This window comes from Mesoplodon densirostris, chromosome 7 (assembly GCF_025265405.1).
Source record: "Mesoplodon densirostris isolate mMesDen1 chromosome 7, mMesDen1 primary haplotype, whole genome shotgun sequence".
In the NCBI taxonomy this organism is placed as follows: Eukaryota; Metazoa; Chordata; class Mammalia; order Artiodactyla; family Ziphiidae; genus Mesoplodon; species Mesoplodon densirostris.
In genome coordinates, this window is record NC_082667.1 from 17,747,744 (window position 1) to 17,891,922 (window position 144,179).

At 40.2% G+C, this 144,179-nt stretch overlaps 1 protein-coding gene and 1 pseudogene across 1 annotated transcript; one reads left to right on the forward strand and one right to left on the reverse strand.

Moving 5' to 3' along the window:
* Nucleotides 1–47,104: 47,104 nt before the first annotated feature.
* LOC132494132 (E3 ubiquitin-protein ligase RNF113A-like) lies at nt 47,105–48,124 on the reverse strand. Its single transcript, XM_060105167.1, has one exon. It carries the CDS (start codon nt 48,107–48,109, stop codon nt 47,105–47,107), a length of 1,005 nt encoding a protein of 334 aa, XP_059961150.1. The 5' UTR covers nt 48,110–48,124.
* Nucleotides 48,125–49,121: 997 nt separating this feature from the next.
* LOC132494133 (endoplasmic reticulum mannosyl-oligosaccharide 1,2-alpha-mannosidase-like) lies at nt 49,122–110,720 on the forward strand (annotated as a pseudogene).
* Nucleotides 110,721–144,179: the final 33,459 nt, after the last annotated feature.

Genomic DNA, 144,179 nt, shown 5'->3' on the forward strand with positions numbered 1-144,179 from the left:
CTGATTCTAACAGTCATGATATTTCCATTGTACCAGAGCATATAGCTTTCAGGTCTGGCTCTAACTAATAAGTACAAATTATGAGCAAAAGAGAAAAAAGGCCATTTAAATTTAACGCTGAGACTCGCTCGATACAGACATGGAGTGTGCTGTGCAGGAAGAAATAAATCTGAAGGCCCTCTTTGGTCCTTACTGATGCCCCCTCCTCCCACATGAATGCTCACCCAGAGGTCAGGCTGTGGTTGGATTTGGGGGGGTTAAGGGGTGTTAACAAAAATGCTCAAGAAAAGATGGATTCCAATTTCATTAGCACTCAGCCTGAAAACACTTTCCTTCCTTTGAGGGAAGCAAAGATCAAGTGAAAGACAGTTGCGGGACACTTCACTTGTTTCCTGGAAGCTAATGGACCACGAGAGGAAGGATGTTCACACAACTCTAGACGCAGCCAAAGAAGGTGCTCTTATCTGCTGCTTGATGATTACAAATGTCTTTTATTTTATTTTATTTTAGGCTATGCCACACGGCATGTGGGATCTTAGTTCCCTGAACAGGGATCGAACCCGTGCCCTCTGAAGTGGAAGCAGGGAATCCTAACCACTGGATCACCAGGGAAGTCCTGAAATGTCTTTCTTTTAAAACACACTTTGTCTGTGTGACCAAGTCAGGAATTTCAGAAGCCGGTTCCCTCCTTTTCTTCCAGCCTCCAGCTTTAGGCATGGGATTGATTGATTAATGGATTCATTTAATGGACAATAACTTATTAGCTCAGGAAGGCATTTCAGAAGTCAGTATGAGACCCTCCATCTCCCAGCTTGGTTCTTATTAGAGTCAGACTCAGGGCTGATTGACTGATATACTCATACATTTATTCACTTGTTTTACAAATTGGCAAGGTTGTGTCCTTGGCATTGTACTAGGTTAATGCTTCCAAATATGTGGTTTGTATAACTCTTTTTTAACATAGCACTAAGATGAACATTATTTATTAACAAGGTATTAACTGTGTTAGAAAATTGTAGAACTATCACATCAAATTTAGAATTTCACGATTATCATTTCTTAGAAGGTAGCAAAAATAGATAACTAAAAGAGGGTAAATTTAAAGAAAAAATTGAACAGTAATAGAGATGAGAGTACATGTCTGATCATCAAATTGTGAGCCTTCACCATGTCTGTATTCTCCACGGTACCTAGTGCAGTGCCTGGCATACAATAGGTGCTCAATAAATGTTTCTTGAATAGACTGAGTTCCTATGCCTGGCAAACATACCACTGAGCTGGAGGGTCTCTTTGTTTAGTAGATCTGACTTTCCTCTCTGGCTTGTCACTGATCTCAAATTTCGAGCTGGGAACATTAGCTTACATTTTCTGTAAGAAGCATCAGAAGTTTAAAAGCTAACAAAAATAATAGTGGTGGTGATGATGAGAATGAGATTTATTGAATGCTTCCTATTTTCTAGGCATCATTTTAGGTGAGAACACATATCTCTTAGTTTCTCATCTTCACTATGACTCTGGGATATGGGTTTCTGTTTACAGATAGGAAAATAGAGACTTGTTGGGGGGAGGTGTTAATATCACTCAGCTGCGTGTGCCAGAGCAAGAAAAGGAATCCTTGTGTGTCTGACACCAAAGGTATTTCATTCTTCTGTGCAACACTGTCCATTAAGACTTTTTTCTCAAATGTGGCTAACAAAGCCATCCAAATGCTAATTTGTGCATCACTTATCTGATTACAGATCAGGACAGACTGCATCAGAATGGCAGTTCAAAATGGCTGAATTACCTCCCTGCTATAGTTGGGAAGACAGGAAATTGTGCTCATGCAGCCATCAAGCCTTCCAATTATATTTTTTCACTTCATTCCACAAAAAAAAAAAAAAAAGAAAAAAAATCCAGTCAGCCTTGAGTTCTCTTGAAAAATCTTTGAACTGTGGATTTTACATTAAAGCTACATCTTGTAACTGAAGGGTGGGGCAATGGGAGAGGAAGGAGTGAGGGAAGATGCAGAGGTTTGTTCAAATGGGATCATGTGACCATCTGTTTGCCTGCAAGATAAGAAAAAAGGTAATTTAGAACTCTGTCCTTCTCCAAATTGTAATGACTTTGTGCTTGCATTTCTTTGTTATCCCAAGAGAGGGATAGTAAAGGTTGTGATCTTTCAGTAGGGCTCTGCAGGACATCCCTTGTCTACTAACCACTTCAAATCATCTCAAGCCTTTTATTCCAGCCATTGTGTGACAACCTGCTCTGCAGGCTGAGACCTGCTTCATGTAAGGGCAACGCAAGTGCTCCCCTCTTGTACTTCTTGCCATGGACCCCTCTGACTTAATGATGTCAGCCTCCTATGGGAGGATACAACCCTCAAATGCAAAGGAGCCAATGCTCCGATGGTGCCCCTCATGATGAATTCGAGACAGAAACTGATAAATAAAATACTCCTCTTTTACTTCCCCGGAGGATGGTTCTGATAGGCACTTTGGTATGTGTCCAGGAAAGTTCTGGGGAAGCTAGAAACCAGTAGCCTGTTGTGGTGGCCAACTCAAAACACATCTTTGTGTTGGTCTTCCCTTTTTTCCTATTTCACTTCCCCTGTCCCTTACTTCTTCCTGCTCTTAGGGATAATGTTTCCAAATAAACTATACACAGGTAATAAAACTTTGCTTTAGGCTCTTTCATGGAGCAACTCACACAAAGAAAGATTCTAAGAGTAATAATAATGAATAACTCAAATTTGCATAGCATTTTATAATCCACTAGGCTTTTCCACACAATACCCCTTGTAGCTGCACAGCAACGAATTATACATACATATGCATACATGTGTGGTATGTAGGACATGGATTATTATGGTTCTCATGCCCTAGGTGAGACAACTGAGATTACAAGAGGTGAAGCACTTTACTCAAGGGCATCCCAAAGGCAACGGTAGAGCTAGAACCAGAATATTGTCTCTGGAGCTCTTAGTCCAGTGTTCTTTCTAATCTGACCTCATTCAGAGTCCTGGAACCATGTGTTTAGGATTTTGCAAACTGGAGCAGTATTCCAGAATTTTACTTTACTAGATTTCAATTGCCAGTATATTAAAGTTCACAGTATGTATCAATGAAATTAATCACCCAAATGATTAAACATGCCCACTTAAATGCAGTGATATATTTCCTGAAAGTTTTCTTGAGCAAGTGCTCAGTTCTTTCCCTTCTGTAGGCTCTGGTTTGAGGCCAGCCTGCTGCATAAGCAGCCTCCCTCCTCAGAAAAACAGTAGGAGGAAGGTATGATTCTAAATATAGCTACCATTTATTGAGAGCCAGCCAGGCTCTGAATGCTTTCTGTGGTTATCCTAATTAATTCTTATAGATCCTGTGAGGCAGGTACCATTAATATCTCCATTTTGAGATATGTGTACAGGGAAGTTAACTAATTTACAGGGTCACACAGCTAGTAAGTGGTGTAAGTCAGCGTTTAAACGCAGGCTGTCAGACTCCAGAGCCCACTCTCTTAAATATTATACTGCCTGGGTGAAAAAGTGTGTTTAGTATTACTCACTTTGTCATTTTGTGTTAAATGATAACCCTACTGGACAGTTCTCCTGAGTCTGGGAGAGGGTCGTGAGAGAATATGTCTTTTGCTAGAATCCACTTCATCGACTCTGTTCTATAAAATATAGAATGTCTTAACTAAATTGAAGTTATTCTGTCAAAAAACACTAACATTTAACAAAGAACCAAAGAGGAGGGTTAGTTGAGAAATGCTCAAATGTATTGAGTTTCTTATAGGTGATAGTATCTGATTTTATGAGAAAATATAGACATTGTGTTAAGAAATTAGTTCATCTCCTTTGAATCCTCATTAATGTGTATTAGAAGTTATTTCTAAAAAAGCTAATCATTTTTGGCTTTAAAAATTAAGTGTCAAACTTCTTACGAACTAAAGTTTAAAAATTAAATGTAATTTTAGATTACACTTGTAATCCAATTTTGGATTAAATTTGTATTTTTCCATTGCATTACATTGGATACTCCACTGGATTACAATAGATAAGGATTGTAGGATAGAGAAAATAGTAGAAAGTATATATGTGTATATATATATATATATAGGCATACCTTGGAGACATTGTGGGTTCAGTTCCAGACCACTGCAATAAAGTGAATATCACAATAAAGTGAGAATTTTTTGGTTTTCCCGTGCATGTAAAAGTTATGTTTACACTAGACCATAGTATATTAAGTGTGCAATAGCATTATGTCTATAAAAATTATACATCCCTTAATTAAAAGTAATGCTGTTGGAATACTGGTGCCATAGACTTGCTCAGTGCAGGGTTGCCACAGACTTTTAATTTGTATGAAACACAGTATCTGTGAAGTGCAATAAAGCAATATATATGTATATATATATATGTATATATATGTATGTATATATATATATGTATATTCTCTATATATATCAGTGATTCTTGAACAGAGTTGGGAAAGAGGTAGATCAGAATCTCATGGTGGATGGTGGCTCTTCAAGGTGATTATACTAATTTGTAATTTTTTTCAGTCACGTGAGAGAGTTTCTACAGCTTCTGTAATGCTGGTGTTACCCAGACTATATAATTTTTCAAATCTGATAAATATGAAATGGTTCTCATCTCCAGTCTAATATGGAATGTCTTAAATTAAGGAGTTTGTTTATAAAGTACCCTTTAATCTTGATAGCTTTATTGGTACTCCCACTTCTTTCCTTACATCCTGTCTGCCATTTAGGCTAAGCTGTGAGAGTTGGTGTCACATGAGAGAAGAGAGGAAGGGCTGCCTGGGTAGCGATGTCCACAAAGTGAGAATGAAGGAAGGTTTGATGTACAAGTAATTTCTACCCAGTAAGAAGGGGAGGTAGAAGCCTTTCTTGTAGACATTAGAGGGGACAGAGCAGAGAGGACAGGAACTCCTCTACTCCACCACTTCCTCAATCATTAACGGCATGGGGTCACCTAATATGAGGCTACTTAATGTCCAATAAAGGAAAGCAGACTAATTTCTTTTTCTGTACATCTGATTTTCACTGTGTGAAAATGTTGACCCATATCTCCAGTATCAACATACCTGATTTCCATCTACGAAACCTCAGTGTCAGGTGCTATGCCAACAAAGCACGTCATCTCTATTATTTCCTTTAATCATCCAAACCTATCCTATGGGAGGTGGGGCAATGTGATTTTTCCTCTTTTACATGTGAGCAAACTGAGGTTAGTGAGATAAAGGAGCCTGCCCAAAGGTGGAATTGCTATTTTAATCCAGGGGTAACTGATTCCAGACAGGCACACTTGACCACTGAATGATCGAGACTCCATTTAGGGCACCTGTTGGTAATGACCTCACAGGAGACTGGTGGGCATTAGGAAGATAGGATACATGTGAATTCCGGCCCTGGACTTTGTGGTCAGAAGAGCTAATGGGACCTTGAGCAAGATGTACTACCTTTTAGCAAGTGCTCCTATCATGATCTCCTGGATGGCAATAGCTGTTCTTGGCAGAGGCAGGCAGTGGACTCAGGAAGCCATTATCCTTGGTGCATATTGAAGCTTGTTTTTCAAACATCTCTTCCTGAGATGGTGTGTCAGTTAGCTTCTGCTATGTAACAAATTACCCCCAAAACACAGTGGCTTAAAACAACAACCATTTATTTACCTTATAATTCTATTGGTTGGAAATTTGGGCTGGGCTCATCTAGGTGGCTTTTCTATTCCCTGCTGGTCTCACTTATTTATCTAAACTGCTAGAATGTCCTGTGGCTGCTTAATTAGGATGACCTCAGTGGGGATAGCTTATCTCTGCTCCCTGTGGACTGTCATCCTACAGCAGACTAGCCCAGGCTAGTTCACCAGGCCTCTGGGCAAGATTCTGAGAGTTTGGCAGCTGCAAGGATTCTTAAGGTTTAGGCTCTAGAACTTACACAGTCTGTTCTGTGGCATTCTATTGAACAAAGCAAGTTTCAAGGCCAGCCCTGACTGGAGAGGTGGGGAAATAGAGTCTACCTTTTGACAGAAGAATCTACAAAGTCACAATGCAAGGAGTGTGGATACAGAGAAGGGAGTAGTTGAGACCATGTTTTTCAAGCAATATTCCACAGACTGGAGAAGTCTTGGGACAGTTTCTCAAGCCAGTGGAGGCTGGGTCTCTGTGAGCCTGGGAAAAACACTAGACTTCATTTTTTAGAATTTCAAAATATAGCTTTAGAGTTTACCAGTCTCCATGGTACTGAGGGAAGTGCCCTTTTTGTCACCAATTACCAATGCAATGCCCGATGCAAGTGCTTTACGGAGCTGTGTTCCCATGGATGTTCTCTTTAGTTCTAACATCATTTCTGTTGCTTCTCTCAACCCACAGCTAATACTGTGAAATATTGCCAAAGGACAACACACCCAAATTTTCATTACCTGTGTTTTGATTACATGTTTTGATTTATCTGTGGTTACTCAAGTGCTTGCTCTGTTGGTATTTCCATATTCGCTCTGTTAAAAAACAAAATCCAACCGAAGATCTAATTGGCTTTATGAATGATTCATGAATCAGGCAGCATCCATATAGCAATTAGTAGGGTACTTGAGGGGTTGTACAAAAATGGAAAGGTTTATAGGAAGAAGGGGAGGGCAAGGGAGCTGTTAGCAAAAGGAAAGAAAGGGCTCTTTTAAGGCCAGGACATCTTTTTTGGGAAAGGGAATGCAAGGGTTTTATCATGCAGATTACCTCTTCTTCCTCTGGGGGATGGAGAAGGCTCAATTGATGTTACCTCATTGGTGCTGGCCAGAAAATTCCAAACTGGTTGATTAAGATTACGTTTCTGGGGAAGTTTGAAACTGCAGTTAGGTTAGGTGTTTGTAACTGTAGATTTGTTATCCTGGTATTTAGCACAAGTGATCCCATTTTGGGCCTTTTCTCTTTAACAGTTCCATTTGCCCTTATCATACATACAGATTTTATGCAGGGAATGAAGCTATCTTTATTGTTGGGGAAGTCTGAGTCAGTGAAGCCTGGTTTACACTGCTCTTTTTGAATCAGCCTCATTGAGTATCTGTTTAGTCCTTAGTGTGGGAAGAGATGTAGGAAAATGCCATGGTCAGGCTGATTGTCCTGAGTCAGGATTTTGTATGGAAGATATATTAAAAATCCCTTTCCCCAAAGACCACATACATCTGAATTTACTACAAATGTCAACACAAATCTAAATGATTTTTCTAGATTACTCACTCTTTTGGAATGTCCCCATCTACTTTCTTTCCTTACATGAATTTTGAGATTTGACTGCATAATTCATACATGTTGGCATATTTATGTTTTTTGATAGAGCCCCTTGAATTCTTCATTGTGCTTTATGAAACTCTAATCTACTCAGATCATAAATCTTCTCTTCTCATTTTTGGAGGCAGCTTCCTGTAAGACTCAAAATGTAGCCAGTATTAAAATGGTAATTCCCTAAAAATATACTGTGGGGCTTAAGGGTTAATCTTCTAATAATAAGAGCCTACTATGAGACAGGCACTTCCTCGGCACTTTAAATACATGAATACATAAAAAAAATCTTCTCACTGTAACCCTTCCATGTAGTTTGATCATTCCTATTTCATATATGAGGAAACCAAGACTAATAGCAGTTAAGTAACTTACTTAGAAGAGCATGGAATCATTATGCCACTAAACCAGACTGGGGACCAAGGTCAGCCTGACTACAGAGCTAGTTCTTCGCATAATACAATGGGATTCTTAATGTGATAATGGTCTTTGACTGCTGAGTCACTGCTACTATCATATGGAAGGAACATACTAGTTTTTCCTGGAAGCAGTAGGGATATTGATGCCCTCACTTCCCCATCATTATGATTTCATGGCATGGCTACAAGATAGAAGTCATCTTCTAAAAACTCACATGAGATTGGCATGATAGACATTGCATACACTTGGGGGAAAGGCACTGACCAAGTGAGAGATATGAAGTGGGTAGGAAGAATCAGAAAGGTGCTTCTCTGTTAATCTTGGAAGGGTGCAATTTCCCTAGAGGAGGAGGGATTTTGGTCCTCGTTTAGCCTTGATTGGAAACGTCATGGCGTCGACACCTGATAGTTAGTTCTTATTTGCAAGGCTAAGTTTATTGTAATGAGAGCACAATGAGCAAAAGGTTACATTAAGATAATGGAGATTCCCCCGTTTTCCCACATTTCTTTGCCTCCAGGACACTTGTCACCCCAAAATATGTGGTTCCCTGTCAGTCCGGAGGCTCCTGCTTTTGTCTGCCCAAGGACGCTCGTTGTTTACAAGACATATGGTTTCCTGCCATTTGGCCCATGCCCTCCGCTCTCTGCTCATATCTAGCTACCTGCCTGCTCTAACAAAATTAACTACTTGATGATTATGCGCACGTAGTAGCCCCCGGACCTTCTGGCGCCTAAGGATTGACAATGTTAATTGCCTTGTTACCTCAACATCAATCAATGAGAGAATCGTGCATGAGTTGATCACATACCCTGGGACATCCCTCTTCACCTTCCCTTTAAAAATGAATTGCTGAAACCCTTCTGGGAGTTCAGAGTTTTTTGGGACATGAGCCACCCGTTCTCCTCGCATGGCCCTGCAGTAAATCTTTCTTTGCTCCAAAGTCCGTCGTTTCGGTTTGCTTGGCCTCACTGTGTGTCAGGCACACTTGTGTTTGGTAACAATATCAGCCCAATGTAGGCAGTCCAGTTTCTCTCTGCCATGCTAATGCTTCTAGGAATGCCTTCACTCGAGAGGCACAAACTTGGCTTTTGTAGTTTAGTTCTCGTTGAAAATCATAAGTTTTGCGTCAAAGCTGTTTGGGTCCGGAACGACATTTCCCAAGGGTGTTCCAGAGCATCATTTCTCAACTGTAGTCCCAAGTCTGGAAAACTCTTGAAAAATAACACTATATTCTAGCTTATGAAGGGCTTGGAAAAATGCTGCACTTCACATACCTGATAAACTGTTTAATACTGGTAAGAAATCCAGAGCTCCATTTTGGACCTGTTACATTTGAATTGCTTAATATACATCTGAGTGGAGGTGTCCAGGGAGCAAGTGAATCTGTGAGCCTGGCACTCAGGAGGCAGATGAGATTTAGGGGTAAATAAATATTAGGGAATTAGCAGCATATAGATACCATCTTTTAAAAAAATTATTATGAGGGGGAGGGAGGGATAAATTAAGAGTTTGGGGATAATAGATACACACTACTATATATAAAACAGATAAATAGCAAGGTCCTACTGTATAGCATAGGGAACTATATTCAATACCTTGTAATAACCTCAAATGGAAAATAATATGAAAATGAATATATATATATATATATATAACTGAATCACTTTGCTGTACAACCAAAACTAACACAACATTGTAAATCAACTGTACTTCAATTAAAATATTATTATGATAAGAACATATAACATGGGATCTATTCTTTTAGCAAACTTTAAGTCTACAATCCATTCTTGTTGACTATATGTACAATGTTGTACAGCAGGTCTCTAGAACTTATTCATCTTAGCTGAAATTTTATGCCTGTTGATTAATAACTCCCTATTCCACCCTCCCCCTCAACTCCCGGTGACCCTCATTCCAGCATTTGATTTTAGCATATTAATGTTTTCTAATGCAATGGGTCTCTCCTTCGTGTAAATACAGAGGAGAAGAGGGCTGAGCCTGAATCTGGAACACTTATGGGAAATAGATGGCTCAAAGTTATAATAAAGTCATATTAAATAATAGGGAAATCTTTAAAAAACACACATAAAAGGATTTATTAATTATGATTTAAAAACTTGAAAGTTGACCTAAATAATATTAATTTATATAAACTCTGCAAAATATTAAGTGCTTTAATTTTGGACTTAATTTCAAAACAGTGACAGCTTTGTTGAAAATAATAGTGACAGCTTTGTTGAAAATAATAATAATAATAATCTTAGATTAAATGTTTTTTATGCTTCTAATAGACCCTCGTCTCAACAGTCCATAAGATGGAATACACAGACCTCTTTTATTTTATTTATTTATTTATTTATTTATTTTTTTTGCGGTATGCGGGCCTCTCACTGTTGTGGCCTCCCCCGTTGCGGAGCACAGGCTCCGGACGCGTAGGCTCCGGATGCGCAGGCTCAGCGGCCATGGCTCACGGGCCCAGCCGCTCCGCGGCATATGGGATCCTCCCAGACCGGGGCACGAACCCGTATCCCCTGCATCGGCAGGCGGACTCTCAACCACTTGCGCCACCAGGGAGGCCCAGACCTCTTTTATTTATGGGTTCTTCTGTTTGGGCTGTCTGTGGAACCTCCAGAACTTTAAGTCTGGATAGGTGGCTTTGGCTTGAGAAGTTGAAAGGAAGACACAGGAAAGTAGAGGAAAGAAATAAAAATGCAACCTTAAATGCGCAAGGGGACACATTCATAGTCACACATACAAATGTAGAGGAAGTAGTGGGGAGATACAATAATTAATACATTCATCCTTGAAGAAAGCAATGTTAAAATACATTCATTGGGATCCACACTTCATGGGGGACAATTCAATTATAATCGGTCATATCTATTGAAGATAGTCATATCTTTTCCCTGATTTACAAAAACTGTGATTTTTAAGCAGTCCTATACAATGTTGGAAAAAACCTCACAACAAAAGATGTGAGCTGGGCTTTTCAGTTCTCTTCTCTCTATTTTTCAAATTCTTTTTCCCATTACTTTCCCCAGGTTTCCAGATTCTTAATCTGCCTGATCTTCTTCACTAAAAAAAATTATACCAAATATATCATTCATTAATTTATTATTGGTTGATGATTAATTTATTCATGCAACAAATACTTATTGAATGCTTACTATGTGCTAGGCACAGTTCCAGCTCTGAGAATATAAGTATAACCAAAATATATAAAGATTTATGCCTTCATGGAATTTATATTGAAGTTGGAAGTGGGGAGAAGGAGTTAGAAAAATAATTAAATATAAAAATAAGGTGCACATGTGTCAGATGTTAGTAAGTGCTATGGAAAAATATAAAGCAAGAAAGGGGGGTTGTGGTAGAGTTGAATTTTAAATAGGGTCATCAGGGATGGTATCACTGACATTTGAGCAAAGATCAGGAGGTGAAGAAGAGGGTTGTGCAGATATCTTGGGGAAGGTAATCTATTATCTTTGCTTGAGAACTGGGGAGAAGGAAATCTTCAACTCATAGAAATAAAATGTAAATAATGGCATTTCAGATTAGGAAGATGGTTTTGGTGCAAAGACCTTCTTGGAGTCCTGTGAATCATGCCATGCACATCAGTGCCAGCACTGCTAGTGGGAAAGGCCAACCTAGGAGAGAGCCTTCCAAAGGTGAAGCCTATACTACCTGGCAAGTGACAGCCAATGAATGGATGTGCAGTAAAAAGTTGAAGGCTCCCAGGAACATGGTAGGATGCCAGAAGACATTTAAACATCATCAATAAGAGAAAAAAAAATCTACTTTATTTACAGTCATTTTTCTAACTTTTAACTTGGCTTCAGCAATGTCTCTTTAGACCTTTGAATCTGTGCGGGGTCTGGGCATTATCTGGTTCTCTGTAAGTTTAATAATGATCCTATGTTCCCATGATTCAAACTTAAAAATAAAGGTTAGAAGTGTAACTAAGGAGGTCTCTCTCGGTTGATAGAGGAAGTGAGGAGGAGCCATGAGTGGCTTCTAATATTTCTTATATGATATCCTTACTTCTGGATGTCCAGTCTTTTTTTCATAAACTCTTGGTAATTATGTCTCTGACACCAAGGTGAGGGCTGGCATATTTCTTTGAACTATGTAGTGCTTGTAACTCTTAAGCTCTATCTGTCAACACTCATTGTCTGAATGCCCCCACTTGTTTCCCAGAGTGCCATGTCATTTCCTTAGTTCACTCTTTCTTCCTCTAATCTCCAGGACAATTAAATGTCTCCAGTCAGGGGCACCATGTATGCCGTGCAGATTGTACCACACACAAGGAGACCTAACCAAGGGTCAAGTGGGAACTAAACTTCACTCTCTTGTTTACTTGCCAAGTCATGTACCCTGTCATCGAGCAGTGTCCATCTGGGGAAAGAGATGTCCTTTTCTAATTTAGCTAGAAACAACTTATGTCAGTCAAGCCACGTTCCCTTGTGGCTGCAATCACCCAAAAGGGGCGCCTTTTCTAATACACACAATGGAAACTTAGAGGCTAACAGTGGTCCAATTTCAGTTTTCAAGGCATATCTTCAATGAAAACCTCTCTCCCTCTATCTTTCTACATGCACAAGCAGACATACCCAAAAGATCTTGTGCATTTGTGTGGTTACACGCACATTAAGAAAAATGTTGATCATTAAGAAAAACTCATTTTGTTCCTCAAATTTTGTTTCATCAAAGCTGTGGGCTGTAATTATACTGGAAACAAGCCAAGGTTGTTGTCCACCTAAAGCACTTCAGAATGAGTAACTATCAATGAAGTAAAAGCAGGCCTGGTTTACACTCCCATTTTAATGTTGTCCAAATCTTAGGATTATAAGGACGTAGAGAGCCTTGAGAGGTTATTCCACCTCTAGGAAGTGCTCTACCTAAATCATTACAAACAGGGTGGATTACTTTGCACAGGGTCAGAAAAAAATGGCTTGGAGTCAGAAACAGTGGTTGAGTCTGAAAGCCAAGCTCCGAGTGGTAGACACGAGGCAGGTTTGTTATAGAAACAGCTGGATTTGCTCCCATGGCAGTGAAGTGGGCTGCCTTCCACTTTTGTGAATTAGGAATTGTACTTAACTCATTGCTTTGGAGTTAAGAGCAAGGGCTTTGGAGCTAGATTTCTAAGATTCGAATTTAAATTCTACCTCTTACCTGCTGTATTAATTTGACCAATTCCCTTAACCGCTCTGTGATTCCGTTTTCTCATCACATTGTTGACATCTTCTCCATCATCACCATAATCCTCATCCTCCTCATCACCATCATCTAATTCTTGCCCCTGTTCCTGCAGCTTTCTCTTACAGCTGGACACTAAGCTGCTTTTGTCTGTAGTTCTTTTCCTTTCTGTATATCACTGTGATTGCCAAGTTATTTCCAAGCACCAGATTGGGCTTTCCTCGGTGTCTGGGTTCCTCCTGAGTAGACATCCTGGATATCACCTGGATACAGGCTGTTTCAATTCAATTGAATGCAAAGTTAACAGACGGTGTTCCCTACAGGAGGAGAGAGTTAGGGGTTTAAGGTGTTCAGAAAAATAAATTGGATAAAAAGAAAATATTACTCCTAACAATCTTTGTGAACTTATTTGGATTAGATTTAAAGAAAATATATAGGCTTTATGTGCATCATAAAAATGAGAGCTATCATTTTTTTGAACAGATACTATGCACTAAGTACAAGGCTGGATTTTTAAACATACAAATATTTTAGCTATCTTGCTGGGTAAATATTCTGATGAGGAAATATGAGGAAACTGAAATGCACAGTAATGAGAGACTTATAAAAGGCAGTGCTAGTTCATGCTCTTTCTCTGACACAATTTTCTCCAATATATTAGTTTGATCTTTTTTTCTGACCTCTGGATGCCCTAAACATGTGTATGAAGCATAACTCAGTCATAGATAATAAAGGCAGCTTTTTTCAGTTGACACATTTAATTATTTCTTACTATGAAAGTAATACATAATCAATATACAAAATTTTGAAACAACAGATTTGTGACTTGCCTAAGGTCAGGCTGGTCTAATAAGTGGCACAGCCAAGGCTTAACCTTTCCTGAGAATCTATGCTCTCAGCCAGAGTTTTGTATGAAACCATTTCCCTATGTTGGTCTCCTTTGGCTGACTCACATACAGGGTCAAATTCATTGTTATTTAACACACTGGCACATCTCAGTCCAGGGCATTTGTTTGTTTTGCACAGTTCCATCTGTCTTTAACATAGGTTAACAGTATGGAACTTCTCTTGGCCAAATAGGCAGCCAATAGTAGTAGTATTGGGGGATAGTAGTAACATCTTCATGATAGCAAATGTAACTGGAGAAGCCAGTGAGGCAAATGGAATGATACATGATAAACTGTCTCCTTTCAGAGACTATCTAGTGATCTGAAAATGTACGTTTAGCTTGATGGCAATGCTGTCATATTATATGCAAATTAGTAAATTTTTGGCATACTGTTTGGCCAGGGGAGGTCCAAGGTCACCGCCTCCTTTACTTGTGTTTCCCCAAGCTCTACTTCTGCTGATGGGGGTGTTTGTTTGCTTTGTTGAGAATCATACTTTAAGATGATGCCTGCATAAATACATCATCACATTGGTTTCCTTGGTAAATATTGGTTTACTTCTCTTTTTAGTTTACAATTAAGTTCAAAGTAAGCCCTATAAAGTGATGGAGAAAATACGTATCAGGGTCTCAGCCCCTTCATACATAATATTAAGGGTTAGGTTAGATGATAACTGAAGACTTTTCCATCTCTCAGTTTCCTTAAACTTTCTATTAGTCGCAACAGTGGAAGAAATTTCAGGACCTGGGATCACATTAATAAGTTTTTTTTCAGCAAATTTGGGTGTATTCAAGGAAATGTTGCTAGTTCATTTCCTGCCAGCTGCAGAGAGTGGAATTTGTGATTTTCATCAATTGATGAGTGTCAGATAATATTCATGACAAACTGACATCAGAAGGGAAGCTGACTTTTCGTAAAGACATCAAAATGATAGGAGGTTAGGAACTGAACCCCATTTCTCGTGTGAAGTGGAATAAAGTGAAATTAAGTTCTCTGCCACAAACATGTTCAGTGAAGTATAAAAAAATCTCCAGTTACAATTCTGGCTTATAAAAATAATATCGCACTCCTTTCCTTTACTCTCGGAGCCTGAATGGAATGTATACAGAACAATGACTGTCCAATTAGGCGCCATAGTGGTTTTGAGGAGGTGTGGTAGGAAATGCACAGGTGGTAGATGCAGAGAGACTTCCTTAGATTCTTGATTACCCCTCTTACTGGTGTGTGAGCTTAATCATGTTATTTAATTTCTCTGAGCCTACACTTTCTTATCTATAAAATGAAAATAATAAAATGTTCCTCAGAGGTTTTTTGAAAATATTAAATTTTAACATACAGGTGATGGCTATTGCTCAAACAGTCTGGGTCCACAGCTTCATACTCAAAATTTTGCAATCTAAAAGTTGTAAAAATTATTTTCTTGAAACCCCCTTGGTGGCAAAACCTCAACTGTCTGATCTGATTTCACTTGGTAGAAATTTTTACCTGATCATGTGAAGCCATTTACAGTCTTTACCTTACTTGAGGTGAATATTCATATATTTTACTGCATAAATATAAGTGTTTGATAATTTGTGCTGTCTCAGACCACTCTAGGGGGTATATAATGTACAATTTAATATCTTTTTAAAAATTAAAATTTCCTGAATTCTGAAATGTACGTGGCCCCAAGGATTTCTGATAAGGGATTTTAGGCCTATATTTATTTCCTGCTTTCAGAATGAATGAATATGGAAAAATTTTTGTATTGGCTTATTCTAGTTAATATCACATGTGGTCATTTTGGTAAAATAATCTCTAGGATTTTTTCCTATATTGTTTGAAGGAATATTTTCATATTATCTGAACTAAGATTTATGATTATAACCACCTCAGAGGCCAGATTTGACAAAGACCTTAATACCTAGAACCCAGTGAGTCTTATGATAAGATAAAAAATATTCCACACTCTGGTTTAGTTTGACTAAGTTAACAAGGCCCTTTCACATTACCTATAGTAGTTGGTTAATAAACATTATTGAGAAGAGTTGAAATTCCAAAAAATATGCATGAACCTTATGATACTATGACAGTAGTTGGATGAATGAAATTTAATAGATTCTCAGCTTGTGTGAATATCTTTCAATTGGACATCTTTTCAAGAGAGTATAATTTCTGCAAGGCTTTTACATATTTGGCTCAGCTTTTGGTCTCTTATTTTTATTTTAGAAAAGCTGCATTTGTTATTAAAAAAGGCAAATGAAGTACTCTCTTGACTCTTAAACTTCTTACTCACACCTAAATATCATTCTTACACTTAATATTGAGTTTCTGTATTTATTTATTTATTTATTTACATCTTTATTGGAGTATAATTGCTTTAAAATGGTGTGATATTTTATGCTTTACCACAAAGTGAATCAGTTATACATATACATATATTCCCATATCTCCTCCCTCTTGCGTCTCCCTCCCTCCCACCCTCCCCATCCCACCCCCCTAGGTGGTCACAAAGCACCGAGCTGATCTCCCTGTGCTATGCAGCTGCTTCCCACTAGCTATCCATTTTATGTTGGGTAGTGTATATATGTCCATGCCTCTCTCTTGCTTTGTCAAAGCTTACCCTTCCCCCTCCCCATATCCTCAAGTCCATTCTCTAGTAGGTCTGTCTTTTTTCCTGTCTTACCCCTAGGTTCTTCATGACATTTTTTTTCTTAAATTCCATATATATGTGTAAGCATACAGTATTCGTCTTTCTCTTTCTGACTTACTTCACTCTGTATGACACACTCTAGGTCTATCCACCTCATTACAAATAGCTCAATTTCATTTCTTTTTATGGCTGAGTAATATTCCATTGTATATATGTGCCACATCTTTATCCATTCATCCGATGATGGACACTTAGGTTGCTTCCATCTCCTGGCTATTGTAAAGAGAGCTGCAATGAACATTTTGGTACATGACTCTTTTTGAATTATGGTTTTCTCAGGGTATATGCCCAGTAGTGTGATTGCTGGGTCATATGGTAGTTCTATTTGTAGTATTTTAAGGAACCTCCATACTGTTCTCCATAGTGGCTGTACCAATTCACACTCCCACCAGCAGTGAAAGGGTGTTCCACTTTCTCCACACCCTCGCCAGCATTTATTGTTTCTAGATTTTTTGATGATGACCATTCTGACTGGTGTGAGATGATATCTCATTGTAGTTTTGATTTGCATTTCTCTAATGATTAATGATGTTGAGCATTCTTTCATGTGTTTATTGGCAGCTTGTATATCTTCTTTGGAGAAATGTCTATTTAGGTCTTCTGCCCATTTTTTCATTGGGTGGTTTGTTTTTTTAATATTGAGCTGCATGAGCTGTTTATATATTTTGGAGATTAATCCTTTGTCAGTTGCTCCATTTGCAAATATTTTCGCTCATTCTGAGAGTTGTCTTTTGGTCTTGATTATGGTTTCCTTTGCTGTGCAAAAGCTTTGAAGTTTCATTAGATCCCATTTGTTTATTTTTTGTTTTTATTTCCATTTCTCTAGGAGGTGGATCAAAAAAGATCTTGCTGTGATTTATGTCATAGAGTGTTCTGCCTGTGTTTTCCTCCAAGAGTTTGAAAGTTTCTGGCCTTACATTTAGGTCTTTAATCCATTTTGAGCTTATTTTTGTGTATGGTGTTAGGGAGTGGTCTAATCTCATACTTTTACATGTACATGCCCAGCTTTCCCAGCACCACTTATTGAAGAGACTGTCCTCTCTCCACTGTACACTCCTGCCTCCTTTATCAAAGATAAGGTGACCATATGTGCGTGGGTTTATCTCTGGGCTTTCTATCCTGTTCCATTGATCTATCTTTCTATTTTTGTGCCAGTACCATACTGTCTTGATTACTGTAGCTTTGTAGTATAGTCTGAAGTCAGGGAGCCTGATTCCTTCAGCTCTGTTTTTCGTTCTCAAGACTGCTTTGGCTATTCAGGGTCTTTTGTGTTTCCCTACAAATTGTGAAATTTTTTGTTCTAGTTCTGTGAAAAATGCCAATGGTAGTTTGATAGGGATGGCATTGAATCTGTAGATTGCTTTGGGTAGTAGAATCATTTTCACAATGTTGAGTCTTCCAATCCAAGAACATGGTATATCTCTCCATCTATTTGTATCATCTTTAATTTCTTTCATCAGTGTCATAATTTTATGCATACAGGTCTTTTGTCTCCTTAGGTAGGTTTATTCCTAGATATCTCATTTTTTTTTTGTTGCAGTGGTAAATGGGAGTGTTTTCTTGATTTTGCTTTCAGATTTTTCATCATTAGTGTATAGCAATGCCAGAGATTTTTGTGCATTAATTTTGTATCCTGCTACGTTACCAAATTCATTGATTAGTTCTAGTAGTTTTCTGGTAGCAACCTTAGGATTCTCTATGTATAGTATCATGTCATCTGCAAACAGTGACAGCTTTACTTCTTCTTTTCCGATTTGGATTCCTTTTATTTCCTTTTCTTCTCTGATTGCTGTGGCTAAAACTTCCAAAACTATGTTGAATAAGAGTGGTTAGAGTGGGCAATCTTGTCTTGTTTCTGATCTTAGTGGAAATGCTTTCAGTTTTTCACCATTGAGGACGATGCTGGCTGTGGGTTTGTCATATATGGCCTTTATTATGTTGAGGAAAGTTCCCTCTATGCCTACTTTCTGCAGGGTTTTTATCATAAATGGGTGTTGAATTTTGTCAAAAGCTTTCTCTACATCTATTGAGATGATCATATGGTTTTTCTCCTTCAATTTGTTAATATGGTGTATCACATTGATTGATTTGTGTATATTGAAGAATCCTTGCATTCCTGGAATAAACCCCACTTGATCATGGTGTATGATCCTTTTAATGTGCTGCTGGATTCTGTTTGCTAGTATTTTGTTGAGGATTTTTGCATGTATGTTCATCAGTGATATTGGCCTGTAGTTTTCTTTTTTGTGACATCCTTGTCTGGTTTTGGTATCAAGGTGATCGTGGCCTCGTAAAATGAGTTTGGGAGTGTTCCTCCCTCCACTATATTTTGGATGAGTTTGAGAAGGATAGGTGTTAGCTCTTCTCTAAATGTTTGATAGAATACGCCTGTGAAGCCATCTGGTGCTGGGCTTTTGTTTGCTGGAAGATTTTTAATCACAGTTTGAATTTCAGTGCTTGTGACTGGTCTGTTTATATTTTCTATTTCTTCCTGATTCAGTCTTGGCAGGTTGTGCCTTTCTAAGAATTTGTCCATTTCTTCCAGGTTGTCCATTTTATTGGAATAGAATTGCTTATAGTAATCTCTCATGATCTTTTGTATTTCTGCAGTGTCAGTTGTTACTTCTGCTTTTTCATTTCTAATTCTATTGATTTGAGTCTTCTTCCTTTTTTTCTTGATGAGTCTGGCTAACGAGTTATCAATTTTGTTTATCTTCTCAAAGAACCAGCTTTTAGTTTTATTGATCTTTGCTATCATTTCTTTCATTTATTTTTGATCTGATTTTTATGATTTCTTTCCTTCTGCTAACTTTGGGGTTTTTTTGTTCTTCTTTCTCTAATTGCTTTAGGTGCAAGGTAAGGTTGTTTTTTCGAGATGTTTCCTATTTATTAAGGTAGGATTGTATTGCTATAAACTTCCCTCTTAGAACTGCTTTTGCTGCATTCCATAGGTTTTGGGTCATCGTATCTCCATTGTCATTTGTTTCTAGGTATTTTTTAATTTCCTCTTTGATTTCTGCAGTGATCACTTTGTTATTAAGTAGTGTATTGTTTAGTCTCCATGTGTTTGGATTTTTTTACAGATCTTTTCCTGTAACTGATATCTAGTCTCATAGCGTTGTGGTTGGAAGAGATACTTGATACAATTTCAACTTTCTTAAATTTACCAAGGCTTGATTTGTGACCCAAGATATGATCTATCCTGGAGAATGTTCCATGAGCACTTGAGAAAAATGTGTATTCTGTTCTTTTTGGATAGAATTTCCTATAAATATCAATTAAGTCCATCTTGTTTAATGTATCATTTAAAGTTAGTGTTTCCTTATTTATTTTCATTTTGGATGATCTGTCCATTGGTGAAAGTGGGGTGTTAAAGTCCCCTACTATGAATGTGTTACTGTCAATTTCCCCTTTTATGGCTGTTAGTATTTGCCTTATGTATTGAGGTGCTCCTATGTTGGGTGCATAAATATTTACAATTGTTATATCTTCTTCTTGGATCGATCCCTTGATCATTATGTAGTGTCCTTCTTTGTCTCATCTAATAGTCTTTATTTTAAAGTCTATTTTGTCTGATATGAGAATTGCTACTCCAGCTTTCTTTTGGTTTCCATTTGCATGGAATATCTTTTTCCATCCCCTTACTTTCAGTCTGTATGTGTCTCTAAGTCTGAAGTGGTTCTCTTGTAGACAGCATATATATGGGTCTTGTTTTTGTATCCATTCAGCCAATCTGTGTCTTTTGGTGGGAGCATTTAGTCCATTTACATTTAAGGTACTTATTGATATGTATGTTCCTATTCCCATTTTCTTAATTGTTTTGGGCTCGTTATTGTAGGTCTTTCTCTTCTCTTGTGTTTCATGCCTAGAGAAGTTCCTTTAGCATTTGTTGTAAAGCTGGTTTGGTGGTGCTGAATTCTCTAAGATTTTGCTTGTCTGTAAAGGTTTTAACTTCTCCATCAAATCTGAATGAGATCCTTGCTGGGTAGAGTAATCTTGGTTGCAGGTTTTTCTCTTTCATCACTTTAAATATGTCCTGCCAGTCCCTTCTGGCTTGCAGAGTTTCTGCTGAAAGATCAGCTGTTAACCTTATGGGGATTCCCTTGTGTGTTATTTGTTGTTTTTCCCTTGCTGCTTTTAATATGTTTTCTTTGTATTTAAACTTTGACAGTTTGATTAATATGTGTCTTGGTGTATTTCTCCTTGGATTTATCATGTATGCGACTCTCTGTGCTTCTTGGACTGGATTAACTATTTCCTTTCCCATATTAGGGAAGTTTTCAACTATAATCTCTTCAAATATTTTCTCAGTCCTTTTCTTTTTCTCTTCTGCTCTTGGGACCCCTATAATTCGAATGTTGGTGCATTGAATGTTGTCCTAGAGGTCTCTGAGACTGTCCTCAGTTCTTTTCATTCTTTTTTCTTTTTTCTGCTCTGCAGTAGTTATTTCCACTATTTTATCTTCCAGGTCACTTATCTGTTCTTCTGCCTCAGTTATTCTGCTATTGATCCCATCTAGAGTATTTTTCATTTTATTTATTGTGTTGTTCATCATTGCTTGTTTCATCTTTATTTCTTCTAGGTGCTTGTTAAATGTTTCTTGCATTTTCTCTATTCTATTTCCAAGATTTTGGATCATCTTTACTATCATTATTCTGAATTCTTTTTCAGGTAGACTGCGTATTTCCTCTTCATTTGTTAGGTCTGGTGGGTTTTTATCTTGCTCCTTCTCCTTCTGTGTGTTTTTCTGTCTTCTCATTTTGCTTATCTTACTGTGTTTGTGGTCTCCTTTTTGCAGGCTGCAGGTTTGTAGTTCCCTTTGTTTTTGTTGTCTGTCCCCAGTGGCTAAGGTTGGTTCAGTGGGTTATGTAGGCTTCCTGGTGGAGGGGACGAGTGCCTGTGTTCTGTTGGATGAGGCTGGATCTTGTGTTTCTGGTGGGCAGGTCCATGTCTGGTGGTGTGTTTTGGGGTGTCTGTGGACTTATTATGATTTTAGGCAGCCTCTCTGCTAATGGATGCGGTTGTGCTTCTGTCTTGCTAGTTATTTGGCATAGGGTGTGCAGCACTGTAGCTTGCTGGTCGTTGAGTGAAGCTGGGTGCTGGTGTGGAGATGGAGATCTCTGGGAGATTTTTGCCGTTTGATATTACGTGGAGCTGGGAGGTCTCTTGTGGACCCGTGTCCTGAAGTTGGCTCTCCCACCTCAGAGGCACAACCCTAACTCCTGACTGCAGCACTAAGAGCCTTTCATCTACACGGCTCAGAATAAAAGGGAAAAAAAGTAGAAAGAAAGAAAGAAAGAAAGGAAGGAAGAAAGAAAGGAGGGAGGGAGGGAAAAGGGAAGCAAGGAAGGAAAGAGGGAAGGAGAGAAAGAAAGAAAGAAGATAAAATAGAATAAAATAAAGTAAAATAAAACAAAATAAAGTTATTAAAATAAAAAATAATTATTAAGAAAAAAAATTATTTTAAAGAAAAACAAAAAAACCTCCCAAAACGGACGGATAGAACCCTAGGACAAATGGTGGAAGCAAAGGTATAGAGACAAAATCTCATACAGAAGCATACACATACACACTCACAAAAAGAGGAAAAGGTGAAAAAACCATAAATCTTGCTCTCAAAGTGCACCTCCTCAATTTGGGATGATTCGTTGTCTATTCATGTATTCCACAGATGCAGCGTACATCAAGTTGATTGTGGAGCTTTAATCCGCTGCTTCGGAGGCTGCTGGGAGAGATTTCCCTTTCTCTTCTTTGTTCTCACAGCTTCCGGGTCTCAGCTTTGGATTTGGCCCCGCCTCTGCGTGTAGGTCGCCGGAGGGCGTCTGTTCTTCGCTCAGACAGGACGGGGTTAAAGGAGCAGCTGCTTCAGGGACTCTGGCTCAATCAGGCCGGGGGGAGGGAGGGGTACGGAGTGCGGGGCGAACCTGCGGCGGCAGAGGCGGACGTGACGTTGCACCAGCCTGAGGAGCACCGTGCGTTCTCCCGGGGAAGTTGTCCCTGGATCCCGGGGCCCTGGCAGTTGCGGGCTGCACAGGCTCCCCGGAAGGGGAGTGTGGATAGTGACCTGTGCTCGCACACAGGCTTCTTGGTGGCGGCAGCAGAAGCCTTAGCGTCTCATGCCCGTCTCTGGGGTCTGCACTTTTAGCCGCGGCTCGCGCCCGTCTCTGCTCTCCTTTAAGCAGCGCTGTTAATCCCCTCTCCTCGCGCACCAGGAAACAAAAAGGTAAGAAAAAGTCTCTTGCCTCTTCGGCAGCTCCAGACTTTTTCCCAGACTCCCTCCCGGCTAGCTGTGGCGCACTAGCCCCCTTTAGGCTGTGTTCACGCCGCCAACCCCAGCCCTCTCCCTGCGCTCTGACCGAAGCCGAGCCTCAGCTCCCAGCCCCGCCCGCCCCGGCGGGTGAGCAGACGAGCCTCTCGGGCTGGTGAGTGCCGGTCGGCACCGATCCTCTGTGTGGGAATCTCTCCGCTTTGCCCTCCGCACCCCTGTTGCTGTGCTCTCCTCCGCGGCCGAAGCTTTCCCCCTCCGCCACCCACAGTCTCCGCCCGCGAAGGGGCTTCCTAGTGTGTGGAAACCTTTCCTCCTTCACAGCTCCCTCCCACTGGTGCAGGTCCCGTCCCTATTCTTCTGTTTATTCTTTTTTCTTTTGCCCTACCCAGGTACGTGGGGACTTTCTTGGCTTTTGGGAGGTCTGAGGTCTTCTGCCAGCGTTCAGTAGGTGTTCTGTAGGAGTTGATCCACGTGTAGATGTATTTCTGGTGTATCTGTGGGGAGGAAGGTGATCTCAGCGTCTTACTCTTATGCCATCTTCCTGCTTTATTGATTGATTGATTGATTGTACGCGGGCCTCTCACTATTGCGGCCTCTCCCGTTGCGGAGCACAGGCTCCAGACGTGCAGGCTCAGCAGCCATGGCTCATGGGCCCAGCTGCCCCGCGGCATGTGGGATCTCCCCGGACCAGGGCACGAACCGGTGTCCTTTGCATGGATAGGCGGACTCTCAACCACTGTGCCACCAGGGAAGCTCAAGTTTCTTATTTATTGCTAGAAGTTGTGGCAGCCTAAGAAAGCTATAGATATGGATATACAACCAAAGGTGGGAGCCAGGCTCTATCCATGGTATTGAAGCAGTCTTTTTCTGTTGCCAAGAGCAGAAGCCACAGGATCAAAACCAAAGGATCAATTGCCTGAAGTGCTCGTAACTCATTTAGGACAAATTCCAGGTTTGATTGAGCCTGTATCAAATAGATTTTCCTGTATTAAGAGGATGTTTTTGTAGTTTAAGATGTGAAAGAGAGAAAACTATCAGTAATACTCCATATACATGGTGAACAGACCAGTGTAATTCACAAGATACTAAAGAGAAATTATTTGTGGGCTACATAGTCCCTGGGTAAAAATGAAAGTAATGTATTTAATTATCCTTTGGAGGGCTCTTTATATTATTTTTATGAATGCAGTAGAAACATTGAAAAGCTGAAGAAAAAATAGGAAATTAACTTACATGAAATTTGGCTTATTAATTGTCCTTTCATGTAGAAATGTTTTATTGTGTTTAGAACAATGTAATTTCAGAAGTAATGAAAGTGTCTCAACTCATAAAAGGAAGCAAATAGAAATGGGATCAGAGAAAATATATTTTGAACCTTAGAAGGGATGAGAGTTTTGGCATGTCAAGGTTCTTGCTTTTTGTTCTCAGACCACTTTTGGTGCCATTCTCTTCTAAGACAGACAAATGTACATGGTTAAAGGCACCAGGGTGAGAAGTGTGTTTTAATACCTCTACTTTATTCACCTTTTTTCCCCCACTGTTGGAGCACTGTAACCATCCTCAGTTCTCTTCTCTCCCCTTTATGAAGCCAGCCCTCCCAGGTATGTTTTGAATTTGAAAGATTCCCTTGAATTATGGAATTAAAGACCTTTTTGTGTTTAACACGATTGCAGAAACTACAGATTAGGGGTTTTCTGAGCAAGAGGATTATCTTGGTGCCCATGAAGTCATTCAGTTGACTTAAGAGCATCTCAGTTATGATATGGAAATTTTTGAGCTAATCTTCTTTAGAAAATCTAGTAATGGCTGGAGTCCTGCACCCCCTCTTGCCTTCCCAACAATCTATGTTACAGTGAGCCAGAGGAACCTTTTAAAAATACAAGTCATATTTAATTCTCTCACCTAGTTAAAACTGTTCAATGCTTTCTTTTACTCTCAGGAAAAAGACAGAGGGTGGTAATATGGCTTACAAGCCTCTGTAATAACGTAGCCTCTGCGTACTACTCTCTAATCTCTGCAGTCCAGAAACACTGGCCTTGTTTTAGTTTTTTGAAAATTCCAGGATGGTAGAGATTATGTTTTATTTACTGCTGTATTTCTAGTGCCTAGCACTGTGCCGTGATTGACAAATATTTCTTCAATGAATGAATGAAAGAAGGAATGAGTGAAATGTTGGTGCCATTCTAGTTAGTTTTGGTGAAACTTCCCCATTTCTGCTATTGTCCCTTATTACACAAAAATATATTGAGTACTTACTATGTGCCAGGCACTGTGCTAGGTGCTGCTAAACAACACTTACAATGTACAATAACCGAGCTGTTGAGAATTAAGGATGGCCTCAGAGTAGGTTACAGTTTCAGATAGATTTGGAGATCTAATATGCAGAACGGTGGAGAGTACAACTGTAAAACTCTACCTTTTTGCTGCTCTTAGACTAGACACAAGATTTAATTTCCAGGGAGGCAGAGATGCTTTATTATTTTTTAAAATTAATTAATTAATTAACTAATTAATTAATTTTGGCTGTGTTGCGTCTTCGTTGCAGTGCACTGGCTTCTCATTGCGGTGGCTTCTGTTGTTGTGGAGCACAGGCTCTAGGTTCATGGGCTTCAGTAGTTGCATCACGTGGGCTTGTAGTTGCAGCACGTGGGCCCTAGAGCACATGGGCTTCAGTAGCTATGGTTCGCGGGCTATAGAGAGCGGACTCAGTAGTTGTGGTGCACAGGCTTAGTTGCTCCTCGGAATGTGGGATCTTCCGGGACCAGGGCTCGAACCCGTGTCCTCTGCATTGGCAGGTGGGTTCTTTTTTTTTTTTTTTTTTTTTTTTTTTTGCGGTACATGGGCCTCTCACTGTTGTGGCCTCTCCCGTTGCACAGCACAGGCTCCGGACGCGCAGGCTCAGTGGCCATGGCTCACAGGCCCAGCCACTCCACGGCATGTGGGATCTTCCCGGACCGGGGCACGAACCCGTGTCCCCTGCATCGGCAGGTGGACTCTCAACCACTGCGCCAGGCAGGTGGGTTCTTAACCACTGCCCCCAGGGAAGTCCTAGAGATGATTTTATTTATTTATTTTTTTCCACTTATTCAAATGTACTCTTTATTTCCTAGAGATAATTTTAAAACAAAAGTGAAGCACAATGTTTACTAATGTCTGCCATATTCATGCTTGAAGAGTAGCGTATGAAGAGATACAGATGTCTGTGCTACCTTGAGGTTCTTAAGTGAAGAGACCTGAGACTACCCTCACTCATTTCCTGCCCCCTAACTCTTTTATCTTGGGCATAAGAGGAATGAAATCACGGACTGTTATGAAAGCCTGTTCTAGGTCTGAAGACTTTAGATGCTTTACTGTGTCATTTTATAAATGAAGTGCTCAAGTGTTCAAAGCTTCTTTGGCAAATAGTGGCAGAATTACCATCTCTTCTAGAGGGACCTGGTGTAGTAGAGCAGAGGGGTATTTGGAAGAAGCTAAATTAGAACTGATATTCTTCAGAGGGATTATCATTGAAGAACAATTTAATGTTTCTTTTGTATCTGTTACATGATTTGATCCAAATTGGCTTTTGGGGAAAGTTTTTTATTCCCTCTTTTTTTTTTTTTTTTTGTATTGACAGCATGTACATGCAACAGATAAATGTTTAGAGTATATATATATATTTACTGTTTGATTTGCTTCTTTATTTTTTTCTAAAAGACAACTAATTTGAGTGTGACTACCCTGAATGTTATTTTCTGCTAATAATGGTAATAAATTGTCACAGGATTGGTCATTCACGCCAGACTTGTAACTTTATAACACCAATTTAAAAGTAGAGTTTTGAAATTTTAGGGAAGAAAAGTAGGGCTTAGAGTATGAGTGTTCCTCCATTCCCCCAGGAAAGGATAATTTGCATAGAAGTAACTTTATGATAAGTCACCTCTTTTGTCTAATTCTTGAACTGCATGCAGTAGTCTCTCATCAAAGAGGCCTTAATTCTAGTGAGTTTTACAAAAAGAAGTCCAAATTCCTCATCTGAATTAAGGGCTATAATTGTCAATCTCAGATAATTTCACATTATAGTCACAGTCTTTGAGGCTGTTCTCAGTTAAATTATCTTCTGTTTAAATATTATACTATCTCCACTTGACACATCAACAAACATTATGAGTCATAGAAATCATAAGTATGAGAGGCTTTTTAGCTCCCCTCCCCACTTTTCTTCTTTCTTTTCTTTTTTGGTCAGTAAAGATGCCTTTTATCATCTGGTTATTACATCTATGATTAAACGCAAGCTTCAAGATAATAATTTTCTCTTTGGATCACGTACAGTTATTTCCCAGTGTTTCCTCAGAACAATTGTATAGAAACTTGCTCCATGTTAAAGGAATTTCCAAACAAGTGTTTATTTGGAAAATTTTGCATAAGATACCACCACTCTTGGAAATTCATAACAGGTGAACAGATTGGTCTCCAAGAAGTGCTTCAATAAAAAAAAATTTCTTTAACCCAGGATTTCCTAAACTAAGTTGACTTTTGAACCACTTTCATTAATACTAAGTAGTAACCCACTATGGAAGTTGCTCTTTTAGTCCAAGCTATTGAATATAGGTTCTCCTAATACTCATAAATCAGCTTGGGATTTAATTCTGGGAATGAGAGTATATGTCAGCTCATGATATCTGTGACCCTATGGATGACTTCCACTGTGGTTTGTTTGGCTGGTCTGATAGCTAATGTAGATATTCTATTCTTTCTTCAATGCTTCAGGTACAACTTTCTATTCCACTGAGGAGGACAACTTTCTTAGACAGAAGAAAACATTTCTTTGGAAAAAAGCATAAAATTGTTCTCTTTTTCTGCTAAAATCCAAATATGTTATTAGGTTCATTTTGGGAGAAACATGGAATTTTGATTCTGACATTTGTTCATAAGCTTGTTAGGAATGAATTGTTATGATACCCTTGCCCAAAACATGTCAAAGATTAGTATATTATAACATACAACATAATAGTATATGTTATACTATTATACTACAAAATATATACCATAATAGTATATATAGTATAATAATATCATATAATATAGTGTAATGGTATAGTTATAAGATAATCATGGTACAGTTCTCAAGGAATAGTATAAGCACAGGGCGTGATGACCCAGTGAAGGTTAGCTGGTTATATTGGAGCTGGGGATCCATTAGCATGTGAACACTAGAGAAATTCTTTAAGACTGCTCTGGGTATGTTCTTACAAATTTGTAGCTTGGCTTCACAATAGGTTGAATGTATTTACAGATCACTTGGTGAATTCATATAAAGCATTATCCTTTTCCAAAAATTTTCATCTTTGTTTTTCATGTGTATCCCTGCCTGTCTTCACAATATACCCTTATTTAACCTCATTTTTGTTCCCAGCACTCCTTCCTCTGGCCTGATGAACTGTTTCTATAGTTTATGAAGGATGTAGAGTCACAATCAGCTTTCTCTCAGCGTCTCAACTTCACTAGGTTTAAAGTACTCCTTGTGGTTTTAGTAAAATGAAAACAATTGTTGCTTGCATAACTAATACCGATGAATCTGATGCCACACCCTCCCTGGTCTTAGGTGCTGCTTGAACTTTACCAGAGGAGGAAGTGGTCAGCCCTTACGTCATGCTCCTCAAAATGCTTCTTAGAAAGATGCTTGACTCCTGTGCCAGTAAAGCCACCGAGGAACTTAAACAAACTGGTTTGGGCCTCACGGAGGAAGTAATCTGCACTGTCAAGAAAGAGAGAGAATGGCTTTCCCACAGGAAGGGGCTTAGATGGCATAAGGAAGATAAATTGCCCTGAATGAATGGGTGAATAAAACCCTCGACAGTTTGAATTCCTTTGGAGGAACCTGGGAGGTAAGCATTTTCTTTCTTCTCCCTTTATCTCTTGTCTGTCTCATATTTCAGTTTTATTGTCCCTCTTTCACTGCCCATGGTGCTGAATTATGATGAGACCCAGACTTACTTTAACCTCAGCTATTTCCTGACTTCCATACCTTCCTTTAAGGTGGATAATGACACAGTTTACTTCTTTCACTGCAGTCATGACTATTACTAAAATTTTTACAATAGTCACATCTAATTTCTTATTACGCTTCCCCTTCACCAATGCACTGGGCAACGTGTCTGGCAGGAGAAGTACAGGCAGTATCTCTGGCTAAAATAACATCAAAGGGCATAGCTAAGACCCAGTAAGTGTACTTATTTAATCAGAGGAGTATGCTGGGATGGTTCAGAATGCTCATGGTTGGCCTTCCTCTCCGCAGAGACCAGCCTAAGCTGGACATGGGTTCCAATTCTCACTCTAAATTTACTAGTTATGTTGCCTAAAGGCAATTACCTAATCTTAGTTTGATTTGCTCATCTGTCATTTGAGGGACTAGCAATAGCTATCTCATAGGATTGTTCTGAGTATATGAGATAACATAAAAAGTTTAACACAGAGCCTGGCATAGATGTTCAATTAATGCTGTTTTCCTTCTCTTCTTTGAGTAGCAGTGGATGCTGTCTTAATGCTCCTGAGAGACATTGGTAATTCTTGATTACAAGGTTAGGAGTCTAGGTTCTTGTATTTTTTAAATGAAATTATTTCAAGTTACAGCAGATCTAAGATCTGCTATTTGGGTTTTCTAAAGAAAGCATATAGTAGTGAGGGAACATTTTTATTTGAGAAAAAGCTCTATATCATCTGGGTTGAGAAACAAGGTAAGACAGCAGGTCAGGACTTCCCTGGCGGTCCAGTGGTTAGGACTCCATGCTTCCACTGTAGGGGGCACCGGTTCGATCCCTGGTCGGGGAACTAAGATCCTGTATGCCACACGTGGTGCGGCCAAAAAAAAAAAAAAAAAAAAGACAAAAAGACATAGCAGGTCAAACAGTGGTGGCAGATACGAGCTGAATGACATCAGCATATGCTCAACAATGTAAGTGCATCTGAGATTGTAATGACCCTGGTGGTGGTATTGGTGGTGTTTCTAAGAAGCAGCTACTCCAGTGACTGAGAGGGTTGAGATGGAGCTTGCACTTTGAACTAGGCCTAAATCAGTTTCTGTCTCCACCAAATAGGCTGATTTCTGGAGGAGCTCAAGTAGCTGGGAGTATGGGTGCTGGGCGGAGGTGGGGGGCAGCAAGTCCAGGGCTGAGTTTCACAGACTGGGACAAACGCGCCCGTGTTGGGGTGTGTTGGAAGGATGTGAGCAAATGCGTATGCTTATGCCTCAGACATTCTAGAAATCTTCAGCACTCACAGGAAATACAGTGTCCTGGTTAAGGGCTCCAGCACTGGAGATGGACAGACTGGTGTTCAAATCTCAGCTCTACCACTTGTTTTGTCAAACGCACTTAATAGGAAATCCACCTCAGATTGGATTTCCAGATAAGACTATTTATCGTCTCACACATCAGGAAATACAGAGGCAAGGTAGGCTGCAAGCCTAGGATGTCAGGACTCTGGCTCCACCTCTGTGATCTCTTTGTTCTGTCCTTCCCAAGCAGTTGGCTTAATTTTCAAGAGGGTAGAAAGATGGCAGCAGTGATTCTGGGTACCACATCATCTCCAGAAGTAAAAGGCAGACTACTGTATTTCTCTATCTCTTCTGTAGGAGCGATAACACCTTTCCTAAAAGCCTCACAGTGAACTCCTCTTGTCATTCGACAGTATAAGCTTATATGCCCATTTCTAAACCAATCATGACAGGGGAACAAGTTTACTGTGATGAACTTAAGCTAAAAATTTTCCAGTCTGGGAGCCTGAGATAAGGATCACGCTGAAAAATTTGAGGGAGGAGTGAGTGGATACCTGAGCAAAGTTGTTTCTCTGTTAGAAAGAAGAGATAGACAGCCAACAGTATACATTATAATTTGTTACCTCTTTTGAGTTTCAAATTTTCCATCAGTATCATATGCATATGTCACATATTCAGAAAATATTAAATAAAATAATGTATGTAAAGCACTCAGCAAAATACCTGTTTACAGAGTAAACATTTAGTAAAGTGACAGATGAACTTGGCAATTGATATACCACAATTACTGGCTGCAAGATTGATTCAAAGCTCTTACTGCTTTATGTGACTCTTCCTGAGAAACTTTCTGAATTTGTCCTGACTGGTAATACACAAGAATAATCTTGAGATCCTAGACAAAGTTTTTTAATGACACCTTTTTTGAGTGTTGAGTCCAGATGGTAATGTCACTAAAGGTGGCCTTTTCTCCATATCTTATGTAGATATACTGAGTTTCCACTAACAACTAGGAAAATGGTTAAATACAATCACTGTGCCATTGTGGTCACGTGGACCTGTGTGTGTGCATGCACGTGCACTGTGTATGAATATGTTCAGCTTTTATGTTGCTTCCAGCCATTTGGCTGAGCATTTCAGTTATTTTTCAAGTACCAGTTAGGTGTGAGGAATATGGCAAGAAAGCAAGATTGAACAAGGGGGTGTCAGCAGGGTTGCCACACTCTACAACTCCACGTAGTGTCATTCACATAACTTAAAATGTGAACAGCATCCCCAAGGTTGTGTAGTACACAGCTTGTGCAGCTCTGTGTGATGGCCCTACATGCCAGTGACTTTTATTTATTTATTTATTTTTAGGTTATTTTTACAATTTTATTTTTGTTTACAGATATGCTTAACAATCACACATATATCCCCATATCCCCTCTCTCTTGCGTCTCTCTCTCCACCCCCCCCATCCCACCCCTCTAGGTGGTCACAAAGCACTGATCTGCTCTCCCTGTGCTATGCAGCTACTTCCCACTAGCTATCTATTTCACACTTGGTAGTGTGTACGTATCAATGTCACTCTCTCACTTCATCCCAGCTTACCCTTCCCCATCCCATGCCCTCAAGTCCATTCTCTATGACAGGATCTTTATTCCTGTCCTGCCTCTATGTTCACCAGAACCATCCCTCCCTTTTGATTGCATATATATGTGTTAGCATACGGTATTTGTTTTCCTCTTTCTGACTTACTTCACTCTGTATGACGGACTTTAGGTCCATCCACCTCATTACAAATAACTCAATTTCGTTTCTTTATATGGGTGAGTAATATTCCATTGTATATATGTGTCACATCTTCTTTATCCATTCATCTGTCAAAGGACACTTAGGTTGCTTCCATGTCCTGGCTATTGTAAATAGAGCTGCAATGAACATTGTGGTACATGACTCTTTTTGAACTGTGGTTTTCTCAGGGTATATGCCCAGTAATGGGATTGCTGGGTTGTATGGTAGTTCTATTTTTAGTTTTTTAAGGAACCTCCATACTGTTTTCCATAGTGGCTGTATTAATTTGCATTCCCACCAACAGTGCAAGAGGGTTCCCTTTTCTCCACACTCTCTCTAGGGTTTATCGTTTGTAGATTTTTTGTTGATGGCCATTCTGACTGGTGTGAGGTGAAACCTCATTGCAGTTTTGATTTGCCTTTCTCTAATGATTAGTGATGCTGAGCATTCTTTCATGTGTTTAATGGCTATCTGTATATCTTCTTTGAAGAAATGTCTATTTAGGTCTTCTGTCCATTTTTGGATTGGGTTGTTTGTTTTTTTGTTATTGAGCTGCATGAGCTGCTTGTAAATTTTGGAGATTTATCCTTTGTTAGTTGCTTCATTTGCAAATATTTTCTCCCATGCTGAGGGTTGTCTTTTTGTCTTGTTTATGTTTTCCTTTGCTGTGCAAAAGCTTTTGAGTTTCATTAGGTCCCATTTGTTTATTTTTGTTTTTATTTCCATTTCTCTAGAGGTGGGTCCAAAAGGATCTTGCTGTGATTTATGTCATAGAGTGTTCTGCCTATGTTTTCCTCTAAGAGTTTGATAGTGTCTGGCCTTACATTTAAGTCTTCAATCCACTTTGAGTTTATTTTTGTGTATGGTGTTAGGGAGTGTTCTAATTTCATTCTTTTACATGTAGCTGTCCAGTTTTCCCAGCACCACATATTGAAGAGGATGTCTTTTCTCCACCTTATATTCTTGGCTCTTTTATCAAAGATAAGGTGACCATATGTGCGTGGTTTTATCTCTGAGCTTTCTATCCTGTTCCATTGATCTGTATTTCTGTTTTTGTGCCAGTACCATACTGTCTTGATTACTGTAGCTTTGTAGTATAGTCTGAAATCAGGGAGCCTGATTCCTCTAGGTCCGGTTTTCTTTCTCAAGATTGCTTTGGCTATTCGGGTTTTTTTGTGTTTCCATACAAATTGTGAAATTTTTTGTTCTAGTTCTGTGAAAATGCCATCAGTAGTTTGATAGGGATTGCACTGAATCTATAGATTGCTTTAGGTAGTATAGTCATTTTCACAATGTTGAGTCTTCCAGTCCAAGAACATGGTATATCTCTTCTGTATATATACAAAAGATGTTTGTATCATCTTTAATTTCTTTCATCAGTGTCTTATTATAGTTTTCTGCATACAGGTCTTTTGTCCCTGTGAGTAGGTTTATTCCTAGGTATTTTATATTTTATGTTGCAATGGTAAATGGGTGTGTTTCCTTAATTTATCTTTCAGATTTTTCATCATTAGTGTATAGGAATGCAAGAGATTTCTGTGCATTAATTTTGTATCCTGCTACTTTACCTGATTCATTGATTAGCTCTAGTAGTTTTCTGGTGGCATCTTTAGGATTCTCTATGTATAGTATCATGTCATCTGCAAACAGTGACAGCTTTACTTCTTCTTTTCCAATTTGGATTCCTTTTATTTCTTTTCCTTCTCTGATTGCTGTGGCTAAAACTTCCAAAACTTTGTTGAATAAGAGTGGTGAGAGTGGGCAATCTTGTCTTGTTCCTGAACTTAGTGGAAATGGTTTCAGTTTTTCACCATTGAGGACGATGTTGGCTGTGGGTTTGTCATATATGGCGTTTATTATGTTGAGGTAATTTCCCTCTATGCCTACTTTCTGGAGGATTTTTACCATAAATGGGTGTTGAATTTTGTTGAAAGCTTTCTCTGCATCTATTGAGATGATCATATGATTTTTCCCCTTCAATTTATAAATATGTGTGTATCACATTGATTGATTTGTGTATATTGAAGAATCCATGCATTTCTGGGATAAACCCCACTTGATCATGGTGTATGATCCTTTTAATGTGCTGCTGGAATCTGTTTGCTAGTATTTTGTTGAGGATTTTTGCATCTTTTTTCATCAGTGATATTGGCCTGCAGTTTTCTTTCTTTTTGATATCTTTGTCTGGTTTTGGTATCAGGGTGATGGTGGGCTTGTAGAATGAGTTTGGGAGTGTTCCTCCCTCTGCTATATTTTGGAAGAGTTTGAGAAGTATAGGTGTTAGCTCTTCTCTAAATGTTTGTAGGTGTTATCTCTTCTCTAAATGTTTGATAGAATTCGCATGTGTAGCTGTCTGGTCCTGGGCTTATGTTTGTTGGAAGGTTTTTAATCACAGTTTCAATTTCATGCTTGTGATTGGTCTATTTATATTTTCTATTTCTTCCAGGTTCAGTCTCGGCAGGTTGTGCTTTTCTAAGAATTTGTCCATTTCTTCCATGTTGTCAATTTTATTGGCATAGAGTTACGTGTAGTAACACATGATCATTTGTATTTCTGCAGTGTCAGTTGTTTCTTCTCCTTTTTCATTTGTAATTCTGTTGATTTGAGTCTTCTCCCTTTTTTTCTTGATGAGTCTGGCTAATGGCTTATCAATTTTGTTTATCTTCTCAAAGAACCAGCTTTTAGTTTTATTGATCTTTGCTATTATTTCCTTCATTTCTTTTCCATTTTTTTCTGATCTATCTTTATGATTTCTTTTCTTCTACTAGTGTTGGGGTTTTTTTGTTCTTCTTTCTTTAATTGTTTTAGGTGTAAGGTTAGGTTGTTTATTTGAGATTTTTCTTGTTTCTTGAGGTAGGGTTGTATTATTCTAAACTTCCCTCTTAGAACTGATTTTGCTTCATCCCATAGGTTTTGGGTTGTTGCGTTTTCATTGTCATTTGTTTCTAGGTCTTTTTTGATTTCCTCTTTGATTTCTTCAGTGATCTCTTAGTAATTTAGTAACATATTGTTTAGCCTCCATGTGTTTGTATTTTTTACAATTTTTTCCCTGTAATCAATATCTAGTCTCATAGCGTTGTGGTCAGAAAAGGTACTTGATATGATTTCAATTTTCTTAAATTTACCAGTGCTTCATTTGTGACCTAAGATATGATCTATCCTGGAGAATGTCCCCTGAATACTTGAGAAGAAAGTGTATTCTGTTGTTTTTGGACGGAATGTCCTATAAATATCAATTAAACCCATCTTGTTTCATGTGTCATTTAAAGCTTGTGTTTCCTTATTTATTTTCATTTTGGGTGATCTGTCCATTGGTGAAAGTGGGGTGTTAAAGTCCCTTGCTATTACTGTGTTACTGTCGATTTCCCCTTTTATGGCTGTTAACCTTTGCCTTATGTATTGAGGTGCTCCTATGTTGGGTGATAAATGTTTACAATTCTTATATCTTCTTCTTGGATTGATCCCTTGATCATTATGTAGTGTCCTTCTTTGTCTCTTGTAATAGCCTTTATGTTAAAGTGTATTTTGTCTGATATGAGGGTTGCTACTCCAGCTTTCTTCTGATTTCCTTTGGCATCGAATATCTTTTTCCATCCCCTAACTTTCAGTCTGTATGTGTCCCTAGGTCTGAAGTGGGTCTCTTGTCGACAGCATATGTACATGTCTTGTTTTTGTATCCATTCAACCAGTCGATGTCTTTTGGTTGGAGCATTTAATCCATTTACATTTAAGGTAGTTATTGATATGTATGTTTCTATTACCTTTTTCTTAATTGTTTTGTGTTTGTTTCTGTAGTTTTTTCCTTTTCTTGTGTTTCCAGCCTAGAGAAGTTCCTTTAGCATTTGTTGTAAAGCTGGTTTGGTGGTGCTGAATTCTGTTAACTTTTGCTTATCTGTAAAGGTTGTAATTTCTCCATCGAATCTAAATGATATCCTTGCTGGGTATTGTAATCTTGGTTGTAAGTTTTTCCCTTTCTTCACTTTAAATATGTCCTGCCACTCCCTTCTGGCTTGCAGAGTTTCTGCTGAAAAATCAGCTGTTATGCTTATGGGATTCCCTTTTATGTTATTTGTTGCTTTTCCCTTGCTGCTTTTTATATTTTTCTTTGTATTTAAGTTTTGATAGTTTCATTCATGTGTGTCTCGGTGTGTTCCTCTTTGGGTTTATCCTGTATTGGACTCTCTGTGCTTCCTGGCCTTGATTGACTATTTCCTTTCCCATGTCAGGGAAGTTTTGACTATAATCTCTTGAAATATTTTCTCAGACCCTTTCTTTTTCTCTTCTTCTTCTGGGACCCCTATAATTCTAATGTTGGTGCATTTAATGTTGTCCCAGAGGTCTCTGAGACTGTCCTCAATTCTTTTCATTCTTTTTTCTTTATTCTGCTCCCTGGCAGTTATTTCCACCTTTTTATCTTCCAGTTCACTTATCCGTTCTTCTGCCTCAGTTATTCTGCTGTTGATTCCTTCTAGAGTATTTTTAATTTCAGTTATTGTGTTCTTCATCACTGTTTGTTTGCTCTTTAGTTCTTCTAGATCCTTGTTAAATGTTTCTTGTGTTTTCTCCATTATATTTCTGAGATTTTGGATCATCTTTACTATCATTACTCTGAATTCTTTTTCAGATAGGTTGCCTATTTTTTTCTTCATTTTTTGGTCTTGCATTTTTTTACCTTGTTGCTTCATCTGTAACAAGTTTTTTTTGTTGTTTCATTATTATTATTTTTTTAATGGTTGGTCCTGTATTCCTGTCTTACTGGTTGTTTGGCCTGAGGTGTCCAGCACTGGAGTTTGCCGGCAGTTGGATAGAGCCAGGTCTTGGTTCTGAGATTGGGACCTCCTGGAGGCCTCACTCCAATTAATATTCCCTGGGGTTTGAGGTTCTCTGTTAGTCCAGTGGTTTGGACTTGGAGCTCCCACCGCAGGAGCTTGGGCCCGACCTCCAGCCTGGGAACCAAGGTCCTACAAGCCAGCTCCTGTGGGTTCCTCCCATCCCCTTAGGTGTCTGTGGTTCCCCACCTGTGCCTGGTAGGTGCCTTAGCTGTGCCAAGACACGAATTCTGTGTCCTCCTAGTCCACTATCTTGATTCCGCCCACCAGTGACTTTTAGAATAGGATACAAACTTTGCACAGATAGCATGGAAGAGCAGGAAGTATGGTTTATATGCATTTGATTAGTTTTTTTATAATTAATTACTCCTTTATGAAATGTGTGGAATGTGGATTCATTCCTGCCTAGTAAAAGGCAGAATGAATCCCTATTTACCATTTATCTAGAGCAATTTTATCAGCACATAATGGGAACTGTGCTCTGATATTAACTGTCTCTTGAAGGACTTGGCTATTCTTACAATTAAAAGTCAAGCCTTACTCCTTTTTAAAAAATAAGTAAGACAATTACTTTTTAAAAAAGCTTTGCAGAGTTGTAGAATATTGTGGTGGTTGAATCCATTTATTCTAGCAGAAGATTGCTTTGATTCAAATACCAGCTACTCTACTATCTGTGCAACTTTTGCTGCCATTAAATCACTTTCCTCCACCATAAAATGGAGATAGTCATAATGCTGATCTCCTGCAGCTTTTTGGAAAATTAAATGAATTATTATATATAGTGCCTCAGAAAAAGCCTTGGGTCAAGGGAATCACTCCATTAGAGTTAGTTGTGATCAAGTGTTGACAAAGATATGGAGAAATTGGAAGATTTACACACTGATTATGAGAATGCAAAATGGTGCAGCTGCTATGAAATACAGTATGGAGGTTCATAAAAAAATTAAAAATAGAACTACAATTTGATCCAGAAATCCCATTTCTGGGTATATATACAAAATAATTGACATCAGGATCTCAAAGAGATATTAGCACTCCCTTGTTCATTGAGGCACTGTTTGTGTTACCCAAGATGTGGAAACAACCTACGTGTTCATCAACAGATGAATGGGTAAAGAAATGTGCTAAATACATACAATGGAATACTATTCCACCTTAAAAAAGCAAGGAAATTCTGCAATATGGGACAACACGGATGGACCTTGAGAACATTATACTCGGCGAAATAAGCCAGACACAGAAAGACAAGTACCACATAACTCCCCTTACATGAAGTATCTAAAATGTAAAACTCATAAAATCAATGACTGGATGGTGATTACCAGGGGCTGAGGGAGAGGGAAGTGGGGAATTATTAATCAACAGGCATAAACTTTCAGTTAAGAAAAATAACTAAGCTTTAGAGATATGCTGTACAACGTTGTATATATGTTTATAGTCAACAATAATGTGTTACACATGAAATTTGTTAAGAGGATAGATGTCATGGTAAGTGTTCTTGCCACAAAAAAAAGAGTAAAAGTTATATTAAACTCTATTTGTCAAATAAAGTAACAATGGAAAATTTAAGGGAAGGGAGAGATATCCACTAAATTCATGTATTTTTAAAAAAGACTCCACCAAACAAATCAATGTTAATATCCTCCATAATAGAGGGAAAATAATTTCTATGAAGCATTTTCAAAAAGTCTGATCATTTAACTTCAACTCACTATTGTTTTTGTTGTAACAAATACATAAAGATATTCTTTATATTTTTATTAAAATTTTTTTATTGGAGTATAATTGCTTTACAATGTTGTGTTAGTTTCTGCTGTACAACAAAGTGAATCAGCTATATGTATACATATATCCCCTCCCTCTTCGACCTCCCTCCCATCCCCCATCCCACCCATCTAGGTCATCACACAGCACCAAGCTGAGCTCCCTGTGCTATACTGCATCTTCCCACTAGCTATCTATCTTACGCATGGTAGTGTATTTATGTCAAACCTAATCTCCCAATTCATCTCACCCTCCCCTTTCCCCACCACGTCCACACGTCCATTCTCTATGTTTGCATCTCTATTCCTGCCCTGGAAATAGGTTCATCTGTACTATTTTTCTAGATTCCACATATGTGCATTAATATATGATATTTGTTTTTTTCTCTCTGACTTACTTCACTCTGTATGACAGACTCTAGGTCCATCGACAGCTCTACAAATGACCCAATTTCATTTCTTTTTATGGCTGAGTAATATTTCATTGTATATATGTACCACATCTTCTTTATCCATTCATCTGTCAACGGACATTTAGGTTGTTTCCATGACCTGGCTATTGTAAATAATGCTGCAGTGAAGGTTGGGGTACATGTGTCTTTTTGAATTATGGTTTTCTCAGGGTATATGCCCAGTAGTGGGATTGCTGGGTCATATGGTAGTTCTATTTTTAGTTTTTTTAAGGAACCTCCATAGTACTCTCTGTAATGGTTGTACCAATTTATATTCCTACCAAAAGCGTAAGAAGGTTCCATTTTCTCCACACCCTCTCCAGCATTTACTGTCTGTAGATTTTCTGATGATGGCCATTCTGTCAGGTGAGATATTCTTTAAATGAAACAGTTAGCTGTGATCATCATTATTATCACATTACTCTCTTGTAGGCTTTTGGTATTTCTGGATATATGATGCCACTCAGATTTTAGTATCAGTATGACCTTTTATATTGAACTTCATATTTTTCTCAGCAGCATTTTCATATCTTTTCTTCTTTGTCCTTGCAGCAACCTGTCAGCTAGGTAAATGAATTACTTGAACCCCTATTATAGTAATTATTTAACTCTACAGCACTTTTCTAATGATTTGCCTACCTCCTCTACCAGTAGAAATCTCCAATGAGTGCAATGTATCAGTCAGGAATGCAATTAGCTGTCAGTAACAAATACCCCAAGTAACAGAAGCTTAAATCATAATGATGTATATTATTTATTTATTAAAAAATTTTGAAGTAATATCCAGTGGCTCAATGATAGTATAAAAGGCCCAAGATTTTTCCATCATCCTGAGTGGAATTGATTCATCATCCTTGTGTTTGTGACCTCATGGCCACAATATGGCTGCCACAGTTCCAGGTACTGTGTCTCTAGCATTCCAAGCAGGAAAGAGGGGAGTATGTGGGGAAAAGTTCTCCTTGTGAGTGAAGAAAATTTCTTACAGAAGCTCACTTGATGATCTCTTTTGCCTTATTTACCAGAACTGGATGATGTAGACACTCCTAGTTTCAAGAGAGGCTAGAAAAGAGAATATTGTGCAAAGGGGATGAGAATTGTCATGATTCGCTCAGAAAAAATCATGATTTGTCTTTTGGAGCTGGGTGGATTGATGCCTGAACAAAATAGGGTTTTTTCTGCCTCCCCCCCTTTCCTTTCTTCCTTCTTTTCTCCCACCCTTCTTCCCTTCCTTCCTTCCTTCCTTCCATTCTCCCTTTCTTCCTCTCTTTCTTCTTTTTTTAAATCTGGGAAGACTGTGGAGTAGAAGGGCCAGTGGTGGCAGGAAAGGAATCTAATAGTGTCATTCACAGGCATGGTAGTCCCTGATTCATGTTTTAGAAACTCATGAGCCTGACCAAAAAATCCATAAGTATTAGAATAAATGAAACTCTCTTTGACAGATAAACTGAGGCTCAGAGAGTAGAAAGTATATTTTTCCTAAGACCACACAACTAATTAGAAGAATAAGTGAAACTTTAACTTACCTGTGCTGACTTCTGGCCTGGAGTTCTTCTTGTTTTTTTGTCTTATTTCTTACAGAAAAATTAATGCAGCATGTTTTCTTTCTATTTGTTGGCTGTTTGATAGAATGGCTTAACTTAAAGAAGGTAAGTGTTTCTCCTGGAACTTAAGTAAGAAATAGAATATTTAAGTGTTTCCCCTAATAAGAATCGATCGACAATGCCCTTCTTTGGATGATTTACAATTATGGAGTAAGATTACTGGCATGTAATAAATTGCAATTCAAAGCCACACTGACCTGTACTTTTTAATCTACTTACTAGTATTATTAAATACGAAGTAGAAATACTTTAGAACTTAAAGAACTGATATTGAGACTCATTATGTGCCAGACATAGAGCTAGCCATTTGAAATATAACTTAGATATTATTCTCTTCATTTTGCTGTTGAGGAAACTGAGGATTATGGAAATTGTGACTTGCTAAACATTGTAAAGCTATAAAGTGGCAGAGTTGGGATTCAAATCTGGCAAAGCTGGACTTTAAAACTTGTGTCTTTCACACTGTCTCAAACTCCTGTCCAGTGCTTGGGTACTATAATAATTATATTTTAACCAGTACCCACTGTGTACTAAAAAGCCCTTAGTAGTTAGATAGGGAAATAATATATGTCTGAATAATTTTTTGCTTCTAAGTCGTTTGGGAATTAGCATTTTAGTATTTTGCATGTAAAAAATGTTTTATGTGTTTTATAGACTGAAAAGTTTCATATAACTATCGATTATCATTATCCTTATGTTAGAATTCAGGTTGCTTTCTTGGAATTTCAATGTAGGCCTTTAAAAAAACTTTGTACGGCATTTTGAATTTTTCCGTACTAACATAAAGAAGTAAAACATGCATTATAAGTTGTTTAAAGATTCCAGCAGCTATTATGCATCATAATGTATACTGAAGTTAATTCTAAGGCATATCTATAGCCCATTTTATTGCTATGGCACCTTGTTTATAGTATAGTATATTTATGGCTTAGAATACCTTTAAATATTCTGGTCTTATGTAGTTGTTTTTTTCTTTCCTCATAAAATTTTAAAAGGACACTTAATGTTTTAAGAAACACTGCACTTGAGGTGCAAAGCTGTTTTATTATTTTGTTACAAGTTAGCTTTTTTCATAATCGTTAGTTTTTAGCTTGTAGAGAGTTGGTTCACAAACTGGCCCCCATACGTGGCGGGCAAGGAGAGACTGGAAAAAGAGTCAGACCACTCCAGATTGATAGGATGAAGTTTTAATAAGCAAGGGAAATTACTTATGAGGCTTGTCTTGGGCGTCCACAAGACAAGTAGATCTCTGCACCAGCCAGGCGTCATCTTAAAAGTTTATATAGAGGCCTTAACTGGGTTCAGTCACATATCTGGTCCAGACCGTCTCAACAACATCTTGTTGTCTCAAGGTAGAGAGAGTGGGCAGAACATACATTGCAAGGACAGGGGAGGGGGCGAGGAGGAGCTTCCAGTTACCTGGGTCCAGCTCTCCAGTCAACCAGCAGTCATGTCTTCTCAATGATCTCCCCCAACATAGGGGTTTATAGTAAGAATAAGATAAGTACTACATTAAATTTTAAAACTTTAAGTACATACTTTTATCTAACACATATAATAATTAGTCCTATGTACTGCTATTAAACTGGGGTACCTCTTCACATATCGAAAGTTTCCTGTTAGGAGACAATTCTCCATAGGTCACTTGCATTTCTGAAAATTTTATGAGCAAAAGTATTGGCTACCTTCTTTTGAAGGATGCTTGTACAGTAAGTCCCCCACATACAAACAAGTTCCTTTCCGAGAATACGTTCATAAGTCCACTTTGTTTGTAAGTCCAACAGGGTTAACCTAGGTACCCAACTACACAATCTGCTATATAGTACTGTACTGTAATAGGCTTATAATATTTTCACACAAATAATACATAAAAAACAAACACAAAAATAAAGAAAACATTTTAAATCTTACAGTACAATACATTGAAAAGCGCAGTAGTACAATACAATGGCTGGTGTACAGGAGCTGGCATTTAGTGAACAGGCAAGAAGAGTTACTGACTGGAGGAGGGAGAGGAGGTGGGAGATGGTAGAGCTGAAGGATCATCAGCAATAAGAGATGGAGGGCAAACTGCAATTTCACTCATGCCTGACATTGATGGAATGTACGTTTGCATCTTTGAAAGTTTGCAACTTGAAGGTTCACATGTAGAGGACTTACTATATAGCAATCAGCCTTGGAAGATAGCTCTAATGTCTCCTTATGGAGCAAGGGACAGATTTTCCTACAGACTTAGAACATAGAGATAGTACATAGAGCATGGGCCAAACAGTCTTCTGCTCAATACAGAAAATTAGGGCTCCGTAAGCCAGTGTTAATCTCCTATAATACAACCTTCTTTTTATTGTCTTATGGGAACTAGGATTTTGGGAGCTGGCACAAGTGCTCATACTCTGGCTACTTTTATTATCATGAGTAATAAGTCTTTTATTTCTAACCCAGGAATCTCATGTGTTCTGTTAGCATACGTGAAACTGTGGCAGGCTACATTGTTAGCTTATAAATAGAATAAAATCTCAGACCCTTCATAGCTTTTGACTGAAGTATCCAAATTAAGTATCTTGGACCTACCACCTAGATTAGCAATTTTAATACATGGTAACTCAAAGTTTTTTAAAATTTGAAGAGGATTTAAGCTTCAGAATATTCCTGACTAATATAGTAAAAAGCCATCAAAAATGTTAAAATGTCATCATATTTCCACCAGATTTAAAAAATAAAATGGTTGAAACATGACAAATAAAGTTGAATTCTACTTTGTCCTTTCTCAGAACACTGCTTTTCTCTTCTTTCCTGGAGGCAATTACCGTCTTGATTTTGGTGTGTGTCCTTACAGTCCATGATTTAATACTTTCACTATGTATATGCAAAGATATGTAGTTCTAGTTTGTGTTTTTTAAAAAATTACATGATTTGTTTCATAGCGTATGATTTCTTAATGATCTTTTCTCACTCAACATTGTTTTTAGATCTAGTCTTGTTGATGCATATTGATCCCATTTATTAATTTTCTTCTGCTTCACTATATTAATATAACATATTTTATTCATCTAAACATTACTGATTAGGCATTTGGGTTGTTTCCAGTATTTTAATATTGCAAACAATGCTGTGATGAACATCTTTATGTCTTGGGACAATGAGGGTACCTTTCTCTTGGATGACTAATAGAATGTGGCAGAATTGACATGGTGCCAGTCTGGGCCTAAGAAAACAAGGCAAGCTCTACTTTTGCTTTTTGGAGGAAACCAGCTACTATGTAAGAGATCCAACTACTCTGAGACTGCCATGCTATGAGGAAGTCCAGTCTAGCTATGTGGAGAGGCCATGAGGAGAGAGAGATGTCTCTCTAGTCTCCCTGCTGTTCCAGCCATCCTAGCTGAAGTGCCAGACATATGAAGAAGTCACCTTTGACTTTCCAGCCATGGCAAATGTCACAAGGAGTAGAGACAAGCTGTTTCCACTGGGGCCCTGCCAAAATCGCAGGCTCAAAAGCAAAGAAATGATGACTAGTTTTGAGCCACTAAGTTTAGATAATGAAAATACCCATTTTTCTCGTGGGCATTCTTTTCTTGTATTAATTAGGAAGTATTCTTTATATACTATGGATACACGTTTCTAGTGTTTTTGTGAGGAAACTTGACTCATCAAGGTATAAACTCAAATGCTTTTATTTTTTTCGTCAACTGCTACCAACTGTACTATGTTGAAGCCTCGTTTTCCACTAGGACAGTATCTCAGCATCTGCATTACTTTTCAGCCGCATTCCATTATTAGAACAGACTTTTAGCATTTTCTAAAATTTATTCCTGAGTGTTTTAAAATCAAAGTCTCTTATTCGATTAAAAAATTCTCTAGGAACTTCCCTGGTGGCACAGTGGTTAAGAATCTGCCTGCCAATGCAGGGGACACGGGTTCGAGCTCTGGTCCTGGAAGATCCCACATGTCATGGAACAACTAAGCCCGTGTGCCACAACTACTGAGCCTGCGCTCTAGGGTCCATGAACCACAACTACTGAGCCTGCGTGCTACAACTACAGAAGCCCACGTGCCTAGAGCCCGTGCTCCAGAACAAGAGAAGCCAACACAATGAGAAGCCCGTGCACCACAATGAAGAGTAGCCCCCGCTCGCCGCAACTAGAGAAAGAGCGCGCAGCAACGCAGCCAAAAAAAAAAAAAAATCCTCTAGATCTCCCTCCTAAATAGGTGAGACTTGCAGGGGTAGGAGTTTGGAACAGTATGTGTGGGTGCGTATGGGACATGTGTAATCTCAATACACATGGGATGTTGGACAGGCAGGAGTGATGTGAGGCAGATTCTGCCCTGCTTCATGCTCCTAAAGTGTTGAGGCTTAGTTCTTTCCTTGGTTGGCCTTAAATGGTGTTTGAGATTGATGTCTGTGGACTCCATAGGACAAGATAATGGTTTCCACAGATTCAGCTGATGATGGTCTCCTTTCAAGCAGCCTCTGAAGGCATTGTGGGTTCCTTTCATGATTGGCTATATCTTCCACTGATCCTCAATTGACAGCTTTACAGAATAATTTTTTGAACCGAGTGCCTGTTTGCTTTATGATGTAACCATCACCAGCAAGACTGTAGCCCCAGATCTGAGGAAACTAGAATGCAGGTTTGGGATCCGGGAGTCCTGACCTTCCTTCTTTTGCCCTGTGGGCTCCCACCGTGCCTTCACTTCCAATTGTCTCTTCTCCTACTCCACTAGTGCAAGGAAGATCATCAAGTTCAGTGGCTAAGTAAACATCCTACCAGAAGCAAAATATCAACATGACCTTCTTGCAGCCATCATCAAACTTTACCAATCATTGTCTTGAGTGTTCCCTTGGTTTGGGAGAGAGGAAGCCCCTTCTTACCTTCCCTTAGAGAGAGGGGAAAGAAGGAAAAATAGCTTCTATTTACAAACAAAAGACAACTTATAACTTCCTTTCATCCACATATAAATCAGAGGTTTAGGGGAAAGGTAGTGTCAGTTTTGTTGAAATTGCATCTCTCTGCAAGCTCTGAAGGGAGTGACAGCTGGAGGTTTCTGATCTTGAATGTGTGTTTCTTGGATCTGTTTTTCTCAGCCAAGTCTTGGTTTTCCTAATATCATCGTTTCATATAATTAACTCAACTTGATACACAGATTGATGAGTTTGGAGATAAACATCCTTAAAACCACGATCACAATATATGCCATAAACATGTCCATCACCTCCAAAAGTTTCCTTCTGCCTTCTTTATTTGTAATAATAGTAATAAAGGCTGTGTCAATTTACATTCCCACTAACAGTGTACAAGACTTCGCTTTTCTCCATACCCCCCCAACACTTGTTATCTCTTGTCTTTCATAATAGCTATTCCAACAGGTGTGAGGTGTGCCTCATTATGGTCTTGATTTGTATTTTCCTGATGATTAGTGGTACTGAGCACTTTTTCATATACCTGTTGGTCAGTTGTTTGTCATATCTATTCACTTCCTTTACCCATTTTTAAATTGTTTTCTTTGCTATTGAGTAGTATGAGTTCCTTATATATTTTGGTTATTAACCCTTTTTAGATATATTTTCTCCCATTTAGTAGGTTATCTTTTTATTTTGTTGGCTGATTCCTTTGCTGTGAAGAAACTTTTTAGTTTGATGTAGTCCACTTATCTACTTCTGATTTTGTTGCATGGGCTTTTGGTGTCATATCTAAGAAATCATCATCAAAATTAACATCAAAACATTTCCCCCTTTGTTTTCTTCTAGGAGTTTTATGATTTCAGGTCTTTAATGCTTAAGTCTTTAATCCATTTTGAGTTGACTTTTGTGTATGGTAAGATAGGGGTCCAATTTCTTTCTTTTCCATGTTGCTATTCAGTCTTCCAACACCATTTATTGCAAAGACTATCATTTCTCATTGTATATTCTTGGCTCTTTTGTTGTAAATTAATTGACCATATATGCATGGGTTTATTTCTGGGGTCTCTATTCTGTTCCATTGATTTTTGTGTCTGTTCTTATGCCAATACCATACTGCTTTGATTACTATAGCTTTGTACTATAGTTTGAAATCAGGACATGCAATGCCTCCAGCTTTGTTCTTCTTTCTTAAGATTGCTTTGCCTATTTGGGTTCTTCTGTGGTTCCATACAAATTTTAGATGTTAATTCTATTCTGTGAAAAATGCCATTGGAAACTTGATAGGGATTGCATAGAATCTGTGGATCACTTTAGGTGGTATGGAGGTTTTAACAATAATAATTCTTCTGATCCTTGAGCATGGAATATCTTTACACTTATTTGTGTCATCTTCAACTACTTTTATTAATGTCTTATTGTTTTCAGTGTACAGATCTTTCACCATTTTGGTTGAATTTATTCCTAAGTATTTTATTCTATTTATCATATTTCAAATGGGATTCTTTGCTTAATGTCTCTTTCTGATAGTTCATTGTTAGTGTATAAAAATGTGACTGATTTTTGTATATTGATATTCTATGCTGCAACTTCAGTGGATTCAGGACTGTCATAACAAAGTACCAACAACTGAGTGGCCCAGAACAATAGAAATTTATTATCTCACAGTTCTGTAGGCAGGAAGACAGATTAAGGTGCTGACAAGGCCATGCCCTCTCTGAAGGCACTAAGGAAGGACTTGTTTCCCCCCCACCAAAACAACATTTATTTTGAGATTTGAGAATAATGGGAAAATTAATTAGTAATGGGAATTGGACCCTCATCGGGGTCTTCTGGGAAATCAGAAGCACCACCCTCTTCTGCAGCTCTGTGCTTCTTTAGTTTAGCAGTCAATTCTTTCGCTGGATTGAAGATGCCATTGGTGTGCTGGTCACAGACATAGCAGCACGGGGTGGTGCAGACATGCTGCAGCGCACAGCTCTCGCAGAAATAATGCCTGCACTTGGTGACAACTGGGTTTTGGAAGGTCTGGTGACAGATGAAACACTTGAACGGTATTTCCTCCTCATTGCTTCCCACTTCATAGTTTTCATCCTCATGGACACCATAGCGACCCTCGTCAAGCTCACGTTCGATCTGCCAGCCATGTTTGTAATCTGAACGGTCATGGAGGAATTTGCAGCTGTCTCCAAAGCCGCAAAAGCCAGTCTCCTTGTAGTCCTTACAAATGTCGGGCTGGTAATCCCAGTGCACGGTGGCACGCAGATGCTCGGGAGCTCGGATGGGGCCTTTCCTCACCATCTTGGAGGAAGCATTGCCCATAGATGTATCCTTGGGCTTCATGTACTTCTGATAATTATTGATTCCCCGATAGATCTTGTCATCTTCCTTGTGCCTCAGCTCCTCCTGGATCTTCTGGCTGCGCTCAAAGATGGCTTGTGTGTCACGCTCCTTCTCTGTGTCTAGCTCGTAGACAGCAGTCGCACCCATATCCTCTGGCCCCACGGGTTTCCCTGAGCGAGTGGACTTATAGACCGCGCCGAGACTCTCGGGCTCGTTCTCCTCCTCCTGGCTACTCTGGTCACCGTAAGTTGCCTTCTGTTTACCACCGCCAGGGGTCTTCTGTATCATCGGATTGTGGGTCTCCCGCTTCCTTTCCCGGCTAACCACAGTGCTGCCTTCGTCACTGCTGCTGCTGTCGTCTCCGGACTCTTGGTGGCAGATCGGGCGCTTTCTGAGACCTGTAGCCCCTTTTCGCCCAGGCTTTTTGAAAAGAAAGGTGCACATCTGGTCTGTCATCTTTCCTGGAAAAAGTTGCTCTACCGTTTTAAGAGTCTCGGGCTCCCAAACGGCTGTGGCCTGCTGGGTGGCGCGGGGCTTCTTCACGTCACTGCACGTAGTGCGCTCCGCTGCGAGTGGGTGCAAAATCGGTTGCGGAAAAAGGAGTGTCCATGGACACTGCGGGAGCACGAGTGGCCGTAGTTCTTTGACTTGTGGTAGCATAACTCCAATGTTCACATGGCTTTATCCCTGTGTGTTTGTCTGTCTTTTCACATGGTGTTCTTTATATCAGGACAACAGTCATATTGAATTAGGGACCCATCCTACTCCAGTTTGATCTCATCTTAACTAATTACATCAGCAATGATCCCATTTCCAAATCAGGTCGCATTCAGAAGTAATGGGAGCTAGGGCTTCAACATATAAATTTGCGGGGTGGAGGTGGGCTCAATTCAACCCATAGCACATCTGTTAGAACACCTGTTACAACTTATTATTATTATGATTAGTTTATTTACATGTCTTTATTCCTTAACTCCTCTGCAGAATATAAATTCTTTCAGGGATTCCTCCTTAATCGTTAAAAAAAAAAAAAAAAATCCCAGTGCTTAGCACATTGCCTGATACCGAAGAAGGCAAATACTAGTTGTATGGCTATTTTAAGTGGTAGACTCTGATAATCTAAGGTCTGGGATTTTTATTCTCCCTTTATTATAATGACATCTAATATTTACCCCAAACTCTAGTTATTTGGTTGCCCCAAATAAGGTATTACTTATTTTTTTGTCAGGTAGTTGATACGGCTTTAATTAAATCTAATGGGACAATGTGATAGATTAAACCAGGCATTTCTTCATGCCATTTGGTGATCTGACCAAGGAAATCAGTCTTTAAAAATTCCTTAAGGCACTTTCATTTCATTTAATGATCAAATTAGAGATTGATGTATTTAACCTCAATATCTTCTGTATTCTGTTACCTGCTTTAATTTGAATTTAGAAGTGATCGAACACAGGAGGTCATTAGATGCATGACTGCACATTCCGGTTCTGTGAATTCATGTTCAAGTCTGATGCTCGAAAATCAGTTCACTGTAAGCTTTGGATGTGAGACTGTAGTATGTATTTATCTTTCCCTTATGGTTACCCATCATCTGACCCATTTCTTCTTATGTTTGGGGAATCTCCCTGTTCCCATTCTGAATCTTGTTGAGACGTTGAGATGCCTCCTACTACAGAAGCTGAAAATGCCCAGTCCTTACTTTCCTAGCCTTTACTGCAATTTAGGACTCTTGAGGAACTCTCTGGCTGCAGTGCTACAGGAAGATCAGAAACTGCAGTAATAATGGTGGCAGTCAGTGCTTGGTAATACAATACTGCGTTTGGTAGAAGAGCCAATGGTGTCTTCCCCAGACCAATGATGTGGCATGTTTTGTATGTTGCTTCTGGCTGCAGATCTTCAACAGGGCTGCTGTGTTGCAATGCACACCATACATGGCTGGCCTTGAACCTGGTTCTTCAATCATCCTGGTGAGTCTGAGACATATGCTACCCTTTGAATAAATTCCTGGCCCCTATCATTCCCAGTCAATGATAACGTCTTCAATTTTCAACTAAAAACCTTGACAAGTACAAGAATATTCATTATTTAACTGATGTACCTATAATTAAATATTAGATGTGTGGACCAAAATAAGTTGTTCAGTCTTATGTTTGTCATGAAGATTAGTCTTGTACATCAGCTTCTATGCTGGCTTTGATGGATACTTTTTTTGTTCATTTTCTAAGTCTCATTTATTTTTTATTTATTTATTTATTTATTTTTTTGCGGTATGCGGGCCTCTCACTGTTGTGGCCTCCCCCGTTGCGGAGCACAGGCTCCGGACGCGCAGGCTCCGGACGCGCAGGCTCAGCGGCCATGGCTCACGGGCCCAGCCGCTCCGCAGCATATGGGATCCTCCCAGACCGGGGCACGAACCCGTATCCCCTGCATCGGCAGGCGGACTCTCAACCACTTGCGCCACCAGGGAGGCCCAGTCTCATTTATTTTTCAATAAATATTTTTTGAGTGCCTGAGTGTTAGTTCCTATGGCTACCCTAACAAATTACCACAAACTTGGTGGCTTAAAGCAATATAAATGTATTCTCTTATATTTCTGGAAGCCGGAAGTCCAGAATCAGTTTCACTGGGCTAAAGTCAAGGTGTTGGCAGGTCTGGTTCCTTCTGGAAGCTCTAGAGATTGTGTTCCCTCGTCTTTTCTAGCTTCTGAAAGCTGCCTGCATTCCTTGGCTTGTGAGCTCTTCCTTGCATTATTCCAACTTCTTGCTTTTGATGTCACATTGCCTTCTCATATTCTGTAGTCAAATCTCCCCTTGCCTTCCTCTTATAGGGACATTTGTGATTATATTTAGGCCCCACCCATATATCCAGGATAATCTTCCCATCTCAAGATCCTTAACTTAATCACATCTTTGGAGTTGCTTTTGCCATTTAAGGTAACGTTCACAGCTTCCAGGGATTAGGACCTGGTTATCTTTGGGAGCTATTAGTCAGCCTAATACACTATGCTATGCACTACACATTGAGAATACAAGGTGAAAAAGATAAATGTTTCTTCTGCCCTTATGAGGTTAGTGGGATACACACATTTAAGTAAAAATTACAGAAATAATTCTACAAGTTTGCTTATGATAAGTACTCAAAGGAGAAATACAAGATGGGAGAATATAATGGACTGACCTGGCAGAGACTAGGGAGGTTATGGAAAATTTTTCTAAAAAATAATATTAGCTAGCACTATGTGCTAGCACTTTGCTCAGTGGGTTACATATATTCATTAATTTAATCTTCACCACTAATCTATGAGGCAGATACTTATACTATCTCAAGATTAATAAACTGAGACACAGATACTATAAATAGCCTGCTTAAGAGTCTGTGGCTACTAACTGGCAGGGGAAGAAACATTGAATGGTCCTTAAACGAAGTGGATTTCAGTTGTGTTGCCTGCCTACCCTTATTGTGTAAATTGTGTCCTGATTTTCTTTGGAGAAATTTCTGTTCCCTTATTGTACCCAAACACTCTGCCCTCCCCTAGTTAGGGGTGGGCACATGTCCCAACCTAGGGGTGACTCTCCAGCAAAACAAAACAAAACAAAAAGCTGAGGATGATATCTTTTCCAGAATAGACTGCCCATCATTTCCTACCATCTTAATTGCTTAGGCTTCCTTGGCTTCTGTTATTTTCCAGCTGTGTCTTTAAAGTAATTATTATTTTTTAAATTAATTTATTTATTTGGTTGCACCAGGTCTTAGTTGCGGCATGCAGGCTCCTTAGTTGCGGCTCTTGGGCTCCTTAGTTGCAGCTCGCCAGCTCCTTAGTTGCAGCATGCAAACTCTTAGTTTTGGCATGCATGTGGGATCTAGTTCCCTGATCAGGGATCAAACCCAGGCCCCTTGCATTGGGAGCGTGGGGTCTTATCCATTGCACCACCAGGGGAGTCCCAAAGTAATTATTTTTTTAATAGTCTTTGATTGTGTGATCTACCTCCTACCTTTCCAATAAATTCATTTCCTGCTTAAGTTTCTGCTGGTGTCTGTTGCTTACAACCAGAGCATTCTAAGAACAAGGAGGAATTAGGGAGGTGAAGATGAGAGGAGGCAAACAATTCCAAGGTTGAGGGTAGAGTGTGTACCTGAGGTGTTAAGCTACTTGTATTTCTAAAGCATTTTGAGAAAGCCATGTGGCTGGAGCTACTGTGGTAGAGAGTGGCATGAAGTGAAATTCAAAAGCTTTGCAGGGGCCAGATACACAAACACATGCCATGTGAGGATTTGGGGCTTTATCCTCAGAGTAATATTTTGTTATTGTCTTATTTCATTTTTGTTTTTTTAAAGCAAGACATTTATAACTAATGTATTTTGGCAGCTGGACTCAGTGAGGTACAAGCAGAAAGCAAATTTATTCTTTCTTATCACTTTCTGTTAAACTTGCTCCATTAAGTCATTTTTTCCTAGATTCAGGATGAAATCTTGGCTAGGGTGCATGAGTTTTCTGATTCCTCTTAGAATGAATAAATGTCTGTCTCTTTTAGGTTATGAAATGTAAGGTCCAGTCTAATATCAGAACTCCACATTTTCATCCAATTATAAAATTCTCTCATTACCTTAGCCAAGGCCTAAGGCAGGCTTCAAACCTGCTTTAAGGGAGGGGTGTGATCATCTGCTTTTCCACATAGCTTTTCTCTTCCCTCTCTTCTGCTGAATGTGCCACCTCTGGCTCCTCCAGGGTTGCAGGTAGAGGAAGGATGAGGTTATCCCTTTCCTGGGAGGTTTCTGTAATGTACCTGCAATTTCTTTGTTGCCCACAGTGCTTCTCTTTCTGGAGGTTAATGATCTCCCCTACCCCTCTACTTCCAAGCCCTGACCTCTGCCAGTTCACATTCAGCTTCTTTCTGCTGGGCTTACCTTCACCCCCAAGTGGTCCTTTTCCAGGAGACTCAGGGCTGGTGGAGACAGCAGGCAGCCTGCAGCAGGAGGCAGGTTCACTGTGTCACTAAACTCTAGGAGTGTAATCATTTTTCATACAGTCTCAACTACTCTCCACTCTGCCATTAGGCTGACCAAACTCTTGCTTTTAGATTTTTTCAGGCATGTTTCCCATAACTGTCTCTGTGTTATCCCAGATCCCAGGGGCCAGTGCCAAGCTCTCTAAATGCTTCTTCTGAAGCTCCCCCACGCTTGGAAATTGCCTGGGATTCACCAAAGTTTTCCTAATCACTCCTCAATTGGCCAATCAACTTCATCGGGCCTATTGCAAGCCTTGTTTTGGACCATCATCTTTGCAAACCTAGCCCCTTGTTCTACAGTGTGAGTGTAATTGACATCTATTATTCTTAGTTTGGAGGCTTCAGTCCAAACAGACAATAGGAAAAGTGTCATTTTAATATTCTCTTGCAAAGTGATATATATGATCAGATATTTATTATTCGCATAATTTTAATGAATATAGTCTCCAGTCACATTACTTCCCCAGCCCCCATATAAAACAAACAAAACACTGATCATTCTTATATTTAAAAATCAGAATATTTTCTAAATTGGACCAGATTTGAGTTCCTTTACCCTAGACAGTATTAAATTAGTCAAACAATTCCCTCCTCAGTATTCAGCAGGAAGTGAGGGGCCTTTTATCTCCTTTTGGTTTGAAAAAAACTCAACTAGCTGTCAAACACTTGAATGTGGACCAAACATTTAAACATTCAGTGAAAATTTGGATGTGTTTCATACAGCACTCAGCAAAGTAGAAAGCCCTCTGACCACTTTCAAAATAATCCAAGCAAATAGCAATTAGGGATATATTCTACGTCTTTTTGCTCACAGCTCACCAGGACATAATGTGAGCTCCCATGCATATTGGGAGGGAAACGGAAGGCACTTAGGTTGTTCCGTACTTTGATATGTGACTGGCAGGGTTGCAAATAATGTGCCTGCAAAAGAAAGTTGCTTCCCTTTCTGACTTACTTCACTCTGTATGACAGACTCTAGGTCCATCCACCGTATGCTAACACATATATATGGAATCTAAGAAAAAAAAAAAAGGTCATGAAGAACCTAGGGGTAAGACGGGAATAAAGACACAGACCTACTAGAGAACGGACTTAAGGATATGGGGAGGGGGAAGGGTAAGCTGTGACAAAGTGAGAGAGTGGCATGGACATATATACAGTACCAAACGTAAAATAGATAGCTAGTGGGAAGCAGCCGCATAGCACAGGGAGATCAGCTCGGTGCTTTGTCACCACCTAGAGGGGTGGGATAGGGAGGGCGGGAGGGAGGGAGACACAAGAGGATAGAATAGAATAGGGGGTTATGCTTTTCAAACAGCCTTCACTTTGCCTTCTGTGATGTAAGTATTATTATTCCCAATTTACATGTGAGCAAACTGAGATTCAAGAAAGATCACTGTCTCTCACAGATATAGGAGACAAACTTGTGGCTACCAAAGGGGAGAGGGAACGAGAGACAAATTAGGGGTATAGGTTTAACAGAAACTGTGTAAAATAGATAAGCAACAAGGTTATACTGAATAGCACAGGGAATTATAGCCATTATCTTGTAATAACCTATAATGGAGTATAATCTGCAAAAATACTGAATTGCTATGCAGTACACCTGAAATTAACATAATATTGTAAATCAACTATACTTCACTTAAAAAAAGATCACTGTCTTGACCCACATTACCCAGTAATTAAGAGCTTGAACTCATTTTTTTTTGTCTCCAGATTTAAGACTTTTCCCACTATCCCCTACTAATGAGGATAAGGTTTTATTTTTATTCTCCTTGATTACATGCTTTTAAGAAATGTGAGCATCAAAACAAACATTTGCTAGAGAAGTCTCAGAGGCTGCAGTCCTGTCAGTATTCAGCATTATCCTTTGGGGTAATTTTTCCAGTTCAGATGCACCCTCACTTGAATCATTTATGCTATATATATATTTTTTTTTAACATTGCAATAAAGCATTTATCAAGGAGTTATTAGAATTCTTCAGAGATTTTAGAATCCTTGGGAAACATTGCAAAACAAATATCCACAGGTTTGGAAATAGAAATTACAGTTAACCATTGTCAATGGAAAAAAAACACTATTTTTATATGTACCACTTATTATTATTATTATTATTATTATTTTCTAAGTAAGAAACTTTACATGATGGACAAGTTTCTTTTTTTAATTAGTATGGATGCTGAGGTAATAGTGTATGTTAAAATATGTTGGTTTTCTTTGGAAAACTCATGTATTGAAACATGGCTAGACTATTTATGAAATTGGCTTCTCTTTGAAAATGATAGTCTTTGCTCAAAGAAAATAAATATTTTTATTCATAGAATGTAGGCTATAGAGTAGAGGCAAGAGTATGGGCTTTGTTGTCAGACAGGCCTGAGTTCGAATACAGACTTCTCCTTACTGATGTCTTTGTGGTTTGAAGTAAATTGCTTGTCATCTCTTAGCCTCAGTTTCCTCATCTATAAAATGGGGGTAATGAGACTTGCATGATAATAAACCTAAAGCATATAGCACATAGAAATCCCTCAAAAATGTTAATTGATTTACATACCTCTTGTGGTAAAAATCTACTATCCATTAGGTAATATAATTACCTATTTTTATTATTATATGAGAGAGTGGGAAAGTACATTCACCTAGCTTGCAGAAAAGAAAAGCCTAGGTAGATGGGCTTTGGTAATGTTCATTCGCTTATTCATTTACTAATTCAGTCACACAGAGTAATTTCTCTAAAACACAAAACTTATTACTGGTTCCTCTACTTAAGACTGGTCAAAGGCTCCCTAGGCTCAGTCAGTTTCCTTATCTGAAAAAGGACAAAATAATAGTATTTAAGAGAGCAGTTGGGCACATTAAATGTGAATCTTAATGTATATGAAGCACGTATTGTCTGGCATGAAGTAACTACTCAGAAAACTGTTGAGTGGTGTAGTTATTTATTATTTATTTTTTTGGCCACGCCGTGTGGCACATGGGATCTTAGTTCCTTGACCAGGGATCTAACCTGCGCCCCCTGCAGTGGAAGTGCAGAGTCCTAATCACTGGACTGCCAGGGAACTCTGGTACAGTTATTTTTTATTAAAAAAAATAAAAACAATTATAAATATTTAAAAGTTATTTTTATTTTTTATCGTTACTGCAACCAAAGCGTTTTCATATACATTAGCCTCATTTGTGCTACACAGTAGTCCTATGTTATTTTTATTCTTCTTATTTTACAAATGAGAAGTAAACTGATTTGAACAGGTCACAAGGTTAGCAGGTCATCAGACTTCAAGTGGATGTTTTCCCTGCTACCATGGCTTCCTTTCTGATTCATGTACCTCTCAGGGACCCATCCCTGGGTCCCTGAAAATTCCATCTCTTGGGTAAATCTTTCTTTTTGAAAGACTCCTGCTGAAATGTCTACCAAAGTGGAGTTAGTTACCTGCTATACCTTATCACCTATGAACACGTCACAGCTTATTGTCAGAAGGGTTGGGTTGGGTTTTCAGGTGAGCTAGCTCATCCCTCACAGAGCAGAAGACACTCAGTCCTGGTTGCAGTAGAGGAGATAAAAGAAGATCCAGGAACTCTGGAATCCCACCCAGCAAAGGCAGGCTTGGGTGCAGTCTGCAGCAGGTGGGGAGGAGGGAGATTTCCCACGCTTACCTATAAAATTGAGAGAATAATGGTTGCTTTACAGGGCTGTTGTGAGGATAAATGAGGTAACAGTAATAGCTCACATTTATTAAGCAAATACCATGTACATGTATTACCTCAGTCCTCCCAACAACAGTTTGAGTGAGCTCTAGTGTTATCCCATTTCTCAGAAAACTGAGGCAAAGAGAGGTTATTCTCCTAGCTGGTTCTCTGCCAGCTAGGTGAATAAAGAGCCCAGCCTCTGTTTTCTGAGATAGCATATGGAAAACCCCTGACCAGAGGGGGATTAACTAGGAACTTGCCCTTTCAAGGCACTGAGTCTACTTTATATTCATAATTTTATAGCTTTTTTCTAAAAAAGGCCATCTGAAATCAGATAAGCTTCAAACGCGGGTCTGCCTGTGAGCCTAAGAGTAGTGGGTACTTAAAAGAAATGAGCTGTCTTCTCACCTAGATGGTGGAGTCTCAAAGCAGGAGAAAGATGATGAGGAGACAAAGTGTGACCTGGACCGCTGGCGAGGTGTGGTTGGGAGTGGGGGATATTAACCCCCTTCTTTTGCGGACCCTCTTCCTAACACAAGTTGTTACTCCCATCAAAGGGCTCCGTGAAAGCATGAACTGAAGATTCTCTTCCAAGCAGTGCCTTGGGGCTGCCTGAAGGCTCCGCTGAGTTTTGCTGATTTTCTGGAGCTCAATTTATAGCCAGCCAGTGAGTGGAGCTAAAGCTTCACAAGAAGCTGCTAGTCCAGCAGACCTGCTTGGGAATTCCTGCCTGACCGTTTCCTCCATGTGTGTCCAGCTCCTTCCTCACCTCCCATAAACAGTCCCGCTGAGAAGCTTATCTCAGCCCAGTGGAGCGGAGGGTCACACTTCCAGATAGCCTCTTTGTGTCACATACGGCCCACTCCTCCCCCACCTTGGTCTCCTTTCTCAGCCCTGGCCCCTGGCATTCTCAGGGCTAAATCCATTCAGTGTCTGCTGGGTTTTATTAAACTCCCTAGCCTGGAGAGAAATGGAGCTGAAAAGATCCTTTCTCTTGTTCTTGGAGTGAGCATACACAGGCATTTTAACTCCTTAAACTGAGCAGGTTGTTTAAACCAGTGGTTGCAAACTCAAATGCCTGGGGGGGGTTGCCAGGCAGGAAACATCCAGAGTGGTGAGCTGGGTGAAGACAATAGAGACGGGTAGGGACTATGGCTTTCTCAGCAGCTACCCAGCCCCAGTCGTTGTAGCCTGGTGGAAATGCAGGTTGAGGGTTGTCTGATTCTCTGATAGTCTAGGAGTAAGTGTAGAGCTGGATTTTGGGTGAAATTTCCCAATTTTTAAAACACTTTCTGAGTCAAACAAAATGCTTCTGTGGACTTGTTTAGCGTATGGGCTGCCGGTGTAAGAACGCTGATTTCAGCCATGAGGAGAAGTCCTGGCTTTGGCTACTTTTTCTTCACTTCTCGCTGCTGCTCTGCCCTATTTGATTTCAGTGCAAGTGGCTGTCAGCCAGGAGACCTTGCTGGGCTGAGGAAGAAGCTGTGTGGATCTTTCTCGGTGAAACCTGAGCACAGCGTTTGCTTGTTCTTTGATTCTGTCCATTCATTCATTCAATCATTATTCAACAAATACTGATGGGGTATTTTAGACTCATACTCTACTGTAGGGGTGCAGCAGTGAGCATGGCACTGCTTTCAAGGAACTCACAGTCTCAGAGGAGAAGTGAGCAAAACTGGTACTCTTAATAATTCAGCATGGTCTGGGCTTTAATAGCTGCCTATGAGACACATAAGAACATGGACGGCAGAATTCTAAGCTCTGCCTGAGGGAATGAGGAAAGAATCCTTGGAAGATGCAGGGAGGTGTGAAGGCGAAAGCAGGGCAGGACAGGGGCAATGGATCTGAAGGCTGACTGAACAGGTAGAGTAGGTATGGGGGGTTGGGAGGGCCTTCCCAATAAGGGGAAACAGGGTGAGCTGGGCTGAGTGGTGTGGTGGCACATAGTACACTGGGAAATATCAAGTGTTCAGTGTGTGTGGGGGTGCTGGTTTGGAGTGGCTGCAGAAGATGCTGGAAGGGTGGTCTGGGGCCAGGTTGGGAATGGTCCCATGAGAATCTTAAGGACTCTACCTGGTAATCTCTGGGGAGCTAGTGAAGTTGTATAAACAGGGAGTGCTGTGCCATATCTGTTTCAGAAAGATCATTCTGGTTCCAGTGAGAAGCATGATTTGGAAAGGCAGACCAGCGGAATTGTGGGCGTCATGGGATAGGATAAGAATTGGAGAAGGAGGAAGGTCAACATGTCAGGAGAGTGGTTCTCAGTCCTGGCTGCAACACCGATGGTTAAGCTCATCCCAGCCTAGGGAAATCAGAAGTTCTGGGTCCCAGCCGTGGGATTCAAAGCTCTCTGAGCGATTGGGTATCACTGAACTTGGAGAAGATTGCCGGGTGGGGGAAATGTCTCCGGGAGAGAGCAAGCTGAAGTTACTTGGGAATCCTTGTGTCTCAGATTGAGCCCTTATTCAGTCCAATAGCTCAATTTGACAGATGAGCAACTGAAGCCCTAAAGAGGCATTTGCTGTTACATTAGATAAAGAAACTTTAAAAAAAATTAAATAATTGATAAATACTTTGTGTAGGAAGGAGCCTGGGATTTGAATGGCTCTGTTTTAAATTCTGCCTGGGTTACTCATCAGCTATGATAAGCTGGACAAGTCATTGACCTCTCAGTCTTATTTTCTCATCTATAAAACGGAATTATTAATACTTGCCTTTGAAAGTCATGGTGAGGACCCATCATCGTAAAACATGTAGCACAGTCCTTGGTCCACAGTGGTAAAATGATGAATAAATGTTACTACTGTTCTGATGATTACAGTTACGAGAGATCAACTTCATGTGTCAGCTGTGGTTTCTGGACTACTGTGCTAAAAAGCCTCCAGGGATAGGATGGTCAGAAGCAAGGAGGGGGGGAGTGTCAGAAAGAATTCTTAAGGGAGCTTTGTTATGAGCAGAGATTAAATGGAAAAAGCAGATTAGATTTAAACTCCCTTCCATAACTGATCCCCTACACTTAGTTTTCTAAAGTGTGTGCTATTAGTCATTATTCTATGCTGCCTCCTCATGCACAATTGCTTCTCTTTCTTTGAGACATAATTTTAGTTTTGAAATAGTTTTAAGACTTACCAGAAGTTGCAAAAATGGTTATAGTTTCTGTGTACTTTTCACCCAGCTTCACCCTATGATAATATCTTGTATAACCATGGTTCTGCTTATTTATTTATTAATTTTTTTACAGAACTGTACTCATACTACTATTGTTTCTTACTCCTTTCTCAACATAATTGTCTGCTCACTTTCCTTTATCATAAATTCATGATAAACATATATTTCAATGTCTTGATGTTTCATCCTCTAATTTAAACAACTTTCTTACTGTTGGACGGGTGATGATATTCCAACCAATTACATAGGTCATTTCTGCTGTTTTGTCATAGTATTGCTGGTGAGCATCTTTGTGTATGAGGCTATTTTCATATTCAGGATTATTTCATTAGGATGGATTACTGAAGGTAGAATTGTTGGGTCAGAGAATCTGAATGGGTGAAAGTTTTGGGGTACATATTTATTGGTGGTTGCTGAAGAAGAGCTGCCTGAAATGAGCTCTCAGGGCTGCTGCTCCAGAAGCTGAGGGAGGGACTCCAGGAATGAGCTTGAACTGAAAAGGCTTTAAGTACGGGGGCAGTGAGTGACTGCAGCTGAAGCTTAGCAGGAACTGGAGCAGCAGATCCCTGCTGAGGCTGAAGCACGTGGCAGCCCCTCGACTCCTGGCTGAGAAGCCCAGAGCCCCTGAGGCTTTGCTGTTCTTGACTTGGCTGCCTGCTCAGTGCCATTGCTGAGACTGCCTCTCATCTCCTGTGCCCAAGCTCTGGGTTCTTTTTTCCTTACCCGTTTCAGGCCATTTCACTGAAACGTGAGTAAACGATTGATCACTCTAAAGCAAGGAACAAATGGACTTGCTGCGCAATCAGACCTCCTTCCAGTCAGCGCATATTTGGGCACCCGGTGGTGGGTACAAGGTCATCAGCGTACGAGGGTTGGGATTTTCTATGCGGTGACCGGCAGAACGATCCCAGTGATTTGTCTGGGCTGCAGTTAAAGGCTGAACAGGAGCACTCTCAGGGTAGGGACTGGAAGTTTCATCTGTTATCAACGGCTCAGAGTTCCCAGGCAGGAGGAGTGGGGCCCACCAGGAGCAAGTGCTGAGGTGGTGGAGAGCGTGAACTGAATTGATGGCTAAATTCCCTCCCACTGGCTAGAACCTGGCACTTACTTGTTTTCCATACAGCATATGATAATCTCTTACCCATGAATAGTGACAAACTGCAAATTACTACCAGCTCTGCCACATTTGCTGAGCACCTACTGTGTGCCAGGCACTGTGATAAGTATTTTATACACATTAGTTTGTATAATTGTATGTCAGTGTTTATCTCTGTTTCGGGAACAAGAAACCTGAGGCTCGGAGAAAGTGCCAGGGTTGATCAGGTCTACCTGTGTTCTTGCCCTTGCTGCTTTAAGTTTGCTATTGCCCATGATAGGCTGAGTGTTTCATGAATGCTCTTTAAAAAAATGCAATAATTTGTTTTTCTTTTCTTTTTTCCTTTAACATCTTTATTCGAGTATAATTGCTTTATAAGGTTGTGTTAGTTTCTGCTATATAACAAAGTGAATCAGCTATATGCATACATATATCCTCATATCCCCTCCCTCTTGCGTCTCCCTCCCACCTTCCTTATCATACCCCTCTATGTGGTTGCAAAGCACCCACCTGATTATCCAGTGCTATGCAACTGCTTCCTACTAGCTATCTATTTTTCATTTGGTAGTGTATATATGTCAGTGTTACTTTCTCACTTCGTCCCAGTTTACCCTTCCCTCTCCCCGTGTCCTCAAGTCCATTCTCTACGTCTGTGTCTTTATTCCTGTCCTGCCCCTAGGTTCTTCAGAATCATTTTTTTTTTTTTTAGATTCCACAGATATGTGTTAGTGTACGGTATTTGTTTTTCTCTTTCTGACTTACTTCACTCTGTATGACAGACTCTAGGTCCATCCACCTCACTACAAATAACTCAAGTTTGTTTCTTTTTAAGGCTGAATAATATTCCATTGTATATATGTGCCACATCTTTATACATTCATCTGTCGATGGACACTTAGGTTGCTTCCATGTCCTGGCTATTGTAAATAGAGCTGCAATGAACATCGTGGTACATGACCCTTTTTGAATTATGATTTTCTCAGGGTATATGCCCAGTAGTGGGATTGCTGGGTCATATGGTAGTTCTATTTTTAGATTTGTAAGGAACCTCCATACTGTTCTCCATAGTGGCTGTATCAATTTACATTCCCACCAACAGTGCAGGAGGGTTTCCTTTTCTCCACACCCTCTCCAGCATTTATTGTTTGTAGATATTTTGATGATGGCCATTCTGACTGGTGTGAAGTAATACCTCATTGTAGTTTTGACTTGCATTTCTCTAATGATTAGTGACATTGAGCATCCTTTCTTGTGTTTCTTGGCAGTCTGTATAGCTTCTTTGGAGAAAAGTCTATTTAGGTCTTCTGCCCATTTTTGGATTGGGTTGTTTTTTTTTGTTTGATATTGAGCTGCATGAGCTGCTTGTATATTTTGGAGATTAATCCTTTGTCAGTTGCTTCATTTGCAAATATTTTCTCGCATTCTGAGGGTTGTCTTTTCATCTTGTTTATGGTTTCCTTTGCTGTGCAAAAGCTTTTAAGTTTCATTAGGTCCCATTTGTTTACTTTTGTTTTTATTTCCATTTCTCTAGGATGTGGTCTATGTTTCCTCTAAGATTTTTATAGTGTCTGGCCTTACATTTAGGTCTTTCATCCATTTTGAGCTGTTCTCGTGCATGGTGTTAGGGAGTGTTCTCATTATATTCTTTTACATGTAACTGTCCAGTTGTCCCAGCACCACTGATTGAAGAGGCAGTCTTACCTTCATTGTATACTCTTGCCTCCTTTATCAAAGATAAGGTGACCATAGGTTCATGGGTTTCCCTCTGGGCTTTCTATCCTGTTCCATTGATCTATAATTCTGTTTTTGTGCCAGTACCATACTGTCTTGATTACTGTAGCTTTGTAGTATAGTCTGAAGTCCAGGAGCCTGATTCCTCCAGCTCCGTTTTTCTTTCTCAAGATTGCTTTGGCTATTCAGGATCTTTTGTGTTTCCATAAAAATTGTGAAATTTTTTGTTCTAGTTCTGTGAAAAATGCCAGTGGTAGTTTGATAGGGATTGCATTGAATCTGTAGATTGCTTTGGGTAGTAGAGTCATTTTCACAATGTTTATTCTTCCAATCCAAGAATATGGTATATTTCTCCATCTGTTTGTATCATCTTTAATTTCTTTCATCAGTGTCTTATAGTTTTCTGCATACAGTTCTTTTGTCTCCTTAGGTAAGTTTATTCCTAGGTATTTTATTCTTTTTGTTGCAATGGTAAATGGGAGTGTTTTCATGATTTCTCTTTCAGATTTTTCATCATTAGTGTATAGGAATGCAAGAGATTTCTGTGCATTAATTTTGTATCCTGCTACTCTACCAATTCATTGATTAGCTCTAGTAGTTTTCTGGTAGCATCTTTAGGATTCTCTATGTATAGTATCATGTCATATGCAAACAGTGACAGTTTTACCTCTTCTTTTCCAATTTGGATCCCTTTTATTTCTTTTTCTTCTCTGATTTCTGTGGCTAAAACTTCCCAAACTATGTTGAATAATAGTGGTCAGAGTGGGCAACTGTGTCTTGTTCTTGATCTTACAGGAAATGGTTTCTCTTTTTCAACATTGAGAATGATGCTGGCTGTGGGTTTGTCATATATGGCCTTTATTATGTTGAGGTAGATTCTCTCTATGCCTACTTTCTGAAGAGTTTTTATCATAAATGGCTGTTGAATTGTGTCAAAAGCTTTCTCTTCATCTGTTGAGATGATCATATGGTTTTTCTCCTTCAGTTTGTTAATATGGTTTATCACATTGATTGATTTACGTATATTGAAGAATCCTTGCATTCCTGCGATAAGCCTCACTTGATCATGGTGTATGATCCTTTTAATGTGCTGTTGGATTCTGTTTGCTAGTATTTCGTTGAGGATTTTTGCATCTATGATCATCGGAGATATTGGCCTGTAGCTTTCTTATTTTGTGATATCTTTGTCTGGTTTTGGTATCAGGGTGATGGTGGCCTTTTAGAATGAGTTTGGGAGTGTTCCTCCCTCCGCTATATTTTGGAAGAGTTTGAGAAGGATAGGTGTTTGCACTTCTGTAAATGTTTGATAGAATTCACCTGTGAAGCCATCTGGTCCTGGGCTTTTGTTTGTTGGAAGATTTTTAATCACTGTTTCAATTTCAGTGCTTGTGTTTGGTCTGTTTATATTTTCTATTTCTTCCTGGTTCAGTCTGGGAAGGTTGTGCATTTCTAAGAATTTGTCCATTTCTTCCAGGTTGTCCATTTTATTGGCTTATAGTTGCTTGTAGTAATCTCTCAGGATCCTTTGTATTTCTGCAGTGTCAGTTGTTACTTCTCCTTTTTCATTTGTAATTCTGTTGATTTGAGTCTTCTCCCTTTTTTTTCTTGATGAGTCTGGCTAATGGTTTATCAATTTTGTTTATCTTCTCAAAGAAACAGCTTTTAGTTATTGTTAGTTATTGTTATTGTTTCCTTCATTTTTTTTCCATTTATGTCTGATCTGATCTTTATGATATCTTTCTGCTAACTTTGGGGTTTTTTTCTTCTTCTTTCTCTAATTGCTTTAGGTGTAATGTTAGGTTGTTTATTTCAGATTTTTCTTGTTTTTTGAGGTAGGATTTTATTGCTCTAAACTTCCCTCTTAGAACTGCTTTTGCTTCATCCCATAGGTTTTGGGTTGTTGTGTTTTCATTGTCATTTGTTTGTAGGTATTTTTTGATTTACTCTTGGATTTCTTCAGTGATCTCTTGGTTATTTAGTAGCATATTGTTTAGCCTCCATGTGTTTGTACTTTTACAGTTTTTTTCCTGTAATTGATAACTAGTCTCATAGTGTTGTAGTTGTAAAATATACTTGATATGATGTCAATTTTCTTACATTTATCAAAACTTGATTTGTGACCCAAAATATGGTCTATCCCGGAGAATGTTCCATGAGCACTTGAGAAGAAAGTGTATGGAATGTCCTATAAATGTCCTATAAATATCAATTAAGTCCATCATGTTTAATGTGTCATTTAAAGCTTGTGTTTCCTTGTTTATTTTCATCTTGGATGATCTGTCCATTGATGAAAGTGGGGTGTTAAAGTCCCCTACTCTTATTGTGTTGCTGTTGATTTCCCCTTTTATGGCTGTTAGCCTTTGCCTTATATACTGAGGTGCTCCTTTGTTGGGTGCATAAATGTTTACAATTTTTATATCTTCTTCTTAGATTGATCCCTTGATCATTATGTAGTGTCCTCTTTTTCTCTTGTAAGAGCCTTTATTTTAGAGTCTATTTTTTCTGATATGAGGAATTCTACTCTAGCTTTCTTTTGATTTCCATTTGCATGGAATATATTTTTCCATCCCTTCACTTTCAGTCTGTATGTGTCCCTAGCTGTGAAGTTGGTCTCTTGTAGACAGCATATGTACAGGTCTTGTTTTTGTATCCATTCAGCCAGTCGATGTCTTTTGGTTGGAGCATTTAATCCTTTTACATTGAAGGTAATTATCAATATGTATGTTTCTATTACAATTTTCATTACTGTTTTGGGTTTTTTTTTTTTTTTTTTTTTTCTGTACGCGGGCCTCTCACTGTTGTGGCCTCCCCCATTGCGGAGCACAGGCTCCGGACGCACAGGCCCAGCGGCCATGGCTCACGGGCCCAGCCTCTCCGCGGCATGTGGGATCTTCCCAGACCGGGGCACGAACCCGTATCCCCTGCATCGGCAGGCGGACTCTCAACCACTGCGCCACCAGGGAAGCCCTGGGTTTGTTTTTGTAGGTTTTTTCTTTCTCTTGTGTTTCCCGCCTAGAGAAGTTCCTTTAGCATTTGTTGTAAAGCTGGTTTGGTGGTGTTGAATTCTGTTAGCTTTTGCTTGTCTGTAAAGTTTTAATTTCTCCATCAGATCTGAATGAGATCCTTGCTGGGTAGAGTAATCTTTGTTGTAGGCTTTCCCCTTTCTTCACTTTCAATATGTCCTGCCACTCCCTTCTGGCTTGCAGAGTTTCTGCTGAAAAATCAGCTGTTATCCTCATGGGGATTCCCTTTTGTTTTTTATTTTATTTATTTACTTTTTTTGTGGTATGTGGGCCTCTCACTGTTGTGGCCTCTCCCATTGTGGAGCACAGGCTCCGGACGCACAGGCTCAGTGGCCATGGCTCACGGGCCTAGCCGCTCCACGGCATGTGGGATCCTCCTGGTCCGGGGCACAAATCCGTGTCCCTTGCATTGGCAGGTGGACTCTCAAGCACTGCGCCATCAGGGAAGACCCCCCTTTTATGTTATTTGTTTCTTTTCTCTTGCTGCCTTTTATATTTTTTATTCGTATTTAATTTTTTATAGTTTCATTAATATGTGTCTCAGTGTGTTTCTCTTTGGGTTTATCATGTATGGTACTCTCTGTGCTTCCTGGAGTTGATTGACTCTTTCCTTTCCCATGTTAAGCAAGTTTTTGACTGTAATCTCTTTAAATATTTTCTCAGACCCTTTCTTTTTCTCTTCTTCTTCTGGGACCCCTATAATTCGAATGTTGGTGCATTTAATGTTGTCCCCGAGGTCTCTGAGACTGCCCTCAATTCTTTTTATTGTTTTTTCTTTATTCTGCTCTGTGGTAGTTATTTCCACCATTTTATCTTCCAGGTCATTTATCTGTTCTTCTGCATCAGTTATTCTGCTATTGATTCCTTCCTAGAGTATTTTTAATTTCAGTTATTGTGTTTTTCATCACTGTTTGTTTGCTCTTTAGTTCTCTGGGTCCTTGTTAAATGTTTCTTGTATTTTCTCCATTCTGTTTCTGAGATTTTGGATCATTTTTACTACCATTACTCTGAATTCTTTTTCACATAGGTTGCCTATTTCATCTTCATTTATTTGGTCTTGTAGGTTTTTACCTTGGTCTTTTGTTTGTAACCTATTTTTTTGTCGTTTCAATTTTTTTTTTCTCTTTTTGATGGGTGGTGCTGTTTTCCTGCCTTACTGGTTGTTTGGCCTGAGATGTCCAGCACTGGCGTTTTCAGGCAGTTGGATAGAGTCAGGTCTTGGTGCTGAGATGAGGACCTCCAGGAGTCCTCACTCTGATTAATATTCCCTGGGATCTGAGGTTCTCTGTTAGTCCAGTGGTTTGTACTCGGAGTTCCCCCGACAGGAGCTCAGGCCTGACCTCTGGCCTGGGAACCAAGATCTCGGAAGCTTTGTGGCGTGGTTAAAAAAAAAGAAAGAGAAAGAAAGAAATAAAGGAGTAGTAAAATATCAAAGAATAAAAAAACAAAATAAAATTAGAAAGATAAAATATATTAGGAAAAATAAAACTCTAATTGAAACAACTGCAACAAGGTAAAATAAAACCACAACAGAAAAAAAAGGGGGGGGGGGTAGAACAAGCCAAAAGAAGAGAACAATAACAAAGTATAAAGAATAAAATAGAATTAGAAAAATAAAACGTTTCTTAGGCAAAATAAAAATATAAAAGAATCAACAACAATGAATCAACAAGGTAAAACAGAACCCCAATCTAAAGGAGTAAAAAAGAAAAAAAGACGTCTTGGCTATCGGGGTGGAGTTTAGGTGGGGATGGCACTTAGGCAGGGGTGGGGTTTAAGGTGGGGCAGGACCTAGGGGGGTGATGGGGCAATGTTTGAGCATGGGGTGGGGCCTAGGTGGGGTGACATTCAAGCGTGTGGCAGGGCCTCTGCTTAGGACCTGTGCAGAAGGGGAGAGGCGCATGTGGAAAGGAGGGCCTTTGGAGAGTGGGATTCCAGAGTTTGGAGGTAGGGCCCTGAGTGAGGGTTTGTGGGTGGGGTTTAGGCTCAGCTCGTTGGAGGGGTTCTCTGAGTGTAGATATAGGGCCCTGGGTGGGGGTGTAGGGGTGGGGCTTGGGTTCTGCGCTGCAGGAGGGAGGCTCTGAGGGCAGAGGATTAGGCCTGGGAGCCCAACAGGCTTCTCAGTGCCTAAGTGGACAGGGAAAGCACTTGCCCTGTTCCCTTCCGTTACTTTGTGTCCCTCCCCCACCATCTCCCCCAGGGTCTCCCCCGTCACTGCTGGACCCCTAACCATGGGTGGGTCCCACTGGGTGTAGGAACTCCTTCCCTCCCCCACCCACCCCTCAGGGATGCCAGTCCCAGAGGTCCGGTCTTTACTTTTGCTCCACCTTCCTTTCCTCCCACTCCCTCAGGACCCACGTGGCTGGAGAGGGCCTAGGTGGGCAGAGGTTCAGGCCCGGGATCTCAACAGGTTTCTGGGGGTCCAAGGGGGAGGGGAAACCTGGCAATGCTCCCTTTTGATCCTCTGCCCTCCCAATGGTTCCCCAATTTCCCCCTTCGGGCTTGGGATCCCTTCCCTTCCCCGAGCCGCCCCTCAGTGACACCAGTCCTGTCCTGCCTTCACTTCTCCTCCCCCTTCACTCCCCACCATACCCCATGTCCTACCCAGTTTCTGGGGGTTCCTGCCGTCCCCTTAGGTGTCCATGGTCCCCCACTGGTGCCTGGTAGGTGCCCTAGTTGTGTGGAGACGTGAATTCCACATCCTCCTAATCTGCCATCTTGACCTGTATTCCTCTCTTCTTGAGCACACTGGTAGACTACATTTCCCAACCTCCCTTGCAGGCAGATGCACCCATGTAGCTGAGTTCTGACCAATGGAAGATGAGCACAAGTAATGTGCATCATTTCCAAGTTCTCTTCTCCTAGTGGCTAGTTGCCATGAAGATTTTCTTTGGGGGTAATGGAACCTACCTGTGAAAGAAGGCAGTCTGTGTCAGCGTAGTTCCCTGAATGACTGTGTGGAGCAGAACCTTAACCCACCTCCCCATCCCCACCCAACGATCCATTTACCTCCCTATACTGTTATGTAAACAGCATGTAAACTTCTTTTATGTTTAACCATCATACATTTTGGCTCTATTTTTTTTTTTTTTTTTTTTTGTGGTATGCGGGCCTCTCACTGTTGTGGCCTCTCCCGTTGTGGAGCATGGTCTCTAGATGCGCAGGCTCAGCAGCCATGGCTCACGGGCCTAGCCACTCCACGGCATGTGGGATCTTCCCAGACCGGGGCACGAACTCGTGTCCCCTGCATCGACAGGCGGACTCTCAACCACTGCGCCACCAGAGAAGCCCACATTTTGGGTCTATTTTTACATTTATTAGGTTATCCACATAATACAGAATGCCAATGCCATTATCTTAAAAATTCAAGAGGACCCAGCAGGGCTGTTCCAAATACAGGTTGGGAGTGGTTCAAGGGGATTTGCAGATGGAAACAAAGCCTGTATACGTGGCAAGGGATGGGTATCCTCCTGTCTCATTGCCAACAAAATTACTTAGTAGTTTTTGAAATGCATCTTGCTCTTTCTCACCTCCCTGTCTTCACCCATGCTAATCCTCTTGCTTTAAACAGGCACCCTCTGCCCTGCCAAATCTCAATTCTCCTGTGAACTTAAGTAACTTTTTTGGCATTGAAAGTGGAGGAAATGAAGGCAACACTTTGTAATTATTGAATTTTTGTATCTATCTTGCTAGTTTTTGAGTTCAGGGATCATGCTTTGTATATTTTTATAAGCGGCTATCTGGAACAACAGGGGTTTCAGTAAGTTTTTGCTGAATGAATGAGAGTTGGCTGATGTTGAGTCACTGACATCTGCTGGTCTCAACTCTCAAAGCTGCTGGTCTGGGCTTCCCTGGTGGTGCAGTGGTTGAGAGTCTGCCTGCAGATTCAGGGGACACGGGTTCATGCCCCGGTCCAGGAGGATCCCACATGCCGTGGAGCGGCTGGGCCTGTGAGCCATGGCCGCTGAGCCTGCGCGTCCAGAGCCTATGCTCCGCAACGGGAGAGGCCACAACAGCGAGAGGCCCGTGTACGCAAAAAAAAAAAAAAAAAAAAAAAAAGCTGCTGGTCTGATGTTCAGCCCTGTAGGCCCTCAAGACAGGATGGGCATAGATTCCTCCAGCTATGAAACAGCTGCAAGCTTATTTACAAATGACAAGGAGGAACACTAAATACTTAATGCTTAAAAGTTAAATGTTATTATAAAAGTAATTTAATATAAATGGCTTTCAGCAAATCTTTATCAGTATTTCATGACTGCAGTGGGTGTCTGTGTTCTAATGTTTGTGAGTAATTAATTTTAATGGTTACGTGCCCTCAATTTCTCTCTATTTTTCTCCTCATCAGACCCCTCAGGTCCATCAGGAAAGTGAAGAGCTAGATGTCAGATGTCACTGTGGACTGAAAGAGACACAGAGCTCTGAGATGAGGTGTCCAAATGACAAGTTAATAGGCATTTGGGAGTTGCTAAGTGGTACATAAGCAGTGATGTTGTAAAACTCTGAAGTATGGTGCTGACTTGGTGACATGATGCCTTTATTCCCCCACCGAATAGTTGCCAGAGTTAGGTATACCCTCCTCTGTGATTCCATAGTACCTTCATGATATTCCCTTATAACAATAATAATTCTGATGATGACTGTCATTCATTGAGTACCTACTATGTGTTAGAAACCACACTGAGACTGTTATATTCTATTACAACAACCATGGAAAATTGACATTTTATTCTCCATTTTTCAGATGAAGTAACTGAGGCTTAATGAACAAAGCTGCTCAAGTTCATGTGGTGTATTGTTGCTTTTTGTCTCTTTGGATTGTAAGTTCTGTATCAATAAGGATCTCCTCATATTCTCCCCTGTAACTCCAGTAGCACAGTGAAGAGGATAGGGTACTCAGTGCATGCTCAATGAATATTTGTTGAATGAATATATGAACAAAGACAATAATCAATACTATGAAATTATTATTATTATTATTATATTAAGCACTTGCCATTTCACAAAGATCTTTTAAAGAAAAATCCTTTCTGGGATTGAAGGGATGGTTGATTTTCTTTAATTCAAGGATCCTCAAACTGCAAATATAATATTGGTACTTTGCAAGGGGTTTGGAGTGCAAAAATGAGCCCTGTATCTTCTCCTCTAGCCTTCAGGCTTCATAGTGTAAAAGAGTAGGAGTAGGGACACAGGATGCTGATTAAGTTTCTTGATTTTTGATCTTCAACTCTGACCTTGGCTTCCCCTCCTTCTCACGCTGACAAGGGTCATCTTTTGATAGTATGGACTTCCCAACTTTGGTTGTGATGGGGAGGAGGGCTGTAGAATTGCATGGTTTTCTAACAAACACTTGCATTGCATGTTATGGGAAATCACGCTTATCTTTGGTATTGTGCATCTGCAACTCCTTTGCCTTGAATAAATATATCATAGATTGATGCATAACATATGCAAAGTTATGCAAATATAGGCAGTCCTCTTAAATGAGTCACTGGGGTCACACAGACTACTTGCCCTTTGCAGTTTTCCACTGAGTGCCCTCAGTCGCCTAATAGGAGAGATCAATAAGGGTCAACGTGGCTCTTGTCAGGGGAGGGGGGTGTTGGCTAAATACCAGAGCCCAACCCAAATTCCCAAATTATGTGACATATCCCACTGGGAGGCCATACTGTTCAATTCAATGGACATTGACTGCTTACTTTGGTCCAAAATCTATGCTAGGTGCTGAGGGTCTCTGGCTAAGATTTGAAGTGTCCCATTGTAAGATGGCCAAGGCAGGTAGCAGAGAGATGCAATGCTTTTGAGATCTAATAACTCTTAGTGGAAAAAGTATGGGGGAGGGGAGAGCTGGGGTGGGCAAAAGACTCTTTACAGAGAGGGACCTGGGATTCAGAGAAGTTAAATAACTCACCCCAAGTCACGCAGCTTGTAAAGGGCAGGACTGGGGTTGAAACCTTGGTTTTTCTAAGGGACAGTGTTACAACTGCTTAGCGATGAAGAACATGCGCTGTGGAATCATAAGACCTGGGTGTAGACCCTGACCTGTCTCCTATTAGCCTTGGGACCTTGGGTATCTTACATAACTTTTTCGAGCCAGAGTTTTCTCAGCCTCTCTTGATACTGTTATTTCAGAGGGTGGTTATGAGGGTAAAATGAAGGAACATTGGCAACGTATTGATGACCTTGCTGGGAATCTGGTAAGCACCAATTAAACAAAAGCTCTTAGTCTGCTGGAAGGTGTGTATTCCTTTGTCAAAGCCCAACATAGTGTGGATTGGGAAGCAGGAGGGTCCTAAACAAAGTAAGCTGTGGCAAGTAAGACAGCTGGGTTAGGGCCTGTGGTTCTCAACCCTGGCTGCCATTAGCATCCCTTGGAGAGATTTAAAAGCCTAATGGTCTCTGAACTCTACACACAGAGATTCTTATCTCTGCAAGCTTAGTTTTTAAAAAGCTACCAGTGATTACAGCTATGCCATGAAGTTGAGAATGGCTGGATTGGGCAATCTTAGGAAGCAAACAGTTTTGATGGTGAAACACCATCCACCCCTACCTCTGTCTCAATGTGACTGAGTTCCCAGATAGTGGGTCACCAGTGAGCATCCTGCAATGGCCACTGCTGGGAAATATTGATCATTTGAGAGTTCTGACAGTGGAGTCAGGGTTCTAACTAACCCAGGAGCCATGGACTCTGCTCTGATCCAGTGGCATTGCTGCGGTCAGGCCCCAGGCTATGTGTGGTGGCAGGAGATGACAAACCCAGTAACAGGCTAGGAGAGGCCGGCAAAGCAGTCATACCTACAGGACCAAAAGTGCATGTGTGTAAACCCCAGGCTTCCTAGGTCTCTTCTCGGCCTGCCCCACCAGGGTAAATTTCTCCAGAGCAACTTTTTGGCAGTCATTATGTCACAGCAGGCTTGTATGTCCTAATCAGTATGATTCATTTTGTTACTGTAATGAAGAACTCAGATTTTCAAGTGATTTATTTTAAAACATCATAATAATATATATCAGAATGAAATGAAGTTATCTCTAGTTTTCTTTTTTGCCTTTGTAACCAGCCAAGGACAAAGCATGAGCCGTCATCTACCTGCAACAGCCCCCTTACTGCTCTGTCACATCAAGTCTTGCCCTTCCTTTCATTCTCCACCCAGCAGCCAGAGTAATTTTCTTAACATGTAGATCAGATCGTGTCATTCTCCTGTTTAAATCTGCTGGTACCTTCCATTGTACTAAAAATAAAATGCAAAGCCCTTCCCCGAGCCTCAAGACCCTGCAGTAAATGAATGCACTTCTCTGCCGACTTCTCTTTCTCTCCCCCTGGACCACCACCCTTGAGCTCTAGAGAGTGCTGAACTCTTTCTTACCTCAGGGAGTTTGTGTTTTCTGTTCCCTCTGCCTTGAATTCCTTTATCCCAGCTCTTCATGGAATCTCAAATGTTACTTTATGGGAAAGGCCTTCCCTGACCGCCTGAGCTGAAATTCCTTCCACACTTCCTGCCCTGGGTCATTTTGTATCGCATCACTTCTAGGTTTCCCCCATAGCAGTGATTACCATTCCTAACAACTAAATCTTACTTTTGATTGGTATATCAATGTACAGCAGCTATTCTCACTAGTATAATGGAATTGCCATGAGGCCGGGGCCCTGTCTAACTTCTTTACCATTTTATTGCCAGCACCTAGCACAGTACCTGACATGTAGTAAACATGCAATAAATATTTGTTGAAACAAAGAATGAATAGTTTGATAATTCTGTCACTCTTACACATTCTGAAATACTTTCTAGAGAGGGAAAGAAAGAGGGGGAAATGATAATTGATTTGCTGTAAGTTGTACATAAACTGAGTAAGCCTATGGAAACATTCCTTTATTCAGTCAACAAATGCATATACAATATTTGCTTTGTCCAGACACTGTTCTAGGCAATGAAAATACAGGTAAAAGTAAGGCACCAAGTTCCCTGCTCTTAATAAGCTTTTAGCAAATATTAGCAAACAAATAAACAAGATTATTCCAGCAAGTAATAAATTCTATGAAAAACTTATTTGTTAACAGGATGATGTGGTCAAGAATGATTGGGGGCTCTGGTCAGGGAAGGCTTCACCAAGGAAGAGGCATTTACGGAATTCCCCAGGCAATGTTGCCTCCTATATGGATATCAAATATCTTGTGTGTATGAAAAAAAGTAACTTTCAAAGTCACTGCTCTAGAAGATAGTACTCAAGTTTTAATTAGAATCCACTTAAGTCAGACACTAGTTTGTTCCCTAATAGTGATTAGCACTGTGTTGGGTAATTAACAGCTCTTAGATTTGGAGGGGAAAATACTTAATTATCTGCCTGACCTTGATTTTGTGAGTGCTGAGTCAAAAGGTCTGAAAATGGCCAGTATCTAGCTGGGTAGTGGAGACAGATGTAGTCCAAGCTTAACCTGGCTATGAAAGAATCCACTGGGCAAATGGTGAATGGACTTCTTGAAGGGAGGTGAGATTCCAAGGACTGGGCTTGTTGCACTCTCTTTTTTTCACACTAGAAGTCATGGTCCAGACAGCTTTACTCATGCTATTTCGGGTTTGACCTAGACCAAGAAATCTGCATGCGGCTCATTGGCTTTGCTTGGTTCCCTCATGCCCACCCACTTTTCTAGAGACTGTAGCTAAGTCTAACTGTAGCTAAGCTCTTCTGCCCTTTAGCTTCCCTGGCTAAGGGAGGCTTGATCACAACCCGAAGCTAAGAGGTCCCCTTCTAATAGAAGGGACAGTTTTCCACACCGTCATTTCCTCCTACTCATCATCTCAGTCTCTCCTTAGCCAAAGACAGGCTCTGGAAAGTTGTGTAGGAAAGACACCGGCTTTTTCAACTACAAGTCAGGCAAATTAATGTGTGTTCTTTCATTTTTTTCCTACTCCATGTCTACCTCGCCATCCCTCTTCCCCTTCCACTTCCATTCAAGCCAGTTTTAGATGAGAGTTTCAGACCGACTTTCAATTCTCTTTCAGCAGATTTTTAATTATCCTGAAGCCACACTGAGAGGAGGTTGGTTCAGAGGCTCCAGGCGGCTTTGGTCACATCTGCAGATCACGTAGGTACAATCTCTATGGCAACTGACCCATGCTGGGTAGGAGCAAATAAAGCTCAGATCCAAAGGTTAATTGCTGTTTCATTTCTGCTTTTTTCCCCCCTTGCAATTCCAGCATTGTGGATGGAGGTTCTAATTAGAATCAAATTATCAGCAGATTGAACAACTTCTCTATTATTTCGGTGGCTGAAAAATTACTATGGCTGGCTTGGAAAAGGAAAGTGATAGATGGTTTTTATTGGCCTCAATGGCTCCTTTTCCCACCTCCCAGCGGGACAGATAGCTTACCTGATCCAGCGAAATGGCCTGGATCTTTGCAGCACCAAGAAGAAGCATTTTTCTTCATTCTTATGCTATTTTGACATTGATAATATTACTGACACTGTCAACCATTTATTGGGAATTTACTTGTGCCAGACACTCTGCTAAGCACAAATGTACATGATCTCATTTAAACTGTAAAGCAATGCTGGGAAGTCGAGCTTCTGAACCTCACTTTACAAATGAGGAAATAGCCTCAGGGATATTAAGTAACTTGCAAGTTGCAGAGCTAAGGCTTGAACCCAACTTATCTAATTCTAAAGCTCTTAACCATTAGCCAGATACCACCATACGCTCTGTGCGGCTCTGACTTGGTTAGAGAACCAGGGAGATTCGTAGAGAAGGTAACTTGGCTCTCCTGTGTAGCTGCTCCAGCTCAAATGTGCTCAGGGATTTGGGTAAACTCATTCTCTTCCCATTAGTGTTCTGAAATAGTAATTACAGAGTAAAGGTATCATGGTGCACATTAAATCTTATGTAGTTCCTCTGTTTCCGTAGAATTAAAAAAATCAATATAAGGTCTTTATTCATCCTCCCCTAACACAGTACTGTTGTGTTCATTTCTTTTTTTTTTTTTTTTACATTTCTATTGGAGTATAATTGCTTTACAATGGTGTGTTACTTTCTGCTTTATAACAAAGTGAAACAGTTATACATATACATGTATCCCCATATCTTTTCCCTCTTGTGGCTCCCTCCCTCCCACCCTCCCTATCCCACCCCTCTAGGTGGTCACAAAGCACCAAGCTGATCTCCCGGTGCTATGCGACTGCTTCCCACTAGCTATCTACCTTACGTTTGGTAATGTATATATGTCCATATATACACTACCACTCTCTCACTTTGTCCCAGCTTACCCTTCCCCCTCCCTGTGTCCTCAAGTCCATTCTCTAGTACGCCTGTGTCTTTATTCACCTCTTGCCCCTAGGTTCTTCATGACCTTTTTTTTTTTTTTTTTTTTTTTTTTAGATTCCATACATATGTGTTAGCATACGCTATTTGTTTTTCTCTTTCTGACTTACTTCACTCTGTATGACAGACTCTAGGTTCATCCACCTCACTACAAATAACTCACTTTCGTTTCTTTCTATGGCTGAGTAATATTCCATTGTATATATGTGCCACATCTTCTTTATCCATTCATCTGTTGATGGACACTTAGGTTGCTTCCATGTCCTGGCTATTGTAAATAGAGCTGCAATGAACATTGTGGTACATGACTCTTTTTGAATTATGGCTTTCTTAGGGTATATGCCCAGTAGTGGGATTGCTGGGTCGTATGGTAGTTCTACTTTTAGTTTTTTAAGGACCCTCCATATTGTTCTCCATAGTGGCTTTATCAATTAACATTCCCATCAACAGTGCAAGAGGGTTCCCTTTTCTCCACACCTTCTCCAGAATTTATTGTCTGTAGATTTTTTGATGATGGCCATTCTGACTGGTGTAAGATGATATCACACTGTAGTTTTGATTTGCATTTCTCTAATAATTAATGATGTTGAGCATTCTTTCATGTGTTTGTTAGCAATCTGTATATCTTCTTTGGAGAAAAGTCTCTTTAGGTCTTCTGCCCATTTTTGGATTGGGTTGTTTGTTTTTTTTGATACTGAGCTGCATGAGCTGCCTGTAAAATTTGGAGATTAATCCTTTGTCAGTTGCTTCATTTGCAAATATTTTCTGCCATTCTGAGGGTTGTCTTTTCGTTTTGTTTATGGTTTCCTTTGCTGTGCACAAGCTTTTGAGTTTCATTAGGTCCCATTTGTTTATTTTTATTTCCATTTCTCTAGGCGGTGGGTCAAAAAGGATCTTGCTGTGATTTATGTCATAGAGTGTTCTGCCTATGTTTTCCTCTAAGAGTTTGATAGTGTCTAGTCTTACATTTAGGTCTTTAATCCATTTTGAGTTTATTTTTGTGTATGGTGTTAGGGAGTGTTCTAATTTCATTCTTTTACATGTAGCTGTCCAGTTTTCCCAGCACCACTTATTGAAGAGGCTGTCTTTTCTCCATTGTATATTCTTTTTTTTTTTTTTGCGGTATGCGGGCCTCTCACTGTTGTGGCCTCTCCCATTGCGGAGCACAGGCTCCAGATGCGCAGGCTCAGCGGCCATGGCTCACGGGCCCAGCCGCTCCGCGGCATATGGGATCCTCCCGGACCGGGGCACGAACCCGTATCCCCTGCATCGGCAGGCGGACTCGCAACCACTGCGCCACCAGGGAGGCCCCATTGTATATTCTTGCCTCCTTTATCAAAGATAAGGTGACCGTATGTGCATGGGTTTATCTCTGGGCTCTCTATCCTGTTCCATTGATCTATATTTCTGTTTTTGTGCCAGTACCATACTGTCTTGATTACTGCATCTTTGTAGTATAGTCTAAAGTCAGGGAGCCTGATTCCTCCAGCTCAGTTTTTCTTCCTCAAGATTGCTTTGGCTAGTTGGGGTCTTTTGTGTTTCCATACAAATTGTGAAATTTTCTGTTCTAGTTCTGTGAAAAATGCCCGTGGTAGTTTGATAGGGATTGCAATGAATCTGTAGATTGCTTTGGGTAGTAGAGTCATTTTCACAATATTGATTCTTCCAATCCAAGGATATGGTATATCTCTCCATCTGTTTGTATCATCTTTAATTTCTTTCATCAGTGTCTTATAATTTTCTGCATACAGGTCTTTTGTCTCCTTAGGTAGGTTTATTCCTAGGTATTTTATTCTTTTTGTTTCAATGGTAAATGGGATTGTTTTCTTAATTTCAGTTTGAGATTTTTCATCATTAGTGTATAGAAATGCAAGAGATTTCTGCGCATTAATTTTGTATCCTGCTACTTTACCAGATTCATTGATTAGCTCTAGTAGTTTTCTGGTAGCATCTTTAGGATTCTCTACCTATAGTATCATGTCATCCGCAAACAGTGACAGCTTTACTTCTTTTCTGATTTGGATCCTTTTATTTCTTTTTCTTTTCTGATTTCTGTGGCTAAAACTTCCAAAACTACATTGAATAATAGTGGTGAGAGTGGGCAACCTTGTCTTGTTCCTGATCTTAGTGGAAATGGCTTCAGTTTTTTACCATTGAGGATAATGTTGGCTGTGGGTTTGTCATATATGGTCTTTATTATGTTGAGGTAAGTTCCCTGTATGCCTACTTTCTGGAGGGTTTTTTATCATAAATGGGTGTTGAATTTTCTCGAAAGCTTTCTCTGCATCTATTGTGATGATTATATGGTTTTTCTCCTTCAGTTTGTTAACATGGTGTATTATTGATTGATTTGTGTATATTGAAGAATCCTTGCATTCCTGGGATAAACCCCACTTGATCATGGTGTATGATCCTTTTATTGTGCTGCTGGATTCCCTTTGCTAGCATTTTGTTGAGGATTTTTGCATCTCTGTTCATCAGTGATATTGGTTTATAGTTTTCTTTTTTTGTGACATCTTTATCTGGTTTAGGTATCAGGGTGATGGTGGCCTTGTAGTATAAGTTTGGAGTTGTTCCTCCCTCTGCTATATTTTGGAAGAGTTTGAGTAGGATAGGTGTTAACTCTTCTCTAAATGTTTGAGAGAATTCGCCTGTGAAGGCTTCTGGTCCTGGACTTTTGTTTGTTGGAAGATTTTTAATCCCAGTTTCAATTTCAGTGCTTGTGATTGGTCTGTTCATATTTTCTATTTCTTCCTGGTTCAGTATCGGAAGGTTGAGCTTTTCTAAGCGTTTGTCCATTTCAGGTTGTCCATTATATTGGCCTAGAGTTGCTTGTAGTAATCTCTCATGATCATTTGTATTTCTGCAGTGTCAGTTGTTACTTCTCCTTTTTCATTTCTAATTCTGTTGAGTCTTCTCCCTTTTTTTCTTGATGAGTCTGGCTAATGGTTTATCAATTTTGTTTATCTTCTCAAAGAACCAGCTTTTAGTTTTATTGATCTTTGCTATACTTTCCTTCATTTCTTTTTCATTTATTTGTGATCTGATCTTTATGATTTCTTCCCTTCTGCTAACTTGGGTTTTTTTTTGTTCTTCTTCCTCTAATTGCTTTAGGTGTAAGTTTAGGTTGTTTATTTGAGATTTTTCTTGTTTCTTTAGGTAGGTTTGTATTGCTATAACCTTCTCTCTTAGAACTTCTTTTGCTGCATCCCGTAGGTTTTGGGTCATTGTGCTTTCATTTTCATTTGTTTCTAGGTATATTTTGATTTCCTCTTTGATTTCTTCAGTGATCTCTTAGTTATCAAGTAGTGTATTGTTTAACCTCCATGTGTTTTTATTTTTTACAGATTTTTTCCTGTAATTGATATCTGGTCCCATAGCGTTGTGGTTGGAAAAGATACTTGGTACGATTTCAATTTTCTTAAATTTACCAAGGCTTGATTAATGACCTAAGATATGATCTATCCTGGAGAATGTTCCATGAGCACTTGAGAAGAAAGTGTATTCTGTTGTTTTTGGATGGAATGTCCTATAAATATCAATTAAGTCCATCTTGTTTAATGTATCATTTAAAGCTTGTGTTTCTTATTTATTTTCATCTTGGATGATCTGTCCATTGGTGAAAGTGGGGTGTTAAATTCCCCTCCTATGATTGTGTTACTGTCGATTTCCCCTTTTATGGCTGTTAGCATTTGCCCTATGTATTGAGGTACTCCTATGTTGGGTGCATAAATATTTACAATTTTTATATCTTCTTCTTGGTTTGATCCCTTGATCATAATGTAGCATGCTTCTTTGTCTCTTCTAATAGTCTTTGTTTTAAAGTCTATGTTGTCTGATATGAGAATTGCTACTCCAGGTTTCTTTTGATTTCCATTTGCATGGAATATCTTTTTCCATCCCCTCACTTTCAGTCTGTATGTGTCCCTAGGTTTGAAGTGGGTCTCTTGTAGACAGCATATATACGGTCTTGTTTTTGTATCCATTCAGCCAGTCGATGTCTTTTGGTTGGAGCATTTAATCCAGTTACATTCAAGGTAATTATCGATATATATGTTCCTGTTACCATTTTCTTAATTGTTTGGGGTTTATTATTGTAGGTCTTTTCCTTCTCCTGTGTTTGCTGCCTAGAGAAGTTCCTTTAGCATTTGTTGTAAAGCTGGTTTGGTGGTGCTGAACTCTCTCAGCTTTTGCTTGTCTGTAAAGTTTTTAATTTCTCTGTCAAATCTGAATGAGATCCTTGCTGGGTAGAGTAATCTTGGTTGTAGGTTTTTCCCTTTCTTCACTTTAAATATGTCCTGCCACTCCCTTCTGGCTTACAGAGTTTCTGCTGAAAGATCAGCTGTTAAAATTAAGGGGATTCCCTTGTATGTTATTTGTTGTTTTTCCCTTGCTGCTTTTAATATATTTCTTTGTATTTAATCTTTGGTAATTTGGTTAATATGTGTCTTGGTGTGTTTCTCCTTGGATTTATCCTGTATTAGACTCTCTGTGCTTCCTGGACTTGATTAACTATTTCCTTTCCCATATTAGGGAGGTTTTGAACTATAATCTCTTCAAATATTTTCTCAGTCCCTTTGTTTTTCTCTTCTTCTGGGACCCCTATAATTCGAATGTTGGTGCATTTATTATTGTCCCAGAGGTCTCTGAGACTGTCCTCCATTCTTTTCATTCTTTTTTTAAAATTCTGCTCTGGAGTAGTTATTTTCACTATTTTATTTTCCAGGTTACTTATCCGTTCTTCTGCCTCAGTTATTCTGCTATTGATTCTTCTAGAGAATTTTTAATTTCATTTATTATGTTGTTTATGATTGTTTGTTTGGCTCTTTAGTTTTTCTACGTCCTTGTTAAAAGTTTCTTGTGTTTTCTCCATTTTATTTCCAAGATTTTGGATCATCTTTACTGTCATTATTCTGAATTCTTTTTCAGGGAGACTGCCTATTTCCCCTTCATTTGTTAGGTCTGGTGGGTTTTTACCTTGCTCCTTCATCTGCTGTTTTTTTATTGTCTTCTCATTTTGCTTAACTTACTGTGTTTGGGGTCTCCTTTTTGCAGGCTGCAGGTTCATAGTTCCTTTTGTTTTTCGTGTCTGCCCTCAGTGGCTAAGGTTGGTTCAGTGGGTTCAGTGGGTTGGGTAATCCCCTGCCTCCCCTGGTGGCGGGGACTAGTGTCTGTGTTCTGGTGGATGAGGCTGGGCCTTTTCTGTCTGGTGGGCAGGTCCACGTTTAATGGTGTGTTTTGGGGTGTCTGTGACCTTATTATGATTTTAGGCAGCCTCTCTGCTAGTGGGTGGGGTTGTGTGCCAGTCTTGCTAGTTGTTTGGCATAGGATGTCCAGCAGTGGAGCTTGCTGGTCGTTGAGTGGAGCTGGGTCTTGGCGCTGAGATGGAGATCTCTGGGAGATTTTCGCCATTTGATATTACATGGAGCTGGGAGGTCTCTGGTGGACCAATGTCCTGAACTTGGCTCTCCCACCTCAGAGGCACAGCCCTGATGCCTGGCTTCAGCACCAAGAACCTGTCATCCACAGGGCTCAGAATAAAAGGGAGAAAGAAAGAAAGAGAGAGAGAAAGAAAAAGATAAAATAAAAAAGTTATTAAAATAAAAAACAAGAATAATTATTAAAATTTTTTAAAAATAATTAAAAAAAGAAAGAGGAGAACAACCAAACCAACAAACAAATCCACCAATGATAACAAGCGATGAAAACTATACTAAAAAAAATAAACAAAAGAAACGGACAGACAGAACCCTAGGACAAATGGTAAAAGCAAAGCTATAGAGACAAAGTCACACACAGAAGCATACGCATACACACTCACAAAAAGAGAAAAAGGGGAAAAAAATATATATATCATTGCTCCCAAAGTCTACCTCCTCAATTTGGTATGATTCATTGTCTATTCAGGTATTCCACAGATACAGGGTACATGAGGTTGACTGTGGAGATTTAATCTGCTGTTCCTGAGGCTGCTGGGAGAGATTTCCCTTTCTCTTCTTTGTTCGCACAGCTCCCGGGGTCCAGCTTTGGATTTGGCCCCGCCTCTGCATGTAGGTAGGCAGAGGGCGTCTGTTCTTTGCTCAGACAGGACGGGGTTAAAGAAGCAGCTGATTCGGGGGCTCTGACTCACTCAGGCCGGGGGGAGGGAGGGGTATGGAGTGTGGGGCGAGCCTGCGTCGGCAGAGGCCGGCGTGACGTTGCACCAGCCTGAGGCGCGCCGTGCGCCCTCCTGGGGAAGTTGTCCCTGGATCACGGGCCCCTGGCGGGGGCGGGCTGCACAGGCTCCCAGGAGGGGAGGTGTGGAGAGTGACCTGTGCTCGCACACAGGCTTCTTGGTGGCGGCAGCAGCAGCCTTAGCGTCTCATGCCCGTCTCTGGGGTCTGCGCTTTTAGCTGCGGCTCGCGCCCGTCTTTGGAGCTTCTTTAAGCAGCGCTCTTAATCTCCTCTCCTCGCGCACCAGGAAACAAAAAGGTAAGAAAAAGTCTTTTGCTTCTTCGTCAGCTCCAGACTTTTTCCCGGACTCCCTCCCGGCTAGCTGTGGTGCACTAACCCCTTCAGGCCGTGTTCACACCGCCAACCCCAGTCCTCTCCCTGCGCTCCGACCAAAGCCCGAGCCTCAGCTACCAGCCACACCTGCCCCGGCGGGCAAGCAGACAAGCCTCTCGGGCTGGTGACTGCTGGTTGGCACTGATCCTCTGTGCGGGAATCTCTCTGGTTTGCCCTCCGCACCCCTGTTGCTGCGCTCTCCTCTGAGGCTCTGAAGCTTCCCCCTCCGCCACCCACAGTCTCCGCCCGCGAAGGGGCTTCTAGTGTGTGGAAACCTTTCCTCCTTCACAGCTCCCTCCCACTGGTGCAGGTCCCGTCCCTATTCTTTGTCTCTGTTTTTTTCTTTTGCCCTACCCAGGTACGTGGGGACTTTCTTGCCTTTTGGGAGGTCTGAGGTCTTCTGCCAGCGTTCAGTAGGTGTTCTGTAGGAGTTGTTCCACGTGTAGATGTATTTCTGATGTATCTCTGGGGAGGAACGTGATCTCCACGTCTTACTCTTCCGCCATCTTGAAGCTCCCCTCCTGTTGTGTTCATTTCTTTCCCTCTGCTCAAGTCTTCGCTCTCCTGGAATTCTCCTTCCCTTTGCATGTCTGTCATTTTATGCTTCTCAACCTTTGAAGCCCAGTTTAAAAAACACAATATCCTGTATGAAAAGTATCATTTTATTTTTGGTAACTATGTTTCATATTTTTTCTTTTATCATGAATTCCTATAACCATTCATTTTCTGAATTGTGCAATAATGGTTAACTATTTAGATTCCAACTTAGGTTTCCTCGATTTGAATCACAGCTCTGCCGTTGAATACTTAAGTGTTCCAGAGCAAGTTACTTCTCCATGCTCAATTTCCTGTCTGTAACTGGGGACCATCGTAGAACCTATACCTTAGAGTGTTCTTGTGAGGATTAAATGAGTTTCTACAAGTAAAATGCCTAGAAGAATGCAGTGTTCGTAGTAAGAACGACATAAGTGCTTGCTGTTATGTCCTGTCTTGCTCATTAAGTGTTTTGCTTTATATTATTCAGGACAGAAATTCAACTCCAACACATGTAAGCATAGCAAGGGTATTTATTGGCCCATTAACTGGGAAGTCTAGTGATAGACCTAACACCAGGGACTCAGTAGTGTCACTCAGCAATGTTCTTTTCTCTGTGCTGCTTTGATTCCCAGGTAGGTGCTCTATTTGTGGTGCCCCCCCAACATTAGGCTCACATCCTTCCACTCCAGCAATTAGGTAGCACCTCTTTTCTGGTAGCCCCAGTAAAATTCTGGGGCTTGCTTTAATTAACCTAACTCAGATTACATGTCTACCAGTGAGCCAAAGTTTGTAGCCAGGGGGATCCTCATTGGTCAGGCCCTGGAGACAGAGCAGAGTTAGCCTTAGTCAAGCATTGTGGCCAAGGGGTTCCCCAAAGAGAAATCAGGGCATATGTCTATTTCAATGTCTGTCATCCCATTTTGGTGATAAGCTCTTATGGGGAGGAAAATGTTGGACTCCTCTTTTATGCTTAACATTGGGCAGAAGCTCAGAAATGACTTCGAAATGGACTTATATGTGATGTCAGCCCTAAGACTAGAAAGAGATCAGCATGAGAAACCTAGACTCATTCAAAGCTGTCTTGGAAAGTTAGCAGTTGGGGAGGGAGGGAGAAGAATGAGGTGGATGGGGATGGGAGAAGCCTTCATCTGCATTTGTAATGTTTTATTTTTCAACTAAAGGATATGAAGCAAATATAGAAAGATGTTCATACTGGTTAAAACTGAGAGATGGGAACTTGGGTGTTCTAATAGTCTTTGCCTTTTTCTGCATGTCTGATGTATTTCATTTGAAAACAATAAAGTAACAAAACAAAGCAAAAAGCAGTAGCTACTTAGCCAGGCAGTGATTTTTTCCCTTCTGGGTCTCCTGGGTACCAAAGGAGAGCTCAGCAGTCACAGAATCCCTGGTGGTTTTCTGACTAATGTCATTCATGAAAATCATCCCTTCCTTCCTGCTCCCTCATCTGATAAAAAACACAAAGTTCAGAGTCATCTCAAAGGGAAGTTCAGCAGCCTCCAGACATGGTTTGGAGAAAGAGCTTTACCTGAAACCCATATGAGAAGTAACACTGTCAAACATAACGATCATAGTAATAATAGCCATCCCTTACTGAGGGTTATTTCTCAGTTTTTGTGCCAAGCACTTAGTATACATGATCTCATTTAATTCTCCCCACAGCCCTCTGAGGTGGGTAATACTATTGTTCCTACACTGTAGATGAGGAAGCAGAGGCTCACACTGGTTAAGTCACTTGTCCGAAGTCACATGACTGTAATTTGTGGAACTTGGTCTCTAATCCAGATCTGTCTGATTCCAAGGTCCGTCTCACCCCTTCTGTTTACCCTCCCCAAGGGGTATCATTAAGAACATGGGCCCTGAAGCTCTGGACTGTGCTGCTCACTAGCCAGGTGACTCTGAGAAATCCCTAAAACTCTTTGAGCCTCAGTTGTACATGAATGAAATGGAGGGAAAGAAGTACTCACTTCAGAGACTTCCCTGAGGGTTAAATGAGACTGTGCATGTCAAATGCTTAGCACAGTGGTTGGCAAATAACAAGTGCTCAATAAATGTTAGTATTTTTTTCCATTAGAAAAAAGTGACACCTCATAAGTCCATTCCATTTTAGTCGCCTTCATCACAATAGTATTTTTCAGCACTTTAAAAAATTAATTATTAACACACAATTCAATAAATTTAGATGGGTCTACAAGGTTTTTAATGAAAATGAGTAACCCCTTTCCCTATCCTTCTCCACCCTCAATATCTGCTTCTAAGAGTAAATCACTTTTGATTCTATTGGCTTATTTTTTTGGGGGGGGGGATTTTACCTCCTTATCTCTTTTAAGTTAAACTTTTTATTTTGATATACCTGTAGATTCACATACAATTTATTTCATATAATAAATAGTATAGAGAGGTCCTATGTACACCTTATCTGCCCCCCCCCCAGTGGTAACAGTAGTATGATATGATGACTAGGATATTGTCATGGATGTAGTTAAGATACAGAACATTCCCACCACCACAAGGATCCCCCATGTTGCCCTTTTATAGCCATACCCCCTTCCCTCCTGTCTCCACCTTCTCCTTAACCTCTGACTTCCACTAATCTGTTGTCCATTTCTATAATCTTGTGATTTCAAGCAGTTTGTATAAAAGGAATTGTATAGTATGTAACTTTTGAGATTGACTGTTTTCAATCAGCATAATTCTCTGAAGCTTGTTGTGTGTTTCAATAGTTTCCTTTTTATTGCTGGGCAGGGTTCTGTGGTTAAATGTACCACTCATTCTCAGCACTTTTTATATTAATTCTCAGCTATGTATTCCCATGTGGCCCCTGCATTTAGTTTTAGGGCAAATACCACTTTTCTTTATTCTCTCCCTTCTCCCTGTTAACGCATGTTAGTCATCTTCAAAGTGATGCCTCCCAGCAGACTTACATGTTTGCCTCCTGCTTTTTCATCCCTTTATTTGTCATTCTGACAACAATTCAAATTACCCTCTAAGAAAACAAGGAAGGATATCTGCAGATGTCCTCATATATAATTTCCCCCTGGTAATGTTTTCATTGTCAGGTGCAGAAGTTATTTTGTACATTTGCACAGAACATGTGAAGAATCATAAGTGACCCATGTTAGTGAAAAAACAAGGAAAAGGTTTGATGGGGTTAAAGCTCTGACTCAGAGATCATTAGCTACCTTGGTGCAGGCAGAGACAGGTCCTGAGCTGCATTGCCCAGAGAATCCTTTAGCTGCTCTCTCAAGGATGACCTTATCGGTAACATCAGGAAATGATTTCCCTGCATAATTGCTCCTACCATTCACTTTTAGTTGTAAAACATCTAATAAAGTGTGTGAAGTGTCTGTGCCTGTGTGTGTGCGTGCATGTGTGTTTAGGGTAGAGGTAAGGAGGGAAATGGGTTTGCATGCACAAACAATAGATCTTCTAAATTAGTTTGTCTTTCTCCTTCTCCGTTTGGGTTCTTTCTTCCTGTTTCTTTGCAACCTTCTCCTACTAAGCTTTGCACAGAGTTCTTTTCAAGGCCATGGTAGCAGTAAGAATCAAAAACGCCTTGTTTTCCCTATTGAAGGTTGTAAACACTTTCAGGGAAAAGGACTACTCTTTCCCATTTTTAATTGTTTCCAACATAGTGTCTTCCACATAGTAAGAGCTCAGTAAATACTTTTTGGTTTGATGTATTGTTGAGTCATGAAAGTGTGAATTAAAATGATCCACCTTTTTGAGTTTGGCTATTTCTAGGGCTCTGAGAAGACATGTTTCGTATTTGCCACTTTCTATTTTTTTCTCTCTGACATTTTGCCAGAGCTTGGTTTGTCCCCATACTTTCCATTCCTATAGAAGAATGGACTGGGAGTCAGAAAGCCTATTTCGAGCATTGGATCCATCATTTACTAACTGCAAGATTTTAAGCGAGTCAACTAATCTTTGTAAAATAGTATTGTAATGAATACTCAGGTCTGCTGGGGCAACCTAGAGATCATTCTGCCCAGAATTTTCTGATACAGTGTAAAATACTGTCATCGCCTATTTTGAGGGGGTGAAGGGAGTACAGGAGAGAGAGAACTCTTTCTACCTGTATATATAGGGATGGGTATTCCAAAAATGTGGACACTGACATTATTCTTCAGTGCATGGGTTTTAGGGCCCTTATTAACAGGTCTTTGATATCTTTCACTTCAATTATCCCAAAAAGGTTTGCCATATATTTTCCTCTTTCATAAGGCAGAATCTCTTTATGTAATTTGTTGCAATTAAAAATTCTTTTGGCTTTCCTGCAGAGCTCTGGGGATATTGCTTTTTCTTAGAGATCTCAGTGGAGTGAATTAATCTACATTCAAGCAAGATTAGAGATTCAATTATATGATAACCTTTAAAAGGATAATTATGTTCTTAATGCCTTCAGCTTTTGTTGTCAGAGCTGATTTCTGAACATTCCTTTCCAGTTTGGCCTCTAACTGTATGTCCGAGGTCAGTGGTGATTCCCCTTTTGCAATATGTGGTTTTCATAATTTGTAAGGCATAATTGCTACCCCCAGGAAGGCATTGGGACACCAAGATGCCTGGAACATTGGCCATTAACCTAGATACTCCAAGATGATGGATTGAGTAAGAGCAAGTATAAAGAATGACAACTGAGTAGAACTATGGTTGCTGAAATGTCAAACCAAAAGGAAGGCCAGCTGGTCAACCATCACTTCTTGAAAATCAAATCACTAAAAAAATACCTAGTGCATACATGAATTTATCTTGTTTGTGCATTTTTGAATACATATGTGTATATGTTAAAAGAAATAACAGAAATGAAAAATATCAGATGCTGAATTTGAACCGTTAATGCCCTCCCTTTTCTCTGCTGCACTATGCCTGTCCACTAGTTGCAGACTTCTTGGTTGCCATCTGACAGTTCAATGGAAGAATCCAGTGAAAAGTTCAGATGTCTGGGTCAGAGACAGCACAAAGTTTAGCTTCAGCCTAGTCTAGGGGCAGGGATCAAAGGTTCTCAATTGTAGACCCCTGAGAGTTTTTAGAATATTACTCACAATTTAGTTCTGCTCTTTTGCTTATATTTTTGGACTTGCCTTGTCTTCAAATGAATTTGTTCTTATCAGGTCCTTTTCTCCAGATCCATAGGACAACTAGAAAGGAGTCATGGACCTGGGTTCGAGTCCTGGCTAAGCCACTTACTTTTTGCTGTGAAACTCTGATAGAGCCAGTGGCTTACAAACTTGAGCATGCATTGGAATTACTTGGAGGTCTTGTTAATACACCGATTTCTGGATCTTACCTCCAGAGTTTCTGATTCTGTGGATCTGGAGTGAGGCCTGATAATTTGCATTCCTAATAATTTTGGTGTGATGCTGCTGCTGCTCGTCCAGGAACCGTAACTTGGAAAGCATTTAATTAAGCTGTTTAATCTCTTGTAACTTCCTTCCCCCTCCCCACCCCATAGGAAGAGTGAAAATAATAATAGACTTAGGGTCTGCTGGGATTTGAAGGACCTCATTAATTCAACCCTCTCCCTTTTGTAGATGAAACTGAGGCTCAGACAAGTGAGGAGACGGTTGCTTTTCGGCAGAGCCAGGGTGAAAACCCAGGTCCTTTGAGTTCTGGTGCAGTGTCTGTAGCATCCAGCTATTTAATGCAGTCTGGGTCATAGTCTTGATGGGGGAGCAAATGAAATGCTGATGAAAGTGTCCCTACTGAACCCTTACAAAAGCAAAGCATTATTATTATCATTTATTTATGTCCTAACTCTTGAGTGGCAGTGGGGCAGGGAGGTGTCTTTGAAGGGTTCTAATAAGCAGGATCCTTTTTTTCATGGCTCAGTTCTAAACCAATTGATAAATAACATAAAATACATGGAGAATGAAAATATCATTTCATTATTGACAAAGATCCTTTGAAGGATGAAGCTTTTATTTATTGGTGAGGGATTTCCAAATGTTAAACCCATGAATTAAAATAGGAAATAAAGGTTTTCTCCCTATTACCTTTTTTTAAAAAAAATAAATTTATTTATTTGTTTTTGGCTGTGTTGGTTCTTCACTGCTGCGTGCAGGCTTTCTCTAGTTGCGGTGAGCGGGGACTACTCTTCGTTGTGGTGCATGGGCTTCTCATTGTGGTGGCTTTTCTTGTTGCAGAGCACGGGCTCTAGGCACATGGGCTTCAGTAGCTGTGGCCCACGGGCTCAGCTGTTGTGTCTCACAGGCTTTAGAGCGCAGGCTCAGTAGCTGTGGCACACGGGCTTAGTTGCTCCGCGGCATGTGGGATCTTCCTGCACCAGGGCTCGAGCCCATGTCTCCTTGCATTGGCAGGCGGATTCTTAACCACTGCGCCAGCAGGGAAGCCTGTCTCCCTATTACTTTTAATGATTCTCATTTAACCATTTCCATTGGCCAATGAAATAAATCATATTATTATCACCACTTTACAGCTGAGGAAACTGAGTCTCAGAAGGACTAAGTGATTTGGCCAAAGTGGAGTTTGGATTGGAACCAAAAGTTGATACCTTCAACAACTGTCTATACTTAAATTATGCCAGTGTTTCCTTTTGTGAGCATTAGGTTTGCTTAGGAAACAGAACCTCTATGAGTCATAGGCAGTCAAAGGTTTATTACTGGGATTAGGCTTTGCATGCTTGTGGAGCTGGAGAAGGGTGTGGGAGGCTGCTGTCACCACCACTGGTGATGGGCCTGAAGCCACTATGGGTTGGGAGAGTGGGCGGTTGGAGAGAAAAACCAGCCGTAAAGTTGGGGAGAGAGAGGACAAACTGGAATCATGTCTGTCTTTCACCTCCACTCCACTGGTGATGTGGGTGACCAGCAGAAGTGGCTGGCATGTGTTCTGGCCTGAGACTCAAAGAAGCTGAAGAGCAGTCCAGACTACAACACCCAACAAATCAGCAACCATGTGGGTGGGCTACAGTGGTGCCTGGCACCCAGTTGCTTCAGAGCCAATTGCTGCTGCTTCACTTTTTTTTTGGCTGTCATGCCGCTTGCAGGATCTTAGTTCCCCCACCAGCCATAGAATCCGTGCCCCCTGCAGTGGAAGCACAGAGTGTTAACTACTGGACAGCCAGGGAATCCCTACTTCACTTCTACTCTCCAAGTCTCACACAAGCTAACCTAGGACCAGGCAGGGACGGGAATTCTGAGAAACATAGTTCTAGCTTGGCTGAATTGACTGTACAAAACCACCACACACTGTGAAAATTGTTTTGCATATGTTCTTCATTTATCTTCAAAGCAACCTTCTAAGGCAGGACCTCCAGTTTACAGATGGGGAAACTAAGTTTGAAGAAGTTACTTAATTTTTTAAAGGTATAAACTGCCTTAAGGTACGTTCCAGTAAGTGTTTCAAACTCAAATCTGAGTGACTTTAAGCCCATGCTCTTACCCCCTGCATGACACTATCTGCTGATTTTCCTCTAAGCATCCATCTGTGCTACTCTTATGGAAACTGATGTCACTGACATAAAGTAAGAGACTTCACACAGGACTGCTCCAGGCATATTTGGAGCCCCAAATGCTTTTCTCACCTTTCCTCATTCCCTAGACTGGGAGCTTCTATTAGAGGATAGTCCTGCTTGGGGTGGGCTTGGGACAGCAGGAGGCCCAGGAAGGTCACCTCCAGCTCTTAGCAACCTCATCTGTTTACCTCAGTGCGTGTCATGACTTCATGACTTGAAGGCTATGATCTCCCAGGATATGACTTGCTTCACAGGGAAGGAATTTATTGGCCTCTGTGAAATGAACCTAAGAGAGGAAGGGGGAGGACTTCTGAGCAGCCTGTTAAATGAGAGATACTGGCTAGAGGGTGTGGAGGAGAAAGCCTTCATGTGACACTATCAGGCTCCCCGGTGGCAGCCAGGTGTCTTGGTTTTGATTTTCGTTTTATAAATATTTTTCCTACCTGTCAGTTCTCCAAATGGAGGCAAACTCATCTCTGTGGCAGCTGAAGCCTAAGAGCCCCAGTGAATATGTCAGAGCTGAGAAGAAAGTTTCACTCTAAAACAGGCATAAAAGGAAGAAAAGATTGAGGTTCTCTTTTATCACAGAGTCTGGACAATACTAAGGGGGAAAATCACATAACAGGGTGTTAAATAGAAAATGTCCTGCTCTTTCTGGAGCTTCAGTTGAGCCCCTGAAGCTGAGGACATTGGTTGATAAGTGCTCACACCTTCTACTAAGAAAGCTGTCAATCATATCTATGCAAGGCTTGCTAAGAGATGCCCACCAATTTCGGTCACTATTTGCAAGCGCATTTAAGAAGAGCCTAGAAAGTCATTGAGACAAAATAAAACCAAAATTCTCTCTTAGTTTGGGTTCTTTCAGAAGCAGACCCTGAACCAAAGATTCATGTACAAGTAATTTATTAAGAAAGTGTTCCCTGGAGAAACCAGCGAGGGAGAGTGAGGATGGACAGAGAGGAGGAACACCAAGGAGGGTGCTATTTCGGCTGAGTTCCCTGGGTCAGGCTGATCCCTGAGGGAACTCTAGAAAGTAAGTTACACGTCAATGTTTGCTCTGTCTGGAAGCAAAGGAGCTGGGTTTCTGTACTCTCACACAGGGTCTGCTCTTAGCTCTCGGTGCCCAAGGCCATCCTCTGGAGGTCCCAGCTGCCCTATTAGCAGCAAAGCATTGCAGAAATTGGAGGATGAGCTGATAAAAGAGATCCCAAGGGGCTTACTGCAGTGATGGCAGCAGTGTCTTCTACAGGAGGAAAATTGGGAGGTAGAAGGAGGTTCTTCTCTCCACCACAGCACTTCAGGCCAAAAGAGGGGCCCTAGGAGAGCCAGTCATGGAGATCAGGGCTGCCTGCATTTGGAGAGCCTGGCTTCTCTCGCATCTCTGATCTAGTCTGGTGGGATGTTTGCTGAGCTGAAGGAGCTCCTCGGCTCACCTGACGCTGCCACTGGGCCAGAGTGGAGTGTGGTGAGAGTTCTGGGGACAACTTGATTTGTGCCTCCTAGACTTTGGCATCAAGTCTGGAGAAGCAACAAAGCAGCTGTGGCTCCCAAGGACATGGTGAGGAGCCAGGGCAGAAGTGGAGCATCTGCACATAGTGGCAGCTGAATGGTGTGGTGGTCAAGGGTATGGACTCTGGAACTAAACTGCCCAAGTTTGAAACTTGTCTCTGCCATTTACTAGCTATGTAATCTTGAACAAGTTTCTTGACCTCTTGTGTCTCACTTTCCCCGTTAGTAAAGTGGGGATAATGCTATTATCTTCCTCGTGGGGTTGTTGTGATGATTAAAATCAGATTGGGCATATATATATTCACACACATATATATGTATGTATATACATATATACACATATATATACACAGACACACACATATGTCTACCTATATATCTACCTACTATATACATAAGTAAAATCTACTTTGTATATATCTACTATATATAAAATATATCTCACACGTATGTTATACATTATTATTAATATACTAATATATTAATATGTGTATTATATATGTAACATATACTACCTATAATATATTACATATGAGCCATATTATATACATATAATATAATCTACTATACATTATCATATATCTTAGATATTACTAAGTGATGGCTCGAAGTCATTCTATAAATGCAGATCTAGGATTCAAACCAGGCATCTGACTCCAGAACCTATAGTCTCAATCACTGTGCCATACTGATCTTGAATAGACTTTATACTCTAAAGGTTAAACTGGTAGGGAGCTTTGAGGTTAGCCAGCTTGGATCTAAATCCCAGCTCTGCTATTACTGTTAACTGTGTGACCTTGGCAAATTGTTGAAACTTCCTAAGATTAAAACAGTGTCTCTTCATTGAATTGTTAGGATTAGATGAGATAACATGTGTAAAGTACATAGCAGGGTTCTTAGCACAGAGTAAGTGCTCAATAAATTATTATTGTGTTATTATTTTCCCAGGCCTGTTTCTACCTCTGCTTCCTGCCTGCATATTCATCCCTCACTTTTGGCTTTCTGTCCATGTTGAAGAGCTGTAGACTTGAGTTGGGGAGAAGCGGGAAAAGAGACAGCAAAGCCAGGCTAAGGAGGGCATCTCTCCATGACAGGGTTTAAGATTAAAAACAGAGAGAGAGAGAAAGGAATTGGCAGTGATGGAAATGTCACTGACTATGCATTAGTGCCTCAGGACTTTAAATATTAGTCATTTGACTTTCCTTTTGTGTTTTATTTATTTTTCTACACAGCATGATCAAGCCCTGAGTTAGGTTTTAAAATTGAATGAATCATCCTGTTATCCTTGAGAAATGCATCAGGGACAGGAAGTATTATTCTCATGTCACCAGTGAGAAGCTGATAAACAGAGAGGCTAAGTGAGGTCACAAGGTCACAAAGCCAGAAATAGTATTTGTGGTCAGTGTTCTGGCCTTCAGATATTACTGCGTCCCCAGGTTACAGGACACTAGTTATGTCAGGAGATGAACAACAAAGTGACTTTATGAACATGGAAGAGATGGGGAAAGAAATTATGTTGGTTGATTGCCTACCCTGTGCTAGGTACTATGGGAGGCATTTTATATTAGTATTTTGTCAAATTCTCACAACTACCATATGAACCAACATGTGAATCATATTGGTGCTATAGTCCCAATTTATAGATGAGCAAACTGAGACCCATTTGGATTTGAACTAGTGTTTCAAGTTCCAGAATTTGTGTTGTTTCTCATTATGTCAAGCTGCTCCTGGATGTTTGGTTCTTGTTTCTATTTCATAAGGAACCTGAAGGCCAGTGGGGCTTCCTGGACACCTCTCTCTATCTAAAGCCAGTGCTCCTCGCTACTCTCCCAGGTTCTATTCTGTAGCAATAGGATGCCCCCATTCCTATTTGATTGCTGCTGCTTCCTGTCCTCCCCCTCCCCCTCTCCCTAAAACCTGAGAATTGGAACCTTAGTGATGTTTTCTGGGAATGTCAAACCCTGTGCAACCTCCGATAGTGGTTACACAATCCAATTCTTGTCTATAGATTGTTATTGACTCCTTGCTCAGGCCAATATATTGTTAGGTTTATTTCTTTATCTCCGGAACCTGGCAATAGCTCTGTTCTAGCATATAGCTCAGTTCAAAGCAACTTAATGATGATGATATAATAATAATAATAATACTGTAAAGCAAACACAGTGGTTCCCACATTTCTCATTGACTCTCCAGAAGAACTCAGGGTATGGTTATGTTTATTTTCCAAATTTTAAAGATGAAGAAATGTAGAGTCAGAGAAATTAAATTAGTTATCCAGAGCCTCACACCTAGTAAGAGGAAAAGCTGGAATTTTGAACGCAGGCATGTTTTATTCTGAAACGTCTCCCTTTAATAATTTATCTCCTTGCTTCAGTTAGCATTTGCTGGGTAACAAACCATTCCAAAACTTAGAGGCTTAAAACAATAACTGTTTTATTTAGCTCATGATTTTGTGTGTCAGCTGGAAGGTTTTTCTGGTCTTAGCCATATCAGTGCATACGTGCCCCCCATGCGTCTGTGGTTAGCTGGTGGGTGGCTGGGAACTACGTGATCTAGGATGGTCTCAGTTACACGTCTGAAGGTTGACTGGCCATTTGTTGAGGCTCCCTGGTTCTCCTCTCCTTGGCTTCTCATCCTTCAGCAGCTGTTCTGGGCTTGTTCACATGGTGGTCTCAGGGTTCTGAGCTCTCTTGCAAGAGAGCAAGCCCCCATGCACCATCACTTTTCTGTTTACCCCTGCTTCCCTCCCTGTTAGCCAATGTCTTCTTGGCCAAAGCAAGTCACGTGGCCAACCCAGATTCAGGGATAGAGAATTAGACTCCACCACTTGGCTGTGGGGGAGGTATTTGTATCCAATTTTGCAGTCCACCACACTTATTTTCTGCTAGGTCACTCAGTCTCTGAGGTCGAGAGATAGGCAAACAGGTAAGTGACAGGGTATTTTCAGAACTGCTTGTAAATATAAAGATCGCTTATTTTATTGGCTTCTAAAATGCCCTGGGCAGCACGGAGCTTGGTAGTCTCCTCAAGTACAAGAGGTTGCCTTGAGAAAAGAGCCAATACAGGTCCTGGACTGCCTGAGCCCTGAGCAGATTCAGTGGGGAGAAGCTGTCATGGAGGTGGTGACCTAGCCTTAGAGACTCTTCGTTTTTTTCTGAGTAGGAATTTGCATCACTCCTGCATCATTGCCCCATGCCCTTCCCCTGCGGAACCTGGCACAGCTGGCAGTTCAGCTGGGTATCTGTTTCAGGAAACTCAAAATTGACTTTATGGCCAGAAAGTGCCAAGCATGGCTCAATGTGGTTTCTATTTACTTTGGAGATTTAACAGGACCAGATCTAGTTCAGCTGTCTTTTATCATGTTTGGAAAAATGTTTCTTCATGGTTAATGCTCAAGAGGCAGCTTATTCCAGCTTGTTATGATATGTCGTAGGTTTTTCTGTAAGTGAACAAGGGTGATTGGGACACTTATGGGAACTCAGGCTGTGATGGAGCCCTGATCGTCCCCTAGTTGGCTCCAGTTCCACTTGTCACTCCTCTTCCACTGTCAATAGTGTGGTTAAGTGTATGGGCTCTGAGAAAGACTGGGTCCAAATCCTGGCTCAACTACTTACTCTGTGATTGGGGAAAATGACTGAAGCTTTTGTGTTTTAGTTTTTTTAATTGGTAAAATGAAGATAATAAAAGTAACAATTCATAGGGTTATTGTGAGGATTAAATTAGTTAATGGCATAAAGTGCTTAGACCCATGCCAGGCACAGAGTAAGGCTAAATAAATGTAGTTGTCATTGTTAATGACAACAAAAACTTATTAGTATTAGTACTGTCACTTGGCAATGGTTCTAAAACCTTAGCAGAATATCAGCTTTATCTCAGAGAGCTTATTAAAAACACAGTGCCATACGCTTGGAGATTCTATTTGTGGGACAGTTAGGAATCCACACGTTTTACTAAGAGTCAGATGATTTTAAAGCTGCCAGTGCCCAGAGCAGCATGTGGGAATAACTGCTTACCGTATAAAGCTTGACACATTTTCTTCAACACTCAACACAAAGATATACTGAGATCACTTTAAGAGTCTATTTGGAAAAAACATATATGTAAAAACATCTTTCCCTGTCCCTACAGATCCTGCATGCAAAATATACTCACCCCTTCTCCAAGAGAAAATCCAAGACACAGTCCTTGCCCTCTGTCCGTCCTAAAAGAATGCCGTAATAAGGAAATGATGTTTCTAATTACTGATAATAATAGTTTACATTATTGAGTACTTACTAAGTGCCAAGAATTACACTGAGAAATTTACTTGGATTAATGGTTTTAATTCTTTCAATAATCTGATGAAATAGGCACTATATTATGAGGAAACTGCAGCTTAGTGAGATGAATGTCTTTGCCAAGGTCACCCAGGGAATTGAGAGCTAATCCACATACTTAATTGCGATTCCATGACTCAAACCCAGGCTCTCACCCTCCAAGGCCTGTATCCTCAACTACCAATCTAAATTGCCTTTTAAATAGAGTTTGCTAGTTGTTTCTTATTATGTTTTCTCATTTAATTTCCATATTAACAGAACTCCAAGCTTTAGCTGGGCACTTTGCCACCCAAAACAAAGATAACATTTCCCAGCCTCCTTTGCAGGTAAGTGTGCATGTGGCTAAGTTCTGGCTGATGAGATATGAGTGGAAGTGACATATATAAATTCTGGGTCATGCATCTAAAGGAAAGAAGTGTGACCTTCTTCTCCCTTAACTCTCCTGCTGGAGTGAGACCATCATGGTGTGCCATTTTGGAATTAAAGATGACAGTAATATTGTAGGTAATGTGGAGCAAAAACACAGAAAGCACTTGGGTCTCTGACACTGACAGCTGCAATGGACTGCTTATGTAAATTCAGATGATTAAATGAGAGATAAATAAATTTTGGGTGTCAACAGCAACTGAATCCTAACTTGTACAACCCTCTATCAACACATCGTTTTAAAAGGCTTCAGTTATGAGTGACCTGTACCTATTTTGGATCTCAAGCAAAGTTTTATAAAGTTTCTTTCCCCACCCCCACCCCCCCTTGGTGAATTGATCTGCTGGGTTCTAGGAGATCTCACCTCCAGGATGCCCATAATGCTAGGTGCATTTGTGTGTGCAATTGTTTCCATGAGCTATTTCAAGGTGTCAATAAAGTATCAACATTATAAGAAGTTGCAATTCCACAGTATGAGTCTACTAACTGGGTTGCTGGACACTCTGGCCCCTAAAATCTCCTCTTTTGTCTGGCCAAAGTTGAAAAGGGAAGTTTCAGTGGTGTCATGCAAACTCTAATCTTGGCACTCAGGTACTGGTTATCAACTTCCCACTTACAGTGTCCTGTTTCTGTAGATAACAGATTCTGAGATGTTACAAGAGATACATTTGAAATTGATAAGAGGTCCTTTCAACACTGTATATAGCCATCTCCTCACAGTTTTAGGTAAAGCCAAGTTTGGGGCTTATTCAGTGCTGGTTTTAGTTCTTGAGATGTAAGATACTGAGAACTCAACTCGTGGTGAGTATTTGAATAAAAGTATTACTTGATTTACATTTAATCAGAGTAAAAAGTAGTAATAATCATGATAATGACTAAATATAATGAGTGCCTAGTATGTATCAGTCACAATTCCATATATTTACATAGATTATGTCATTTAATTCTCACTATAGCCCTACAAAAGAGGTAATACTCTTATCCCATTTTCCAGATAAGAAAATTGCTGTCCTACCACTGGGTTTCTATCCAATTCACTGAAGGCAGAGGAACCTGGAATAAAATCTATGACAATAGCTACTATTTTTAAAGTACTTCCCATGCATGTATGCACTGAGTCCTTTATTTTATTTTATTATCATTTTAAATTTAATTTATTTAATTTTTATTTTATTATTTTATTTAATTTTTACAACAGTCCTATGAAATAAATCTTAGTACTATAGAAATGAAGGAAATTAGGGCCTGGAAAAGTCAAATAACTTGGCCGTGGTCACATGGCTTAGAAGTGTCATGGCCAGTATTCAAGTTCAAGTCTGACTTCAAGTCCTAGACTCATTAAACTAGCCAAGCTACCTTGAACTTATACCATAAAAATGCTTCTGGTTACCAGCATGCCATTCCTAATAACATGTGATATTATGGTGGATTTTGTTTTTAGGGTTTTGTGATCCAGTATTATTTTGTATAAAGTGAAATTCTGTGGAGCTAAAGAGACTTTCTCTATATCCATTACATCTTTTAATTTCTACTGTATAAAATGTCATACTTAGCAAAACATGGGAAAATATTAGATAAGATCTAATTTGCTTAATAAATCAATTGAGTACTCAGAAAATGCAAAACACATACACAGAATCCAACAAGAGGCAAGAATCCTCAAAATGGATAAATTAGGAGAGTCATGTGGAATCTACAAACGTGATAAACACATTAGAAAAATGAAACTTAGACAGATGTGCCCTTAGACTAATTGGACAAAAATCCTTGAAAAGCTCAGTGGTAGGCATAACTGGAAAAGACAGCTGAATGAATGAATAGACAATAGGGACTATACTCAATGTTTTGTATATAAAATTCATTGTATCCTTTAAACAATTAGGAGCCATATGATCTAAATGTGAAAATGCCCTCAGATAAATTGAGGAAATTTCCTTGAACATTGCAGAAGAAAAAAAGAAACCTAGAAGAATGATCGCTCTCAAAACGGGCTGAAACTGTCATATCAGTTTTGAAATGCTGTTTTGTTATTTAGAATTTTAGGCGAATGTATCATTATGAGAATTGGCTTCAGGTAAATTGTTTTGCTCCCCTTTTGCTTCTCAATCTCTCAAATTTGTCCCCTCCTTTCCACCTTGCCACTATCGGTGTTAAAAATGCTCATTATTCTTAGAGCAGTAGTCTGCATGTAGCTTCCTCTCTTCTTATCTGTCTTCCTCATTGCGCAATACTGATTTTTTTTTAAATGGGAGATTGATAGTGAAACAGGAGGGAAGGGGGCACAACACAACCTTTGAAAGAATGACATAGCCATAGGACATGACAAAAATTGGATAGAACCAACTAGGTCCAAGACGGCCGAAGATTTGCCTTCCAGTGGACCTTGAACCTCATTATACGCTCATTGTAATACATTAGCATAAGCGAAGTGACACACCCACCAGTGCCATGACAGTTCCGAGGCTGACCATCAAAGATCAAAAAGTAGGCTGTGGCCCAATTTCTGGAAGTCTCTGCCCCTTCTCCAAAACAGTTGGAATAATCCTCCTTCTCATTAGCCTATGAAATTACCCAACCCATAAAAACTAACAACCCTCATATTTTGGGGCCTCTCACCTTCTGAGATGACCCATACTCTGTCTGTGGAGTGTGTTTCTCTCTAAAGAAATCCACTTCTTACCTATCACTTTATCTCTCACTGAATTCTTTCTGCAATGAGACATCAAGAACCTGAGCTTCATTAAGTCCTGAGACCAGGTGTGTGATCTAATAATTAGAAGACGGTGGGTTCAAGTCCCAATCTGAGTTACACAGTTTCAGTAGGACACTACTTTTCTTAAACTTCTGTAATGGTTTCCCATCACCTTTGTGATAAAATCAACCTCCTTGGCTGTTGCCTATTTTCTATTCTCCTGGCTTGCTTCTTCCTCACATGTGACTTCAGTCCAGCCATAATGAACTGGTATGAACTTCTATTTCCACTATAAAGACATGCTGCACACTCTGAGGGGGAAGTGAAAATATGCCAGATCCTGGATAAATTACAACAAATACATACTGTAAATGCACTGCTGGGCTCCAAGGGTTAAGAAAAAAAAGTGGGTTGAAATCTGAACAGTGAAGGATTATCTGACATAGTTATTAATGGCACCTCTGTTTCATTCTCAAATATGTTCTAGTTTGGACAATAAACTATATGATCATTTTATTAATAGGCTATAGTATAACCAGTTGTTTCACAATCAAGGAACAAAGACACCAAATTCCCAGTTTGAGATCAATGGGTTCTCACTCCCCTTCTCTTTACTGTCTCTATCCAGCCAATTCCACATTTATAGGTTTATTACTCCCATAACTCCACTTCTGGTACCATATTCTGTATCAGTTGGGAAACAATATCAAAACTCACACTGTCTTAGATAATGATTTACTGACTCACATAGTAGGAAAATCCAGACACAAGTTTGGCAGATCTAGCAATTTAGTGCTGTTATTGAGGACCCAGTTTCATTCTTTCCTTTTTTTTCTTTTTCTTCATTCTGCCCTTTACTATGTCAGCTTCATCCCACACTGGGCCTGCCACTTGATAGTAAAAAGGCTGCAGCAGTTCCAGGCTTTACATCTGCACACCAGGTTCCACTAGCATTCCAAGCAAGAATCCTGAAATTCACCTTCATAGACTTGTTTGGATCACATGCCCTCCTCTCTCATCCAAGCATTCTGGCCAGGATGATGGAATGTGCTGATTGGCTTGAGTAGGTTAGGGTTAAGCCCTGGAGCTGTGGGATGGAGTCAGCCTTTCCTCAAGTACATGGGCTGCTTGGAGGTGTAATCAGGAAGAGGGAAAGAGGACTGGATACTGGATCAACAACCAAGTTTTCAGACCATGGTAGAAGCCTTGGTGTTCCTACCAAACTAACCTAGCCATGTTATCAGAGACTCAAGCTTAACACTCACTGTGGAGGTTACACTACAATACGTTTGATTTGCAGCTATTTAGGCCATGAGAGGAGTTTGGGAGCCAAAGTGGTGAGTGGGTGTAAAGAGCATTTATTCTGTTCCTGAAGCCAAACAGAGCTGAGTCTTTTTTTTTTTTTTTTTTTTTTTGCGGTATGCAGGCCTCTCACTGTTGTGGCCTCTCCGTTGTGGAGCACAGGCTCCGGACGCGCAGGCTCAGTGGCCATGGCTCACGGGCCCAGCTGCTCCGCGGCACGTGGGATCTTCCCGGACCAGGGCACGAACCCGTGTCCCCTGCATCGGCAGGCGGACTCTCAACCACTGCGCCTCCAGGGAAGCCCCCAGAGCTGAGTCTTAAATCTGGGTATGAACCTCTTAACTGGCTTTGAATCTGAGCCATGTTAATTACTTTTTGATCCTCATTTTTCCTTGTCTGCAATTTGGGGATAATTTTCCTATCTTAAAGATATTCAGTTTTGTGAGAAATAATGAGATTATGCATATAATGTGCCCAGCATAGTGCATGGTACGGAGTAGATAAGTTCCCTTTTAGTTTAGAGTCACTAAATTGACTCTGAAATCATCAGCATTAATGATTTTTTCTTGGGTCATTTAGTCCACCTGCCAAGCTGTGCCTGCTTTTTTGTACCTCCTTATATAGTAGGTGGAGGTAAACTGTGAGATAACTTGGTCTCAGTCTCAGTATCTCTTCTTTAAATAGTGGGAAAAACCTGATTTCTTGAAATAACTAATAAATATATTTTAATATTAATAATAAACACTAAGCATACCCTGGATCTTGCTGACCTAGAGTCATTTTCCTCTCACTCCAGCAAGCTTCAACCATTGTATTTGGCCCAAGTGTTGATCCTTTTCTGATGCCTCAAGAAACTAGCTGTTCCTTCATTTCTCACCAAGACCAAAAGCTATTTTTCTCCAGGGGAGCCCATTAGCTCTTTGAATTAAGTTTCCAGATTCTAAGACAAGAAATCTAAAGCGGAAGGCCAGGGAGCATCAACAAGGTATCTGACTCATTTTTTTTTTTTTTTTACATCTTTATTGGAGTATAATTGCTTTACAATGGTGTGTTAGTTTCTGCTTTATAACAAAGTGAATCAGTTATACATATACATATGTTCTCATATCTCTTCCCTCTTGCGTCTCCCTCCCTCCCACCCTCCCTATCCCACCCCTCTAGGTGGTTACAAAGCACCGAGCTGATCTCCCTGTGCTATGCGGCTGCTTCCCACTAGCTATCTATTTTACGTTTGGTAGTGTATATATGTCCATGCCACTCTCTTACTTTGTCACAGCTTACCCTTCTCCCTCCCCATATCCTCAAGTCCATTCTCTAGTAGGTCTGTGTCTTTATTCCTGTCTTACCCCTAGGTTCTTCATGACATTCTTTTTTCTTCCATATATATGTGTTAGCATACAGTGTTTGTCTTTCTCTTTCTGACTTACTTCACTCTGTATGACAGATTATAGGTCCATCTGCCTCATTACAAATAGCTCAATTTCATTTCTTTTTATGGCTGAGTAATACTCCATTGTATATATGTGCCACATCTTCTTTATCCTGCTTTCACCACCGTATTCTGACAATGTTTATGTTCACGGCTACCCCTTTCTGCCAACCTATTATCAGCTGATTGGTCACCCCAGACTTGCAGGAAATAGCAGCATAAACAATGCTTCAGTGAACCCCTCCAAGCAGTCAAGACCATGAATATTTCATCAGGTTGCATTTGCTGTCTTTGCTCCGGTGGTCCCACACTGGGTTACAAGTGACTAAGCTCTGGGGAAACCCTTTCCCCAGATAATTAGTGTTTCTTCAGCTACACTGAATTAGCCTTCCTATTTTATTGTGCCCCTGGGTTACAGGAGCTTGAAAGTTATAAAACAACAAATTATTGCTGAAGGCCTGCAGTGTGTTATTCTGAAGCCCCTGCCACTATATGAATGGGGCTAAAGTCATCAGCGAAGTTTAGTCTGTGTCTTCATGTTTGGGGGATATTTAATGTTTTTATTTTTCAAAGATAAAAATAGACATATTTCTTTCCAATCATAGAGATTATAAAGATAAATGTTTGCATATCAAACAATATAGAAAATCATAGTGAAGAAAGCAAATATAATCCTAAATTCCAAGCCCAGAGATAATTATTGGTAGCAGTTTGCTGTGAGTGGTCCAGACCTCTTACTCCCTTTTTCTCTTTCATTTTACATAAATGGAATCATATTCTAAATGCAATTTAACAGTTGCTGAGTATATCTTTTACACCCATAAATATAGATCTATATCATTATTTTTATGACTAAACAGCATCATGTTGCATTTGTATACCAGATTTTATTTATCCAATCCCCTGTTGATGAATACTCAGTTGTTTCCAAATTGTTCCTATTAGCAATAACACCGCAGTAGATGACCTTATACACTTTTGCATATATATCAGCTTATCTCCTCAGGATACATTTCTAAAAAGTGGAATTGCTAAGCACATCTGAAGGCTTTGGTTCATATGGCTAAATTGCTTCTCAAACACAATTTGCATGTTGACTAATCATACCTGAAAGCTGGCCAAAACGTCTGTTACAAGAAACCCATTTAGGAGATGGGCTTCCAGGTCCTAAAAATAAGCAAACCAGCATGGGCTTCCGGCAACGAACTCTAAAATCAACCTTAGAGAATCTATAGCTGGTAATTATCCAGGATAGTGGAATCTAGGAACAAACAAAACAAAGCGTGAGAAGCCTTGGAGGACTGAGGACTATCTTGGGTGGTGAGCCTAAGAGGTGGGTGGCTGGCTTGAGACATAGGGAAGCCAGAGACTGGAGAAAATCTTTGGAGTTCAGCTCCCCACACCCCACCCCCGACCTCTGCCTTAAGACAAATCAATGTCTAATTCTTCCAGTGCTAGGCTACTAGTGCTAGTGTCTGTCCTGTTGGGGTGAAGAATTGGTGGGAATAGGTGTGGACTGACTGACTTTGGGAATTTGCTTGTCCACTCCCCCAGCCCTGGGGGCTACTGTATAGCAAGAGAGGATATGCTTTCTCCCTGTGTTGCTTCTCCCTGTAGGGGAGGAAAAACTTTTACCTTTCTTGGTTCTTTGGCTGGTCTAATAGTCAAATTAAGGTAGGATAGATTAACAGGGGAAAAATTAATTACATACATATGGGCTCCCATAAGAATATGAGATCCATAGGCAGCCAGACAACTGAGGGTTATATGCCATTCTGAGCTAAGGAAAAGGGGTTAGGGGTCTGAGACTGCAAAGGAGAGGAAGACAATTCACAGGAAGTTGGAAAGGGCAAAGGTTTGGTAAACAAATGTTTGCTGTTCCATGCAGAGACAATGGGACACAGAGACTCTGATCCTCAGGCGCTGCAGAGCTGCCCACCTTACAACACCTCGCCCATGTTCTTTGTAGTCATTTCTGGTGATGGTTCTCTTCCCGGACAAGGCCCTCTATCTGAATTCCTTTAGGCAATTAAAGGAAAGGTAAATATCTCTTGCGGAGTCTTTTGGGCTTTCATCGACTTCAGCTTAAAGTAATCCACATGTTAAAGTGGCACATTTTGGGGTGAGGGGAGGGGAGAACTTGTTTTAAACTCCTTCATCCCTAACTAAGGATTTAAAGGTGAAAGTTTGGCTAGAGTTCTCTGGTGAGGTGGCAGCAATCAAGAGTGGTGCTTCTAGTACTGGGGTTCTCTACCCTGTGACTCATAATCTCCCCATCCTTAATCTGTGTAGTGACAAAGATAGGGCCTGGCTTTTGGACCTTTCTCAATATGCATAGCCAGATGAGCTGGCTGATACAGCTAGGAGAACACAAGATCACCAGCCAAAATAATCAGACACCAGAGTACAACAACTTCCCCAAATGAGAGATGACACAAAACTGGTTAACATTTACCATCTGAAGCAAAATTATTCGAACAGATGGAAAGAAGATTTAACATAAGTATGATAAATATACTTAAGGATATAAGGGAAGATATTAGTAATCTTCCAAAATGGAACCAAGTGAAAATATTAGATTTGAAAAAATATAAAAGTTGCAAAAACCGTAAGCTATCACTAGCTTTTACAACAGAACCCGAGTAAAGAGATTAATGAGTGTGGAGAGGAGGAAAACCAGGGTAGGGAAACCAGGCACCACACAACCACTAATTCTTTTGTTGCCTCCTTCCAGGAGGTATACACACCAACCAGAGGTATTTTTCTTTTTTTTTTTTAACATCTTTATTTGAGTATAATTGCTTTACAATGCTGTGTTAGTTTCTGCTTTATAACAAAGTGAATCAGCTATACATATACATATATCCCCATATCCCTTCCCTCTTGTGTCTCCCTCCCTCCCACCCTCCATAACCCACCCCTCTAGGTGGTCACAAAGCACCGCGCTGATCTCCCTGTGCTATGCGGCTGGTTCCACTTAGCTATCTATTTTACATTTGGTAGAGTATATATGTCCATGCCACTCTCTAACTTCATCCCAGCTTACCCTTCCCCCTCCCTGTGTCCTCAAGTCCATTCTCTAGTAGATCTGCGTCTTTATTCCCATCCTGCCCCTAGGTTCTTCATAACCATTTTTTTTTCTTTTAGATTCCATATATATGTGTTAGCATACAGTATTTGTTTTTCTCTTTCTGACTTACTTCACTCTGTATGAAAGACTCTAGGTCCATCCACCTCACTACAAATAACTCAATTTCGTTTCTTTTTATGGCTGAGTAATATTCCATTGTATATATGTGCCACATCTTCTTTATCCATTCATCTGTTGATGGACACTTAGGTTGCTTCCATGTCCTGGTTATTGTAAATAGAGCTACAATGAACATTGTGGTACATGACTCTTTTTGAATTATGGTTTCCTCAGGGTATATGCCCAGTAATGGGATTGCTGGGTCGTATGGTAGTTCTATTTTTGCTTTTTTAAGGAACCTCCATACTGTTCTCCATAGTGGCTGTATCAATTTACATTCCCACCAACAGTGCAAGAGGGTTCCTTTTTCTCCATACCCTCTCCAGCATTTATTGTTTGTAGATTTTTTGATGATGGCCATTCTGACTGGTGTGAGGTGATACCTCAAAGTAGTTTTGATTTGCATTTCTCTAATGATTAGTGATGTTAAGCATCCTTTCATGTGTTTGTTGGCAATCCGTATATCTTCTTTGGAGAAATGTCTGTTTAGGTCTTCTTCCCATTTTTGGATTGGGTTGTTTGTTTTTTTGATATTGAGCTGTGTGAGTATAGTATTTCAGCATCTAGCACAGAGCAGAACATAATATTTCCTCAATAAATATTTGTAACATGTTGACAAAAGACACTGAGCGTGAGTATCTCACATTGCCATTGAGAATTCCTGGCTGACCTGGGGCTCTGAATGACCACTCTCTCCCTCTACTCTCATGGAGACACTGTTATGCCTGTGAAATCTTGGGATATTTGCTTCCCTTGGTTATGCTGCCTGAATTTCCTGAAACTTAAAGAAAAGTACTCACTTCACACTTTTTCTTGGAGAAGAAACATCTGGACGAATCTCCATGAGATTCATTCCTTCTCCAGTTTTTGCACACAGTACATTCTGAATTTTCTGATTCAACAAATTTTCTGATTCGTCTACCTTTCTGATAGATCCCAATGGAGGTGCTGTTTTCTCACTTCAGCCAGCTCCATCTCTAGTTAGTGCTGGGGTCTGCTCTACTGGTTCCACTCCCTAGGAGTCCATGGGCCACATATGTGTCTCCAGCTGTCACATTACTTCCAGCTTGGGGTGTCTTTATTTGAATGCTGCTTACAGTTCTCACAGAGAAGAAGGAAACAGTTCTTTTCCCTGGAGAATACCAATTTCCCCCTTTCTCTTTCTGAATATCTTGAACTCGTTAAAATTTTTGGTCCTGAAATCTGCCTCTTATTAGGAGTGTGAATTTGAGAAATATATTGTAAATCTCTTTAAGCTTAAGTTTTCTTCTCTTCAAAAGGAAGTAGTAATTTCATGAATTAAGAGCGATATTGAACCTAGAAAACTCTTAATACATCTAGCAAATGATGGTGATATTATGATGATCATGATGACGATGATGATGATGATATTTTTGGCTTCTTACTAAACATTTTTTATCATGGAAAATTTCAAATAACTCTATACTATACAGAGAGAATACAATGAAGCCCCACATACCCATCACTCACATAGCTAGTCTCACTCTACACATACCCTCAGATGATGTGTTTACTGGAGACAGAATTGTTCTCAGTCTCCTTTAGAAACCTTTTATCCTAGAGTTAACCTGAAAGAACCTTTTGCTATTGTTCTCCACCAACATTTGGATTTGAGATTTCCTTTCTTTTCTTTTTTTTTTTTTTTAAGATTTTTTTGTTGTGGACCATTTTTAAAGTCTTTATTGAATTTGTTACAATATTGCTTCTGTTTATGTTTTGGTTTTTTGGCCATGAGGCATGTGGGATCTTAGGTGCCCAACCAGTGATAGAACCCATACCCCCTACATTGGAAAGAGAAGTCTTAACAACTGGACCCCCAGGGAAGCCCCTGGATTTGAGATTTCTGCGTCTCATTTATTTTACTCTTGCACTTGAGATGGAAATACAATAAAAACATTACTCATTGAGATAAATGAGGAAAGAGGTTAGACTCTAATTCAGTTAGATCTTGTCAGCCATTTAAAGACAGTTGTAGTTTTATGATTTTTAAAGTCTTAGAGTAACAAATTAAACTAAATATTGGGAAGCTGAAGTCTTTTGGGATCTATTTTGAAGACTATTAGAGAGATATTTAAAGGACTATCTTAATAGTTTGTAAGTATGTGCTTATAAAAATCTTCTTTTTCTTAAATGAGGAGGTTAAGTATGTTCCTTGGAATTTATGTTTTAAGGAAATATGGCTATATGAAATATTCAGAAGAACAGAGACAATGGTAGGTCAAGATAAAATTGCCTTTTATTCACTGAACAGTTATCCAAACAGTTATAATAATTTCTATTATCTATTGAGTATCTACCATATGTCAGGGCTTAACATAGTCTTATTTCATTTAAATTCTCACAACCATTCTCTCTCTTTTTTTTAAATTAATTTATTTTATATATATTTTGACTACATTGGGTCTTCGTTGCTGCGTGTGAGCTTTCTCTAGTTACAGTGAGTGGGGGCTACTGTTCGTTGCGGTGCGTGGGCTCTAGATCGCAGGCTCAATAGTTGTGGCGCATGGGCTTAGTTGCTCTGTGGCATGTGGGATCTTCCCAGACCAGGGATCGAACCCGTGTCCCCTGTATTGGCAGGTGGATTCTTTTTATTTATTTTTTATTTTTTATTTTTTATTAGTTTCTGCTTTATAACAAAGTGAATCAGTCATACATATACATCTGTTCCCACATCCCTTCCCTCATGCATCTCCCTCCCTCCCACCCTCCCTATCCCACCCCTCCAGGCGGTCACAAAGCACCGAGCTGATCTCCCTGTGCTCTGCGGCTGCTTCCCACTATCTATCTACTCTCACAACCATTCTCTTGTGGCATTATCCTTTTCAAAAAATTTTTGAATTAGTTAATTAATTAATTAATTTTTTTTGCGGTACACGGGCCTCTCACTGTTGTGGCCTCTCCCATTGCGGAGCACAGCCTCCGGATGCACAGGCTCAGTGGCCATGGCTCACGGGCCCAGCTGCTCCACGGCATGTGGGGTCTTCCCGGACTGGGGCACGAACCCGTGTCCCCTGCATCGGCAGGTGGACTCTCAACCACTGTGCCACCAGGGAAGCCCGCATTATCCTTTTTTTAAACTCATAGAGGTTAAAATATTTGCCCAAGTTCATATAGCTAAGAGGAAGAACTGGAGTTTGAAACAGTTCTAACTAACTTCAAAGCCCATGTCCCTTCCTCTATGCCTTGCTTCAACCCAATAGCAGAGGCAAACTCACATGTGGCTGACTATCATCAAATGGGGTGAGAGCTTTGGGAAACATAAGTATGAAGTATTTGGGGACCCTAGGGGAACTCAGAGCAGGGTACCACTAACTGACCTCAGGAATGTTTGTTAAGGCTCCCCAGAGGGAAGGCTGATGTGCCTTGAAGGATGATTAGAAAAAAAAAAAACTAAAAGTGTCTATTCAGTGAAAAGTGGTCAAGTGTTCTTGTGGGGCCAGAGGTGCTTTTGTAAAAAGTATACAGAGTAGAGTAGATAGGACAGAAGCCTGGGCCCTGGGACCTAACAATCAGGGTTCAAATTCCAACTCTGTCACATACAAGCTTGTCAAGTGCTTTAAATGCTATAAACTTGTTTCCTCAGATGTAAAAGGAGAGCAACAATAGTTCATACCTCATAGGTATTAGAAGGAATAAATTAAAGGAGATGATGCATATAAAGCATTTCGCACACTGCCTGGTCCCAAGTCTTGACATTCTCCCCTTCCCTCACCCGGTTTCTTCCCCAGCTGCCAGGAATCAGAGCAGTGGGTCCCAAAGTGTGGTCTGTAAACCAGCAGCCTCAGCAGAACCTGGGAACCTGTTAGAAATGCAGTCTCCTCTCTACCCTACATCTACTGAATCAGAATATCTGGGGATAGGGACAAAAGCGGCCTGAAATTTAATGAGCCCTCAGATAATTCTCAGGTATGCAAAAACTTGAGAAGCATTGTTTGTGTTCTTTCGAGGCTTAGTTAACACATCACTACACAGAGGACGGTCACTGGCTGTCTGCAAGGTCCTCTTTTTCATTAGCCCACTGTAAAGACATTCTCCGAACAGAAAGTGTCATCCAGCGCTGTAAACCACAGGACTAGAGCCTGCCCAATACCCACAGGGGAAGTAGCTAAACTACCCCGCAGGGTAAAAATCGGTCAAACTGAGCCGCATGCGCAGGCGCAGTGCTCCGCAGGGCGGGCTGGGGGCGGTGCTTCTAGGGCCTTGGCGGGAAACGGGAAGCGGAAGCTAAACGTCATCTGCTCAGAGGCAGCGCCACAGCGTGGGGAGAGCAGGAGCAGGTAAAGGACGCTCTTGTGTGGGGAAAGGGGAATTACCCCTATGGTATCTAATTATTTTCCTCGTAGCCTTTCTGACTGGGTGTAAACTCCTTTCCATGAACATAAACACTGCCGCTAGTGAGGCTTCCATAGATGTCAGTATAGTGTCAGAAGTGACAAACGTTCAGTTTGAGTTCCGAGAACTCTCTCGTCTCACTGGAGATGAGAAATTTCAGGAGGTAGTGATGAAAGTGACAAAGTATATACATTCCCTGCCTGGGAAGAATGATGGGTTAGTGCCCATATTCATTGATACCAACAGTGGCGTCTTCCCTTCAGTGGATCTTCACTCTTGGAACCAGAGCTCTGCTGAAGCAGTGGATCCAAGGAAGAAAGAAAGAAATTCAGTTGCTACAAGACTATGTTGAAGCCGTAGAGGAATAAAAGAGCGCCTGCTTCAGCAGTCTGAGCCCAGCAAGCTGAGTTTTGTGGGAAAGTTGTGGATGGCAAATTCTGAGTCAAGATGCATTTAATGTGTTTTTTGCTTGGGAACCCTGGCTCTGGGTGTAAGCTGTGGTCTGACAGCTGACCACATGGAGCTAGCTGAAGCCTTTATGGTGACCTATTACTAGATGTACCATCAGTTTAGGAGTGGGGTGAGTCCAGAAATTTTGTACTTCAGCGTTAACCCCAAAGTTAGCCATAAGGATATGGGGATCTGGCCTGAAGACAATTTCAGTCTGCTTTGACTAGAGACAGTGGAGAGTCTGTTCTGTCTGTAGTGTTCACTGGGGACAAGGAATACCAGGATCAGGGGTGGGAGATTCTGCAGTATTTGAACAGATATATCAACATCCAATCGGGTATCTATTCTTTTTTTTTTTTTGGCTACGTTGGGTCTTTGTCGCTGCGTGCGGGCTTTCTCCAGTTGCCGCGAGCGGGGGCTACTCTTTGTTGCGGTGTGTGGGCTTCTCATTGCGGTGGCTTCTCTTTTTGCAGAGCACGGGCTCTAGGCGTGTGGGCTTCAGTAGTTGTGCCTCGCAGGCTCAGTAGTTGTGGCTTGCGGGCTGTAGAGCGCAGGCTCAGTAGTTGTGGCTCACGGGCTTAATTGCTCTGCGGCATGTGGGATCTTCCCAGACCAGGACTCGAACCCGGATCCCCTGCACTAGCAGGTGGATTCTTAACCACTCCGCCACCAGGGAAGTCCTCAGGTGTCTGTTCTTCAATCAATAATGTTCAGAATCAAATCCCAAGAGACAAGATGAAAAGTTTCTTTCTATGATAACAGAACAAAACAAAACAAAACTCTACCAACAACACAGAATCCTGCCAAACAGCCTGATTTGTGTTATCTATTAGCTCCTTTTGGGGGAAACTGCACCGCAGTTGGGAGAAGAGAGAGGCTTATTATTGGTGACATAGTTGATGGATGCTGGCAATGGAGGCTAATGGGGAAGGCAGAGACAGACTAAATATGCCCTGTGGAAGGACAGGGCTCCTGTTGAGCTTGGTCAACTTGTGATTTAAAAAGATATTAAGGAAAAAATAATTGGTTGCAATTCCAGTGACACTTGCCGGTGTCATTCTCACTATTAATTGAGTTACCATACTGTGCCCAATAAAGTTTTAACAGAGCGAAGCATGGCAAATTTGTAGACCCAGCAGGTTGCTTATTGGGGCTGCACAGTCTGGCTTCTGCTATGAACATGGAATGATGGGCTATCAACTTTACATTTACCCTCCAGCTGGGCTCTCTCAGCTGTTTGGAAGAACCAAATATAGGCAATAAGTAAAAGGAACAACCTAGGAACCCATGCAGTTAATAGTGAGAGAGAGGTTTAATAATGGCTATTTGGTAAGAGAGGTACCGTCTCAGAACAGCAGAGCAGCATTGTAGGACAGTGAATAAGAGCTCAGATTCTGGAGTTGGTGAGACCTGATTTGATAGTTTGAATTATTGTTCTGAAAATATTCCTCCTTCATACAGCACTGTAGAGTTCTAGACTTCCCTTCTACACTGATGTTGGGTGTAGTCATGTGATCTGCTTTGGGATGTTAGCAGGGGTGATGGGAGCAGAGGCTTGAAATATGTGAGGCTTGTGTGGTTGGCCTGCCCCCTTGTGCTTTGGTGATCCGTCACAGGAAGGACGTAGTTCTGGTAGCCACTCTCCTTTCAGCCTGGGATCCAGAGTAAGATAATGGAGTCGACCTAACAATCTGCAGCTGAGGGTAACTTATCAGCTGAATCATAGTTGACCTGCGCATTCCTGAGCCTGAACATAAATGCTGTTGTAAGTCACTGAGCATGGGAGTGGTTTGTTCTGTGGCTGGCCTAGACACTTGGGTACAAATACTCCCTCTGCTGCCTTCTAGTAGTACAGTTCTGGCAACATACCACTCTCTTTAAGCCTTAATTGTGTTATCTACAGTGTGGGCAGTGTTATAACTATCACACGGGTAGCATTAAATGAACTAATACATATAAGTGTGCTTCATTATATCATGTACTTAATGAACATTAGGTATAGTTTAGAGCTATAAGTATAATAATCATGGCTACAATTTATTGAGCACTTACTATGCTATGCCTGAATCTAATTCAGATAATTTGCCTCTTTAATTTTTTGATTGATATTCTTTGCAACACCAAGAGATAATTATCAATATTATGTTATCGCTGAAACATATTAATATTATTATTAATTCCCATTTTACAAATGAATGTTCAGAGAGGTTAAGTAACTTGCACAAAGTTGCGTATATAGGAAATGGCAGAGTTGGGTTCTTTTCCTAGTCTGCTTTACCCTGTGGGTTATATTCTTTGCACCGTGCTAAAATTTTTCATCCAAGTTTATGACTACAACTAATGTCAGTATAGTGTGCCATGATTAATGAGGCACTTTGACATGATCACATACAGTCCCTCCAATAGCAAAGGTGGACATACAGTGTTGTGGCCCCCAAGAGATTTTTTCTTTTTTCCGGCTGCCAGGAAATCACCTTGGAATCAACACACGCAGATCCCCTCATTCAGTAGGATGGGTGTGATCACTTTAATATCACGTAGGGAGCATCCTTTTAGAAGGATTAATGTGTTTAAAGCCACAGAGGCTAGTTCTGCTTAGAATGGTGGGGTGTGTGTTTCTCAAATCCCTGGGTAGCCACTCTTACAAGGGTAGACAAGCAGCCCCATATTCTGAAGGCAGAGGCTGTAATCAGACCTTGTTAGTTTTGAGGGCATCAAAAGAAAAGCAGCCCGTTCCCCTGGTCAGGAAAGAAGGTGGATAGGTGGTTTTGGATCTGAGAGGCAGAGGATAAACAAACAAGAGTGATCCAGTACTCCTGGGGCCAGATAGTTCCCTGGAAAGTGGCCATATACAGGAACTACAAGTGTTGGTCATTAGATCTATAACTGGCAGAAGTCCAACTTTGGGGCTTTGTTGGTTGATCCTAACTTTAAAGGGACTGAGACGCACTTCTTTCAAAGAATGACTGCAGGCTGTGCTGGAATCTGGAGCAGTGAAATATCACAGCAGTAGATGCACACAACTTTGGTAAAGAACCAGCTCCAGCAAAGAAACTAGAGCAGGCCTGTTGACTAATCAGACTCGATTTTCTATATCCCTGGGTAAGAAAAAACCTTTTTATGGGTCTCTAAAGCCCTTGAATTTCTTGAATAATTCATGAGAATGAGGAGCTTCAAGAGGGAGATACTGGCTTTATTGCTAATAAAGCTAATAGAAGTGATGTGACTGTATTTGTATCTCACATATGTGTAGCTCTTTGTATCTGTTATATATAGTCAGGAAGACCAAAGCTTGGAGACATGCTCAGAGATTTACAGTTAAGAAGTGATGGCACCAGAACTCAGATTCTGGTCTTTTTTTTTTTTTTTTTTGCGGTACGTGGGCCTCTCACCTTTGCGGCCTCTCCCGTTGCGGAGCACAGGCTCAGCAGCCATGGCTCACGGGGCCTCATGGGCCCAGCCGCTCCGCGGCATGTGGGATCCTCCCGGACCGGGGCACAAACCCGTGTCCCCTGCATTGGCAGGCGGACTCCCAACCACTGCGCCACCAGGGAAGCCCAGATTCTGGTCTTTTAATTGTACTCCCTGCCCCTCCTGCCTGGTTCCCTCAATCTGCCCAGGTGGAAGAGCTCTGTACTTAGAGTTGTTGCCCTGCCCACATAAGACTCACATAAGGCGATGTACAAGTTTAACAAGATTGATGCATTGAGGAGACGTGAGAAGTTTATCAGAACAACTTCAAACTGAACATTGGATACCTCTGTTTATAATAGGTTTTGTTTTTCACGTTATAGGGTTTTTTTCCACTGGTTGCTTTACCTCACTTGGTCCTCATATTCACACTATTTCCGTACCCTCCTCCCTGCCGCCCACTTATCTGTCCCTTCTTTTACCTCTCCATTTCTCTCAAGAAGAAAAAACAAATTCCTCTTATCTCATGGTTTTCTTCTTTGCTCTCCTGGCTCTTGCTTATACCCATGTCCCCAAGGCTTCACCTTCTATCCCAAAGACTTATCATTTTGCCAGCAAAGTCATTTCTCTTTCTAAGAGAAATACTGTTACCAGCTTTTTTTTTAACATCTTTATTGGAGTATAATTGCTTTACAATGCTGTGCTAGTTTCTGCTTTGTAACAAAGTGAATCAGCTATACGTATACATATATCCCCATATCTCCTCCCTCTTGCAGCTCCCTCCCACCCTCCCTATCCCAGCCCTCTAGGTGGTCACAAAGCACCAAGCTGATCTCCCTGTGCTATGCAGCTGCTTCCCACTAGCTATCTATTTTACATTTGGTAGTGTATATATGTCAATGCTACTCTCTCACTTCATCCCAGCTTACCCTTCCCCCTCCCCGTGTCCTCAAGTCCATTCTCTACGTCTGCGTCTTTATTCCTGTCCTGCCCCTAGGTTCTTTAGAACCTTTTTTTTTTTTTTTTTTTTAGATTCCATACATATATGTTAGCATACGGTATTTGTTTTTCTCTTTCTGACTTACTTCACTCTGTATGACAGAGTCTAGGTCCATCCACCTCACTACAAATAACTCAATTTTGTTTCTTTTTATGGCTGAGTAATATTCCATTGTATATATGTGCCACATCTTCTTTATCCATTCATCTGTCGATGGACACTTAGGTTGCTTCCATGTCCTGGCTATTGTAAATAGAGCTGCAGTGAACATTGTGGTACATGACTCTTTTTGAATTATGGTTTTCTCAGGGTATATGCCCAGTAATGGGATTGCCGGGTCGTATGGTAGTTCTATTTTTAGTTTTTTAAGAAACCTCTGTACTCTTCTCCATAGTGGCTGTATGTTACCATCTTTTAAGATAGTTTATTCATACATCAAGTGGTACATGCATTTCCCTTATTGAGGAATTACTATGTGTCAAGGGCTGTTCTAGGTGCTAGGAACACACCAGTGAATGAAACAAAGTTTATGCTTTTATGGAGAGAAATAAACGAGAGCACTTTGGTATGTAATATGGTGAAAATATAAGGAAAAAATACAGCAAAGGGAAAAATAAAGCATGGTAAGGGAGTAAGGAGTCTTGGGAGAGAGTAGTTATTTCATATAAAATGTTTATACATATATACATATACACATATATGTATGTATGTATATGTGTATATATAAACTGACATATCAGAAGGAAGTGAGGAAATGAGCCATACTGATACTTTAGAGAACAGCGTTCCTGGAAGAGGAAACATCAAGTGCAAAGGCCTTGAAGTAGAAGTCTGCTTAGCTGTTTCAAGGAAGAGCAGAGACCAATATGGCTGTATTAAAGCAAATGAATAGGAGCGGGGTGGAGTGTGACTGCTATAATTCATATTATTAAGAACCTTAAGGGTCATTGGAAGGAATTATTGTCTTATTTGTATCTCTAGTATGTGTACTATTTGTTATGTACAGCTGGGGACACCAAAGCTGTGAATGAAATAGGAAGCCATTGGAAGGTTTGGAACAGAGGAGTGAGCTGAACTGACTTATATTTCTAAAGGATCTCTCTGGTTACTGTCTTGAGAATAGACGCTAAAGAGCCAAGGGCAGAATAGGGGAGGTAAGGTGGGACACAGGATAATCCATGCGAGAATTGAAGGTACCTTGGTCCAGGAATGTTTGGTGGTGAGAGGGGTAAGAAGTAGGTGGAGTCTCTATATAGTTTGAATGTAATGCTGGAAGAATTTGATGATTGGTTACCTGTGGTAACCTAAGACAGAAGTGATAAGGACGTCTGAAGCTTTTTGCATGAGCACTTTGAAGGATGGGGTTACCATTCGTCAAATAGGGAAGACTATGGAAGGAACATGCTTGGTGGACGATGATCAGTTGCTTAGTTTTGGGCTTATGCAGCCTGGAGACATAAGCATGTAGATGTCAGTCAGGGAGTGGAACATTCTAGGCTCAAGTTCATTGGGGAGATCGGAGCTGGAGATATAAATTTTGGAAGCATCTGAAACTGATGGCTTTGAAAACCATGAAATTAGGTGACATCACCCAAGGAATGGTGATCATCTTCAGAGAAGAGATGTGAGGCTCGGAGCACTGCAACTTGGAATGGAAAGGAGATGAGAAGACAGCAAAGGAATGGCCTCTTTTCTCCCCTAATTTCCTACTTTAAAAATAGTCATTCATAAATACGAAAATGAACATATTATTCAGTCTATAAATGATTCTTGGTGCATATATTGTTAGTAGAACTTTTATAATAACTGGAGGCATGTAGTAGACACTTAATAACTATTAGTTGAATGAAGAGCAAATAAAAGAATGACTGAATTACTTCATCATCCTTCCCACATTGTCTGAGGCCTACAGAGGCCTTTTTAAACATATGATTTTGGGGTGCTTATTGCCCCTTTGTGTGTGCACTGGAGTGTACCCCAGACTACTAGAGGAGAGTATTGTCCCTGAATGGTGCAATTCCTTATCCCTGGCCTCTGTGGACATGGGGTGATCTGTTCAGGCAGAGCTCTTTGTGCATCAAGAGCCTATTTAGAACTAGTAATATCACCACTTTGGGCAAATGCCAAGACAAATCACTCAGACCATAAGTAGAGAAGGAGTTTTTTTGCAGGGGATGTTCAGGGAATTGAGCTCTTTTGCTGAGAGCCCTGCAGCCTTCCCAAGACAGGGCAGATGGGCAGCTGCCTTACCTCATAGATTTCAATTTAGAAGCAAAAGGAACATACAGTAGGATTCTTATTATACAGAGTTTTAAATATCACTGAACAGTCTCCCTCCTGCTCTCTGTCTGGCCCTGTTCTGACTTTGTTTGGAAAATAAGATGTTCATTTCTCTGTGGGTACTGGAAGCACAAAAGCCAGGGAGCTTCTGCCTCCAGTCCCTGGTCAATCAGTAGATGGGAGCCCTTCTCTTTTTCGGCCCACATTTCTAACCAGCATGTCTGTTCCCTCTGAAGGGAGGGCCTGGTAGCATCTATGAGCCCCTATGGAGATACTAGAAGACTGTTTATTTCATATTTCACAAAGCCTACATGACTCCTTCCTGATATTTCTACCTGGGGGTGAATCTAACTGTTCTCCTATGATACAGAGTCAAGTCCATTTATTTGTAAGGCCTCTTCAGAGAAACCTTCGAGTTACGAAGAAAAAAAAAGTCCTCTTGGACTAGCTTAAGTGAAAGGGTAGTTTGAGGTAAAGATCCTGTGATAGCTCATGGAAATCCAGGGAAGGCTGAGCAAACAAAGCTCAACAATAGCAGAAACTGAAGTAGCTCCAGGGGACAGCTACTCTCTGTATCCATCATTCCCTCAGCCTCCTGCTTGCCTCTTTCTCTCCTGAAGTCTTCTCATTTTTCACTTCTTTCCCAATCACATTTCCCTGAGTACCATTCTCTCAATAGTTGGTATGTATGTGTCCCCATAATGACCATCCCAAAGCAAATGTTACATGACCTTTAAGTACAAACGCTACTCCTCCATGAACGTTTCCAGTTAGTGAAATCCTCCCTGGGTGACTATAGCCAGTGTCAAGGTTCTAAAAAAAATTGTTGGCATTGGAAGTCACAGAAATGTAGCACAAATCTGGAATTAGTGGTAAAATCATGTGTAATTTGTGTCAGAGACTGACTAGTTGTTCATGAAACCATTTTCCGTTTCCCCCAGAGCATAGCTAGACTACATCCCCAGCCTTCCATGCAGGTAAGTGGGGCCGTAGGACTGAGTTCTGGCCAGTGGACTGTGGGCAGATTCTAGGCAAATCTAGGCTTGGCCCACCTCCTGTGAGTGATTCTCCATTCTTTGTCCCCAGTTTACAGCTGAACTGAGAGGATTCCAAGGACTTAGAGGACTGTGGAGCCCAAGATGGAAGGAGCTTGAGTCACTGAATGACCCATTTCCCTGTGGTTAACTCGTACTGGACTGTGGTATGAGAACTTGCCTGTTTCTATGTTAAGTTACTTACATTTTGGAGTCGTTACAGCATTAAACCTCCTCTGACTGATATTTAAGTGTTACAGGGGTGGTTATCAAAACCAAAATATTTCCCTCCTGACTGGTCTCCATAATAGACACACATGAAAATGTCATCTGTGCAAAAATAGGCCCAGGCAGACAAGATTATATTTAATGGGCCTTTTATTGCCTACAACAACCCCCTTTCATCCCTGATAGGTAAGGTTTCTGAGAGCAGTTGATGGGGGAAGGTTGCTAAAAGCAGTTCCCTTGGGCACAAGGGAATGTTTTATGATTATAGCAAAGGGTTAGTGGGTACCTGTACGAGTGTGTGTGGGAGTGTGTGTGTGTGTGTATGTGTGGTAAGCACTGAAATAAGCCTCTCCAACCATTATAAAACCTTCAACTCACCAACCTTTTCCTCCTTTCTTTCCCCTCCTTCCTTTTCCTCCCTCCTTCCCTCCCTCCCTCCTTCCTAGATGCTTAATCTATGCTAGGCAATAGAATCTACTGGCTTAGAGTCTAGATGTTTCAAGCAACAGGAGCCCTTCCTGTTCTTACCAGTAATTATAATTCATTGGAGTCATGAGATAAATAAGGTACTTTTTTGGCAGATAGAATTTTAGGAGATCTTATTGGTACCATTTCCTAATCCAAGCTTGACTCAGAGAATAAGGCTTTCACAAGATTACATAAGCTTTAAAATTACAATAACTCCTCACACTCTCATCACAACACCATACCCATTCACATCCATATGTCAAGATGTGGGTGTCGGGAACATTATTTCTATCTCGTGAGAATAGCATCATCTCCGTTTTTGATATCCGGATAGGCTAGGATCAAACTCCCACAGCATTTCCACTCCCTCCATCCCCCTCACTATGTCATAATGAGTCTCAATTATTTATATTATGGAGAGATAAATTAATTTTTTAAAGGAATACTGAGTACTGTATACTTACACTGTATAGATATTTAGAAAGTAAAAATTTGGAGCAGAGTAGTGACATGGTCTGATGTCTTCATTTTACAAATGAGGGAGGACACTCTCAGATAAAATGAAGAGAGGTCACACAGTGAACAAGTTGCTTTTCTGGGTCTAGAACTCCGATCCTTGGGACAAAATAGTAGTGGATGTACATTGTCCCTTTATGTCCTTTTCCTTATTTGTAAAACAAAGACATCAGACCATGTCATTTCATTTCCCTGCTCAAAATCTTTTTCTTTTCCAATAGGTGTAAAGTACTGATACATACACAGACCCTGACTGCCTGCATGGAGCAGGGATCCCCTCTGCCAAATAGCAACATCCGTTCTGAACTCCTGCTTGATCAAGAAAGAAACTTCTCTTCTGTTATGTTTCTGAGATTTCAGGGTTGTTATTATACCCTGTTACAAGGGTGTTACCTTTAATAATAAAGGTGGGCAGTCTGGACTTCTTCTGACTGACCATAGTGATTGATTGAAGGAGTGGCCACACGTTTTAAGCATGACCCATCAGAGCGTTCCAGGAAACTTGCTATGTGACACAACAGAGATATAGTATTTTAATTTTGGGGGGAAATCATAAGTTATAAAGGTAATATAAGCTGGAATTGCTGTGGCTATTCTTATTCCTTGTGAAAATAATGAAGCCTACTCAGAGAAAAGCAGAGATGAGTGATGGTAAAAATGGGCTGTGACACCATTTGAACACCTGGAATTATTTATGTCTAGATTCCTAGGTGTTGCAGCTATGTGAGTTAATTAATTTCTTTCTGTTTAAGTTAGTTTGAGTTGAGTTTCTGTCACTTATAGCTGCAAGAGTCCTGGCTAATATAACCAGAAGCTAAAGTGAGAGTTGTATGTAATTGCAGTGCTTTATGAAGTCTTAGAGTTCTTTGACTTTTTACCCTCACATAATTTTTATTTAATTAGCTACAATGTGAAAGAGTGAGTAACTGCTCATGGGCGAACCTGATTTGGTAACCTCTGGGTAGATTTCATGAATCCCTTTCGATTTCTAAATCCTTGAAGGGCCTGCCTCAATAGTAACTGGATTTAGTGTCTTGATAGTTTGAGAGAACAAAACATTTCTGTATTTCCTTAAAATGATCTGAGCCATGTTACCACCCTTGCAATTTTCCTCTGAGCTTGCCTTCTCGTCTTGTCAAGCCCTTGAAGCAGCAATAAATTAAACTAAGCATCAACAAACATATTTCCCTTCAACTCTAGTTGCCGGAATTCATTTCTCTTTGGTCTGTTGACAAGTAGCAGGCATGATTCCAGCATGGAATACACTGTAGAGTTATTGATTTTTCTGTGTTAATAGTAATAGAAACTTATTAAACTGTCACCCTCTACTGGGACCTCTACCTTACAAAGATTACTTTCCCTTAAGAAGCACTCCTAGGCTTCTTGTGAATATCCACGCTCATTAAAGTCTAAATCCCTTAGCTTGTTGGAAGTTTAAAATTCTCCACAAGCTGACCTTCACCTTACCTTCCAACCTTATTCCTGTCTCTGTCCTTTAGTCAGATTGCATTGCTTGTGTTTCCAGAACATACTTCTTACATTCCCATTACTTTGCTTTTATTCGTGATGTTTCTTTTCCTGCAGTGCCCCTTCTCTGGTCTTCCTCCTTTTGTCCATAATTACTCATCTTTCCGGGTCAAGCTGGAATGCCGCATTCTCCATGAGGCCTTTCTTGATAACCTCAACTGGAATGAACCCCTCCCTGCTTGGAACTTGGCAGCACATTGTGTGTGCTCCTCTTTTTTCAGTCACCACATTCACCACAGCGCTCGCACAACCCTAACCTCCGCAACCCCACGGTCAACCATCCCAATCTAATTCCCCCCAGTACAATGACAGCTGTCACCACTCCCCTCCCAGTAGCAACGCTGTGCAGTTCCAGAGGCAGAATTCAACTTTAAGCTGTCTGAATCCCAAACTGGAGGTTTTAATTGCTGGGCTTTACTACTTTTTCCCATGGTACATAAATTGGTATTGATGAATATGTCTTATTTTCAAGATTGCATTATAACCTTCCAAAAAGTAAGGTCTTCATTTAACCTTGTGAATGCTTAGTGGAGGACCAGGCGAATGGTAGATGCTTAATAAATATTTGGATGGATGAATGGTGAAATGGAGATGTCCATTTCAGCAATGGTATTTTTTGCAGGAACTGAAAAATTTTTTTTCATTGGCTTTAGAATCCTGGGAGCAGTAGAAGAGTCTCTTTTCTAATTATATGTGATGTGGATATAATTAAATAATCTTCAACTGCAGGTTGGAGAAGAAAACTCAGAAGTACGGTGGGTATAAGAGGAAAAATAGTGTGAGAATAGTATTTGAAACCTAATCCATAGCCCGTATATGTAGTTAACTAAATTATTATGTGTTAATTTGAATTAATATATTAGAAGAGTGCATGGTGATATTAAATGATGTCCTATATATTATATATATCTTGGTATCCTGGTTCAGGATAAATATCCCTTTCACTTTTTTCCCAAAGCTGCTGACTCCAAAGATCATTAATTCTCAAACTAATTTTCTGACATGACATCTATGTTGGATGATCCTCATGTGAACAGTTTCTAGTGGGCAGACCGTAATTCCACCCTTCTCCCGCACAGCAAAATATGTCAGAAAGCTAACAATAAGATTTATACTGGGCTTCCCTGGTGGCGCAGTGGTTGAGAGTCCGCCTGCCGATGCAGGGGACACAGGTTCGTGCCCCGGTCTGGGAAGATCCCACATGCCGCGGAGCGGCTGGGCCCGTGAGCCACGGCCGCTGAGCCTGCACGTCCAGGGCCTGTGCTCCGCAACGGGAGAGGCCACAACAGTGAGAGGCCCGCGTACCACAAAAAAAAAAAGATTTATACTATTTTAATTGTTATAATGATGTTCACATTCATGAAAAAAGCAATTGGTGATTTTGGTATTTTAATTATTATTGATAACAAATGGATTGTGACTGTATCTTCACAAGAATGGGGACATACTGCATTTCAAAACTTATGCTATCAGCATTTTAAAGCCCAAGCATGGCACTTCCCTGGGAGTCCAGTGGTTGAGACTTTGCCTTCCAATGCAGGGGGTGTGGGTTCGGTCCCTGGTCAGGGAGGTAAGATCCCACATGCCTTGCGACCAAAAACCAAAACATGAAACAGAAGCAATATTGTAAAAAATTCAATAAAGACTTTAAAAATGGTCCACATCAAAAAAAAAAAAAAAAAAAAAAAGCCCAAGCAAGCAGTATCTACTTTTTTCCAGGAAGATGCCTGGCAGAGGTCATGGTTGTCCTGGGAAGTTTGGTGCATTTCCATTGATTGAGACTCAGTCTTAGAGCAAGATTTTGAAAAGTCTTTTCCTTCAGAGGTAGGAAACTGATGAAGGGAGGGCATTGTGCAAGCTAAAGAACTAATGGCAAATGAAATGTCGCATTGGATCAGATCAGTACATCATCTAGCCCAGAATTTTGCCCTAATTTGGATATCAAGGCACAGCTAGTAATTTTAGAATAGTTGCTTCTCATTACGGATAACACGAAAATGATTATAAACATTTTAAGGGCAAGGGCTGGGCTTTATTATAATTTTGGAGTTTCACATTACTACCTAGTACAGCTATGTACAATGGGAGCTAACACTTCTTAAAATCCTACAATGAGATAAGCCTGTATTGGGCTATGGTTTCATGTAATTCTCTCACAGCCCAAAGAGGCAAATGCTCTTTATCCACACTTTGAAGATGAAGAAGTTGAGGGTCCATAACAATTCCCCAAATTCCCACATCTAGGAAGTACATTGGATGAGAATGAGAGCTGTGTGGGAAGGATAGAGAGGAAGGAATCCAGCCTCTCTGGAAGTGCTAGGATACCCCAGGCATCTGTTTGAAGGTGTTTCTGGTGTGAAGAATAGGTTTTAAAGTCAGACAGACCTGGATTAGAATCACTCACTACCTATGTGTCCTTTATGAGAACATAAGTCAAATACTTATTACAGTGCTTGACACACACTAAACAATTAATAAATGCTAGCAATAGTAATAATTGTAATTATTATTGCTAACAAGATGAGATATTCGGTTGGATTGGTTCTAAAGTCTGCACACTTTTGTATTATGCTATGTATCGTACTATGACTCCCACATATTTGTTAAATGATATTTAAATATTTGTTAAATTAGGATTCCCCCTAATTTCTTTTTAACAGTTTCTTTTAATCACTTATCATGGCTGTATTCTCTGCATATTTATCTACAACTATAACCCTGGTGGTAGTAGAGCCTCAGGTGAGCCCTAGGCTCAGAGTTTGATTTCCCTCATTGCAGATGGTCTCTATTTAGTTTTGTGATGAGTGAATTTTATTGATTCCTGTGAAGTCTCCATTTTAGAAACTGGATCCCTGGCTGTCAGTCAGGAGCTTGAAAGCGGTCTCCTTGCTCACCTTTCTGCCTCTGTAAATGCAGTGACTTGCCAGTCACCATTAAGACATAATGAGTTTGGAGAATCTATTAACATACTTTGTCGCTGATTCATACTTGTCAGTTTGCTTTTTTGTTCTCTGTCAGGAAGTTAAAAAATTTGTGGTTATTTATCTGGTATGGTAGTAAAACTTTGGTCCTCTCCCATATAGTCTCATGGGCTTTTATAAGTCAAACACCTATTAGATTTATAGGCTATAAAGACCCCTACATTGATTCTTCCCTAAAGCAAAGCTAAGTTGATATTGGCTAGTCTAGACCTAGATTTGGTAGTTAGGAGAATAATATTCTTGGGTTATAGTCTATATTTGAGCCTATCCAAAACATTTCTTGAACTTAAAGAGGATGGATGACTTTAAGATCCTGTGTTTAATTCTCGATTATTGTTGATTGGAATATTTGCTTGGGAGAGAGAGTAAGCAAGAGACAATATGGTGTAATGACAAAGAGGAAGGATTTTGGAGCGAGACTGACCTAAGGTCTGATCCAGGGTCTGCCACTTAGGAGCTGGGCCACCTTAGGAAAGTACCTTAACCCATGGAAACTTAAGTTTTCTCATCTGTAAATGGAAATAAAAATAGTAGTTATCTCATCTGGTTAGCATGAAGATTCAATGAGAAATTCCTTGTAACGGGCTTACATTATGCCTGGCAGAAGATAGGTTCTCAGTAATTAGAAGCTACTGTTATTACTGTGGATCAAAAGAGACCATTATGTACCAATTACAGTTCAGTACCAGTAACCCCTTTAAAATGAACAGTCATATCTACAAGGGTAGAAGCCAGGCCTTCAAGCAAGTGTTAGGTTAGTTTTGTTATAACCTAGCTTCTCTCCCCATGTGAGCTTTTCACCTTGGGAGTGTTTCCATAGGTAGTGTGACCAACTGTCCTGGTTTGCCTAGGACTGAGGGGTTTCCTGAGATATGGGACTTTCAGTAAACCAGGGGAAAGTTTGAGCTTGTCACTCTATCCCAGGTTCTGTTCCTCAACTTTGCTGGATCTTGGTCTTAGTCATGTTGCTCTTTCTGTATCTTGGTTTTCTTCTCCAACTTTACAACTTCCCTACAGACTTATATAGAAAAGGCAGGACAACTGCTTAATTTTTTCCTTTTATTTACCAGTTTTTAACAGAATGAGTTGGTTCTCTACCATTCTTTGAAAGTTACCCATGAACTTTTTTTTGTGTAAAATTATGACCTCATGCATTTAAATGTATATGATGTGTCTAAAATAATTGCAGTTATTATCTTTGTTAATACTCAAATGGTCCCAACTTTGGACAATGGAAGCTTATTCAAATTTGGTTCTTTAATCTTTTCAACATGATCCATGACAAAATCCATGTTTCCATGCCATGGAAATCCTTGTTTTCAATGACAAGATGGGAATTTTATGCCCTAGATCTAGATTCAGCCATTTCTCCAAGAATACGTGTTTCCTTTTAGTGGGAAAGTTTTGTGGGGCCACTGTGTGGATACTAGGAGTGCTCATTACTACCAGTTGGGCTGTTGCTTCTGGACATTTATAGAAGCTTAGGGAGTGCATATTTTAGAAAAAGTATTTCATAGTCTTATATTGATTCTTTCAATTCAAATTTAGGATTACAGCGTTTTTGCTTAATCTCATCAATTTTACATCTGTGTGTTTTCATCCAATGTGCAAATCCTTGTGCTCAATATCACCCATACAATAAGTTGTTTACTTTGTCCTGCACTGCACAGAAATCAGTCTCAGAATAACAGTACCAAAACTACTATCAATGATAGAATGAATCAAAATAATTTTAAAAATTATTTTTGTATATTTCCACTTGAAATGCACAGCGAAGTTACTATAATTTAAAGTCACTTGTAATTATTATTCTTTGATGGTTATACCACTAATTGTGTATAGTTAGGCTAATTTATTTAATTAAATTTTAGGACTTGCTCTTAGTTTAATTTTATTTTATAATTATGTAAAATTTTTACACTATTCCAAAGTATAATCTGTAATACAAGGTGTTTTCCAAGAATTCTAGCTTCAAATCCTGTCTCTTGCAGTCTATTCCTTCTCAACTCTATAAGTAATCTTTTAAAAAAATATGTTGACTTAAAAATTTTTTAACTTAAAAAATTTTTAACATAAGCATATATATAAGTACATAAATAAGCACATACACGTATAAAGTGATTCATTATATGTTTAATTTTTTTACTCAATCTGTTTTGTCTCTTTTTTGGGGTAAGTTTTTTCATTAATTTTGGGAGGTTTGTATTTTTGTTCTGACGGTAACCTTTTACTCAAATACATTTCTGTAATACTCTTAGTCTCCTCTTTCCTTGGTCTGTTTCTTATTTGTTCCTAACTATAAGCAGTATTGATATCAGGTGGTAACCTTTTCTTTCCACTCCCCCTTTACATCAAGCATCTGATTTGAAGTAGTGTTCTTTTATTCTCACTTAATATCCATAAGACAATCAGTGGGTTTAATCTACTTTGTAAGCACTCTTTCCATTCTATGCTAGTTTTTGATAATTGTACTATGTCTACATTGTAAGAGCATATAACCATTATACTGGCTTCTTTATAAGTATCGTTTAATCTTAGTTTTACAGGCAACTACATATTTATGCTCACCTTTAGGCCTTGGGTCCATTTATTTCTATCAATAGTTATTTTGATATCTGAATCTTGGTCCATAAGAGGTTCCTCAAGAAAGGATTAAAGGAACAGCATTCCCTTAATTATTGCATGTTCATGTAATTCTGTCTACCTTTATACTTAAATTGTTTTACTGAACATAAAAATCAATTTTTGACCCAGTATTTTACCTTGAGAGTCTTAAATATGCCAGTCTTGTCATCTAGCAACCTGTTGTGCTATTGAGAAGTTTTATGCCTTCCTGAATCTCATTCCTCTATAAGTGACACATTTCTTTCTGGAAACTTGTAGGATCATCTCTTTATGACTGACGTTTTGAAATTTCACACTAATGTGCCACGATGTAGGCCTTTTGTCATTTACTGTGTTGGGCACTCAGTGTGCTCTTTCAATGTGGAAACTCAAGTCTTCTTTGCAAGGGAGTGTGTGTGTGTGTGTGTGTGTGTGTGTGTGTTGGGGAGATTGACTAATCCAAATGCTGACATTTAGCCAATCTTCCTGTTTTCAGACTTGCAGCTCTTTGCTAACATCATTTGTATCTGTGACTCTCAGCTCTGACTGAGCCTCTCTGGGGTTCAGTGAAAAATCAGCCTTTTTTTTTTTTTTTTTTTTTTTTTCAGTACGCTGGCCTCTCACTGTTGTGGACTCTCCCATTGCGGAGCACAGGTTCCGGACGCGCAGGCTCAGCGGCCGTGGCACACGGGCCCAGTCGCTCCGCGGCATGTGGGATCCTCCCAGACCGGGGCACAAACCCGTGTCCCCTGCATCGGCAGGCGGACTCTCAACCACTGCGCCACCAGGGAAGCCCGAAAAATCAGCCCTTTTAACCTCCACGTTTCCTTCTGCATGCACTTAAGCAATGACCTCTTCCCCTCCTTACTTCCCTGTCTCTTACTCTTTCTATATTCCAGGAATTTATTGCACTATTATGTTTAGTGCTATCTCTCTTATTCTCTTTGTCATTATGAATTTATGTTTTTTGATTCCTTTACTATAATTTTGAGAGTCCTGAGAGAGACAGTAATTAAAGATATGTTGCCAGTCCTCCATCTTTAGCTGCAAGTACTAGGGTTCTTTGGATTTATTTTGAAAGCCACGAGGGAGTCAAAACTCTTGAATGATGTTTATAGGCAAAAAAGCTTTTAACTTATATTAACTAAAATCTGGAAGAAAAAAGAGAACAGAATACAACTTCTAATCATTTGTTTAAAGAGAGAAAAATGGACATATGCGTTAGATTTCAGAAAGAGAGTGAGTAAGGGGGCAGGAGAAATTGTAAGTGTGATTGTGTAAAATGACACTCATAATGCTGTGACTGCCTCCCAGGGAAATGAACTCTTGAGCAGTGAGTTTCAAGCCTGTGTCTGAAAGCCAAGCTGTTTCTTAATTTGGACTTAGTGTGTTGGTTGTTTATGTCTGGCATATAGCAGTTGATGGTTCCATTATAGAATATTGATTGCACTTAATGAGCTTGAATAAATAGGCTCTGGCTCCATGGGACAATGAATAAAGTGTAATCCAGTTCAGTCTTGTTCTATTGTGTCCCTGCTAATTTTCCACTCTCATAGCTGAGATCTGTTGGGAAGTAGATTTCTTAAAAACGTAGTAGATACATTTATCTGGCTTTCTTCTTTGCCTTTTTTTTTTCTTGCCGTAAATCTGTGTCAAGGCTTGGGACTGGGGAAGGAGTAGGGAGGAGGGAAATGGAGTAGTAATAGAAGCCTGTTTTCCTTGAATGAGAATTTTCATGTTTGGCATTTTGGCAATTTTTAGGAACTCCACATTGGAGATCATAGGCTTTCTAGTAGGTACAACTAGGAATTCTTACAGCATGAGAGTACATTTATTTTGGAGGTAGGTTGTAGAGAGTTGGAGTGCATGTTCATATGTAAGAATGATTTAAGGTTGGTAAGACCTGGAATAAGTGTTTCCTTTGTCCCTGCATGATAGCGAAGACAAACTAGAGGGTTTTTGCTTATTGTTTTCAAATTGTTGTTGGTCTAGACTAAGAGTGGGATGTGCCTTTTAGAGATGATTAGTGCTTTTGATGGAGGTTCATTCTTTAATGGGTTAACATCTGATGGACATTTTAAAGTTAAATAAGTTTTTAAGGACTTACATATGCTAAGAAGTGTCCTAACCTTGAATACATTAACTAATTTTATCCCAATGAAGGAGTTACCATTATTATTAGTCCCATTTGACAGATGAGGAAACTGAGACATTGAGGATTTAAATAACTTGTCTAACACCTCATGGAGCTAGATTAGAAATGCGGAGGCCTACCTCCAGAGCCTGTGCTCCTAAGCATTATGGTATACCACCTCTCTAGCATCTGGAAATGGTAATTGCCTTAATGAAATGTTAGGGAGACATTCACATCTTCTATCCTAAGGTGTTTTTATTTGGCTCTAATGATGTTGTGAACTTCAGTAGAGGTTTTGGTTTGACAAACCTCCCTTTCTCTGTTTTATAATAGGGGAAGGTAAAATGGCAGGGTATATGTATTCATTAAAAATAGTCGAATATACACAGATATTTATATGTATGCATTCATTATAATTGGTTATTAGAGTGAATAAGTACTCAATACACTTTTAAAAAATAAAGATGACAATGACTCTAAGAAATGAGCAGACTATAATAGAGGGCCAGGAATGGTGCTATGGGGAGATAATATGGCACAACAAAGGTTGATAAACACTGTGACTTTGGATAAATGTCATTCTTCTCTTGGCCCTTGGTCTTATAGAATGAGGGGATTGGATTAGATTATTTACAACAGTTGTCTTAAAACTGTTCTGTAGAGCTCCAGGGTTCTGGGGTACATCTTTGTGGTCATAGGGAAGGAAAGCCATAGGGAAGTTGAACAGAAAGAACTGTCTTCCCTTCCCCGAATCTAGGACTCACTCAGGACAGTTCTGCTTTTAGTAAATTTATAAACTGAGATTATCTGTAGGATTCTGTATGGCCAAAGGGTTTTGTTGCTAAAATAAGTTTAAAAACCACCAAATTCATAATTTAGATGTTCTTCTAGTTCTAAAATGTTACAAATTTATGTTACCTAGACTGTGGTTGACAAAACTCATGTGGGCCTCCATCTTCCCTTGCTTCCACAAATAGACTTTTGTTATGACTTTCCTTTCTCTTTTGGGCATGGTTAATTTTTACCATTGTTTAGAATGGCAAAGTCAACAGAGTTACAAAAGAATTATTATCCTTGTAAATCTATCAGTCTACTTTTCCCTACAAATCCATGAAAGAACTTGGCCAAATATTTCATGGTTATTGTTATCTCTATTTTTAGATGAAAGAACTAAAAATAGAGAAAACTACTTTCCCATATTTATATTTCTAATGAGTTGTGAAGTTTGAACATAAACACCATGCTGCATTTACTTATAGTGGGCCTTTGAAATAACCATGGTTTCTGGTCAGTGTGCCCTGTGTTTCTGTACTGCTTCTGGTTTTGTTGAAGTTCAAGTGCCTGCCCATTGGTGATAAATGGGACATCTTTACTTCATTTCTTATCACTTCTATCTTTTCATTTCATGAGCCTGAACCATCAAACTTCTTGAAGTTTTCTGAAACCTTCCATGCTGTTTCACTTCTCCATGTTGTTCCATATACTGTATTTTCTGCTCTGAATTCACTTCCTCTCTCTCTCCCACTTCATCTGCCTTTAAAACTCCTATTCATTCTTCAAAGACCTTGTGCTATCATCTTGTTCTTGATGGGACCACCACTGAAGTTGTACACATCAAAATGCACTGTCACTAGTTGGTTATTTGTCTGTGGCTGTTGAAAGGGCTTGAACTATTACCTGTACTCCTAGAACTTGGCATTCAGTATGTGCTGGACAGATCGCTACTGGTGAATCCTTTTAACTGAATATAAAATCTTGTAGTGGTACACATTCTTATTATTTTAAACACCATGTTTATGCTGGCAACAACCAAATTTATTTCTCCTCACTCTTAAACTCCAGATTCATATATTCATCTGTTTACTTGACATCTACACTTGGGATGTCAGATAGACATTACAAATTTAACATGTCCCAAACTTAACATCCCCTATAGGATGACCAACTGTCCTAGTTTGCCTGGAGCTGGGGAGTTTTGTGGGCCACAGGACTTTCAGTATTAAACCCAGGAAAGTCTCAGGTAAACCAGGGTGGTTGCACCCTGACTCCCCTTGGGTGTAACTTCTACTGTGCCATATTGTCTCCTCACAGCACCATTCATGGCCCTCTGCTATATTCTGCTCATTTCTTCATGTCATGTGGTCATATTTATTTTAAAAAAGCATACTGAGTACTTATTACTTCTAATAACCGGTTAGTAGTACATGCACATGTTTAGATACCTGTGTATATTTGACTGTTTTTAATGCATATGTATACCTTGCCATTTTACCTTCTTCCATTATAAAACAGAAATAGGGAGGTTTGTCAAACCAGAACCTTTACTGTGGTAATACAATGAAACATCCCTCAGAGCCAAATAACATCATAGAATGGAAGATCTGGATGTTTCCCTAACATTTTATTAAATCAGTTGCCATCTCTGGATGCTAGCGAGGTGGTATAGCACACACAGACACTCACCATCCAACTGGCATCACTTCCAGTCTTTCCCATCTCCATTGGTGGCAACTCCATCCTTGCAGTTGCTTAGGCCAGAAACTTTAGAGTCATTCTTAACTCCTCTTTCTCTCACGTCTCATATCCACACACACAGACACTCACCATCCAACTGGCAATACTTTCAGTCTTTCCCGTGTCAATTGGCTGCAACTCAATCTTTGCAGTTAAACTGCTCAAGCCAAAAACTTTGGAGTCATCCTTAACGCCTCTCTTTCTCTCACATCCCACATTCAGTCCTTCAGTAAATCTTTTTGGTTCTACCTTCAAAATCTAGAATTCAATCTGGTTATACTGTTTAAAATTGCAACCAGCAAACCATCTCCAGCTATCCCCTTCCCAATCTCCCTTACCTGGCTCTATTTTTATTTCTTTTTTGGGGCACATACTACATGGTTTACCTGTTTATTATGTTTATTATTTATTGTTTATCTCCCCAGAGATTTTCCAGGGGATCTTTTTTCTTCTCTGATGCATCTCAAGTGTCTAGAACACTTTCTGATACGTATTGAGTGTTCAATGCATATTTATTGAATTAATAGATAGTTCATAAGTTTTAAAGTCAGAGCTAAGGTTCCTTTTCTCTCTACTGTTTATTGAACACATTTTTCAGCCATCATTCTAGGTGTTTTATACATACATATATATGTATATATATGTGTATATATATGTATATATATATGTATATATATATATATATATATATATATATATATATATATATATATATAATTTAATTCTCACAATAGTTCTCAGAGGTTGCTTTCATCTTACTTCATGGAGATTAATTAACAGAGATAATAAGTGGTGAAGCCAGGCTTTGAACCTAGGTCTGTGACTTCAGAACACGGATGTTCAACCACTGTCATGTTGCCTAACACATAGGCCAGCTTGATCTGACTGGATAATTCTAGGATTCTGCTTCATTAAATCACAGTATCGGGCTTCCCTGGTGGTGCAGTGGTTGAGAGTCCGCCTGCCGATGCAGGGGACACGGGTTCGTGCCCTGGTCCGGGAAGAGCCCATATGCCGCGGAGTGGCTGGGCCCGTGAGCCATGGCCGCTGAGCCTGCGTGTCCAGAGCCTGTGCTCCGCAATGGGAGAGGCCACAGCAGTGAGAGGCCCATGTACCGCAAAAAAAAAAAAAAAAAAAAAAAAAAAAATCACAGTATCTTCTGTTGTTGCTTAAATCAACATGTTCTAATTAGAGGGCAGAATGGTGTCACTTACAAGATCTGTCTTTGTGAGGAACTATGGTGGATGGGAACCTGTTAAAATGCCATAGAGCAAACAGAATGCTTATTTGGAATAAGTTTCCAACTTACTAAATAGTACTGCTAATGAAAAAAAACCCCACATTTAACAATTTTCACAATAGTTTAAAACCTATTGAGCACAATAAGACAATCATTTACCTATATAGAGGGACAGCTTGAGCAGTGTTGTGGAAAGGGGAACTATTTAAAAATATGACCATTTAAAAAATTTAGTTTGTCTCTCCTCTTTTCCCATCAGTAATTAAAGTTCTTGACTTGTTTGAAAATGGCTCAGATATAATTTCATTTTGTTAAGCACCTCAATTTTTCAGCTCAGGAAAAAAGGCTATTAGCAATTTGCATTATCCATTATAACCTCCTTCATAATATGAAATTTATATGGGAAATGCTAATTGGACATTCATCGTCATAAAGATAATGATTTCTGTACTTTTGGTGGTGATAATTAAGATGAAAGATGAAAATGATATGGGGTGAAAGTCAGATTTTTAAAATTTTTCCACTGGTTGGAGTCTGGGGAAGGCATTCTGTTCTTTGTTTCAGATGGGTGACAGTGGAGGGCAGAGCCATAGGGTCAAGGAAGCATATGTAAATTGGAACCGCCTTGATGTCTGGGAAATCCTCAATTACCTAATCTCAGGCAGTTAATCCAGTACCAGATGAAAAAGGTGAGAAATGCTGTGCCTCTCAAAGACAGATGTATCTGAAAATATCTCTTCTGTTTTAGCCTGTTGCTTTATGGATAAGAGTTCCACCGAGGTGCTCTCTCATCAGTCCTGTTCCTTGCTCTGTGATGGGAATAGATAGTTGAAATTGACTAACATTATTAAGAGTAATAAGCGTGACTCCAGTAGGCTTTTCCATCAAGCATCGTTGCATCCCTTGGCTTGCCAACGTACTCAAGATTTACCTTTTGGAATTGACTCCTGATGAACGAGGTATGGTCAGGGTGGAAAAGGAACCTTGTTTTATTTGCCCATCACATTCCTAAAATGGTTTTAAGAGAAGCAGAAGTCACTGAATTTTCTATATGCAGGGAATTGGGTAGGAGTTGAATTTATTGGAACTTGAGGAAAATGACACAGGCATTCTTTTAAATAGAGTTCCACTCATAGGCTTTTCAACTAAATTGGCAGATGTTTATTGGGCATCTGCTATAGTCTAGGCACTGGCCTTGTGTAGGTATTATTGTACTTATTGTAGGTATTATTCTTTTTAAAATTTTATTTATTTATTTTTGGCTGCATTGGGTCTTTGTTGCTGCATGCGGGCTTTCTCTAGTTGCAGGGAGCGGGGACTACTCTTCGTTGTGGTGTGTGGACTTCCCACTGTGGTGTCTTCTCTTGTTGTGCAGCACAGGCTCTAGGTGCTCGGGCTTCAGTAGTTGTGGCTCGCAGGCTCTAGAGCGCAGACTCAGTAGTGGTGGTACACGGGCTTAGTTGCTCTGTGGCATGTGGGATCTTCCTGGACCAGGGCTCGAACTCGTGTCCTCTGCATTGGCAGGCAGATTCTCACCCCTGTGCCACCAGGGAAGCCCTAGGTATTATGCTTAATATTAAGAATAATTATCTCCATCTACGAAACTATGATTGATTAAAATTCATTTTAAAGGTGTATAGCCAAGTGTTGATCTTACACCAATCACTTTGATTTCCTGAATTCTAGAAATAAATCATCAAGAAGAGACTCTGTACTTCTACCAATTGTAAGATAAACAGCCCCAAAGGGACAAATTAATAATCTTTCTTTAGGCTCTTTGTCTCCACAGTGCAGTTTGTTTTAAGATTATTTATTCATTCCTTTTTCAATAGATATTTGCTGATTACCTACCATGTATTCCAGACACTGGGCTATGAAGCTGGTTTATGCTTAAAACTTAGCGAGAAGCACAACTCTTGAAACTCTAATATTTTCTTGATCTACTAGGGTCATTTTAAGTTGATACCATTTTATTTATTTATTTATTATTTATTTTTGTCTGCATCAGGCCTTAGTTGCACTTCTTTAAGGCACGTGGGATCTTTCGTTGCGATGTGCGGGTTTCTCTCCTCTAGTTGTGGCTTGCGGGCTTCAGGGTGCATGGGCTCCGTAGTTTCCAGCAGGTGGGCTCTGCACCTGGGAACCCACCAAAATTATTCAAACTAGTCAATCCTAAACTTGTCAAGCCTGCTTACTCTGCCTTGCTTATATTTCCTGAGGAAATCACAATAAAGGCTCTTGCCCACATTTTCCTACTGCTCCTCTGCCTCCTGGCTGGCCCTGGTGCTACCCTGTGTGACCCTCCATGATGTGGCATGCCCCTTCCTCTTGGGAACTATGAGTAACAGTCTTTTCAATGGCAGTGATCTCCTGGTCTGTTGATCCACCATACCTGACTAAACCCAAAATCCTGGGAACATTTAACAGGGTAGCCTCTTTGGTTTCCCTATATACGCTGCCCTGCCCTTTATAAATAGTCCCTTTAGTGAACACTCCTTTAATTATCTTATATGATATGCAGCCTCTCTCCTACTATCACTCTGACTGGTGTACTGTGCATGTTTTCTGGACTTTGAGAGTCAGTAAAAAGCATAGGGAAGACAGCCAGGTCCATATAGCCAGGGGCTTATGTTTTGATGTACATAGACTTGACCCATTGTCCTCCTTTTACTGACCTGGGCAAATAGTTAGTGCCTAGCACAATGCCTGGCACCCATTAAGTGCTCAGTAGATACTTGAATTAATATCTTCCCCTTGATGCCCTGCTCCATGCCACACTGGCTTGAATATATCACACTTAACTGAGTGTGATATATTTGTCATAATACTTTAGTGCTGGAAGGAATTTTAGAGAAATTCAACTCTTACTTTTTATCTTACTTCTCTAGTTTACAAATGAATAAATTTAAAGACACAGAAGAGAACGGCCTCAGATAAGAGGTAGAGCTGCGACTGGAATTTCAATTTCCTGATCAGTATTTTTATCACTGGTCAGTGATAGTAATTGTAATAATACTCCTCAGATTTAGTGCAAATAGACTTGTGCTAGGCCCCATGTTAAATTATTCTCATATAAATTTATTTAATCCTCACCCAACCCTCTTAAATACTTACTGGTATTAGCCTTGTCTTACATATGAGGCATAGAGAAGTTAAGTACTAATTCAAGGACATCCAGTTAGTAAGTGGTAGACGAGAGTGCAAATCAGGCAATCTGGCTGCAGAGTCTGTGTTATTAACTTTCCTGACCTATACATTTATATTATGTATCCTTTTCATTTGGCCAGTCTTTCTTTTTTATGCACGAACTTGACACCAGGATCCTTTTTTCATGCACAGGGACTTAATATATTACATGTAGACACCAGGTGCTCAATTATTACTGACCAGTTGTTTGCACAAAATCCTCTGAGCTTCTCTGTTGAATTCTTGGATCCGTTCAGCAATCAGCCCTTATTTGGTGGCCCTTGTTTTTCTGTTGTTAACCACCAGCCCTGAGTAATGTTCATTGACTGAGTGGAAGAAGCCTCCCTGGAGTAGAGGGAAATCCAGCCAGCTGATCCAAGCATATACCCTCTCCCCAGGCTGCGGTCTGCCTTGGAGTCAAATGTGAACATAACTAGAAGGGTTTATTTCCTCTTGCCAGAGACGGAGACTGGCATTTTTACTTGCCTTGTATTACAAAATTTGTTGCAATAAGGCAGTTTAATTAGCACAGCAGTTTGAGGTTTTAGTAGTTACTGTATTTAAGCAATCTCTCTGGCACTCCTGCTGTTTTATGAGGCTATAATTTAGCTCCCAAATGGAGAAACAATAAGGACAAATAAAGCAAAAAGATGGCAGTGTTATTCTGGAGGTTAAGCTCCTGTACAGCCCAAGGCAAGGTACCAGTGAAGCAGGACAGCCATCTTTGCTGCATCCAGCAAAGATGCCCTTGCTGCCTTGGAGCTTCCTCCAAGGACACTCTAATTGCTCAGTGTGTTTCATTGGGTCATTCGCTAAGAATTACATTGTGCAGCCACTGCATTCAAAGCTCAGAAATGATAAGGGGACTTACTAGGAATTGAATCCAGGTTGGTTTGTCTCTATATAACCAAACAAGGCACCGATGTCAGCAGTGATGCAAATGTAGGAACCGTATGGTATCCATGCTTGTAATAGTAAAGTGAAGATGAAGTTAAAACTTAAAGTATCTTCCAAGTAATAGATGATAAAGGAATGCTGGTTCCCTTCCTCCTCTGATGCTTTGAGGTTCTGAATGCCTCTGCTTCAATATTCTAGGTTATATTGGATTTGAGAAAATGCGGCTTCCGTGCCCCTAGCACTTTTCTTAGGTTCTACTTTATCCTCATTTTCCAACCAAGACATCTAATGGCCTCAAACTTCACTTCTCCACGAACTCCACAGATTCCATTGAATCTGTGAAAAGGGTCTTTTTCCTTTTGGTAATTTGTGTTGTGTTAGGCAAATTTCTAAGATGTCCTCCAATGATCCCCACCTCCGGTCCTTATTTCCTTTTATAATCTCCTTTCCTTGAGTGTGGACTGGATATAGTGACTTGTTTTAACCAACAGAATCTGGCAAAGATGATGAGATGTCATTTCTGTCATTAGTTTACAGAAGATTATGACTTTCATCCTGTTAGCAGGCTCTCTGTTACCTTTTCGTCTTATACTTCAATGAAGCAAGCTGCCGTGTTGGAAAAATCCACATGGCAGGGAATTGAGGTGGCTTCTAGCCAGTGGCCCTTGAGGAACTCAATCCTGCCAACTGCCATGTGAGTGATTTTGGAAGGTGATCCGGCTCTAGTTGTACCTTTAGATTACCATAGCTCAGTGGGCACTGATTGCAGCCTATGAGAGACTCTGAAGTGGAGGACCAGCTATGCTGTGTCCAGATTCCTGATCCACATAAACTCTGAGATGATAAATGTGTGTTGTCTTAGCCCTTCAGTTTTGGTGATAATTGCTTATACAGCAATAAATAACAAATACATGCACTTTAAAAATAGGGGACAAAAAATGTGTTAAAGGAGTCAATTTCTAATATTTAAATCTTAAAAAAATTGAGATATAAATGACATATAACATTGTGTAAGTTTAAGATGTAGAATGTATTCACTTGATACATTTATACTAATATTTAAATCTTTAGGCATTAGCTGGCCATGTAGAAAAGTGGTTTTATTTTTTGTTTGTGTTTTGCTACTACATGCTTTCAAAGAAGCCATACAGTTTTACTCTGAACCTCAATTAAGTTTCCACATTCCCGAATCTAACTCTGCTTTCCTGATCCACTGACTTTTCTTTGAATCAGGAGTGTCTTTGAGGATGGTCAGTGTAACTAAAAGGCATACAAGACAGAGAAATCTTATAGTTTCAGTTAACTAACATACATTAAAAATAATCTTGATGTCCATGATGGTCATAAAACCAGATATTTCTTTTCCTTTATGACTAAGTCACTTGGAAGCCACATAATAATCAGATGGTTCATTCACTGATTCACTTACTTGACAAATATTTGTTGAACACTGAGCAAGGCAGGGGGTATATAATGGTGAACTGAGCAGGCTGTATCTCAGCTCTGATGGAGCTTATACTGTAGGTTGCCTTGATAAGTTTGGAATTCAAGTATGAGGAAGTGATATGATCTTACTAGTAGTCCCATGGGCAAGCTAGGTTCAGGTACTGTTCTACAGTGAGAGTTGTCTTAACTGAGGGGCCCGATACTTGAAGTCATTGGCCAAGGCTTCATCTCTTCTGTGTTGTACTTGCTGAAACCTCTATATCATTTTACCTTTCTGTATGTATTTTCTGTATGTATTTTCTTATCTTCTGTGGAAGCTTTTGTATTTCCTCAGATATGCTTTATTGTCAATGCCATAGCTTGCATTCATTCATTTGAGAAATATTCATTGAGTATGTACTAAGGTTCAACACTGTTCTTGGTAGAGAGGGGTGTAGCAGTAAACAAGACAGATAATATCCTCCCCTTGTGGAATTTACATTGCAGTGGGTTAAATATGCTGTAATGTGGTAATTTTGCCCAATTTTGTCCACAGACTTCTTGTATCAGTCAGGGTCTAGGTAGGAAATGGGTAGCACACTAAAATTGGATTATTTGAGAAAAGTTTGGTGAAGGGACTATTAGCAGAAGTGTGGAAAGGTTTAGATCAGTTGTCCTCAACTGGGGTTGACTTTTGTCCTCTAGGGGACATTTGGAAATGTCTGAATACATTTTTGGCTGTCACAGCTGGGAGGTAAGGTGTTACTGGCATCTAGTGGACAAAGGTTGGGGATACTACTAAACAGGACAGCCTCCCACAATTTTCTGCCCTAATGTTAATAGTACTAAAGTTGACAACCCTTGATTTAAAGAAATCATCAAGGGATATTACAGTACACTGAGGCTACCCCCTGGAGATCCCTTATCACTCTTAGGACTGGAGGGGCAAATGGAGGGAAGAGTTACCAGAATCAGGAGAGGGCTGCTTGGCAGGAGCTGTGACCTTCAGTAAAGCGGTAGCAAATCTGGTGCAGAGAAAAAGCCAGGGTAATAAATACCTTTACTTCACTCTCCTGCTGCCCTCTGATCTCTTGTTCGTTGATTCATCAAGGGAGCTTACTGATAAAGTTTATTCAGGTTGACCTCACAGGGAATAGGATAGGGTAGAGAAAGGTAGAGAATAGATCAGGAGGGGTGAGTGGAAGAAAGCTAGCAGAATGCTCCATTTGGGTGTCTGAATTTAGATAATGCTTCTGTTAGTTACTTACAAATTTTTGTTTAGGAAGATGCGGACTACCCCCATGAAATATAAATTTCATAAGCCAATTTTTTTTTTTTTTACTTCCATGTTTTTATTTCTGAGTGCCAGTGGTGGACTTTTGGATCACCTCAGGTGTGGGTGCAAATACAGTGAGAGTTTGGGATTTTAAGGTATCTATTAGAAAGGTGGTTAGGATGTGAGAGGGTGCAGCAAAGACAGAAAAAGAAGTGGACAAGAGCCACAGATGGTTTGCTCCAAAATTTAGCTCTGGGCTGGGCCTAGTCCTTCTCCATATTATAAGGGTAAGCCAGCTAGTTTAATTCTTGTTGATCTGGCATAGGAGAGAGGTAGGGATGTCTGGGGTTAAATTAGACCAGACTCTCAAAGAATGGACCTGATACCAGCTGTCTATAGGAATCAAGAGGTAGGCACAGAAGTTTAGATGTTGGGCAAAGAGGTAGATTTATTTTTTACTTTGTGTTTCAGATTTAAGGTCATCTTGCCTATCTCTCTTCCAAGACTGGTTAGGTTCCCTGACATGTGTTTACTTGCAGGTATTCTATACTATGATAGATGTTTTCATTTATCTTTTTGAGGGCAGGGATCATCCACGAGCCTTTGACCATTGTATCCTCAGTGAATGGAAATTGCAAATACTGTAGTCAATATATATTTGTTGAATAAATGGATAGAGGTATATCTGAGCCCGTTTCAAAACTAGGGAGAATGATGCAGGTCATTTATCTCCCCTTTTTCTCAGGGTGTGTGAATGTCATTTTTGCTTGTTCAGCATCTAGTACTTTCTTCCTATTAGTATCTATTTACATCTCCCTTCTGGGGAATTCCTCATTGTGTTGGTAGGATGGTTATTCCTGACATTGCCTGTCCGCTTTTTCTTTGGAAGCAAAGGAGGTCAGATCCTTCCTCTATGCATGTCCTCTATGCCAGGGGCAGGCATGTGCTCCAAGTGCCATTAGATCTAGGGACATTGAGCCTTGAGTGAGGGACCTGCAGATGGAGGGAGAACGGAAGATCAGATTCATTGTGGTAACAGGTATGTCCTGTGCACCGACTTGTACCCATTGTGTGACTCTTGCCAGGGCATCCTGCTGTGAAGCCTGTAGCAATCTTGGTTCCTGCCTGGTTTTCAGGCCTGGACCTTAGAATCTGTAATTGACCCTTTCAATAAATTCCTTTACTTAAATGTTTAAAAGTGTCAGTTTCTTAAGTGTCAGTTTCTGCCACTTGAAACAAGAGCCCTTCCTAGTATGTGTTGGGAAAAACTTGAGGATGTGTGGAAGGATATTGAATGTATTATTTCCATGTGATGATAAGGATCACATAACTGATCTAATTTCCTTCCATAGGTTCGGGAGAAGATTTAATACTTACGTTGAATAGAGGAGGAGAGTTAGAGAATTGGGTGCCTTGGTGTATCAGGCACCATATAAAAGCTCTGTAGTCTATGTCAACCATTCTAGCTCAATAAGGTATTATTTCCATTTTTCTGTTGGGAAAACTGAGAGTCAATGAAAGCAAATATGTTACCCAAGTTCTCACAGACAATAGGTGTTAGAACAACAGATTTCAAACCAGGAAGCCTGTGCAAACTCCTCCCCTTGTATCATTCTAGGTGGACAGTCAGCTGCACCTCCCTCCTGTGTCCAGCAAGTCCTAGGTGAGACTGGGAGCCCTTTGGCCTTGTGCGTGTCTTCGTGTGCCCTTACAAGCTGTAGCAGACTTAGTAGTAGACTTAGAAGTAGTAGAAATAGCCTCTGTTCCCTTATTCTAATATGTAGCTATTTAAAAATTGTCATTCTGTGATAATGCCCTGTAGGTTTGCTGTGTCTTTTCTTCCCACTGTTGGTGGTGGTTAGTAATCCTCAAATAAATAAAAGATCATTTAGGATGAAAGAGGCATTTAAGACCCAGTTATCAAAGGTGCTCCGTGGTGGTGTTAATATTTCCTGGCTGAAACTTGGTCTCAGAGGAATGGCGGGTAACTGGATAAAACAGGATTTTTTAATTAATTAATTATTTTTTTTTGCGGTACGCAGACCTCTCACTGCTGTGGCCTTTCCTGTTGCAGAGCACAGGCTCCGACATGCAGGCTCAGTGGCCATGGCTCACGGGCCCAGCCGCTCCACGGCACGTGGGATCTTCCCGGACCGGGGCACGAATCTGCATCCCCTGCATCGGCAGGCGGACTCCCAACCACTGTACCACCAGGGAAGCCCAAAACAGGATATTTTGATGCCAGTGTTCTGACACTTTACAACTGTTAGCTTTTGTGTAACGTTTTCTTCCTGAGAAAACGAAGATTTCTGATATTTGTCAGTAATATTTGATGAAGATTAATGGTACCAATTTCCATTTCTAGTAAAAAAAATAAATTGGAATTTTTTGCCACTGGTAGAACTATCTATTTTGTTATCTTAAAAAAGAACCCCCCCCCAAATTTCAGCTTTTGACAGCTGTCATGGGACATTTGTTGCCATCAGCAATATAACCACACAATATTGTATTTATTTTACTTAACAAACATTTGTATAGTGTTTATTATGTGCCGGGGCCTCTTCTCTGTTTATGCATTTACATTTATTGACTCTTAATCTTCCCAGCAACTTTATGAGTTGGGACCTATTATTATACCCATTTTACATGGGAAAAAAATTGAGGCACAAAGAAATGAAATAATGTGCCGCAGGTCACACATCTCCTAAATGTCAGAGCCAGGGCTCACACCCAGACAGTTTGTCTCCCGAGCTTATACTCTAACACCGTCCTTGGTTGCTTCTCTGATGTGCCAAGAAATAATACAACACAAACTCCCTATAGCCAGAGGGATCTCTTCTTACATTACCAGAGCTGACCAACCAGATCATTCCTTTCATCTTGATTAGGATTCCCAGTTCATGTTTAGCTGCTCTTGGTTGGTATGCTGTTTTCAAAGTGAACTGAAGTATAAGGACAATTTGAATGAGTGAGCTCAGACACTGCAGACATTCTCAACTGCAGAGCTTGATGTTCTAGTAAAGTTAAATAATAAGTCCCATAGAGGTCAGAACTGATGGGAAATTGGTTATGATCTAAAACAGGGCATAGAAGAATTGGTCACTATAAAAGTCTTTCTCTGGTTTGTTGATTTGACATGACTGAAAGGTGAGCAAAATATATAATCATCGCAGAGTCTGTTGAATTACAGTCAGAATGGCTGACAATAAAATGGTTGACGCAAAGAGGTAATGTGTAAACTATCTTGAGTCTAAGGAGGGAGGTGATGAGTTGACAGTGAAATTTGTTGGGACTGGAGTATATAGGTTGTGGATATAGTGGGGAGGATGGCAAAAGATGAGGCTGAAGAAGTGCAGTGAGGGAGGGTGAGTTAGGGTGGATTTTACCTTATGGGAAATGGGGAGCCCCTGAAGGATCTTAAATAGAACGTGACATAATTAAGTGTGGATTTTAAGGCATCACTTCAGAACCAGTGTTGGGGATTGATGACTTTCTAGACCAGAAAATCAGTTGTTCTTTTCTACACTCTGGTTTATTTTGTGACTGCACCTGGCTTGGTTTGCCCTTAAGAATCCTCTGGATAAAGATGGTATATCCTAATCAGCCCTGCCGTCCACATTCCAGAAGGCCCCAGGTAATGCTGTTGGGAGGAATTCAGTATCTGAACAATGGTCAATTTTTATCGATGTGATAATTTTCTGCCATTACAAAGCAATGTCTGTCGACCTTTGGGACTCACAGATGTGGTAAATCAGATTTGTTTGGAACCCCAAAACATCGGGAGTCTGCCACAGAAATAATTAAGGGTCATTTATCCTGCTGAGAGCCTCCTTAAAAGGAATCAATAACCTCACTGTAAAGAAAAATTGCATTATTTCTGTGAGGCCCCTTTCCAGGTGAATAATGCTCTGTGGGTGTTTTTTAGCTGCCATTTATAGAATGCTTCCTCATGACAGGCCCTGACTACATGCTGATAGACGGGAACTCATTTTATTTAAGATGGGTTTTATTGCTCCCATTTTAAGATGAGGATATTGAGGCCAGCAAATTTAACAATTTGCCCATTATCACACAGTTAGTAAATGGTAGGGGATTTGAATGTGGGTTTATCAGACACAGAAGACCTTACACTTTACTGGTGTGTGTGTGTGTTTGTGTGTTTGTGTGTGTGTGTAAGTGTCTGTGTGCCTATGGTCAGAAAAGGCTTCAGAGCAAATCATGAGTCAATACCAGACAATACTGCTAAAAACTATCGTGCCCACAAGGAAGCTGTCTTATTTCCTAAGGTGGCAGGCTTTAGCAGGCTTAAAGGAGGTAAATAACATGCTTTGGAGTGATCATCTGAATTGTGTATTGGGAGTAATTATTTGAAGAGTCAAATGTAATGAATTTAATTGATTATATGACATGGCTTTGAAGCAGGTCAGAGTGATTGAGTCCCTCTAACCCTCAGCATTGACATATAAAAGTACCTAACACTTAAATGGTGCTTATTATGTGCCAGGCATTATTCTAAGTGCTTGGCATTTTTAAATGAACTCTTTTAATCCTTACAACACTCTTTGAAGTAGGCACTATTATTAAGCATCCTCATTTTACAGATGAGAAAACAGTCACAAGAGATGAAATAACTTGCCCAAGGTCATAAAATTAAGTGGCAGAGGTGAGATTCAAACCAGTGCAGTTTGGCCTTAAATCTGTGCTCTGTGCTGCCTCTGTTTATCATTCCCCTCCCCCCCAAATCAGCACATCTAAGGGGCCCCCTTATCCTCTCTAGAACAAGGCCACAATCTTGAGCAGATCCATAAAGACTGGCTATAGGTACCTATCTCCAAGATGGTTCTTCTGCTGTTTTCTCTTTAACCACCAAGAGATTAGCCCCATGACCCCTGGAGCCCGGGACTGCCTAGGCACATAGTTGCTGTGGAGGATTCCTGACACCCAGGGGGTGGGCCATCTTTCTGCCTTCATTTCTTTTCACCAACCTGGATTCCAGATCTAGGTTGATGGTAATAAATTCTAAGTGACTTACTGGCCATTCCTTTGCAGTGACTAATGTGTTTAATGGATGGAGAAGAGCTGGTGGCTAAAATGGAGTGCCCACTGGGGATTTAGGCTGTACTTTACCCACAGATCACAGGTGGAATTTGAGGTGACCCTGGCATGCCTTGTCTTCCATTAGAATATAAGTCGCTGGAGGGCAGGGATGGCATCTGCCTTGCATTTGTGTGTCTACGTCTCAAGCATGGTGCTCGGCTCGTAGCAGATATTTTATACACATTACTTATTTGATCCATCAGACTTTTGCTGGTCCTTTAAAACCCAGAACATCATCATTCTCTGTAGGTTTTCCTGATGTCTCATACTTCTACTCCATCTCTGCAGGACTAATTGCTCCTTCATCTAGGTTCTCAATACTATGAGACTTTTGGCAAATTGTATTACTTGTCTTTGTCTTAGTATCTTTACCTATCAGTTGGGG

Excerpts from the sequence above, each read along its gene's own strand:
- LOC132494132 (XM_060105167.1), bottom strand. The coding sequence starts at position 48,109 with ATGACAGACCAGATGTGCACCTTTCTTTTCAAAAAGCCTGGGCGAAAA.